The sequence below is a fragment of the Pyxicephalus adspersus genome, chromosome 6, assembly GCF_032062135.1.
Source record: "Pyxicephalus adspersus chromosome 6, UCB_Pads_2.0, whole genome shotgun sequence".
NCBI lineage: Eukaryota > Metazoa > Chordata > Amphibia > Anura > Pyxicephalidae > Pyxicephalus > Pyxicephalus adspersus.
Genome location: NC_092863.1, coordinates 51,817,724 through 51,944,017, shown reverse-complemented (window position 1 = coordinate 51,944,017; position 126,294 = coordinate 51,817,724). Strand labels below are relative to the sequence as shown.

At 37.5% G+C, this 126,294-nt stretch overlaps 1 protein-coding gene across 1 annotated transcript; it reads left to right on the top strand.

Annotated features, from left to right (window-relative positions):
* The first annotated feature begins 10,192 nt into the window (after positions 1-10,192).
* Positions 10,193-74,914, top strand: GLT1D1 (glycosyltransferase 1 domain containing 1). Its single transcript, XM_072415754.1, has 12 exons — positions 10,193-10,457; positions 15,124-15,272; positions 22,563-22,668; positions 26,438-26,489; positions 29,646-29,682; positions 29,997-30,053; positions 39,524-39,619; positions 46,723-46,772; positions 49,898-49,941; positions 51,361-51,481; positions 58,442-58,540; positions 74,502-74,914. The coding sequence occupies exons 1-12, from the start codon at positions 10,390-10,392 to the stop codon at positions 74,652-74,654; spliced, it is 1,032 nt and encodes a 343-aa protein (XP_072271855.1). The 5' UTR covers positions 10,193-10,389; the 3' UTR covers positions 74,655-74,914.
* The last annotated feature ends 51,380 nt before the right edge of the window (positions 74,915-126,294 follow it).

The following is a 126,294-nucleotide window of genomic DNA, read 5'->3' as shown; positions in this document are numbered from 1 at the left end:
AATCAGGCAGAAGAAGGAAGACTTTACTGCGGGGATCCTGTTTTAAGTTGTTGGAGATTTATTGTATAATACATGAACGAGGGAAAGAACAAAAGGAACTTTTTAGGCATATTGTTTAGTCTTGAATTCCATGCGATTCTCGTGTAATATGAAACAACTTTTAAAGTAAAAAAGAGTTTTTCCTAAAAAATCCTTTTTTTGTTCTCTCCCTTATTCATGTATTATTCCTAAATTCTGGGATGTGGCATAGTAACTCTAATATGGGATACTTGGAGTACTGTTATGCATTGGGAGATGTATTGTATTTTATGAATGGAGACATTTTCAGAGTTCAGGCTGACTGAGATTTAATGGTAAAAACACTACAGCCTGGTTTTTTAAAGATCTCTTAGGCTGTAAAATATTGACTATCATAGGAGAATCTGAGTGATCCAGTAAACCTGTAATTGATCTGGTCAAAGATTGAAAACATTTCCCAACTATTAGCACATGATTTGTAGGTATTCCATTCCAAGTTTCCTGAATCGCCCAGGTTCTCCCATAATAGTCTATTTTATCCAGTCTTAAAAGATCTTTATTAAACACCCATTAGGCCTGATTTAATAAAGCTCTCTAAGGCTTAAGAGGATACACTTTCATCAGTGAAGCTGGGTGATACAGCAAACCTGGAATGTATCTGGTCCAGGATTCAAAACATTTGCTAGCAAATTGCAAATGACTTTGAAGAAATCCATTCCAGGATTGCCGGATCACCCAGCTGCACTGATGAAAGTGTATTCGCTCCATCCTTGGAGAGCTTTATTATATCAGGCCCAATGTGTCGGACTTAGCTGCCAATAAGAACCCTTGATTATTGCAACGTCAAGCTCTCCACTCCCTTGTTGACACTTCCAACGTTTTCTTCCTCATCTTTTTCGTGGTTCAAAGTCGTCATCCATCTTTATTGGCCAGGTTTTGATGATGTAAATCCCACTATCCTCACACGGCATGCCAATGGGGCCCTGGTCAAAAAAAAACATGCCACCATTTACATCATACCATTGTACTGACAATAACATACTATTCCTTTTATTTCAGTCAGACTTGTCCCTTTGCAGGTAGCTTGTGAGACTGTGCCATCTTTGGTATTGTTGCAATATGGCGGGTGGGCAGGTGGTCAGCAGTCATGAAGACTGCACTCATAACCACCTTGGTGGTCAGCCCATTTTCTCACATGTCCAAATTATAATATGTAATTAGACAATACTGGCAGCAATATGGCGGGTAGATACCAAGTATACCCTTAGCCACCAGTCTGAGAGTATGCTTCCACACTTGCACAGGAACCCCACCAGGTGCAGTAATAAATTCCCCAAGTAAGATGGTGCTGATATCACCCCTTTGGGTGGGAGTGACTTTGACCTGCCCCATTACCCAACATATATAGGCATTGCTTGGATTTGGCAGTAGGATAAGCATGGAAGGGGATGCAGTACAAGCTAGCTGGTCTACAGGAGACAAAGATATAAACCTGGTTCTGAGAAGGAGACTGGACAGGTCTGGAACATACTGAAAATCCTATTGACATCTGAGAAAATTATATTCTTGTGGAGTCATTGTAATAACAATTTGATACACAATTTCTTTTAACTTACTTTGTAGCATTTTTTTTGATGCAAAAAAGATTACGTATTCCTGGGTACAACTGTAGATTCTGGCTGTAATTGACAGGGGTTGGATCCTACAAGAACAGCACCAGGACCAATCAAAGCCATGGAAACCAAGTTCTGCTTGAAAATGATAAGGATATAAAGAAATGCAGTCCCTACACTGTTTAAAATAGAGGTTGTGAGTGACGTAATTAATATGCAACTGATCTACAAGGGCCAATGATTGTGGTTGCAAGAAGTATTATAAAAAGGGATTTGTTTAACTGGAGGTACAGCCATTTCAACTGCTCAAAAAAAAAAAAAAAAAAATCAAAATCTACAAAATCTTGCAGTTAGTATCAAAGTAGAATGAAACCCTTAGGTCTGATATACTGTATTTTTTTGTATGAGTTTAGTCTGTGAAAAAAAAAGATTTTACCAAGTTTTTCATTAAGCATCTAGTAGCCTAAAGTGACTCCATAATGTCAATAAAAGACCTCCTGGTGGAAAAAAAAATAGTAGTCACTTTGTCACTGTCCATGTTGCCAAATGCTAATCCGCAGAAAAAATCCACTGTAGTCTTGGGAGTGACAATATCCTGTGACACTGCACTTGACTTCCCCTCCATCGACTCCTAGGACACAGTAGAAGTACCAAGTGATCCATGATGAGAAAGCATAATCATTCAAGAGCTGGCCCCGGTCATGCTGATCACAGACAGAAGCCGTAATAGAGTTGTGTTCCCAAATAGCAACCTGTGTCAAGAAAGATGAAGGATACAGACTTACTAATAGCTAGACACCCCCAGCAAGATGTCAAAAATGCAATAGTTTGCTGCTGGTAAATTACACATAAGACATATTGTTGCATATTGTGAGACTAGAAAAGTCTTTTATTAGGGATAGTGTGGCTTTGTCTAAGGATCACAACAGGAGTCCAATACCGCCAATGGAGAATATGCAGCCTCTTTTTGTTATATCTTGTTTGACCAATACTGGTCAAGCTGCAGAAAGTCAGCTAGAACCTGTCTAATGTTTGAGTTGGAGGACATCCATCATCTAGTCCTTTCCATTGGGTTGCAATTGTTTTATTTTACAAGGTAATATCACATTATCGTTATCAAAATATTCTACAGAATTCCACCAGTCCCTCCCATCAGCCAAAATCTGCATTGCACAGAGAACTGGTTATGATGTCACTGGGTCTAATGTAAGTATTTATTAAAAAATTAAAGTTTTTTTTTTATTAGTAGATTTAGTTCATTTGAAGAATACACTTCAACTTATACATCTTATACTTGGTAATCATTTATATTATCATTATTTTTTCATTTTGTCTTTTTCTACTTTTATGGGGATGTGATGGGTTCACTTTTCTATTTAATTATATGTATGTGTTTTTTATTGATGAACTTTTTGAAGGAATAAAATATGTGAGAAAACAGTGATGCTTGTATTTGGTTGTAGCCTTCATACTTCTTGCAGCATAGTTTCCTGGAAATCAGTGACATCAGAGTTCATGTTTCATTTAGAGTAATTGCAGTCATTTCTTTACCTTAAGACCTATACAACCACAAAGACTTACATTGTTGTGAAATTACAAATGCATTTTGCATACAGTGTTTTTGTAATGGAAATGATGGAAAGAGGACATGTAGAAATCATCCCCTGCAAGTGCCAGACATTTAATTCTGCTTAAACAGAAACCTGTTTTGAAATAGCTGAGAAAAAAAGGGAAAATCCATTCCAGGAACAAAGTTGAGTAAAAACTTTTACATCTTGAGATGCCATTATTGTAGATAGAGCAGGCAATTTCCCTTCTGCAATAAACCTTACTTGCCTGATTAGATTTTTTGAATATACTCAATGTCCCTGATCCATCACAGGTGTCACTTTTATTTTGCTTCTCTTCCTGCTTTCTGATTTTTCACCATCTTGATTGACTGGGCCAGGATGAGGGAGTTTAATCAGTTCTGGCAGCCCTGGTGAATGCCAAAATCCCTAGAACACACCAGCAACTTTTAATTAGAAAGGAATCAGGCAGGTGAGTATGTTTTATTGCAGAAAGGATATGCCTGGCCCTTTTTTGGTAATAAAGACCTATCAGATTGCAAAAGTTCAACTTTGATTACATGACTTTGGCATCTTTTAGTACACAGTAGAACCTGATATCTCTCATGAGCTTAGAGTGAATCCATCCAGGCACTATCCTTGCACACATTTATAAGATAAAATAAAGTAACATGTCTAAACTAAACAGGACTGCAGAGTTGGAGGCTATTATTGTGTGCTTGAATCAGGAGTCAGATGATGATGCACAAGGGAGATCGGCATTTTTTTTCAATTAACCCCCCTAGCGTTCTAATTCTGTCATTTTTTGATGCAAAAAGTGATCCTATTTTTTTTGCGTAGAAATTTTTGTTTATATTGTGGGCCTGTAATTCTTAGGATTAACTCCCGGGTATAATTATTATATTTATTTATTATATTAGAATCATAATTTATAAAATAATACATAATTATAAATCATTATTATAAAAAATAATGAAATATTAGCCCAAAACAATGTAATTTATCCAAAAAAAAAAATTTTATCAAAAATTTCCTTCTGAAATTTTCCAAACAAGGGTGCAATATTATTGATTAATAATAATATAAATTATATGCAGATTTTAGAAAAAAAATTTACTTTAATTCAGGAAGTGATTAAAAAGTCATTAAAAGGTCAGGGCTAATAGCGTGCAAAATGTAAATCAGGGCACTGGGCAATGATGCTTGGTGCACTACAATATGTATTTATACTTTTATTATATGTTTTGATGTGTTTTTACTTTAAAAAAAAAATTTAAAAGCAGATTACATAGTAATCTGCTTTTAAATTTCCCGCCCCCAGAATCCATCACTCCACCGCATCATCCGGAAGATGTCACACATCTTGCCGGGTGATGCGGTGGGGATGTCCCCGCCCTACTTCATTCCCCTGCTCGCATCTCCCGAAAGCTGATCTCCGGGTGATGCGAGCAGGAGAGTGAGCAGCGGGGACATCATCCCCTACTCCCGGAGGGTGAGATCAGCCTCCGGGAGTAGGGGATGATGTCCCCGCTGCTCACTCTCCTGCTTGCATCACCCGGAGATCAGCCTCCGGGAGATGCGAGCAGGACAGCAGTAGATTCAGGGGGTGCTGCCAGCGGGAAATCTCCGCTGGCATCACCCTCTGGATTTACTATTGGTGATCGCATCTGCAGTTAGATGCGATGCACCAAGCAGAAATCCTGCATGGTGCATCGCATCTAACTGCAGATGCGTGCATCGGGGTGGTGGGGACCCGGGCGGTATTTAAAAGCAGATTACTCCGTAATCTGCTTTTAAATTTCCCGCCCAGCCACGCTCCCCGACGGAGAAGCGCCCCGCCATCACAGCGGGATCGTGAGATCGCCGCTGGAGCGCGGGGATAAGGTAAGAGGGACCCTCAAAGGTACCCCGAGTGTGACTCTGGATTACCGCTTTTTGCAATTTTTTCCACCCCGAGTCACACTCGGGAATACCGCTAGGGAGGTTAATGAATTGGCTCCTTTAGGGCATGCGCAGGAACAGCAAAGAGCCAGATGTAGGTATCCCGGGAGGCTTTGCACTTCCCACAGCAATGAAGACTGAAAGGGGAGGTGCTGCACCCATATTTGTTTTTTTAAAAAAGGGTGTTGCACTTAAAAAAATAAAAATAAATAAACAACATTTTTACTTTAAATAAAATGGTTGTCTACCCTTTTATGTAAAGTAAAAAAGTTTAGGTCTGCTTTAATGGGAAACTAGAATGTTGTAGTAGGCAGTGATACATAGATCTTTACCTGGGGCATTTAAAAAACAAACACTGTAGCTAGTTCTTTCAGGAATCCACACAAACAAGGTAGGATGGATTCTGAGAGAGGGAGAGTGCAGTTTTGTGATGTAAAAAGCTAAGAAAAAGACAAAAAACCCTAAAAGTTTCTCAAACCTAGTCAGGAGGCTGAACTTTGTGTTGTTCTTCTGGATTGTGCAGGCAATGATCCCCTCTGGGCAAACTCGGGTATAAGTATTTGCTTTTTTTTACTGTTTTGGATCAAATAAAAATGAAATACAAACTGTTGTCCCAGAGTATCTCTGTGCAAAGAGTACATTTGGAACTAACACCTCACATAGGATAAATGTTACTCTGGATGCAGCCATATTTTTCTGCAGTATCCAGGCAAAGAGAAGCATTCAGAGCCTTTATGTCATTACAGTTTTCTGCTCTAGTGACATAGACAGTGAAAGAAGTAAAAAAAAAAATTAATAATAAGACCCAAGTCCAAAAGTCCATTAGTCTGGCAAAACAATGCTAAAAAGGCCGGGTGTACACAGCAGCTTGACCTGAGCTGTAATGGTGTATAACAACCAACAGGTGGAAAAGGCTTAAGGTTGATCTTTATAGCAACATAATTTGGTTGGGCAGCACGGTGGCTCAGTGGTTAGCACTCTGGCCTTTGCAGAACTGGGTCCCAGGTTCAAATCTCTTATCTGCATGGAGTTTGAAGGTTTTTCCTGTGTTTATGTGAGTTTCCTTTGGGTACTCTGGTTTCCTCCCACATTCCAAAAAAAAAAAAACAGGTTAACTGGCTTTCCCCCAAAACTAACCTTAGACTGTGTCAATGATATATGACTATGGTAGGGACATTAGATTGTGAGCCCTATTGAGGGACAGCTAGTAACATCACTATGGACTTTGAAAAGCACTGCATATTATGTCAGTGCTATATAAATACTGTGTAATATTAGCAGACTGAGGTTAACTCCATGAGGGAAGCTTGTACGGACTAATAACCTGCTTACAGCACTATATTTTACCAACAATAAGGACATTTTTCAGTGCTCTTATGGTTGCCTTAAATTTTCACTTTTGTAAAAACTGTCACCATTTTTATCCATAATTATCAGTCATAAAACTAATTATCACAAGGCAAGGACCAGCAGTTGTGGTATTTTCAATAATTCAATATATTGACAGAAGGCTTACATTGGTCATTTTGTATTTAAAGGCTGGTTAAAAGTGACTGAAATGAGGAAAACATTGAATAGTATTTGAGCATGTGAAGTAAAGAGTCTGGCAGGCCCCATGCTGTCTTGGGTGGCAGAGCCAAGGAGAATGTTTCTTTTCATACAATATAATGCAATTTTATAACAGCAGATAATACATCAGACAACACACGTTTTCAAACTAATATTTGTTAAAAAAAAATCACAACAGGATTCAGGTTATCTTCAATAAGCTCTAAACTTTTCATGCTATGCACCACAACTAGATTGGTACGTGGGTATTGTGATGTGCAATTTACAGCAGCATCTTTACGCATCAATTCTAATCACAGCAGAAATAATGACATAAATCATGTGTAAACTAAATGATTTTGACAGTAGAGAGTGTCAGCAGACAATGCTCTCCTTGGTTGGAAACTCCAACTGTGCCCTGGATGCAATATATTGGCAAGCATAAACACAATAATAAAAGAGATTAGACAAGTGATGAAAGCTCAGACAATGAGCAAACCCGGCTTCCTGGTGTCCTGGAAAGGAACAATGTGAGATTCATTCACTGAATAGACTCAATTAACAAAATTACATATAAAGATTCAAAGCATTGTGAAGACTAATTATATTTTAAAATAGCTATTCATACCAAAAACACATGCAGTGTGTATCTAGGGATAACAATATAAATGTATTCACTATTTGTACATTTTACATTATCAGTGAAGTTACCATAACTACAAAAATGGGGAATACTTATTCCATTTATTATCACTACATCAACTTTATTTTAACAATATTTTATTAACTTAATAACAAACATTATTAAATAGTGATCAAAGTAAAAAGATAAAAATGCTGTACAGAAGGGGAAAGGGATTTTCATGCAGCTTCAAGGGCGATAATGAAAATATAGAAATCCTTTAAATAACATGCTTAGAAGATAGTTACAAAGTTCCGCTGAAAAAAGACATAAGTCCGTCAAGCTCAACCACTAGGGAAATAAACATATCCCAGATATAAACCCTCTAGACATAGTTGATACTGAGGAAGGCAAAAAAACCCTGTACAATGTGCTCCAACAGTGGAATTTTTTTTCCTGATTCCATGAGGCAATCTAGTGTTCCCTGGATCAGCAGTCTCTTATGTCAACTCTTAAATACCCGGTTATATTCTGTGCTTCTAGAAACGTATCCCACTTTTTCTATATTATTTGCTGAAACTACTTCCTGAGGGAGCCTATTACACAATTCTACAGACCTTACAGTGAAGAAACCCTTCCTTATCCCGGAGCTTAAACTTCTTTGCCTCAAGACGCAAAAAGTGCCCTCCTGTTCTTTGTAAGGATCTTAAAAGATGCCTTAAGGAATGTGTTTACCAGAATAATACAATTATCACAGGTATTATCAGTGACAGTATACACTGGCCATGGAATTGATATTTTTCTTGTACATTAAGCTTGGCTTATGTACAAACTAAGACCACAGAATAAAATTCCCTGTCATGTGCTCAGGCTATGTTAATATACATTCTCTTCTGAAAATCAGAGACTGACAATATATGAGATTACTGCTTTTCAATGCCAATTGTCAGGGTCCTCACTAGGAGATGGCAGGCTAAAGGGTTTCATTTTTTATCCATGTATGTGGTCACTGAGCAAGCGTTGATATAGAGATCACATGTATGGATAAAAAACCGAAACCCTACAGCATGCCATCTTCTGAGTACAATGTTCATCTGAGGTTCAAATACAAAAATAATGATAATAATATTAATAATATTCCTAATACAATATAATGTAACGAAGAGATCCTGATCATTGTCTTCTCTTGAGTCCACTGAAACAAATGAGAATTTTTGTAAGAAGATAGTGAACAAGGCAAGTATGTTTTATTGCAGAGGGGATATCGCCTGTTCCATTCTGCAGCAAAGATCTAACTGCTGGCGATGTAACATACTCTGGGAATGGGGGGCTTTGATGTCACTGCTTATGCCATCGGTGATTCTTAAGCTGCGTACACACTTCCAATTTTTGTCGTTGGAAAGGATCTTTCACGATCCTTTCCAACGACAAGGGAGTGCACGATGCATGAACGGTGCTGTACATACAGCACCGTTCATGCTCTATGGAGAGGGGAGGGGGAGAGCGACGGAGCGGCACCCTGCTGCGCGCTATCCCCTTCCCTTTCATTACGATCGGCTGGCGTCCATCGTCCGTGGATCCGGCAGGTCGGTCGTCCGGACGATGGACGACACCGACTGTACACGCGGCAGATTTTCGCCCGATGATTGGCCGATGCCGATTATCGGGCGATAAAAATCTGACGTGTGTACGTAGCTTTACTCATAGTTTTCCCTTTCCACCTGCCCTTGAAGAACCGGGCCATTTTGCTTAGTGAACAGGTAATATTTTCCCAGGGTTAAAGATTTTACTAGCATTGCTGTTTGTTCTTTTGTCTCACTTTGCTCTTCCCACCAGATCACCCATTTGAATGTCTTATCATTTCTTTGTTACACTATGTTCAATTTCACCCTCAAACCTTTCTGGAGTTTCTAATTCATGTTTTCTGGGCTGTGGATCTATGAGATCGCATTACCACATTTGGTGGGAATGGCTTTGCATCAAGGTTTTGGACAAGGGTAAATCAAATATCTCTCTTACTTTATCTGGATGCAATACATATTATTTGAAGATTTTGATCCGTGTGGTTACAGCTGTGAAACATAATATGCAAAGGCCTGGTGGTCCGGCAACCCAAGCATTTCACAAGCAAAACTGAAAAGTGCTTGGTACTTTACCAATTAATTCATGGCAGCCCAATGACATGATTCTATATTAGCAGCGTGGTTCTCCTTTTTGTTTGGGCTATGGCCCCATTGGCTCAAGGATGTTGGGTTACCTTCTATCATATATTGCCTGGACACATTTCTGTTAGCCTTCTACCTAAAGTTTCTCATTTTGTGTACATTGTATGTTAATTTTTTTCTGATGTATTGAGTGACTTTTATATATCCCTGATCTTATTCCAGGGGTGACTCCTTTTATATCTGTACAGAATTCTGCTTTGTGTGTAGTTTGTACTCTACTACTTGGGTTAATTTGCTCCTTGTGTAGCTTTTGATGAAATATTTTAAAAAAACAACTGAACTATAGCTGAAGAATCAGCTACACAGAGGCTGAATGTTCACTAACCATGGAAATGTGGCCTAATGGGCTGTGTGCACTGCTGGGATATGTAGTTCTTCTCTTATCTGTCCATACTGAGAGACCCATGGGTCTGTAGGGTTGCTGGATTTTACTTACCATAACTATGTTAGATTACTGAACCTGTTATCCTAATCCAGTCTATCAAACCTTGAGTTTGGTGTGTGTGCTCTCTGCACTTGTTGGTGAGCCAGGCACACCCCATGCCTTGTAAGGAGGAATAATGAAGAGAGCCCATCTTAGTGTGCTGCATGCCATGCACCCCAGCACTACCCAAGCACAGCAACAGCTAGGAACCTTCGCTGTACAGTGCGGTTTCTGGGGGGAACACATTTCAGGCGCGGACCTCCTATGTCTGACAGGAGAGGGGTGTGAGCGGTGTGCAGGTGTCCAGCGTCCTCCCTGCACTCCTCCCTTCTGTAATGTACACATGTCACAGGGCAACAGGACAGACGTGGCACCTTGACAGGAAACAGTGACAGCACGGCGGGGGATTATTTGTGCTGCCCTGACAGCTATGAGAATCCTCTTCCTGGCCTGCATGAGAGCAAACACCGGCAATTCCACCACAGCTCTCCGGATCAAGTAAGACCTGTGTCCGTGTTTACACTGTGCATGTGATCAGTGCCCATGTACCTACCTCATACAGGAGAACACATCAGTGCCCATGTACCCACCCCATACAGAGCATAATATCATTGCCCATGTACCCACCCAATACAGGAGAACATCAGTGCCCATTTACCCACCACATACAGAGCATAGTATCAGTGCCCATGTACCCACCACATACAGAGCATAGTATCAGTGCCCATTGTACCAACCTCATACAGAGCATAGTATCAGTGCCCATGTACCCACCTCATACAGGATAACACATCAGTGTCCATGTACCCACCCTATGCAGAGCATAGTATCAGTGCCCATGTACCCACCTCAGACAGAGCATAGTATCAGTGCCCATGTACCCACCTCATACAGAGCATAGTATCATTGCCCATGTACCCACCCCATACAGAGCATAGTATCAATTCTCATGTACCCGTCCCATTCAGAGGAGCATTAGTGCCCATGTACCCACCCCATACCGGGAAACATCAGTTCCCATATACCCACCCCATACAGGGAAACATCAGTGCCCATGTAACCACCCCATACAGAGCATAATATCATTGCCCATGTACCCACCTCATACAGGATAACACATCAGTGCCCATGTACCCACATAATATCATTGCCCATGTACCCACCTCATACAGGATAACACATCAGTGCCCATGTACCCACCTCATACAGGAGAACACATCAGTGCCCATGTACCCACCCCACACAGAGCATAATATCATTGCCCATGTACCCACCCCATACAGGGGAACATCAGTGACCATGTACCCACCTCATACAGAGCATAGTATCAGTGCCCATGTACCCGCCTCATACAGAGCATAGTATCATTGCCCATGTACCCACCCCATACAGAGCATAGTATCAGTTCCCATGTACCCACCCCATTCAGAGGAGCATCAGTGCCTATGTACCCACCCCATACAGGGAAACATCAGTGCCCATGTACCCACCCCATACAGAGCATAATATCATTGTCCATGTACCCACCCTATACAGGATAACACATCAGTGCCCATGTACCCACCTCATACAGGAGAACACATCAGTGCGCATGTACCCACCCCATACAGATCATAATATCATTGCCCATGTACCCACCCCATACAGGGGAACATCAGTGCCTATGTACCCACCCCATAGAGAACATAATATCATTCCCCATGTACCCACCTCATACAGAGCATAATATCAGTGCCCATGTACTGTACCCTGGTGTCACCCAGCCCCCTCTTGTTAAACAAATGCAGCATCTAAATATTACAAAAAATAAATTTATTATTCATTTTTCTGAATTCAGGTTTCTAAATTATTGGAACTTCTTTGCTTTCTTTTTATATTGTGTGAAAACTGATTTCCTAAAAAACAAGGTTGTTTCACAATAATTCTAACTTTTTCGTTGCTCAGCATTCATGTGTGTACTGTAAATAAATGGTAATAAATGAGACTTGTTGCGGTAGGATTGGACACATTCTTTTTAGCTGTCAACACAGTATTCACACCCAACAAAAGTAATATTTAAAGGTTTAGTTACAAATTTACTGGTAAACTTTAATAGAAATCGCAAACCACAAGCATCAGGTAAACCACAAGAACCCGACTCAGGTCCAAACTTTGATCAGCAGTTTTGGAAATACTCAGACCAGCTTCTCTGGTACCAACAACCATTCTACATTGTGTCACCTAAATCACTTTTCTTCTGATATTCAGCTTGAACTTTATCAGGTCTTTACAGAGTCTACATGCCTAAAGGTTGCTGACCTGATTGGCTGATTAGATATTTGGTTAACAAGAAGTTCAACAGATTCGTATAATTTAAAGGCCGATGAGTGTATATTGGTAAGAACTGAAATGGCCTTGTTTATGCAGGTTTGTCCTCAGAGGGCAAATGGGCTGTAAAATGTCTCCTTGTCATAGTAACAAGTAGTTATCTTTTGTGGTCTTGCTTTGGTTATATAACTCTTATGGTGAGGGTTTCTGCAGTGTTTCTGTGTTTACAAAGTGGAATAGATGAGCTCTGCATATTCTGTAATTTGGGATTTGCAGGTTATTGTGAAAAAAAACAAACAAATGGCTCCAGTAATAAAATGTTCATAGAATCTTTGCTCCCTCACAGAGGAGAGATGCCCAGAAGCTTTAGCCAAAAAAATTCCATTACTACCAGCTAATTCAGCTCTCCTTCATTCACATGTGCTAAGAAGGAACATATGGTCAGGATGAGAGAACTGACTGATTACAAAATCGTATAGTAGTTCTTCATTGTCCACACAGCAGACCGTAGAATGGGAGTAGAACTATAACAGAAAGAGGTCAGGCAAAGGTACAGAAACCAATATGGGCTGGGCATGATTACCAATTCTTTCCCAGATAAGACTATTGCCAAGTTTGTGTCATCTGTGTATGGCATTCTCCACTAAATTCTTTTTTAGAAACTGACTCATCCGGTTTTGTCAGGACCCCTGCAATGCTAATTGATGGAGGTTAGTGGGGAGATAGAAGATTAACACTAAGAAGGGTTGGTTTATAAAAAAGTCCTCAGGGAACAATGCCTCTTGTTGTTCACTTGTTTGGATAGAACAGTGGAAATGTAAGGATCTTTAATCCCTATTGGGGAGATTTCCCCTTATTTTAGTTTAGTTAATCTCTCTAATGGAAAAAAAACACATTTTTAATTCCTCGAGAGAAGGTTTTATTATTGTGGTCCATGGACTCATTCCCTGATGACATCCCCTTTGTGTTTCTTGTAAAAATAAAACAGAGACAGGATAATCTATTTTTTAGTGCTCTAACTCAGCTGTTGCTAACTGGTGGTCCGCGTCTCTGGTCGGTGCGCTCCTAAGCAGGGTCAGGGAGGATGCACCGGCCAGAGCCGCGGACCATGTCCCTCGTGCTGATCGCAGGCTCAGGGAAGTAAGCAGGCTATGTCTCTGGGCACAACCTGCACAACCTTATTGCGGGCTCAGACCTGCGATTGAAGAGTGAACGGGTTCTGGCATCATGACATCACTTTGGGGGAAGATTCTTCCCCTTTGAGTGACACTCCGCTTCCCGCACATGCACGGTCCAGAGCTGGTAAATTTAGTGGTCCTTTGCTTTGACCTCTATATCGCTACAGATTACAGAATTGTTGTAAGAGAGAAAGGAAAGAACCACAGTGTGCTGCACTAAACACAGGCATTGGACACTCCCAGAAATATTGAATGAAGGGTTGGTAGGAGATACCAAACACTAGAGAGCCCTTTAATGCAAGATATAGAGACTAATATGGACTCTGTATGGACCAAAAAGGTTACCATTGTAAATATTATTTTCCTCCCCCCAAACATCTTCATGCTTTCAGGCATTTATTTTTTGCTGCTGATCATTAACAAAGACTAGGCGCTTTGGTGACAATTTGGTTTAATAAAAGGCCTAATTATGATCAACCTAAGATAATTTGATTGTCTTGCACCTATAAAACATCATTTGTTGTAAATGAGGCTTAGAACAGTGAATCAGGTGACTCCAGAGTTTTAATCCTTCTATATACTGCACTACACAATACCAAAAGGTTATTTGTGATAAGTTGTATACAGGTTGTTGTGCATCTAAAGAATAGGTATTGGTTAACAACTCCCTGTAAAGTAATCACATCCAAACATGCACTGGTAAATTACATTTGGGGAATGAAATCTTTAGTTCTATTTTTAATGAATATGTTTTTTTAATGCAGCATTTTACTCATAGAAGCTTGATAAAAGGTAAATTTTGTATTCAAAGCTGCATTGGAAGGTGAACCTAGAAACCTAGTTGTGTATGTTAAAACACAGGTCCTGTAAAATGATATATATTCTATTGTTTGACTTCCATTTGCATAGTTCCTAAACACGGTGGCTCTGAGTTAAACACTCTGGCCTTTGCAGGGCTAGGTCCTAGGTTTGAATCTCAGGCAGCACAATATCTGCATGGAGTTTGCAGGTTCTCCCCGTGTTTGTGTGGGTTTCTCCGGTTACTCTGGTTTCTTCCCACATTCCAAAAACATGCAGTTAGGTTAATTGGCTTCCCATCAAAATTAACCTTAGACTGCATTAATGTTTAATGACTATGGTAGGGACATTAAATTGTGAGCCCCTTTGAGGGACAGCTAATGACATGACTATGGACTTTTTACAGTGCTGCGTAATATGATGGCGCTATATAAATACTGTGTAATAATAATAATGTTCTAATTGTATTAATCATAGCCTCTTTTCCCCCTATTCAAATGATGTACTTTTTCTTGAAGCAGTTCAAATATGTGTGAGCCTTCTTCTATACCTATCATTCTTACTGATGAGGGAAATTGATTTTCTGTATTTTTGCTGCAATCTCTGTGATTTAAAAAATATTAAGATTTTGAGAAAAATTAGATACTTGCTTAATATTTGTGACAACTGGAAAACTACAGTAATATGTGGGATTGTGGGATAAAACATAAAAGCATATGACATCTACTCAAACATGAATATCTGCCTTGAGTGGACTACCCCTATAAAATCACACATAATTAAGGATGATTTATTGTAAATCACATATAATTTAGTGTGTGTAAGGTGGACTGATGAAAGGTTTTCCTGAAACTGATGATATCTCCCTTTTTGTCATTCAGGAGTCATCTCGAAGCTGCGGGGCATGAGTGTGAACTCAGAGATGCTGTTGGTTTCGAGAGCCCATTAGAAGTGGCAAAACTTATTTCTGAGAAGAAGTTTGAAGCTGGCCTGATCATCCATTTGTACAAAGCCGGAAAATTTTTGCTGGGTAATATATTGCAGTTATGTTTACTTAAATAGCCACAAAGTATCAGTTGGTTTCAATATCTTTATGAGTTTAACCAGGAAGCTTCACACTTGAATCTCACACAACCTTTGCAGTATTCTCCCCAGAATTTTTTTTAAGATAGGTGGGAAGAAGCTGTAGGCGGGTGGTGGTCTCTTTATTGTGACCCAACTCTTCAGTAACCACCCAAAAACAGCTGGGTGTCCCTAAAAAGGACTGAGGAGAACCCTGCGTTGTACATACTGTTTGGTAAAAGAAGTCATAAAAAGAAATGTGTTACCATTAATGCTTGGCACCATAATCTTTAGCTATTGTTAGGTTTATTATCTTTAAAGTGAATGAGAATGATTTAAAGTGCACCTGTACTCAGACTACAGGCATGCTCTTAACAAACAGTAAACCAACTTTAAGGTGATTCTGTCACAAAAAAAAGTAACGTAAGCAAATTTTACGTGTGTATAGACCTATACCTCAGGCAGCTTTGCTAGTATGGTCCTTGAATGAATTTTAAATGTCTAACACAGAACTTAGCTGAATAGAAGGTATGAAAAGATGAAAGTCCCAAATCTGTTCCAGGGCTTATACGGCTTCTGTTTTTTTTTCAGTCACTTGGTGGAGTTTACTGGCAAAGCTACAGATCTTTGAGCTCTGAGGAGAAATATAAACTTGGGGCTCTCCTTTAAGCTGCAGCTCTAGACCTCTGCTGTTGGTCTTCTAGCTACAAATTTATGGGTCTCTGTACTAAATTTTGACAACAGTTCTTCACATCAGGACCCCTCCCCTTTACATCTGGAGCATTTTCCTTACATTAGAGTTTCATTTAAAGAATTTCTCCCTTCATAGCTGGACCCCCCCTTCAGCTCGGACTCTTTGATTTATGTCATTAGTACCCACTTTATGCCAGAGACTCCAACTTCACTCATAGTTCCCTATTTACATCAGCACCCTATATTCACATCAGACTCCCCCCTGACATCTGATAGCATGGACCCTCGGCAGCTCACTCAAGAGTTTTTATATCCTTGGCTGCTCACTGTTGTAAATGAAGCTGTCAGAGGAGATCTTCTACTGTCTTCCTTTCCCTAGGTCCGACCGATGGCATCACTATCAGACAATGGTTAGGAGGAGGACCCTGCATTAAGAAGCGCATTCTGCCACCCCTGTTCTTTTGCCACTGGGGGGTTCATTATCCAGTAGCGCACAGTTACTACTGGACACAATTTCTTCCATGAAACAAAAGGTTCTTTGGTTACATTGTTTAGCTCTCTGACTGCAGGACTCTGTTTTCCTCACACAGCTTGCAAGAGCGCCAAGTCTTCTATACCCGGGTTTCCACTTTAGGGCCTCACAACAACATTCTAAGTGAACAACTCCTTCAGAAAAATCTTTTCCCAAAACATCTATTCCAGAGACACTGGAAAACCCACTGATCACAAACTCACCAGTGGAAGGCAAGCTAACAAGGCAGACGGAACACTGTATCACTCACACCAAAAACACTACTGGCTCTTCAGGAACACACCCCTACCCTGTAAAAGAAGACTTTTGTTACTGCTGCTCCACGGCCAAATGTTGCTCTAATTCCTGAGTTATCACCAAAGTCTATAGAAAACATAGGTGGCAAATATTTGCTAGCACCATCTATGTGTTCCATATATTTCTACAGAAGCTGTATGCCTTCTTTCTACTTTTTAATGTATTCTGTATTAGCTCAGGAGTTGGTATTCACTAAAGTCTGTCGGCAAACTGACACTTCGTTGTGTTGAGTGTCGATCTTCGGCATCCCGATTGATCTTCAGTTCTTATTTCTGACCTTTATTTCATTGTTCTCTCTTGTAATGACTATACTAGTAACACTAGTGGCTTTACCTTTGTCTATGTACGTGGTAAATATGCATTCGAATCAAAACTTGCTTGGACTAAGCTAAGTATCAGGGCGAGATGCTATCAGACTTTACAAGAAATCCGTGCTTTCCTTTCCTATGTTACTCTAAAGCCCTTCTCTGCTGCTGCAACACCTGAAAACGCAAGATTCCATTGCCACAAAAGTGAATACTTTCTCAGTGTTGTGCAAGCCTCCTTTACCCACATGACTGCTGAGAAATAGCGGTCACTATCATGTGTTGCTTATTGATTAATCTTCAGAAAATTATCTTACACATTAGTTGTGATAAACTAATTTGTTAATTAATGCCTTTTTTGTGAGACCTGATTGGTTAACATACAACCCAAATAAATCCTTTTTAAATCTGCATTGTACCTCTACAAAACATGGAAAAGTCCAAAGCGTTGTATGGCATTAAGGCATCCAAATGAAGCTTTACATTTATCAAGCATGTACACAACTAAAAAATCTTTTATCTGGTAATTAAAGTAATCTCCTTTTCCAAAATCTGCAGTCTAATCAACACAGAATGATAGACAAGTAAACCGAAAGACAAATTTTGTGAAATATCACCAGCTCCACAAGTCCTTATTTCAATTTGTAACCACTGCCCTATGGTTCTGACGCATACATGGAGAAGTGACGCATAACTGTAATGGAAAGGCCAGAGGTGTCTTTGTTGTCCAATCTGTAACTTCTCAATGGTTTGTGAGAGGGAAGCTGGTGGTTTGCAGTGGGAAAATAAAATAGGGAACCATATATGCAAAACAGGGCAATAGAAATATGTCACATACCAATGGAAAAAGAACAATATACACAAAGGTTTGTATAAGAAACCAAAAACCTTGCAAGTTGGTAAAGGACTTTAAATTTTGCAAATATTGAACAGTGGTAAATTGGGTAAAAAAAACCAAAAATATCAACTTTTATTAAATCCAAGGTAAAAATTAGTATTGTGACATAATAACATCTTTGCAAATGAATTGATAAAAACATTACACAAGCAAATAGTCAGGTAGATTTTAATAAATTATTATCTTGAATTGGTATATGCATATATGAATTTTAAAGTTATATCATCAGTTAAATATGTAGAGTTCCTTATAACAAAACAATACACCTAAATGTGAAACATAAATAAAATAAGGCTCTGAGAACAAACAGCAGTATTGTTTTGTGCGTAAATTTTGCACTGTTTATGTTGAGGGTTGCTTTTTGACAAATCTTTCACTTATCCGGTACCTCTGTGTCTATACTTATCTGTATTTTTAAATATATTTTTAAAAAAATTCCCAAAATATCAATTTATAGGGGAAGCAAAAGATACTGATGTATTTAATTTCTCCACTAAGTAACGCACTACTTGCCACTGCATCGGTTTACTCTACCACAGACCAATTTCAACTGCACCCATGAACTTTGCCACTGACTGTCTGCCATTGTGACCAACTATCACTTTGCCCGGTGCTGTTTTCCACAGACTAGCAATTACTACACCAGCATACTTTACCACAGAGCCTCTGCCATTGGGTCTTTGGTTCTCTGATAGTCGCTGCCATTTCACCAGTAGCTGCTGCTGTACCAGTAAATATCTGCACTGTCTATTGATGCCCCTGTGTCTTCTCTACCAACTGTCCCTGCACCTGTGCATTTTTTGCTTTGACCACCTCTGCACTGGTCCATTTGCTCATGGACTAATCTTGTACCGTACATATCTACACTGACTACCACTGCAGCTGTTGATTTTTCCACTTACCAAAACTGCACCAAATGTATTTCTCTACTTACCAAATCTGCACCTGCTCTTTTTTTTTCAAGTGGCCACCTTTGATTTTCTTCACTGACCACCACTACACCATACATTTCTCTTCTGACAACCACTGCACCATAAATGTCACTTCTTACCACCACTGCACCATAAATTTCACTTCTTACCACCACTGCACCATATATTTCTCTTCTGACCACCACTGCACTCATGTATTTCGCTTCTGACCACCACTGAACCATACATTTCTCTTCTGACCACCACTGCGCTCATGCATTTCGCTTCTGACCACCACTGCACCATACATTTCTCTTCTGACCACCACTGCACCATAAATTTCACTTCTTACCACCACTGCACCATACATTTCTCTTCTGACCACCACTGCACCATACATTTCTCTTCTGACCACCACTGCACCATAAATTTCACTTCTTACCACCACTGCACCATACATTTCTCTTCTGACCACCACTGAACCATACATTTCTCTTCTGACCACCACTGCGCACCATACATTTCTCTTCTGACCACCACTGACCCTGTGCACTTTTTCACTTTTTCTGCTAATTTCCTCACTAACCATTAGTGTGACCATGTAAATCTTTTTTGGCAGATAAAGTAATGGCACAGTTCACAACTGTTTAAACTCCCTGTGTCTTCTATACATTACGTTTTCCAACAAAAAAAAAAAGGAAACTTTTATACCGGCAGATTTTGTTGTTACAAATTCAAAATTTTATGACATTCATTTAAAATGCGTGCTTTTATATCCTTAGAAAGAAAATGTTTTCTCAGCTGCAATTACCAAGTTAAACCTAAATACGCAGGGGCAAAAAAGATAAACACAAAGATCTGAACTACATTTATTCAAATTTTTGTTTGTAAAGGAAAGCCTGCAGCATTAATTATATTATACAATATGCATGGATTGAAATGATTTAATGTAGAAAGCGTAAGGGGCAAGCACAGCTAACCAATGCAAAATGTACTAATGGCATTACAGCTTTTCTAATTGTGATTTACAACCTGCTCTCATGTCTGTAATATTGTTTTGACTTTATATTTACTAAACAGTCTCACTTTATGGTGCTTGGCAGTATAATTTTTATTTCATGTTCTGCATTGATACTCAGATCAACTCTTCTGTTTGCCAACATTTACAGAATCTGCTGCTTAAATATGGAACTTTCTACTCATTAATACTCACCTGTGCAAAAAGTGAATAAAAACTCTGCTCCAAACTGTATCATAAGACCCATTGTTCTACTGCAGAGTGCTGCAAGTTTGCCTTTCACACAGCATAGAAAAGACCAAGCCAAAATGTCAGCAACAACCAGGATGTCAAAGACAACATTGTACCTACAGAGGAAGCCATGTGTCTGCTCTCTTGGTGGATACACAGAGTGGATACGTGTTGAGATGAGAGTTTAAGCTGTCAACCTTTAACTTAAAAGACTACATTTGCATTACAGTAACAATTGCTGTTTATTTACCAACGCAGAAGAAAGTGATATGAATTATCAAAGCTGAGGTTTGATCTGTGTATACTTTTTCCTCCCCTCACTAATATGCCATCCAATGACTGTTTTTGAATTGTTGTCTTCGTTGTCACCTAAAATGCAGCAGAGTTAGCTTTAACTCCATTTTTTTCAATATCCTAATGGTAAAAGCAAGCTTCTCAATAAACAGGTATTTATGTCTTCTGATGTTTGTTTTTGGAAAGGGGAATTTGTTATCGATAGTAGTAGGAAACTGTGCTTGCTTGCAAGTTAAGTTGGTTGTATTTAGAGCAGAGCTCCAGACTAAAATAATAAAATCAATATTAATAGCCAATGAAAAGATGATATGACAAAAAGAAGTTCTACCACAATGTTCATTGTACTTTGATCTAGAAATTTCCCCCGCTTACTTTTTTGTGTATCTAGATGTCTTCAATCTGATGGGCCCAGGTTGTCCTGGAGCTGCTTCAGTCTGCGGACAGAAAGGAAGGAGAAGTAGCACAGTGATGAACTCCATCACTTTTTTCTCAAAATGCTTTTTGTCAAGACATAAACTGATTCCTTAAACTGCCTCTTTTTTTCTCACTCTTCAGCTCTGCTGTATATGCACTCCAAGAAGCTGATAGTAGGTCAAAAAAGGTACCTACACTCAATAGTTTTAAAAAGTACATTTAATGAAGTGTAATGATAACAGCGATATATTGATTACTGTATTTTTATATTTGCATGGAGTCCAACTTTAAAGTGAAGCTAAAAGTTTATTATTGCAGAAAGGGACAGGTAATGTCCCTTCTGCAGTAATGTGTCCTGCCAGCCTTATTGATCCGGGTTTCTGTCAAAAAGCTGACCTTCACATTTGCAGCATCAGCTTTGCCTGCCAAGGAAACCTGGTATTTCTGGCTTCCCGGTACTGGTATGAATGAATGCCTGAGAGCCTTCACAGGAGTTAATTCATTAAGACATGACTAATTAAGATGGCTGAAAATTGCCTGGAAGAGGAAAAAGGGAACAGATAACAGTGCCTGTCGCTGGAACTGGGATGGGTGAGTTGGCTTGGCTTTAATTCTGATTTAAGTACCTACATAGTAATTTGGTAAATGCCTAATGAACAGTATAAATACCTCACTGTATTTGATATCTGCCAGTTCATTGGGGCCATGACACCTTCATGACACGGCATCTCTCTTGTTAGCCAAAATGCTGCAGAATCTTATGATGGAGTGAAACCCCCCGCCTGCAGCAACAGATGTATGCTTTGTTACTGCTACTTGTGGCCCACATGAACTGTCTGTTTTTCTTCACAACTGCCCTCTTTTGAATGTTAATATTGCTTAAAAAATATACTCACTTTACTTGTTTTTTTCTCCCTTTTTTAGCCGTGTGCCCTTTTGTACCCTTGTAAAATTGAAGCACTTATACATTGTAATTCTGTTCCTGCTTCCCATAATGTGTCTTCAAAAAGTGGCTGCTGCACATCTGTGTTGTTCAACACCAAGCACCACATATTTGTGTCCTTAGTGCCCAGGCTGCTAGAGGCCCCAACTGTTTGTACTCACTATACCCCCATTCCCCTATTGAAGAATTTCTATACCACTCTAGATCTATACATAGTGGCAGCAAATGTCACTTTTGGCTCACCTGTGGGCCCATGTGGAAATTCTGACTAGGTGGCAAAAAGGGCCTCATGGTCATTTGATCACTGTTTGAAATTGTTGAATATTCAGGTACATAGAAAGCATTAAGTAAAAAAAGGGGTTACTCACCTCACACAGGATTGTAAAAGTTTGTTGCCTCCCCCTTTAGTAAGTTAGAAAATAGAAAAGATGATTGTGCTCACAGCTTGAGTGAGTCACTTACAAAGTAAGAAGGTTTAGTGACAATAAACAAAATATAACAATTTATTATACAGCAAAGAATAGCTTATAAATACATATGACAACATGCATATAACTGTGTAAGATATTCACATTTTCAGATTAATGGCTGATAATTAGGTGCAAAAATTGCCTAAAGGTCTTGCACAATATTAGAAAAGAAAAAGCAATACACAATAAAATAATAAAGTGTGTTTGCTATACAGTTACCATTACTAAATCAAATGGTTTATTGTCTTAAAGGAAACAGTATTCCTTATGGGGCAGTTTTTGGTGGAACAGACATCAATGAAGATGTGAAAAATGAAGAAAAATCCAGGGTTATGGGAGCTGTGCTTGAAGAAGCCAGGTAATTGAAGTGTTTTTGTATTGTTGAATAAGCCCAATGACTGATCATCGTGTGCATTAGCAAGCAGCACATGACACGCAGACTTTCCTTACACCACGAATAAACATTGATAGATTAATTTCCCATTCAGCCTGAAATGTCAGGTTCACTGCTAGCAGTGACATTGTTCACCTAGACACTTGTATGTCTTACAATCTCGGCTTTTGAGTCCATAGATTTTACTTTTATAAATATTTCATTAAAAGTTTTAAAGCAGGACTCAAGGAAAACTGCATTTGATGTAAGTAGATAGGAACAGTTTTTCTTGCTAAAGGATGTTTATTTCTGTCAGTGCAGTCCTGAGAATTCCCCAGCCATATAAAACAGAAATTAGGCAGTTTAGCAATACAGCTGATGATGTGATTGAACCATGGAAGAGCAGCAGCAGACAGACAGACAAGGTCATCTCCTTGCTCTCTCCTTCTGTAATAATTTAGGACCCTGGTTTGGCTCAAGTACTGTTTCCCTTCCCTATTTCAGAAAGTGCTGTTGATATTACAAGAGGCTGGATCAAGTTAAATAGGATACTTACACTAGGCTGCATTTACAAACAGTAAACTTTTTAAAAATAATCATATGAATAACTTTCAGCTTTTTATCCTATTTATTTGCAACAGATATTGTTACACACCATATATACTCGAATATAAACCATTTCAATTGTAAATCAGGGTACTTTTTACCTGAGATTGCAGCTTTTACTTGAGCATTACATTATATATGTATTGGTATTGTATGTTATTGTTAAAACATTTATTGAAAAGGAAATATGTTATGATGAAAATCACACGAGCCCTGCCTGTATAATTTTTTCCCACTTTTTAACGGTAAAAAATATTTACTTTCCAGTTGGTTATGATGAATCTCTTGCTCCTAAATTATTTTTTGTGCAAAGCTGTTGGCCAGTAGATGGTGCTGTGTTCTAATGTAAAGCGTGTAACAAACTCATTAATAACTGTTGCGGCAGCTCTGATCGGTCAAACTGCTTTAGACAGTTACCAGGACAAGACCTGAGTATAAACCGAGGTTTTTTTTTTTTTTTTTTTTTTTGTAACAGCATTTTGAGGGCCAAAAAAAATCTTTGTTGATACTCAAGTATGCAGGTATGTTTCTGTTTTACCTGAAATATCTGGCCTATGTGATGACTTAAAAAAAAAAAACTTCTTTTTAATTATTTTGAAAACTCGCTTCTCCTCTTCTGCTTTTTGTAATTGCAAAATAATTCAAATACTTCTGCTTTCAGGATGAGTATTTCATTTACAATTGACTGTATACTAAATCATATCTTATAGAGCCCTGACATTTTTATGTTTTGTTCATTTGTCCCTGGAAACCAATAGATGTGCTTTTCAGTTGTGTTTTATTCATTTTGCTAAAGTCCTCCCTGTTCCCATGATTTGATTGGATGGATAAGCAATGTTGGGCTGCTATGCCAAAGTTTTAAATGTGCAGTTTTGAAAAAAAATGTTCTGAATTGACAAGTACTTGTAGAAAGTGCTTTAGGGCAATAAAGAAACAACACAAACCGCCTTGACATGCATTAACTGTGAAAGGTGAAACTGGAAGCCTTGGGCTGATCATATAAAGACAGGATTGGATAAGGAACTGAAAATGATTTCATTCTAGAGGGGACACCCCTTCCTTTTTGTGAGATGACAAAGTAGAGTCCATTTTTTTTTCTTGTTTAGTCATATCTAGAAAACTAATCTTGGTATTGAAATTAGAAGATCAGCATCGCAGCCAGAAAACATGTATTTTATGATCAGAGTCATTTGTCCCAGTGCAATATACCTTTGGCAGATTGAAGATAACCCAGTGGCAGAATCGCCTAAAGAGGAAGAAAAGTTAAATATTAAAAAATTGCGAGGGGTCAGGTTCTTTATTGCAGAAGTGACAGGCAATGTTCTTTCTGCAATAAAATGAACTCACCTGCCCGATCATATAATTTTTTTTTTTTTTTAACTAAACTCATCACTCCTTATTCTTTATCATGTGCTGCCATCCTCACTCAGACCTGTTCCTGGTTTGTGATTGGCCCAGCCGGAATGAGTGAACTCTGCAGATAGCCACAAAAGTTTATTTTTTTCTTGACAGCCAGCTATGTGGGATCATGTTTAGTTTACATTATACAAGGGGGTGCTGAGAAGTTCCTGGCTTTGCCCAGAAAGAAGAGAGCCAGAATTATGAAAAAACACATTTATTCAACATATGTCCCACTGAGACTGCACTTGGTACAGCATAGTTGCAGCTTTTCTAGGCTGTTCACATAAAAGTCCTTTGGTTGGGCTGCAAACCAGCTCTCAGCAGCATCTTTGACGTCAGAAATGTCCTCAAAACGTTGCCCCTTCAGGTGTTTTTTCAAATTTAGGAACAGATAATAGTCCGAAGGGGCCAGGTCAGGTGAGTAGGGGGGGCTGGTGGACCATTTGGAAACCCAGGGTGTTCAATTTGGCAGCCACAATGATGGACGTGTGCGCAGGTACATTCTCCTGCAAAAACGGTCTCTTTCAGTCAACTTTTGTCTTAATTGCCTCCTTCAGCTGGTCCAGAGGCTAGCATGCTAGGGCCCTGAGGTCGGTAGTCTACCATCAGAATACCGTCTTTGTCCCAAAAAACAGACGTCATGACTTTTTTTCTTTTGACTGTTCCTTGGTTTCAGGATCATAGTTGTGGAGCCAGGTTTCATCCTCATTACTAACCTAGCCAAAAAGTCCTGTGCAGCTTCAAAATGAGCCAAAATAGTTTTGGATGCTTCAACTTCACGTCGTAACTCCAACGACGTGAAACTTGCTTGTGCCTCTGCCATCACAGCTTCTCACTAAAAGAAAAAACAGTTTTATGTATACCTAAGACCTGATATTTGCACAGTTACATACTAAGATATTAGGCTGTCATATGCCCCCACACTCATTTTTCTATTTCATCTTTATGAAATAGAAAAACATACAACTTTAGTACAGTAATCTCCCTAGTGCTGCTCCTGATACATATTTAACTTTTACACGTTAGCTAATTGTTTGAGCTTACACACAGGACCTTCTAAAGTGACAGAGTCCAGGCTCAAGAAAAGGGCCAAGGTTCCAAACTTTGCTTGGTACTGGAGAGGGTACCCTGTATGTTACTGGAGGGGTCATTTGTGGGTATCTACTAGAAGTCTGAGATTTAAGCCATCATTTCTCATCTTTTTTTTACCATAGTGGAATATTTGAAAAATCCCTGCTATTATTCATAATATGCCCAGTTTATGGTACTTTAGCATGGTGATCTATAGGGTGAATGCCACTTGCTGGCCATTGAAAAGAATGTTAAACTCAAGCCCTAATTGCTTTTGGAGGAACCATAGACTTCCACAGAACCCTGATTGAGAAACACTGATCTAAGCCCTTTATCTCTAGTCCTTAAGGGCCAAGATCCACCCACATTTTTCATTTTTTTTCCAACAGGAGAGCAGCAAATGAAGTAAGGGATGTGTCAGAAATTCACTGACACGTACCACCACCTATTATGTGGTTATGTGATTTATTCTGAATTCATTGCCTATTTTTTCCCCTCCACAGGTTAGTGTTAGGTACATTAGAGTTTATTGATAAGTTAGTGTGGAATTTGATTAAAGTCTTAACAGTAAAAGTTATTTTCTAAGTTTAGACCATTTACCATGTTAAACGAAGTGACAAAAGTTTTGCTGTATTGTTTATTAATTTTTCTTTTTCTTTTTTTGCTTTCTTCCCAGATTTGCTATTGCATTTACTTACAAGATTAAAGAAATTGCAGAAAAACATTGGGTATGGTATAGTGTGCTTTCTTTACTTTGTGGTAAGATGTAGGCTGCTAAAGAGGACATGTTTGGATCATCAGCTGGTACACTTACCACTTAAGAACAGTTGATGTCTTGTGCATAAATAGACATGCCATTCCTTTGCCTACTGTCCCATCTCTGATGCCATTTAGCCATTTATAATAGCATTTAAAGCAACTGGTCAGAAACAACACAGAATAGCTGAATGTTTTCTAGTGAGATGCAGCTTTCTCCAGCAGTTCAATCCATGTTCAATCCATTCTGAACTTTTCTATGATCAGGTTTTACAGGAACAAGAGTAAATTCCTGGGATTACTGTGATTAACAAAAAACTTCATTACAATCTAATTTACAACTGACTGACAGGTTTTACTACTTCCTTAGACTCATTCCCATTGCAAGTGTATTGTTGCACGTTATACCATAATGCACAGCAACCTTTGTGGCTGTTGATTGCAACGCTGACTCCATTGAATTTACTGAATCACACAAAAACCGTCATTTTTGAGTGCAGCAGTGTGTTTGTCAATGCATACGTGAAAACATCATATATTGCCCTCTTTGGGTGTCTGGCGGCCTTGAATATTACAAACTATGTAAGGTAGAGTCAACAGCACTGCACCACAAAAACCGGGACATTAACCTTAATCTATTAACCTCCTTAGCGGTACATTTCTGTCTGGATTTTTCTTGAAAATTTACAGTATAGTACAGTATAAATTAAGTAGTACGAGTATAATAAAGTTTGAAACACAAAATCATGTAAAAATATGAAATTAAATAAATCTAAAAATATATATATATATATATTTTTTTTCTTTTTTTTTAAAAAAATATATATTATACTTTTACTAATATATACTGTAAAATAAATGTTCATGAAAGACGATGTACTACTTTTACACATATAAATCCAATGTATTGCATTCAGGTCAGTTATTTTGTATTGAATGCAATACAAATGGATATTGAATTTCCAGTCCCACTGGCAACGTACACACGCACTCCCAGGTGACTCTTCGAGTGCAGAAGACGCCGGAGGATCAGGTAAGAGCTGTATTTACTAACCTTCCCAAAACTTTCAGCAACTTTTTTTTACCCCGAGTCACTTGGGGTTACCGCTAGGGAGATTAAAAAAAATCTATTTAAAAATGCATCCACCTGTAGAGCTACATATAAGTATATATATAATTTGTTTTCACAGAGCTTTTACCCAGGATTCACACTTTCTTCCAAGTAAATCCAATTTAAAAAATGTGTAACTCCTGGGTAAAAATTGTATAAAAACATTTTTGAGTTTACTGGCCGTCTTTTCCATTGCCAATATAACTCTCTTGTTAAGACAAATTTCTCATTGAATAATGAATGATTTATGATTTTAGACATGTTCCTTTGTTTGATGTTTAGTATTCATCCTTGTCCTAGTGTTCATTTATAATTTACTATTGGTATCCAATATAATTTTGTAATTTATGCATTTATTGCGTTACCAATTCAGTTCTGGGTAACATTATTTTTTGAAGCCCAACGTTGGATGAATTGTTTTTGTGATTTTAAAAATTGGCTGCCAAACCTGTACACACATGACCAGTGCCACACAACCACAAAGAAGCTGAATGTTCTGTTGTCATGAATTGCAATGTTGTTTTATGCTAGGGGGAACACAAATTACTTGTAGTTTATTAGGTTATTATGAATTTTCCGCTGCATGATTCAATGGTTGGATATAGGACACAAATCTGCAGTTTAATGATTACTTTTATTGTAAGTACAATAATGAATAATAATATCAATTTACTGGATGTAATTACAGAATATAAAGGGGGAAAAGGCAATAACACTTAGCTGCAGTAAAGACTGTGGTGTAAATCTTTTGGCTTTAGGTTTACAAGTGAGACTTCACTACTTTTAAATTATTTGAAAGCTGGCAACATAGCTACAAACAAAATCACTCGTGGTCGAATGTCAGCTTAACTGTTTATCTGAGATCTGTCCACAGGATTATACTCTTACTTTCTGGTTTATAGTAAGAAAACAACTTTTACCTTCTCCAAGGCAGATTTTTTGAGTTTTTCATTTTTAAATGGATGATGGGTTTGCATCAGTAAATAAATTCTTGTCTATTTACTGTACTAGTTTTTTGTATAGAATTGGCCATTATTGGAAATAATACTGTCCTTTTTTTATAAATAATTTATACAATTTAATGTATCAATATTTGCATAAATAAGATCCATCTACTGTAAATAATGCTGTTATCTCCCCCATAATTATTTTAAAGGGCATCGGCTTCAGACACCCTAAGATTATTAGGAATTTATTGTAAAGCGCATTTGCTCTCCTTCTGACCTTTAGTTTACCTGCTTTTTGCGGTACCAAAACTTGTATGAAAATACAAAAGCCTTTTAGGTAAGGCCCCAACATACATTTACTGAATTGAAAAAGGTCCAAGTGTGTTATCCATAATGCCAGGACTGATCGTTTCCTGCATCTTTTGTATTTCAAATATTTTATTGGTTTTTACAACATGTTTGGAAAAAAATGGGGAACTCACATACAAAGAAAAATTTCCAACATTCAAAGATTTGAACATATATGAATTCAAAGATTATACAAATACCAAAATGTAACAGCTGGGAATCTTGAAGAATAAAGTAAACAATAAAATTTCTCTTTTCTTTCATCTCTTAACTTAATACTGGTCAAGAAGACAGCTGTCATTGAAAACAAATGTTGAGAGAAGTGGGAGGTGATGGGCTATGGACATTTTATTCTGAAGTTATATTTGCATGTTGCTATTTATTTTCATTGCCTCTAGTAGATTGTACAACTCCAATAGCCTCTTTATCTAGCATGTAGGTTAAGAGCAGTGACCTTTTTGTTATCCACAAGTCTTTTTTTATGATAGATGTAATGTTTTTCTTTTAAATGAGCATATTTCTAGTCAAATAAAAAAGTGAGCATTTAATGAAAATTTGAAAAAGCTGTCACCATCACATTTATGGTTGCAGGGCTCAGAAACTTCCTTCATGACTTGCCTTCACTGCAGAGCTAGTGGGAGAGTACACTTTCCAATATATGAATTATGTTGTTTTCAATCTGTAATAAAAAGGCTTCTTTCATTTTTGTCATTATTTCGTAGCCACAAGCAATCTATAAAATACACATCCAACCTCAAGGTAAGAATTTCCATTGTTATTAAATGTGACATTGCCTATGTAATGAAGATGAGTATGTTTTACTAGGTTTGGAAATGCAGTAACATTTGTTTTAGAACATTTTGATGCTTTCATTAATGTTATGAGGAGAGGTATTAATAATACACCTTTTAACCTGCCATCTGAGTTGCATTTAAACATGAATAATTGGAAAGGATTAAAAAGGAATTTAAAAACATCTAACTAAAAAAGTTATCTGCATAAGAAGAGGTTGCTGTAATTATAAGGTTTTTCCAATTTAGCTAAAAATTATAATTTTTTTTTTCTATTTTCAGGGATTATGACTATGCCAAATGTATCTTTTAATTATGAAGCCTTTCTTCAAAATGCAGGTAAACAAGAAGTAAGTTTATTATCATAAACCTGTCAACCAGTCAAAGTGATTAAATTAATATGTGTTGTTTGTGGGTGTCCTCCATCACGCCATCATATCTTAGCAGTATCACCTCATTGCAAGGAAAGAACAGATGTAAATGTAATTTGCCCGTTACACTTACCTACCCCAGTTTTTTCTAAAAAAAAAAAAAAAAATATCCTAGAGAACTTTTTTAATAAATTAATTCTTAAATGCTTTTCTGTTTGTAAAATAATTAATACTGCAGAAACTAATGGTCATGTAATGTAACGCACACACTGATGGCATATCTGTATTACATTAGGAGTGAATGCTTCCTCTGAAAATACATTTGTAATATGTACTATGCATTGGTATACATATCACTTCTTTTTAAATTTACAAAGCACTCCCTGTAAATCTCCATTTTCAGCCCAGCTTAGTTTTTCTTGTGCTATGGAGCTGCCACATTTAAATGTCAGTGGATTGGGGAGAACATCCATTCCCTATTATTTTCCTGCTCTGTACTCTAAGAGTACTTATAACATATAGAACCATTTCAAAGTTTCTTCCCTATCTATGGACATCATATATCAAACAGCAAATATTTTCTGTATCTTCCTCTATGGTCTGCTCAATCTGTGCTGTCTTAATGTTTTAGTGATTAACAGCATTTTGTTCTTCAGTTTTCAATTACTCTGCAAAGATAAGTATGAAAGAGTAATCATACACTTGAAATACAATTATATTTTTGTGCTAGCTCTTTATAGTGTATTGGTAATGCTTTTGCATTTAAAATGCTTTGCCAAGTGCCTCGGCTCGCCCAAGCAGTCGGTGCTTACGTTTTGGTGTAGTGACAGTGTGGGTGTAGTAAAGGTCCGAAATTTCTAGATACCCTACTGTTCTAATAGTTGAAAAACATTTTGTCATGCAATAAAAAATATGAAGTTGATTTCTAATTCAATTCAATTCTAATTGAAATTCTGACTTCAGAAAGACTAGAAAGAACTGAACTGCTAACTAACAAGAATGAAGTTGTTTAAGGATGACTGCATACATTTCCCCTTAATCTGTCTTTCTAGCATTCCTGCTGTGTCTAACAAATGAACTGCTGCCACTGAGCAGGTTCATCACATTTTTAAGTACATGTCATTATTCAGTACGTGTGTCCCAGTTTTAAAGAGAGCTGTGCCAGGTTATACCATCCATCATAAATCATAGCACATGACACTATAGATTTATTCTGGGATTATAATAACTGTTCCCTGTGAGAACATGATCACCCCAGGCTGACTTGGTTTTAACCATGTATGTACTGAAGTATATTTGAATAGGTGATCCTAAAATCTGTCTTCAGCTGTAACCACTATTTCTGCTAACACGAGGGGCATGTAATGACCAATATATACGCACACACTTGTCTTTTCTTTGCATTCAGTGCAGTTATTTGCAATTGTTACTGAAGAATTAGCAGCAATAGCGAAACAGTCATTGCCCTAAGTGTCATACCTGGGGTGGTAGACTGGACTGTGTATCAACCATTTAGAGGTACAACTGATTACAACAAAGACTAAATCTCACCTGCTTTACACTTGGTTTAAATACACCAGAGTGACCTTGACCATTCTCAGGCAAGATCCCGCCCCCATTGAGCAGACTGAAAGCACTTGTTGCTGGACATGCCCATGCACCTCCATTACACTCCTAAACTGTATTATTTCTAACTAAATTAATTTGTTATACAAGGAAAACTTTTATTACTCCAACCGTATAATTATTAGCATTCCTTTAATTTATGAGTATTTGAATTCTAGTCAAGGTTATTGAGGGTGTCAGATGCTGATTAGTCTTGAATATTGAAGGATTGGGTTGATGGATATTAAAATACTTCGTGCATACTTGTTTCTTCCTTTACAATTATACAAAATATGATATTCATATAACCTCCCATTACACACAGGGCCAGTAAAAGATAGACCACCGACAGAGAACCTAACCTGTTTTACCCTAATGCAATTTCGCCATATAAAACTGTTATATGCTTTGACCTGATACAGGAGTGAAAACATCTGCCACTTATTAGTAAACAAAAGCAGAAAATTCATTGAAAGTTTTCTGATTCACCTAAGTTTTTTCATGACAGTATGTATTCTTAAGTCTTGCAGAATTTTAGTAAATCAGGCCCATAGGATCAGAGTAATATGTTATGTGGTGCAACACAACCAATTGCATAACTCTAAAATGTAGTAGTGAAATTCACTCTCTTAAGGTATCTTGGTGACTAACATGGCTGAAAATGATGAAAAATTTGTTGTCAGTGAATGAGGCAATACCTTCTAATAAGGAAAATTTTTTCTGTTACAACTGAAAAATGTATTACTCTTATTGCTGTTGTGTTAATAGGGCAGGATGTAAGGGTTACATCCATAAAAACCTACATTGTGTTTACAGCGTTATTGTTAATTCCTCACCTCTTGAATTGTATTTAAATCTACCTAAAGCAAAATTAAAGAAAAAAAAAGTGTGCCGGCAGGTTTTTATATTGCATAGGGGACCTGTCTGTTTCCATGTTTTTTAACCTCACCTCATTGCTGGCGTTTTCACCTAGTCCTCTTCTGGGTTCATGATCTGAGTCCATCTTGTTTGGCCAGGCTGGAATGATGTGGTTTCCATGCATGAGCGTGAGAATTCCGTCTTTCTTGACAGCCACTTATGCCAGGATTGTACACTGAGATCTGTATGTTCTATTTAAAATGTGAATACAACTAGATGTGAAGATTTGCAAATACCGGTAATTTAATCCCTATTTTTAGTTGAAAACAGTACAACAACAACATGTCAAATGTAAGTGTCAGGAATCTGTGGCATGGAACCAGTAGCCGGATCTCACAGCAGGCAGAGAAAGGGACAAGTAATCAATTGCTCTCATCAACAGAGGCAAGTCTGTAGGGCAATCCAGAAAGAGAGAATCAGTGTCAAAGTCCAAGTTGAGATGAATTAAACAGCTACATTTAGAATAGACAGTGCGATCATAGGATGAACTACAATAATCAGGTAAAGAAAACAGGAATCTCCAGGGTTTAAATAGGAATTCAATCATCCAGATTAGTCACATCAGACACCTGAAATCACTAAGCCAAGTATAGGTGAATTATCAAAAGTCTTACTGGCAGCCATGCAAGGTAGCAGTCTAAGACTGAGTTCAAACCCCAGCGCAGTAAGATGTATTTTCTTTTAACTATGCTCATTAGAATTTAATGCTAGCAACATGTAAGAAATTAGGACAAGGAAACGATTGCTATCATGTTGCATTTCAATTTGAAATGTTGTCCTTTTCTTGTCTGATGAAGGATTTGGCTGCTTAACAGTTGAGGGTCTCAATTGTTGTATTTTTGTTGTGCAAAATGTTTTTAATAGCTGAAATGTCTGGACTGCAGGCATAGCAGTTGGCATCTATAACAAGGTGGAAGTGTTTGTTGGACTACAAGTGTTGAAAGGGTTAAAGAACGACACAAAACACTCAGGCAGTGCTTAATTAAAAGTTAGTACTTATCTTTATTTGATGTGTACAATGGTCCAAAACAGCAACAGTTCCACCAGAAAGATCACACGACTCGCTTTACCCGAGGGAGTGCTTAATTCTATATCATCTAACTGGGAAGAGTCAGGCAGGGAGAACCTGGCATTTCTTTAGATGTACCCAGAAAATGTCAGTGTCAGCACTCAATTTTATGATATCTGGAGTTAACAATTATACACCGATCTTAACCAATGAAATCATTACATGAGCATTGCTAGCTTACAAACCTCCTTGTTACATTATAATATGAAAAAAAACTTGCAGTTGTTAGTATGAGAATATATTTTGTAAATTACCAGTTGCTTTCTTTCTCATGACCCATCGGGGCATAACAGCCATAACTTTCTTCTTATCAGGTCAGTCCCACCCTAACCTAGTGTAAAAAGGAGGACACAAGATGTTCACAAGGGTACAGACCAAACAGTTTACACAAATTCACCTGTATATCAACAACACATATTCAATATGCCATGTTTTTGTATTTGACTTGCTAAAAGAATTACCTCTTGCTCTCACTGGTGGCTCTCCAGTGGAATTATCAGTAAGCCTGGCCATTTTCTGCTACAGCGCCCAAACTCCTACTAAAGAGTCATACTTGTATAATACATGCAGAGGCATTTCCTCTATAAAAGATGTTTTGATTGCAGCTTATGTTGCTTCAAAACCTGTATGTATTGTTCAGCATTAATGGTGTCTTCCCAGATGCCCAAGCTATCCATGCCGTTTGCACTGATGCATTCCCATTACATATGCTGGCTTTCAGCTATGTGCTGATAAGGTGGATGGTCCCTTTCCTCTTTAGTCTGAGGGACCCCGCATACATATTTTCAAAACTTTTTTTTTTTTTTTTTTTTTTGCTTCAGCTTATCCTAAATGAGCTCATGCCCAAAGTGGTAATGTTTTTGGATCTAGATAAGGCACAATGTATTCTTTGCATAGCAGATGCAGCAATTCCATCATGTTCACACACAATAGGTTTTGGAAGTGTTCCTAAACCCATTCAGGAATTCCACTGTCATATTGTGCGTGGTTCCTATATCATCTCACCATTTCAATGAGCAGTTTACTCCTCCCTATCTTTAGATTAGAGAGTCTCAGCCTCTCTGGGATACTCCTTTTATTCCCAATATTATTACTGGTGTGGCGCTAGTTAACAACTAGGGAGACCTAAACACTGCTCTTCATGAACATATAATTACCAAGAAATATAAGGTTGTAAAAACACTTTTATCATAGGCTTTTCTAATATTCCTGGAGAGTAAAGTATTGAATTGTACTAGTGAACTAGTTACTCTGTTTTTTCATGGTTATTCTAAGACATTAGTTGGTGGCTGGTCTGGCATCTAAGGTTTGTATGTTAGTTATTGTTACACATTTTAAAGCTAAACTCCAAGCAAGCAGCTAATAAATTTTATACCCCATGTAAAGCTCTTTTTATCTGCCAAGGATTTCCTAATTATTTTATGTCAGTTCTGTGATTCATGAGTCCCTAAATGTCCACACTGCAGTTTACCAAAACATTTAGCCAATAAGACAGAAAAAAACGGTTCAATGGGACCTAGGTGAAAAAAAAATATATTTTCATGAGCATATGTTTTTTTTTCCTTAAAAGGGAGGTTTGCCAACCCTGAAGTAGAGAATATAGCACAGAAACAATCAACAGGCAGGATTTTATGGCAAGAAATTATTTGGTATTAGATACAATTTTTACATAATATAGATCAAACAAATATTCTTATTTTTGGTGGAGGTCTCAGTGGTTTAGCAGTTAACATGAAGAGTTCTCAGATGGCTTTAAAAATATTGTTTTCCTAACTATACTTTAACTTTGATATATGGAAAAAGTATATATGCTTGTCTTTTTTGCCTGTGGCATGTTCGTAGTAACAATTTTGCTAAAAAATACTACTTTTGGGGGCTTTGCAATTAACTTGAAAAGTTGCTCTTCCAGACTTATATTACAGGATTTGTTTTTTTAGCATGTTCTCAGAGGAATCACTGACCTCCCTCTCCCCAGGTGCTTTGGAAACAATGTCATGTTCGGGGGCTTAGATCATTTAAATTGGCGTGTTGGGTTTATAGAATGGTAAAAATGAGTCTTATTTTTGTGGTGAAAACAGGTTTTTAAAATCAATTTTATTAGCAATTGCCCATCCCTATCTGTAAGGTCCTGCTCACACAAGTGTGGTGCCATAATGCCTAATAAAATAAGTGTTTTTAATAGACTGGAATTACTGGGCCAATCATAATACCCTGTAGCTGAAAATACATGCACCAAGAAGATTCACCTGCAGTGTACATATCAATGTCACTTTCATTGCTTTTTAAATATGTCCTTTAGGTTCCTTCAACTAACATCAGCTGAAAACCTAACAATGTGAAAGATAAATGTAAGTCTTTTATTACACTGTAACTGAAGTGTAATAAAACTTGTGGTGTCTGGGGAATCTGAAGGCTTGAAGCAAAGCTGTACTCTGTGAATCAGAGTGTATAGATTAAGGATCTCATAAAGAATAAAACCTCTCTTTCTTTTATCTATAATGGTCTATTTCAGTGTATTTTTCCTCTGGCTTTACTATATTTTTTCTGTATTGTAGCACTCTTGTTATGGCTGCTGTTTTATACCCATCTCTCTTTGCTCTGTTATCAGCTTTGCTGCTCTTTCTCATGCTTTTATTCTTACAGTTAGCCACTCTTCCCCTTATTCTGCTCTTCATCACCTTAGTTGCAGTCTGTCTCTTAGTTCTGCTTTGTTACTGTTGTTTCTTACCAAATTTTTTTACTTTTCAGTTGTTTGAATTTTACTAAAAGCAAAAGTGTACTTGGCTAGCATTTTAATAAATACAGGGATAACCATCAGCCTTGAAAATATAATCTTTTTCTTCCCTGTCATTGAAAACCATCACCTGTGCCTTATACCGTTTTGTTTCTGTATCCTAACTTCAAGAAGCAATAAACAATTTTTGTGCAGCTCTGCACCCCTGAACACAAATCTGCTAAAAACAAGAAACATGTGCCTAGTTTACAGTTACAGTGCAGATTCAGACAAACTGAATGTTAACAAAGTAATGTAAAACTCAGGAGAAGGAAAGATAGAAAACATAGTTTATATTTGCATAGATTTGTAGAATCTGCGTGCAATACAAAAGCCAGAAGGGGCAGATTTAATATTATTATTACACAGTGTTTATATAGCACCAACATTTTAAGCAGTGCTGTACAAAGTTCTAGTCATGTGGGAGGAAACGGGAGTATCTCGATGATAGCCTGCAAAACTCATGCAGATAGTGTCCTGGCCGAGATTCGAACTTGGGACCTAGCACTGCAAAGAGTGCTAACCTCTGAGGCACTGTGCTGCCCATTTTTTAGGAAAATTTATGAAACGATTTGACAAAGTCAGGCTACGTTTTCAGAAACAATCCAGTGACAGATTTATAGACTAGAATGTAAGCTCTTCGGAGCAGGGCCCTCTTCTCCTCCTGTGTCACTGTTTGTATGTGTCTGTCATTTACAACCCCTATTTAATGTACAGCACTGCGTAATATGTTGCCACTATATAAATACTGTTTATTAATAATATCATTATTAATAATATTAAACTATTGTGTCTGTGTTTCAGGGCAGCCAAGTGTCACAGCTTGAAAAGTCCATGGAAAGGTTTATTATTTAATACAGGTTTTTATTATAAACCAGTCTTTCTCAACCTTTTTAACATCTAGGAGTCCTTGAAATAACTTTCAGGTCTCATGGAAACCTCTGCTATAATTACTATATTCACAGAATATAGTACATTAGTGTGGTGGTCAGTTCCTTTTTTAATGGCCATGCATTTTTAAGCTGGCATAGATGTGAGCTTTGACCTTGGAATTTGTACTTCCAAGTGATTTTTGCCAACAGCCATTAAATTTGAATGTCTTTGTTAATAATTAGCGATTGATACCCTTTGATAACAATGGAGTATAGCATGCAGTAGAGATTAAATGCTAATAAAAAAAACACATTTTTATTCCAAATGCACTACAGATTTTTACTACAGTTTCTGCAGTATTGTGTACCTGGTAATAATAATCTTGGATGATCTAGAGTGATTTTTTTTAGCACATTAGCAAACATTGCTCACTTGTGCCCATGCTATGAGTACAGGTAGTCCCCGAGTTAAGGACATCTGACATATGGATGACTCCTAGATACGAATGGGCTTCTCTGCTCGTTGTGTGCAGAATGGAGTCTTGATCGGAGCGGTTCGTATGACTTTCAGAAGTCTTTTGCTAACTGATTGCTGAGACTGATCTGTTCCGCAAACTCTTGTAACTCTTTATTGACCAAGACAAACTCTGCAGTTTTTTCTTTTTGCAAATCAAAGCACAGCTTGCTCCAGAAGTTAATAAATGTTTAGGCTTTATAAAGTTGTTTTTCCCTTTTGTTTCTGATTAACTGGCAGTGAGGATTTTTTTTACAGTAACTGACACCACTCTGCCTAATAATATGTTGGGACAAACATCTGCCCAAATGGCATTTATTAAAATAATTTACCTGTTCCGACTTACATACAAATTCAACTTAAAAATAAACCTATAGTCCCTATCTTGTATGTAACCCGAGGACTACCTGTACAGTTATCCTTTAGACTCTGCAGGCTCCTTCTTGCTAGCAAAAAACTCATATTCTGATCTCTGCCAAATGTTATAAATTAGACCACTCATTTTTTACTCAGACAGCTGACACGTATCCCTTTACAATCCTTTCTAACGGCAAAAGACTGCACAATGAATAAACAAGTGCTGTACATATAGTGCCATTCTGCTGTATGGAGAGGGGAAGGGGTGAAAGACAGAGCATGGAACACCACAGAAGTTGCTGTGCTCTCCCCCTTCACTTACAATACCGTTGTTCGTTGTCTGTGGATCAGCCAGAATGGACAACGAGCGCTGTACACAAATCAGATTCTTGTCTGTTATCAGCCCTGGGGAGATTATCGGACAAGAATCATCTGACCTGTGTACGTAGCCTTATTCATAGCATTACCAGGTGAAAATTGCAAAAAAGTGCTGCAATGAAAAAAAATATGCAGTCACCCCATCCAATGACGGCTAAATTGAAATCAAATGAATTCTCACATTCAAAATGAAAAAAGTTCATTTGCACCCATTGATGAATATTGCTTAGCTGCAAAATGTGTATGTTCGCTACAGCCCTTGGTTATGTAGGAGATGATTTTATATATCTGTATAACTTTTATTTTTTTTTTTAAACTTCATAAAAACTTCATTGATTTTTGTTCTTTGCTGATCTGCTGTACACATGAAAAAATGTTTTTGTTTTATATTCCTTGGACTACATTTTAACTAACGATGCCTATACACATATTGCCATGATCATTACTTAAGCTGGATGAACTGAGGGTTGGAAGATGCTGCTTATGAAAATACAGTGCTGACATTTGAAGGTTCTGGTGGTAATTCTCCTTTCTGTGGGCACTGAACTACAGCAAATCCACCCCCAGTTCTGGGGAAAAGGGTCAGTTACGTTATATATTCTCATAAGGCTGTTTTTCCTAGCCAGCACCAGGGTTGTTGTTGCAGCCAACTTCTTCAAAAGCATAAACACGAACTGTAGGGCTGTCTCCTGAAAAATAAAAAAATCCTAAAAAAATATATTGCTTAGGTAAAGCCCCATTTTGTATTATGTGTTTGGCTTTTGCCATATGTGCAGTGCTATGTTGGACACGATTGCTTTGAACTTTTTGAGCCATCTGAACTCATTGTTTTAATTTGTTCTTCAGCTGCAAGCCAGAACTCATTACAAAAGCTTATTTCCAAAATTGAAATCTGTTTATTCAATTCACTGCTTTGGCTCTAAAATAAATCCCTTTGTATGCTGTATTACAGGAATTCAACAGATATCCGAAAATGTGCATATTTTTCTCTTGATATGCGGCCTTCGAAGAGTTAAAGACCCTCTCTATCTGGTCGATTCTTTTGCAGGTGAGCAGTATTCTGTACACAATACATTTTCAGGACAAATGCCTGCTGAAAGTGAAATGTAATGAATATAATAATAAACCTTATTTAAATTTATAATAAAAAATACATTGATTTCGTTTTTTTTTGTTTTTAGTTTTTGAATTTGTATTTATTGTTAATATAAATTGCACATATATGAAATGCATAACTTCCAATGCACTAATAACCAAACAATGTCATTTCTAGTGCTACAAGGCTTATTGCTAAATCCTATTGTTCAACATTGCTCTAATTTAAGAATACTCACCTGGCACACAAGCTAAAAACATTAGTACTTGTTATGAATGCCTTGTGCTAGTCTCATTATTTAGCCCTCAAACATTTGTCGGCACATATTGCCAGAGACTGTAATTCCCACAGACAAAACTTTGGAAATTAGGAACAGTTGGAGAACAGAGAAGATGTATTCATTTATCATACTAAATGTACAAGTGTCATTCTTTTATGAGATAGTTGAAGTTTACTATCAGTAAAAACTCATCTGCAACAGTTTATTGGCTAAAGAGTTCTTACCTGACCACACGTTACGTTGTGAAAGTGCAATCTGTTCAGCTCCCCGAGAATTGTACAGAGATAATAATGTATGAGAGGTTGATAAAACAGTGACTGATAAGTTGGAGTTTTCCTATTACAAAGACTTTATGTTCAGTTCTCATTTATTTGTTAGCCCTCTTCTCCTATTTTTGTTTTGATATGTAGCTTGCTGTCTTAATTTCTTCTCTTCCTTGTTTCTATCATTTTGTTATTATTATAGTGTGGTTATTTAGTGCTAACATACTGGCAGTGATTTACAAAGTCCGTAGTCTTGTTAATAACTGTCTTTTACAATTCAATGTCTGTATTTTAGTCATAGGCTAATGCCCATAACGTCATTAGCCTCCCCAGCGGTAACCCCGAGTGTGACTCTGGGTAAAAAAAAGATGCTGAAAGCGGCAACCCCGAGTCACACTCGCGGTAGCTAAAACAATGATAAATAGAGCCTTACCTGGTCCACCGGCGTCCTTCTTCGCAATCCTTGTCCTTTTGCATCCTCCAGCCGGTGTCTTCTGCATCTTAGTCAGCGGGTGTTCCCAGTGACGTCGGTGCGTTTGGCCATTGCGTCAGGGTCCCGACGGGAATTTCAAATCTATTTGTATTGCATTCAAAGCAAAATAACTGTATTGAATGCAATATAGTGGATTTATATGTCTAAAAGCAGTATTTTGTCTTTCATGAAAATTTATTTTACAGTATAATATAATAGTATAAGTATAATATATTTTTTATTATATTTAATTTATTATTTTGACATGATTTTGTGTTTCAAACTTTATTAAACTCATACTATTATTTTGTACTGTAAAATAAACTTTCATGAAAAACAATGTACCGCTTTTAGACATATAATTCTGGGCAGAAATGAACCGCCCAGTAAGTTAAAGAACAATTTTTGGAGGGAAGCCAGTTGTTTTTGGGATTTAGAAAGAAACTGGCATGCCAAAAGAAATCAAATATGAAATATTTGAGGAGAGCAAACAACAATAAAAATAAATAAAATAGTGTCCTGCCCGTGAACTGATACCTGGGACCCTAGTACTGCAAGGCAAGAGTGCCAGCCACAGAGTAATTGTACATAAAGACACAACAAGTGACTTTGACCCAAATTCATTCACTTTTAGGCACACCAACCTCAAGGTATTTCTTGTTTTATACATGCTTCTTGTGTCCTCCTTACTTGTAGTATACATTATACTTGTAGATGATGTATTCTTGTGTGCAGTTATATTTCTCTTTCTTTTTTTATCACCACTACAGCCATGTGTTTATGCATGTTATATCCTTGTAAGAATAACTGAAAGTGGGCATATACTGGTCAACTAAGAACATGACCTGGTAAACAATTGATGTCACCCTGATATCCATTGTTTCTCTGGCATAACCACTATGCACCCATTTACCAGCCTGATTGCTGCCCCCTCCATGAGGTGTATGTAAATCAGGAAAAACAGCCAGTGGAAGCACTCACCACTGTTTACAGTAATAGCAGGCAGAACTGTGGTTTTATGTAAACAGTGCTGAGTGCTCCCTTTGATTGCTGGTTGTTAGGGAGCACTCCCTACTGATTTACCGTAGTCTGTCAGAGCCAGGGAGTGGCATGGTGGAGAGACACCTGATCATCAAAGCACATATATATATATATATATATATATATATATATATATATATGTGGAATGTCCTAATTTCTAAAATAATAAAGTTGGATTCAATCAATTCAATTTTTCAATTTTATGGCTACCAATTGTATGGCTACCTTTGCTCAGTTGCTAAAGCTGTTGTCCATGTTGATTTTTTTTGCTTATATCGACATCACTCATTTATCCTAAGCCAAAACTTTGTTTTATGGAATTGCTGTTTATGGTTGATTTAATATTTGTTTTTGGGTTTACTATGTCTACATATTTATATTTCAGTATAAGTTGGGCCCAGCTCCAACCAGGTGAGAGCCGATAAATCGTAAAGATTGGCTGAATTTCTAGCTGCAATTTAAGTGACTTACACCAAACCAAATCATTGTTAGTACTAATCTAATAAAATGACTGTACTACATTGTCAGGAACTAATGATAAAATGGAATCACTGAGATTTGTAAAAAAAAAATAAAAAGATTTTTTTTTTTTTTGCTTGTTTTTAAATTGAACCTTTACAGCGGAGGTTGTCATTTTCTAGGTTTGTTATATTCTGAACATGAACATGTCTGAAGGTCAAAAATTCTGACTTCACTTGCCCCCTATAACTACTAGGTTAGTAAATATTGGTCATGTGGCCATCTACTGCACACAGTTTTTGATAGAAAAAGTATTTCATAGTTTATTTTTAACATTTACAAATATTCAAAGGTAGGATGGTCAGGAAAGTTAGGTTATCATGCCAATGTCTGTAAGGTGAAGCACATGCTATTATGACTCATTGATAATTTGTGTATATTAGGTACAAAACCTTGCTGGGGACATTCTACAAGCCAGACAGTTTTAGACAGGTTGGTGGTTCTCTAGGCAATATACAAGGCCAAGTTTACCAAGGTCTGCAGTGAGTTACAGGAGTTAGGTAATCTTTAGGTAAGAAGGCCTTTGACAACATCTTTAAAGATAATTGGTTGCAGCTTTTGTTTACTTTGATATTTATGTTTTAAGCTCCAGAACTACTATCCTTATGATTCCTTACCTATTTAGTTACTGAATTAAAAGAATACAGTAAGGGGATCTGCAACTCTGGATTTTCTAATTATATTATTAAGCAATAATGACTAACAAGGCTTTAGGATTGGACAATAGATGCATATTCCAGGTAACTTACTTTGACTTAGGGTTAACACTTTGCCTCAAAGACAGAACCTATTTTTTTGCGCATATTTGCTTGGAGGAGCCCAGAGAGAGGATGCTTTGAGCATACATAGGAAACCCCGGCACTGAAGCGGACAGCCTCCATGACATTTTATTCCTTTGGAGATGCATCTGGTTAAACTATACATTTTATTTTGTAATGTGTTTACATAACATAAATAGGCTAGTTGTAATCTGATTCCATGTATACAGACTTCTTTACATAATTATTTTCAATCCAATCAAAAAGTGTTTATGATGATTACTATGGGATTCCAAGCCCGATTTTATTTATTTTTTGTATTTTTGTTTATTTTTTAAATTTTTCTAGTTAGGGTTTCCAATTCTTAACACTAAGCTGATGAAGCTGTGTTTTGGCATCTTATGTGGGAAAGAAATGACATGAGCTAAAGATCTCAGTAAAGTAGCAAAGGATATGTAGTGTTAGTTTTTTGATTTTTGATAATGACTAATGACTAGTAAAGCTAAGATAAAGATGACAACCTTGAAGTCTACCCCTTTAGAAACCTCAAAGGTAATGGCATCTTTTATATTTTAGTACTATGTACATTAGCAATATAAAGTTAGCTTTTAATCCTGTCAAAGTGTTAATAGCACGGCCAAAGCCCGAAAGTGAAAAAAACTGAATTACAGATAATTTTTCTTTTTATACCTAGTGGCAAATAATAAATTTTAATTACAATAAACAAATGAACAATGAAACAACTTTCCGCACTCCCCCCACAGCCCCTCCTGACTCTCTTTTCTGGCTGCCCAGGCTAAAAGAAGTTTGTTCCCCTTATTTACAGGCTGATACAATCCCAAAAACCTTAACTAAAACAAATGAGGTGTGTATAGAGGTAGTTGTATAAATAGTATTGTAAAGATGATAATATTAAACATCATGATTTCAAGGGAGTTGCAGCGTTTTTTAAATAAGTGTTAGAGATTCAGTGACTGATCTTACATTTCTGTAATATTGAATAATAAATCATGTAAGAATCTATGGGTATTCTTACATGAATCTTGGTGTCCTTAGTGTATATCCTCTAGATCTGTGAAGTACTTTAACATTAAACATTTATTTGCCTCATTCAGCAGTTTTTTGTAATACAGACCTATCAGTGGTGCTCTCTCTCATACAAGGTGACTGATCTTGTATCTGCCCCCTCCTGTAGTTTTCTTCAGGAAGCCTGACTCCACAGCCTTACATTTTTATAGACTGTGTGCATTAAATTCAGGGCCAAATTTATACTTCTTAGGCCAGGAACTTGTTTCGCCCCCACCAGCATAAAAGAAACAAAACTAAATCTATCATACATCTGGCCTATCAAATTATGTTACCTACTCACCATTTCTGCAACAAAAAGAAGAAATTACACTAACCATACAATGCAACCTGTCAGTTATAGGGAGACCCTAACCTTTAACCCCTATTAACTCTGCAATGGCTACCTCCAAAAGCATGCTGCCCCTCATTACCATGGCACCCTAGGTCACAGCCTAGGTTGACCTTATGAGAAATCCGGCGCTGATTACATTGATGATTTAACCTCTGGGTCTACAGAGCCATTTTGTGCACACAACATTGATTTATCTCTTTTGTGGATAATTATACCTATATTTAAATTAAATGTGTTTTTTCAACCTAATGTATTTATTTGTAACATCTACAATCCTATTGCATCTGCTGCGTAGTTCATGAAAATACAAGAAAGCTTCCTATGTTGATTTTTGTTATCAGAAAAGCAAAGTTAACATCTGTAAATCTGTAAAATATATAAAAAAACAAAATTCTCACTATCTTAAGTTTTGATTGTATGATAATGTAATTATATCTTTGCATCCGTCGATAAGTAATGAGTTTTCTGTGACTGCTCTTGTGACAAGCTGGTAGATGTCTGTACAGTATGGTGAATTCTAATCATTGAAAGATTTTGACCTTCTTGTTTGCAATTTACAAGAAAGTTATTGACTATTAGCCCATGCTTAGTTACTAATTGCTAACACATAATAGCTTTGAGATGTTGTTTATTGCTGTTCTTTTTATAATTTTATGTGATGGGATATTATCAAATGTAACATGTAATCCATGATTACATTTCTCAATTTCTGTATGAAGTTTTCCTAAAATGCTGTCTCTTCCACCTACATCAAAACATGATAACAGTCATATTTAAAGCTCAACTTGTTGCACTTCTAAAAGTTACAAATTATTGCATCTTTTCATCTATTAATAAACTAGTAAGTGTATTTATTTCAAATTTACCTAGTTTAGGTACCTCAATTTGTCTAAATAGCAGCCTCTTGTAATAATCTATATAGCAGCATTCAGACTGGGAGGGGAAAAGCAACTTTGGGCAACCAATATATTGTGCTGCATGCAAATTAGTAGGGTAGTATTAGTAGGGTTTTGTAACTTTCAGGACAGGATGGATGGAAATACAAATACATTTGGCAGGTTAAATAGAAAACCTTTACCCTATATTTTTGTAAAGAATAAAAAAAATATGGACCCACATAACCTAATATTTTATGGTAACTGATTGTGGCATCTGTCATCTCCAAAGGATCCCATGTAATATAGGTGAATGTAATACCATAACAAAACTGTCAGAGAGCACAAAAAACATGAGTTGTTGGAGTTTAGGGACATGCATCAGGACACAGTCATTCACTGGAAACTAGAAAGGGTCTAGTTTAACAAAGGTCTCTAAAGCTGGAGAGAATACACTTTCATCAGTGAAGCTGGGGAATCCGACAAACCTGGAATGGATCCGGTCCAGGATTGAAAACGTTTGCTAGCAAATGTCTTCTGGGTTTTCTGGATCCCCCAGCTTTACTGATGAAAGTGTATCCTCTCTAGCCTTCGAGAGCTTTTATTAAATCAGGCTAATTGAAGGAGGTTAACAATCTTCACTAATAAATTAGGTGAATATTTACTTTAATTACCAGTCACAAAAACAAACTCCTGCGTTATCCCATTTGCACACGATTGAATATTTAAAGTGTACTTAACTACAAGGTATTAGGTGAATATTTTTAACCACTTTAGTAAATCAAGCTGGTGTGAGACTGCTGGGAATTACAGCACCTTTTCAAATCAGCTCTTCCACATTTGTGATTATAGCCCACTTAAATATATTTAAAATTTTAGGTGGAAGAAAATGAAGTAGGAATGAATAGCACAAAAATGATAAGATAATGTAAAGGAACGAACCAAAACTGTTAGTACTAGAATGCAGTTTGCAATTTTCTTACCTTCACTGGATAAGAAAAATATAGGCTTTTGTCCAAAGGGGTTTGGTGGGCTGCACAATTAAAAGACTTTGATAAACGGTATTCCATTTTAGGAGATATTCATGCAGAAATAGAGAAAATGCCATCAGATTCACAAACTTTTTTCACTGTACATGCTGCTAGTAAGAAATTTTAGCATCCGTTACCTCTGTGTTACAAGAGCATAAAATATTAAAAGCGCATGCTGTACTGGCTGCCCCTAAGCAGCAGTAACATGCTTGGCTGCACAAATATTTGCCTAATCTGAATAACAGTTCTCCTGATGATATTCTGTTGTTAATTAAATTGAAATCATAGCAACTCACTGTAAGCTTTACTAATTCTAGATGCTTCCCTCCATGCACATTATATTAAAATCACATTAAATCATTTAGTACCAATCTAATGCAAATTTTTTTATCCTAGAGTGGCATAAAAGGGAACCAAATGTTCACTTGGCTATTATTGGTCCAGTGGTAAGTAGAGCTTTAGATTTTTTCCATATGATTACTGATCTGGGATTTAAATGCAAATAATATAACTGTGTTGTTTTTACTAGTAATACATTTTTTTTACATGTGTTGATACTGCAGTAAAAAAAAAATTATATATGCAGCCCTTGGTATTTTTTTTTTTTATTTTTTTTTTAAGTATTAGCATGGCTGAAGAACAGACCAGTTCACATACTGTCCATCATCAATATTGTCCTTCTAATATGTAACCTGTAATCTGTAATCAGCATAATAAATTAGACCTATTCAGGTCCTTTGTATGTATGACTTTTGCATGTGGACTGATGATGGAATGCAAAATTAAAAAGGCCCCAAAACACATCATAAAGGCCAATATTTACAGTACATGTATCATGTGGGCAAGCCATCAGTCAATAAGAAACAGATAAGAGTAGTTTAGAAAAGTAATGAAATTGCTGCGGCAGCAAGAAAGGGTTGACTAAAACGCTTGCAGCTCCTCTGGCAAATGTGAATCAAAAAATGTTTAACTAAAGTGGTTCTTTTTGTATTACACATGCCTCAAAGATCTGTTGGTAAGGTTAAGCTCTCAGGCAAAGGGAATAGTGGAAATGGTCCAGTACAATTAGCCATGTAAGCACCTCCTATCTTAAAATCTTTGGCCCAGTCCGGTTAGGTTTTTCTATCAAAAAAAGCTGCCTGTGAAATATATCCATCCAAGGGGTTCGTACAAGTAGGCGTGTGCAATCCTGAGGGGTGTATACAACTGGGGGAGTACAAAGACATCATCAGGAGTACAATTAACGTGTGAATGAAAATGCAAATTTGGGACCCCCATAGCAACTTACATAGCAAGGAGCATTGGGGCTGGGCCCCTAAATTTATACATACCTGTCTCAAAAATTATAACTGTCATATTATGCTACCTTGTCGGCCTCCCATCTTTGAACCCTAATTTTTTCTGGAACAAAGGTGTAGATAACTGAAAATGTAGGTGTAAGTGGGGGATGCAACAGTATGTGAGGGGGAATGTTTTTAACCAAAATAGTTATTCTTGCTGCCTAGGTACTTACGAGAAGTGAGACTTTTCCGAGAAGGGATCCAAACAAACACAAACGCTTTTGTAGGTAGTATTAGGAAAGAATAACTGGTACTTTACTTGCTGTTTTTCTACCTCATTAGGAATATTCCGTTTGTAACATATGTGGTAAAGGAAAGTAAGAGGGCATCTTCCTAACTTTGCCATAAACTGATAGAGGTGCCAATTATATTAAATTATATTTAAGATGGATCTATACTTTGGGTGTTATGCATTCTTATTATATCAGGAAAATAGAGCCAGGAAAAGAGTCTCTTATCAGGTAGTTTGATACATTATGTAAAGCCTAATTTATCAACATTTTGTCATTATAACATATATGATATTCAATTTTCTATGAGCAATTTATTCTGCTCTGCCACACAAAAATTGTGTATGTCAAGTTGAGTGGAAGACAAATATGCATTCAGTACTGACACAACCTTTGATTAGAATATGCTTTCCTGCACAAATAATCATTAAAAGATATGGATTTTGTATGTTAAATATTAAAATATCTCAAAGAAAAACATAGAATCCATTTTTCATCTCATCTATGGGAGTATGGTATGAAATCAATATTATGCTTGTCATTGTAGTGAAATAAAATCTGCTTTAGGATTGTATATTTATATGCAGGTTTTCAGGTACAAGCACGACCAGTATCATGTCAAAGTTATTTACTGATTTAAAAGAATGCTACAACTGCTATAGTTTTACCAAACTATTATATACATGTTGTAAAGAACTCATCATTTAGGTTGAATACTAAAAATTTGGTACCATACCAAGTCTGCTGGGATTTTGTTTTTAGTTTTTTTTCCCCTTACTACCATTTATGAAATGAAGCTTTAATTTTGTTGAGAAAGAAAGCTCTCTCTTCTCCAGGTATGGGATATAAATTGCAAAATTTTTATTAGCTTTGCATTACTTTACCTGGTACAATTTCCACGATTTAGTTAAGTGTATGTAAACCCCCAACTATGAACTTTGTTCCCTGTTGATCTATTTTTGTATGTCTGTTTGATAAGTGCAAACAGAAATCTTGTGAGCGAATACCTTCCTGTGCACATCAATCTAATCTACAATTCATACCATCTGCTACAATGATATTGCAGCCTCTCCCATCTGTGATCCAGAAATAGAGAAGGGCGAGAGATGTTCGCCCACTTCTAGGGTGACAGTTCTGCCTCTCTTTCGATACAGTGCATTGTCATTGTTGCCCTGGAACAGGAAGTGTTACTGGTAGGATCACTAGGGCCAAATATGGCAAAAAAAAAAACTTTAGAATTAATAATAATGATGCCACCACATCTAAGGATTGGTAACCTACAATATCATATTTTTTATATTATAGGGTTTTGATACCTTGTGAAATAAATGGTAGAAGCTTAAGAAACTGATTAGAAAGCTGTGAAATGTATTCAGCATCCTGGAGAGGATACACTTTCATCAGTGAAGCTCCATGATCCAGCAAACTTGGAATGGATCTGGGCCAGGATTCAAAACATTTGCTAAGAAATCCATTCCAGGTTTGCTAGATCAGTGTTTTTCAACCGCTGTTCCGCGGCACACTAGTGTGCCTTGAGAGATCTTCGGGTGTACCGTGGGAAATTATCCAATTTCAGTTAATTGGTCCCAAAATGATTTATTTACTGCAAAAAATTTGTCTTCATTTGTCTATACCAGCGATGTATAGTGATAGGCAGAACCAAAAAAAAACTCTTCCACTAGATGGCAGCAGGTAGCTAATTTACGTGTCTGACTTTTTGGTGGTGTTCCGTGGGATTTTTCTAATTGTAAAATATGTGCCGCGACTAAGAAAGGTTGGGAAACACTGTGCTAGATCACCCAGCTTCACTGATAAAAATGTATCCTCTCCCGCCTTGGAAACCTTTAATAAAGCAGGCCCAGTGTCTCTACAACCTTTAGGTGGAGAAATCTTTAATGCTTCTATAAAGCCTTATTGGGTGGCCAAATAGGTGTTATAATTTATATGTTATATTATGCTTTTATGCCACCATAGTTAGTGTTTCATCTTTAATTTTTGCAGGTTGACCCTTTGTTCACTAATGAGGTCAAAGCCAAACTCAGCAAGTAAGTACACAAAACATTGCCATGCTTTTCATCTTTGACTAATTAGTTATATACAGGCCAAATCTGCTTAGACATTGTATTAATTTTTGTGCATCCATCACAATGTAGTCATACTTGTGCATATATGAACATCAAGTATAAAAAAATGCAGCTTTTTTTTTTTTTTTTATCAAGGAATGGTATACCTGTTCTGTTTTTTTGGTTCATCTACAAAAAATAACAAAGTTTTTAAAAAATAAGAATCCCCTTATATTAGCGTGTTGGTTTTACAAATTAAGCCTATTAGTTGCTCGTAGTATGCAATGTGCCATGCTTGTTGGTGTTCAGTCATTTACAGACGTCGATCATTGTCAGTATTCGTAATCCTCTTTTATATGCTGAGGATTTATTCCATTAGTTATCTAATATAACTTTAAGTTAAAATGTTACCCTGGTGTGGAAGCTTTGGCAAATAATGAATAGCTGTATTTATTTTGGGTTTATTTTATAAAAATAGCAGTGCTTTAAAGTGAATTAAATGTGTTTTATTTACAATGAAGATAAAATGATTTATTTATTAATATTATTATTATTATTATTAATAATAATAATAAACAGGATTTATATAGCGCCAACATATTACGCAGCGCTGTACATTAAATTTAATCATAAATACCTAACAGTATTATAAAACACCGATCACATGCTCATGAAGGAGGTTGGATTGTGAATTTTGATCTTGCAGGCATTGCTAGACCTAATGTATATTCGAGTTACATAATTGTTCTTTAAATATTTCTCTTTAAATACAATTTATATTCATTATGGTCACCTATTATGTAGCATTTTATATATTTTAAGCAAAAAACATGCTACCAAGACTAGATGTTATGCTGCATAAGGTTAGCTTTTATGTATGACATCCTCCTGATGCAAATGTGGTTCTGCAGAACACACAGCAGAGAAAGTTGGCCTGAATGTTTGGACCACAACACATGCAAATGTCCACCACAGTAGAGCTTTCAGAAGCAGATTCACAGGCCATTCCACAGGCCGAACCAGTAGCTTTGTATCACAGAGAAACTGCATACTGTAGACCACCTTTGACATGCAGATGCCACAGCAGCTTTCTGGAGATGATCTTTATGACCATGTTATTATAAATGATGGAATTAATTTTTATAGGGATGTTTCTTTGCTGCCCTGGGATACACTAAAATGTGCTGATTTGAATGAAACCTATGCTGCAGGGGGAATAGATAAAATGGGATCTCAGGACAAGACTGGCCTTCATTGTATATTAAAGATTGTATATATTCTTTTAGGACAATGGATTCCTAAAGCTTCTGCTTGAACTAATTCCGACTGAAAATAAATTTGAAAACGAATGTTTTACAAATGTGAGAATGCTTTAATGGAACTGTATATTTATTCTTTCAGCCTTGAAGGGGTTCATCTTATCAAAGAAATTTCACAAGCAGATATGCAGGCTGTGATAAAGCGAAGTTTTGCATTAGTAAATAGTTCAGTGTCTGAAGGAATGTCCGCAGCAATACTTGAGGTAAGTGCTGTCATATTTTTATGTCCACACAAGAAGTTCATGCAGAAGCCCTTATTAAATCAATATTTCTGAGATGCCATGGAGTGATAAGATTAGTATAAAGTATGTGTTATGTTTTCTTGATAAGTAGTTGCTAACACTGAAGAACTTGCTCTAAGCACTTTAAATTGCTTACCAGTTATGGAATTGTGACATTGTGTCTAGTAAACGTGGGCTTTCCAAAAAATAAAGCCATCATTGCTCAAAATGTTCTGTCAGCTAAAAAAACAGTTTGAAAGTTACATAAAACTAAGTAACATTGAAAAGCAACAAATAATGCAGTTGTAAATGTATTGGCATCATACTCCTATAATATCCTATGCAGCAGCAGATGGGGGACCAGCTCTTGGAGTCAGAAGGGTTCCACATCCGTGCACCTGGTGACAAGAGCGCACACAGTAATAAAAAGATATATCATCATTAATGTGCTACTCTTCTTCCTCAATGCAGTAGGCTGGGGGTGTGTCTGGGTCCAGCTATAGTGCTGGAAGTATCACACCTGGCTATTCAGGCTATTCAGCCTGGCACAAGTGGCTGGATCATAACAATAACTGTAAAGAATTACAAATCTTTTTGCAGTTAAGACAGTAGACATTATCACTTTTTGTGCCACAAAGAATTCACAATGGTTGAGAAAATGGACCATTAACCTGTCTTGCACTGACACATTGCTGCTAGCAGAGCATGCATTTGGTGCTCATTCTGAAAGAAAGAATGCAAATCCATATAAGTAGAATATTAAAAGTGTGCAATATGTTTTAGTAACATAAGCAGTTTATTGATAAGTTTATTTTTACAGAGCTGTAGTGGCACTTTAAATTGCAGATTAAAACCCCTAAAATATAGCTGTCAGTGAAGCAGAACTGCATTGACTGTGTAGTACACTTATGTAGTATCAAATAGATGTGTAATTAAAATGGATAACCCGTTATCTATTGTTCTCCCTAGCAGGCAGCGACTGATAGAAATTGTTCAATATTTTGTGTAAAGCCTGACAGAAAAGGTGTGACACCGCATCAATACATGAACTAAATAGATATCTCACTACTTGTATTGATAATATGTGACATGAATCTTACATGGAGCTCTACAATATGTGCACTGTATAAAAAGTATCTATTATGTAATGATAAAGTAGTATCTGGATGTTTTAGTAGTTCCCTATCTTAATAATAGCAAGCAAAGTCAGTCAGTAGTTGCTAAAGAGAGCAAAACAATTTCTTATATTAACCTTCTGGGCGTTTCACTGATGTCTAGATTTCTGTACCAAAAGCGGTACACTGTTTTTCATGAAATTTTTTTTTTATATTGTGGACCTGTAACTTACAGAAATATGTCCAAACAAGGGTCTAGTAGATATCCTAAATATAATAAAGTTTAAAACACACAATCATGTAAAAAAAAAAAAATTAATAATAAAATAAATAAAAAACACAAAAATTAGCTTAAACAAGAATGCATAAATAAATCAAAAATACTGAAAATGCAATAATTCTTTATACTGTATAGTACTATTTTTTTCTCAAACACTTCCCTAGTGTGGTAAATTTTAAAACGGGGCAGCACAGGGTCCAACGTCACAATCCTATAGACAAAACTACATAAATATATTTTGTATTGGATTGGATACAGGAGTTTGTATTGAATTTCCCACCATTCCCCCCCGTCAACGGGCGCACGCACCACGTCATCTGGAATTGCCGAGGGACGCGTATGTGAACGCAGAGTGTTCTAATTCTCTCTGTATTTCCATGCAAAAAGCATTACATTTTTTTTGCATGGAAATGTATTTTTTCATTGGGGACCTATAATTCTTAGGCATAACTCACTGAAATATGTCCAATATTTAATAAATTTAATAAATTTATTATGCATCGCTCTACATTTAATGGGGATTGTTTTAGAGAAAAGAACTCTGGTGGCATACATTATTCATACTCTACAGGCATATTGTTCATCAAAGTTTGCAAGCAACTCTTTATCTCTCCTATTTTGAGAAATCATGACAACCCCTTGTTTTTCGCTTCTTTTTGTTTATCAGTTGTTCTATTCTCCCTTCAATTGTGTCTGTGCTCCTGCAGGTATAACCGTATAGTACCATGTCATACTGTAAAAGTTTGTTACTCCACTGAATCTTTGTTTAGCTAAAGTCTGTGTGAAATAAACACAATGACAGCAGAAAAGTAATCTTTAGCTAAGACAGGGGATTTCCTAGCCCACAGCACTGCCTCTCATACACTATATCAGCATATTCCTCAACAGATTTCATGCACACCACACATGAAGCTGAAACTAAATGACTTTTGTTGGGTATTCCCACATTCCCCAGGGCTGCTTGGACAAAATTAACTAAATGAAGTTACATAAATCCGGCCTGGCCAATCAAGAATGGCAAAGATCAGAAACCAGGAAAAAATTAAATCACCCGTGCCTATCCCTTCTGCAATAAAGGACCTGCCTGGTTGTAATTCTCTTGTGTTTAGTTCCCCTGCAAAGTTATTGCAAACTTGAATTGGGGCAAAAGGTTTAACCACCACATACCGATACTTCACAGAACAAGGTATAAAAATGTGGAGTTTCTAAAGCACCAGAGATTGTTGATCCAGGGGCTATCTGATTTGGGAAGCAAATTGGACCATTGCACCATGCTATATAAAAATGTTTACCTTACTATGGATCAATTGTGGGTTTAGTTTTCAGTGTATGCACAATATGGCAATGGTCACACTAAACTGCGCACCAGACAGGGACACCCAAGAACAGTCCAACCGTTGTCAAAGCCGACATTTGCTCTGTACTTATATTTAGCAAAGTCAAACGCAGTTTTTAAATGCAGAATGGCCTTGAACAGTCCAAAGAATAAGATATAATATCTGCTCATCCAAGGTACTAACTCAACTTAGGTCAGTACGATCTTAAAAAGGGGCTCTATAATGGGTTCCAAAATACATACACCTACTTTTTGTACCTTTTAGTGTCCTGCCATAGCTCAGCCTTTTCACCCAGCAGTAGGTTCTCACAGCAGAGAGAGAACCCTGTGCATCAGTCAACTCGCATAAGTAAATTACTGCAAACAGCTGAGACTTTACCTGTTCTAGCTGCTTGGATAGGAGGATTTATTCACCCAAAGCTCAACAATTCCAGAGAGCTTATTGAGATCAGCCATTCACATAACATAAGCCATAAACATTGGAGCCCCTCACTCTGTGCATGTATGTGTAGAGCGCACGCCATCCAAAATCCTGCCAGCCTGTGGCCCACAAACTAGAAATTCCCTTTTTTAGCAGTCTTTGTGATTAGATAGGACACTTTCTAAACCTTGATCTTTGAGCAGCTGCAATGTAACAGAGTTATTAGGACAAGCGTGGTATGAAATTCAAAACTTTTTACATTGTTGTAGTATTTGGATTGGAAATTGCCAATACATTTGTACTTATAGTACTCATAGTACCTTTCCAGTTTAAAATAATATGGCTAGGAATGTGTCAACGCCATTGCATTACCCATGCCATTCTTCAAAATCTATAATTTATTGTTTAATGTCTTTAATATTGGCAAAGACACATAGATTTTTTTTTTTACGATTTGTAGCAGTTTTTGTTTGTGTATATGAAAGGATTGGAGGTGTTTTGAATGTGGAACGGTCTGACATTTTTAAGTCAACAGTGTGTTTGGCTTGTACAACATTTAGAAAGTATATAATATGTTTTTACATTGATTCAAGACTTCTCTACAGCCGCCTCAACTTTTTGGAACTCTCTCTGTCTCATCCTATCAAACTCGCTGCACTTGCACATTTAAAAGAGCCCTCAAACTTTTTCAAACTCGCCTGCCTTTCTTTTTTTATAAACCCTCACTACTTACCCACCAGTCCATATCCCCCATATCCTATTGTGTGCTACTTCTCCCTCCTTTTAGATTGTAAGGTCTTTTGGGCAGGGTCTCTCCTCCTCCTGTGTCATTGTTTGTATCTGTCTGTCATTTCCAGCCCCTATTTAATGTACAGCGATGCGAAATGTGTTGGCGCATTAACCTACGTCTGACTGAAATATTATTATTAATTATTATTATTAAACAGGATTTATATAGCGCCAACATATTACGCAGCGCTGTACATTAAATAGGGATTGCAAATGACAGACTAATACAGGAGGAGAGTGGGTGAGGAGGAGTTACCATTGAAAGAAACTTGAAAGGAGCGGTCAGACAGATAGGAAGCAAACCAAGAGAGAGCGGTGTCACTGATACCAATATTGCTCTTTTCTCATGGTTTGTTGCATTTTGATGATTTTCTTTGATTTTCATGGTCTCGGTATACCAGTCCTTTGCTATCTTTGGGCCATTCGGTACTTGTAACTGGCTTCATTACCAGCAATTGGACAATTCCGTTTATTACAATCATTATTGTGAAAACTTTGTTTCATTATTTATTTTGAAAGTTATGTTATATTGACTGTTTCTTTTTTCAATAAAAAAAAAACTTTTTAAAGGTCATAAAATATTAGTTGCCATGGAGACACTTCCAAAATGCAGTAAGGAATCTGTTTTTAGTTCAGTGTTAGAGACTAGGTTATAAGCCCTGCCTACCTGCTGCCAGGTGGAAGAACTCTGGTACCTGGTATGATACCACACAAGACGTTAATACCTTCAGTCTCTTTTAAATGCCAAATGCTTTACATTGATGCTGAAAAATCAATAAATTCAGCAGCTGTCTAAGCCACTAAGTCCAGTCTGTAAAATCCAGCCTGTAAGAGTTCGCCTCTGGTATAATTAGCAGTACGCAAGTTTATGACAGAAGCATCTGCTGATGATTTTAGGAGTCCAGCAGGAAACCTAAATCAGTGTGAAAAGCATCAAATAATTGTACATATCCAAAGGTAAAATGTGACTGGTAATTTAGTAATCTCCAGTCTCAGATATCATCTGTAGAAGGGATTCCAAATATGTGTTAGAAAGCTATTCATTATAAATGAGAAGGTCCTGGACAAATCATTTTCAGAAAAATAGCAGTATGTTTAAAAAGTGAATTAAGCTCAAAATCCTTATAATAATTTCCACACATGTAGATGTATTGTACCAAGCACATTCTATTCCAAATCAAAACATGAAGAATCATTTATCAAATGTGTGTTATTCCTGTACAGAAATTGAAGAAAAGGGAATTATAGGCTGTTCAATATAATAGCATTGTGGAGTTCAATTAATGAGGCAATTCATTCTGTGACAGTGGTGTCAATTACAGAAGGAAAGCAGCAAATGTTGTACATACTGGTTATAGGGAATTCTTTTTTTTTTTTAAACACTGCTATTTTTCTGAACTTTTACATTATAAACATTGGCAGTAGATTTAACCGTGACTGGTTGACATTTCCTTTCCTAAGTTACCTTGTACTATAAACACCTTTCAAAGTTTATTCATCTGCTGCTAATCTTCCCTACCCTGTTTTAGCCACTTCTTTTCAGTAAGATGCGCCTGAACAGTAAGGGCCTAAACAATATATTTTTAACTGTTAACAACACTATCATTCGTCCCTCCCCTCAGGCATGTTGTCTTGACATCACCTTCGACTCTGCCCTCTCCTTTACCCCTCATATTCAGAAAATTTCCAGGTCCTGTCACTTTCACCAGCACAACGTCTCCAAAACCTGCCCCTACCTGTCCCCGGGGACCACCAAACTCCTTGTACAGGCTCTTATCTCTCGTCTAGACTTCTGTAACATCCTCCTCTCTGTTATTCCACTAACCCGACTCTCTCCTCTACAGTCTATTATGAATGCTGCAGCTAGACCCATCCATCCTTCCCACCGCTCCTCTTCTACTGCCTCTCTTTGTAGTTCTCTTCATTGGCTTCCATTTCACCTTAGAATCATATTCAAGCTCCTGTGCTTTGCCATTAAATCTCTACACAGTTCTTGTCCCACTTACCTTTCTGCTCTGATAGAAACATATACCACTAGCCGTTCTCTCCGCTCCTCGAATTACCTACTACTGACTTCCTTACTCATAACCTCATCACACACACGGCTCCAATACTTTTCTAGAGCTCCCCGACTCTCTGGAATAGTCTTCCTTGTTTTATTCGGCATGCAACTCCTTTAAAATAGCACTCAAAACCAATTTTTTTCAAACTTGTCTACCCGTCTTCCTCTGTCTCCTAAAACCTTCACGACTCTCCTCTCTTCTGGGCGGGGTCCTCTCCTCCTCCTGTGTCACTGTCTGTATCTGTCTGTCATCTGCAACCCCTATTTAATGTACAACGCTGGGTAATATATTGGCGCTTTATAAATCCTGTTTATTATTCTTCTTATTATTATTTATAATAATAATAATAAACAAGCATTTTCTTGATTGGTCATTAGGTATACCTTTATTGAAAGTTGCTTGATTTTATTATGATATGCAAATCTGTTTTGCCATAAAGTCTCGTCCCCTGCTTCTTAGCATTTTTTGCAAACTGTACACAGACAGCCATACTTGCACAGGTGACTTTAAAATCCCAGCGTCTTCCATATGCTTAGAGTAGATGCCGGTGCCTAGACAAAGAAACTTCTAACCTCATAAACAGGCCTTACATTGGCCTGTCTAATCAAGATAGCAAACGTTTGCAGAGCAGAAATAAGACTGGAAGGCCACAAAGCTATGACTTGGAGCATGGATATTGTATTGCTGGAGTAGAGTACTTTGCAAGATAAATTGTCCATATTTGCACATTACACAAGAGCTCCTGGTTGCTCCAGAGTTTAGTTTTGCTTACTTTTTATTTGTTATACAAGATTACATACACTTGTAAATTACATGTGCAGATGTTTTTGCTTCCAAAGCTTCAAATAACATACTAAAATCAAAGGAAACAATTCTTTTAACAATGAGTGGATTATAAACCACATATTCTTTTATGGCTTCTTCTTTTTTTTTTCCAGGCTATGGATCTGGAAGTTCCAGTACTGGCAAGGGATATACCAGGCAACAGTGCAATAGTAAAACATGAGGATACGGGTTTACTTTTTTCAACACCCAAGGTAATCAACCATATTTTTCAAATTCTCTCCTTATAAATGGTTGATAATAGTATGTATAATTGATTAGCTATAAGCAGTTACAACTTGTTAACTACATGTTTAAGTAAGACCTGATTACCTAACAACCAGCTAGGAAAGTTTCTTTCATATTTTATTGTTCCTTTTGTGCCAATGTATAAACAGATTGTTAATTGTATTAACTTCTTATCTTCTGGTCCACTGGTCTAACTTAAGGATCACTTACACAGTGTTTTACGGAGCCCATAGTCACGTTACTAACTGTGCCTCGCAGAGGCTCACAATCTTCTATAGTCGTACATCCAATCTACTCACTACCTGCTATAGTAATATGTCATTACCACAGTTAACGGCAAATTTTGGGGGATAATAGAAGCTCTCTCTTTAGGCTACCACAAAGGATTATTACTTATAGTGCATAGTTGTCACAGAACCTAAAAATTAGAGAAAAAAAAGAAAGTTGTCTTAATGGGCCTGATTTATTAAAGCTCTACAATACTGGATAGAATACACTTTAATCAGTGAAGCTGGGTAATCCAAGAAACCTGAAATGGATCTGGTACAGAATTGAAAACATTTGCTAACATGACTTTTATGAAATTAATTTCAGGTTTGCTGGGTCACCCAGCAATTCACTTATGAAAGTGTATCTTCTGCAGCCTTGGATAGCTTTAATAAATCAGTCCCCCTGTGTTTATAGAAATGCAAGCAAGACAGCTTTAGAAGTTAGACTTAGAAGTAAGTCATACAGTATTCTATCAGATATCAGTTTCAGGAAAAGTGGCTTTCGTTTTAGAGCAGTTTGAGGCTCTTTTGACTTTTTTTTATTTGCTTATGGTGTGTTTGTTTGTTCACCTGTTCAGAAGCAGTGGTAAAAGTGGGTGAACATGGTCATTTAATGAGATTTGATATTTTTTTATATGCATCCAGCCAGATAGGCTTACAGGTAGAGGTCAGAAGAAAATAAAAAGAAACAAAAATGTGCACATGTTTTTGGTTAAACACTGGCCAAACATCTAAATACCACTACAGCAGCAGGACACATTAGATAAGAGCACACCACCAGTATCCTGATAGAAAATAATGGAAAAGCAACACACCGAGGAGTCATCACTCTGCCCTTTCAAAACGTTTCTGTTCAGTGGAGCCTGATTGTCTTCGAATATTGACCATCCCTCTGTAAATATTTTTATGGAAACATTTCAAGAGTCTCATAACAAGAGAAATCTGAATATAAAAAATGCATGTAAAGTGCACAAAGCTGCATTATGAGTATCCATGTATGTATGCCTGGAGTAGGCTAAAAAGAGATTTATCTAGGTTAGCATGTTCCATGTTAGTGACTAAAAGTATCATTACTCTGACTGAAAGAATTCCTTACATTTTTCTATATAAAGTAGAACTATGCTAAAAAAACTGATCTGAGCTCCAACCCAGGTGAATATTTGAAACAAAGAGCTGGGCTTCTCTCCACAAAAATTATGTAATCAGTGGGCAGGAGGACGCATTTCAGATGTATTTCCTCCCTACTGATCAGATTTCATTGCCATAACTTTGTAACATTTCACAAGGCAAGAAGCTGCAACTAATCTTTGTCAGGCATACAAACTTAATGATGAACCAGATTTAAACTAGAATTATCGCAATTGTTTTATCCCTGAACCAGCATATGAGGGTTTAAGGTTATACATACCTATATCTTTCTGTTTCTTGCAACAAGAAAAAATACTTTTGATGTACTCTTCAATGTAGGACACTTTAAATTTGTTATGATCAGCTTGTCTGGTGATGGATGATAATTCTGTCATTTTCCACTTTATGAATCAGTAATAGAAACACAGTTTTTTTTAGTATGTTTCATTTCAAAATCAATGGATTTGGGGTGAAAGGTATAATTGTTTTATTATGTAAATGGATTGCCAGCAATGTTTAGCTGCATAGAGCCCCTGACCTCTCTATTTTTATCATCAGCATTAATCTGTTAGGCCAGCCGAGCTGAACTCCAGTTTTTTGGGGCTAAAGCATTTTCCAAAGGACCCATTTTAAATGGTCATGGACATATGCAAATAAAAAACTGAAATCCAGGTTCTGCGTTTTTGAACTGCTTTTGAAGTGCTTTGATTAATGATATTCAACTTTCACATGTTCCATTTGCTTTATTCCACTCATGAACTTTACAACAGAACATTCCCAAGACCTAGAACAAGTCAAATCTGTCACTGGAAATGGTGATTGGGTTGCATCCTCAGACTAAGATATTGCTGTCATGGTGGCTAGACCAACCTTAATTGCCTGTCTGTAGCTCCATAGCCTTTTCCATGTTAGCCAAATCTATTATCTCAAGGACTGATATGAAAGGATTTGATATTCTTGAGGTCAAAGGAACTGCCTGAAAAGCTCAGAGACAGGATTGTTGCAAAGCACAGATCTGGGGAAAGCTGCAAAAAAAAATTAAAAATATTGTGTACTGAAGGTTCCTAAGAGTTAAATGGCCTCTGTAATTCTTATATGGAAGAAATATGGCACAACCAGGACTCTTCCAAGCTGGTTGCCCGATCCTGTGCAGGGATGGGCCTAAGTTCCAAACATAATCGCAGCCTTCCACCGTTCTGGGCTTTATGGCAAAAGTGGATAGAAGCCTCTCCTCATTAAAAAAACACATGAAAGGCCACTTGGAATTTGCAAGAAAGCACCTGAAGGACTCTGTTTGTGAGGAACAAGATTCCCTGGTCTGATAAAACCAGGTTTGAACTGTTTGGCCCCAGTCCTGTACATTATACCTGGAGGAAACCAGGCCCCCCTCTTGACATTACCATCCCAACAATGAAGCATGGTGGTGAAGCATGCTGTGGGGAGTGTATTTCAGCAGTAACAACTGGGAGACTGATCAGGGTTGAGGCAAAGTTAGAGCTATTCTCAATGAAAACCTGTTCCACAGTGCTTAGAACATCGAACTGGGTCGAGTTGTTACCTTTCAACATGACAGGGACCCAAAACACAGTGAAGACAACACAGGAGTGTCTTGGGGACAACTCTGTGAATGTCCTACAGTGGCCCAGCCACAGCCCTGATTTGAACCCTATCAAATTTCTTTGAAGAGACTTAAAAAAAAAATGATTGTTCCCAACAGTCCCATCTAGCCTTACGGAGCTTAAGAGGATTTGCAAAGAAGAATGGCAAAAAAAAACAGCAATCCAGCTGTGCAATACTTGTATCATATCCAAAAGGACTTGGGACAATAACTGCTGCCAAAGGTGTTATGTAAATATGATATCAGTTGTTTTTCTTATTTTTACGTTGTCATTATGGGGAATATAAAAGAGTTGGGAAGACCCTATATACCTATTACACCCTGATTGCTTTTTCATGACACTCAATTGGAAACTTTTTTCTAGGGAGATTTTATGGAAGGAGTTTATAATATAACTCCTATGAACATGCCTGTTTGAAGTGGCTCCTTTATCCTGTAGGTGGCAGTATAACCCTAGGTTGTCAGGATGTCAGGTAATGGACTGTTAAGTGTCTCTTCTATTTTAAACTAAAATGTATTAATACATTTGGAAAAAGTGACTGTTGGTTTATTGGTTTTAACAGTAGCTGTGTATATACTCCACTTTCTTTTATGTAGATTTGCTTTTTTACATGTTTAACTGTGTACCATGCACCCCCCAAGAGAAACCTCATTCCAGTTTATAGGGAACCTTTCATTATACAAATCACCTTCCTAATGTGACAAGCTGCAGTGGAGCATCTAATCAGCATCACTAAGAGTGAGGTGACCAACTCAAAATTAGTTGGCAGCTTATAAGTCATGCAATGGCACCTTTTACCAGGCCCTTAAAAGAAAGTGGAACGTGAATAATTTCTCATTTTTTAGTGTCATAAACACAGTGTACATATGAACATAACAGATGCTACTTTAGGATTATAACAGGTTCTTTCTATTTGACACAATAGCAGTTTTTCTAGGAGTTACATGCTCTAAATGTAAACTCTGTCTAAATTAGGATATTTACATGGAGCAAAGTCTACCTGTTTACTACATTATCACAAATGCTTCCCAACATACTAAACTTTGCATACCATCACCTTTTGAAAATGTGAATTAATACATATGTTGAAACAAGCGATTATAAAATAACCAATAAATGTGTTTCCAAAAGAAAAAAAAAACAGTGCCTAAAGCTTTATTACAAATGGTATCTGTGTCCTCCACTCCAGGGCGCCCATTTCACTCTCCGAGAATTAGATTCTTGTTCTAGATAACTTGTTTTGATGTAATCCAAATAGTTTGTCACACTTTCTGCATAAATTGCATGAAAAATACCAATAACTTGTCATAGCATAAAACTTTTGAACACACCCAATTACAAGGTTCTTAGCACCAGTACTGTCGACTAGACCAGTGTTTCCCAACCTTTCCTAAATCGTGGCATATATTTTACATTAGAAAAATCCCACGGAACACCACTAAACAAAAATGTCACAGATTAATTAGCTACCTGCTGCCATCTAGTGCAAGAGTACTTCTTTGTTCTGCCCATCACTATACATTGCTGGTATAGCCAAATGAAGACAAATTATTTGCAGTAAATAAATAATTTTCACACCAATTAACCAACATTGGATAATTTCTCACGGTATACCTGAAGATCTCTCATGGCACACTAGTGTGCCGCGGCACAGTGGTTGAAAATCACTGGACTAGACCTTGCCTGTTCCCTGTTGAGAGTGGGCGTACCTAGCTCTGTTGAACACATTAGAAGCGCTGGGACTAGCATAATATAAATATTTTAGACATATATGAGTTATTTACACATGTTGTGGACTGTTATGGAAATAAGCATGATCAGTAATAACAAACTTTGTAAGGTAATTAATGAATATATATATATTTATTGTAAGTGGCCTTTTCATTTTCAGAGGTAACCACATCTGCAGTGTGCTAGAATGCATTTTTAGCAAATTGCATTTTGTTTCCTGGATAATACTTTTTAGGGTTGCAAAAATATTCAGAAATGTTTTATGAGTTGTTGCATGTGAAAACTATTACTCTGATACTATAACTGAAGAGAACGCAATGACCCATGACTGAGTTTGTTTCACTCTGTCTGTAGATCTGTTTGCTTAATTTTGATCCTTAAAATTGTCAGTATAAGCTGGTGATTGTGGAAAGTTCAATAACACTTTGCAGCAGGAGGAGAATGGTTCACCTACTCCTGAGAATACCAAAAAAAAAAAAAAAATTTTAATGATTTATTACTTTTGCCAAAAGGAAATGTGAAAATCAAATAAAAATGGTTCTTCAAGGCATGTTCAGGAGGAAAGGTCAAAAAGTTTCCTACATATCTACAGCAATTATGTTTTTGATGAGAACAGAGCTATTGCTGGTAGAGAAATTTTACCTATTAAATACATTCAGTTGTTGACATTGAAAATTGTTGACTATTTTTGTTCATGTAAACATCCACAACCTCATAGAAATATGTTGTTTTCTACATTGTAACAGGAAAATATGTGGAAGGTAAAAATGCTCAGTAGTTTGTCTCTGCAGGGTGCCTGCTCTGCCTTCAATAAAAGATGTGAATTGTCACGTCAGTGGATGTTCTTTGGAGCTGCCAGACTAATCACCTTCTTTCATAAAACTTTATATTCTAAAGCTCTAAATTTTGTTTTTAAAACTATTTACTATTTTTTTTTTTTTGTTTCTGCTCTAAACTACACGGTGCATGTGCGGTGTAGGTTCAAGGTCAGCCAGCAGCAAGTGATAATGTTACTTCTGTGCACGTGCAGGAGTTACATCATCCAATCAGTGAGAAAGATCAAGTTTTGTCTTCTGTAGACTCATGTCCAATCATTCTACTACTCTTTCTGTCAAGTACCTACCCTCCTGGGGGCAACACAGGACAGAACAAATCAAGATAGGGGTTGAATGCTGCCGGATCACAGCTAAAGGAACATGAAGACATGTGATGTCACATGACTAATATGGAATATATTTTTAAAAAAAAGTATAGGAGGGAGGATGGTACGGAAAGGTATAGTTAAGTCCATAAATATTTGCACAGAGACAACTGTTTTCTAATTTTGGTTCTGTACATTACCACAATTTATTTTAAATGAAACAACCCCGAACTGCACACTTTCAGCTTTAATTCAGCAGGTTGAACAAAAAGATTATAATGTGAGGATAAAAATGTGAGGAACTAAAGCCTTTTTAACACAATCACTTCATTTCAGGGGCTCAAAAGTAATTGGACAAATTAAAAAGCTGAAAATAAAATGTTCATTTCTAATACTTAGTTGAAAACCCTTTGCTGGCAATGACAGCCTGTAGTCTTGAACTCATGGACATCACCAGATGCTGGGTTTCCTCCCTTTTAATGCTCTGTAGGCCTTTACTGTAGCGACTTTCAGTTGCTGTTTGTTTGTGGGCCTTTCTGTCCGAAGTTTAGTCTTCAACAAGTGAAATGCATGCTCCATTGGGTTCAGATCAGGTTACTTGGCCATTCAAGAATATTCCCTTTTTTTACTTTCATAAACTCCTGTGTTGCTTTGGCTGTATATTTTGGGTCATTGTCCATCTGTATTATGAAATGCCTCCCAATCAATGTGACTCCATGTAGCTGGATTTGAGCAGACAGTATGTCTCTGAACACCTCAGAATTCATTCAGCTGCTTCTGTCCTGTGTCACATCATAGATAAACACTAGTGTCCCAGTGCCACTGGCAGCCATGCACGCCCAAGCCATCACACTGCCTCCGCCGTGTTTTACAGATGATGTGGGGTATGCTTTGGATCATGAGCTGTTCCACGCCTTCTCCATACTTTTTTCTTGCCATCATTCTGGTAAAGGTTAATCTTGGTTTCATCTGTCCAAAGAATGTTTTTCCAGAACTGTGCTCCCTTTTCTAGATGTTTTTGGGCAAAGTGCAATCTAGCTTTTCTATTCTTGAGGCTTATGAGTGGCTTGCACCTTGCAGATCACCCCCTGTATTTACTTTCATGCAGTCTTCTCTTTATGGTAGACTTGGATATCGATACGTCTACCTCCTGGAGAGTGTTGTTCACTTGGTTGGCTGTTGTGAAGGGGTTTCTCTTCACCATGGAAATGATTCTGTGATCATCCACCACTGTTGTCTTCCGTGAACATCCAGGTCTTTTGGCATTCACCAGTGCTTTGTTTCTTTCTCAGAATGTACCAAACTGTAGATTTTGCCAGTCCTAATATTGTAGCACATTCTCGGATGGGATTTTTTCTGTTTTTGAAGCTTAAGGATGGCTTGTTTCACCTGCATGGAGAGCTCCTTTGACTGCATGTTGTCTGTTCACAGCAAAATCTTCCACATACAAGCAACCCCCCCTCAAATCAACTCCAGGCCATTTATCTGCCAAATTGATAATGACATACTGAAGGAATTGTCCATACCAGCCCATGAAATAGTCTTTGAGTCAATTGTCCAATTACTTTTGAGCCCCTGAAATGAAGTGATTAAGTAAAAAAAAGGCTTTAGTTCCTCACAATTTCATGCAATCTTTTTGTTCAACCCACTGAAATAAAGATGAAAGTCTGCAGTTCAACTGCATCTGAGTTGTTTCACTTAAAATTAACTGGTAATGTACGGAACCAAAACTAGAAAAAAGTTGTCTATGATCAAATATTTGTGGACCCAACTGTGATTGGGCCTTACCTACTGCAGATGATGCAGTGAGTCATGCAGTAAGTAAAATCAGGATCCTTTAGCTGCATATAATTACTAACTCGCAAATAAATGTATTAAAAGTACCTTTTAGCAAGGAGTACCCAACTTTTGTCACATAGGTTAACAAGCTATGTCTAAAGCTTTTGGACTGCCTCATAACTTGAGTAGGGGGAAAAAAACTTACCTGCCTGGTAAATGCACACTGAGCTGCACGTGCTGACATATTGATGTAGCTGGCTGCTCAGTGTATTCCCATGTGTGAATTTGGCCTGGCCAGTAAAGTTTCCTGAAGATTCCAAACCTGGAAGAGAAAATGCTGGCAAAGGAGAGAGATGAGTTTAGTAAATAATACTATACTGCCATAATTTTTGCTGTCTGCTTTCAATTTTGTGAATGTAGGGTTTAGTTTTGCTTTAAACCAAAAAATTAAAAGGCCTTAGGGTCTTCTGCTAAAAGCAGCTATTATTAGCTACTGATAAAAGAGATGGAGCTCTCTGAAAGTGTTGGGAAATTTTAGTAGCTAATAGTTTTCTACTTAGTAGCTAAGTTAGCGTTAAGTTTGTTATTAGCACTGTAAGGTACATTCTCCTATGTTAATGCATAATCTACTTAAATGGTTTTTGGGAGAGTTAAGTTTTAATGTAGTCCAAGCTGGACGAGGTGATCTTTGCAGAATAATTAATGGATTGGAATCCAATTGGAATGTAATATATAATGTGTTGGCCATTGTGGTTCCACATTTTGTTCTATTTAAAATTATTGTGCTACATTTGGTGGATAATGTACAATACCTCTGCTTTCAAAAGCTTTGGACTAGCAATGACCCTCCAAGAATATACTCCTTGCTGTGGTTGTTTAAGCCTGCATATTTCTAGAATGTAAGCACCAAAAGTGCACACAGTTTATGGGAAAATATTTGTATGCACACTAGTTAGAAGAGGAACAATCAACACAGACACTGCCAATTCAATCATGTTATAAAATAAAGTAATTGTATAATATATTGGTATCCTTAATGTAAATAGATTTTGGGTGAATCTTCAAATGTGGGTAATTCTTTGGCATTTTTTGATTTACCCAAACAATCTTGAGGTCATTGTTCATTGCACAGATGGCAAATAGTTTTATCTAGAACATCTGTCTATATTATCTTCCATACTGTCATCTCAATCAACATTACATATACTTCAGTAGCTGCTTGTCATTTCTTTACACAATGATGATTTCCTAATATCTCATCATTTGTCATCACATAAAACAGTCGTCTCCATTTGATTAGCAAAAAACAAACAAACAAAAAAAAAATCTCGGTATGTAGACTATTCGGACAGAATTGTTAGAATAAGTTTACCTCTGTGCAGATAGCAACTATATTTAGATCACTGTATAATATGTGTTATAAACAACCTGTTTTAGGTTTATCGTTGCCCACAGGAACATTATTTTTTAGGTGGGTATTTGTGGGTATTTTCGGCATATATGATAAACATGGAAAACTTTATGCTGATTGATGGGATTTACATGCTTACAATGTTGAGAGTTTTTTGGAACAAGCTGTGCTAACATTGGGATAATGCTGGTTGGTTAACTGACTGGTTTGATTTAGGAGAAAGCAATGCCTGACCAAGTAATCGTGTGAGAAGAGTGGTCAATCACCTGAAAATTCATTGTAGGCTGTCTCAGTATCTTTTCGTTTGTTTTCATATTGGTGTACAACATTCCTACTATATCTCTGTTTTTGAGGGAAAGCATGGGGCCTGTGATGGAGGGAGATCATGGTACTGATTAAACATAAGGTTAGACTTACGTTTGCCCTCCTGTAAGCTAGTCCTCTGTATTGCACTGACATAACTGTGTGTTGCCACACATTGATTGGCTTCTAGTGCTAACCCTTTGTCTTCCAAGTGAGGTTTGTGTAAAGCAGTGAGATTCTTGCATTACTAGCTATTGGAAAGAATGTCATCCTTGCAGATAGCCTAAAAAATAGCAGGATATCCTGCTTCCCTTTAGCCATGTAGCCTGAGAAATACCTTCTCATCATCCCCAGCACATACTCTGAGGCTGTGCACAGCTGATGGGTATCTGAGGAGCAGATTAGTTCCTGGCTTTATAGACTTTCTGCTTACAGTCACCAGTCACCAGTTGCCTGTTGTAGTGTTAGACTGGGCTGATCTGCTGCTGGTGTCTTGATTCCTTGTATTTACTGTTGTTTCTGTCTGTTTCCTGACCCTGCGATTGTATGCTGCCTGGACCGACTTTTGCCTCTAACCACGACTCTTCTCTGTCTACACTCTTGAATACCTTGTTTGGTGGACTGATTTCTGTGTATGACCTCTGGCTTTATTTTCTGGAATCGTCTCTGCTGGATTATTCTGTACTGCATTATTTGTGGGCTGGGGACAACGGAATGCTGGAAGGCACAGTTAGTTTCTGAGTGGGGGCTGCTATATGCGAAGAGTACGGCATTGGATTGGGGAACTGGGGTCTGGTGAGGGCCTTACAGCACTTCACCATTTCAGAATTTTCCAAATATGTTTGATCATAAATAAGGACTAAGATGTTTTGCTTTTAAAACCAATTTTAACAAGCTTAAAATTAACATCCAGCAAAATTTAATTTGTAGTTAGAAAAAGTGTAAAGATAGCGACTCTTTATGGCAGAAAATAAGTCTAGCATGACATAAAACCTTTTATTTCAGTTACTAAAACATATACTTCTAGAAACATCATTGGTAAAAGAGGCCATGGCAATGTTTAACCATGAGTTTTCAAAATACTCTCACTAAAGAGTCCAAAATGTGGGTCAGTACTGTACATATGGTCTCATCTGACGCGTTTTGCCCTAAACGGGCTTCCTCAGGATTGCCGAGACCTTGGTATATTGACCTCACAAGAAAACGTCACAAAAAGGGGGAAATGACTCGATTGGAGATTTTGGATGGCTATCTTAATGATGTAAGAATTGTTAATTAATCCAGTTCTAGTAGATGGAGGTATCTACGATTTAAATATGTACACTGTGGTTTTATTATTTTTATATATCTTCAAACTCAGAAGATATGTGTTGGATCTTGTAAGCAGTGTAAGGAATACTATCAAAAATAGGGAAGGGTATTCCAAAGAAGATCCTTTGGATTAATTGAGATGTGCTTCCGAGTATAAGGAAGAATCATGCTAAGTGTTGTGTGAGGAGGTATGGGGGAAAAAAAGCTGGTGGCAGCTGTCCAAACCAGTAGTTAGATTTTGACAATTTAATATTTTCTGAACATTTGTTTAAAAAGAACTTTGTCCATTTTTTCTCAAATGTTTCCCTTAATTTATGCCACCCTTAATTTATGCCACTAAAAATAGTTTTCTGTATTATAATTTTAGAGGAACATAGGTATTTTATTATTTGTTTTTCTTTACTTTTTAAATATATATATAAAATTCTCTGTTTTACCTGTATTATCTTTATGGGAACCTTTCTCTCTCAAAATATAGCAAACAAAATGTCATCCAACCAAGCACAGGTTATGCACAGGTTTTTTCCAACTTTCCGCAATTTTTATCTGCAATCCCTACCTTCTACTAGTGCTATAAAAACAATGTACTAATAACCCGTATTTGTGATAACTTTTAGGAGCTCATTTGAAATAAAAAAAAAAACACATTGAAGGTAATTTACTAAATAAATTTAGTCTGTTCACAGAATAAACAAATTATCAGTGTACATGGGAACTTTCACTTAGCTAAAAGTGGTCATATTTCACTTTGCAAAAAATACTAGCATGTACAAGACAATGTAAAAAACGATTTGCTTCCAAATGATTAGATAGCTGAAGGCAGCAGATATTTATCTTATTCACTAACCTGAATGAATTTGCTATTGCAAGGTAATAATTCATATTCTAATATAGCCTCATGCATATTTAGAATACCTCCTTGACAAAGAATATGTAATTATCACTGGTTCTAACCACTTGCCGTATCAGCCTGATTTATTTTTATGATCATTCTATGTTCAAACTACACTACAACTATTTGACAACCTGGTCACTTTTGACAAATTCATTCGTTGGGCCAAAAAACCCTCTATCCTTATAAGTCCTGTTCTCTACTAAGGGAGCAGCCATTCTAAGATGGGATAAAGGAAATTCATTATCCTACCTAAATCTCCTAATGAATGCAGACACCGAAGAAAAATATTTATTTGATTTGCAAATTGTTTGCAGTGCTTTCTACCAGGATTGTAATTTTACTGTTGTTAAAAAGAATTTTATACTTACATTTAAGAGAAGATCACTAATAAAGAAAGCTTGTGTTTCTTAAAAATTGTATGTTCTATTTTATGATCTTATGTAAGAACATAATTTGTAGAATGAACAGACCCACAGTGAAAAGTTGTTTTGTTCCATATTTGGAATACAAGGATATAAACACATTGGGCCTGATTTGTTAAAACTCTCCAAGGTCGGAGAAAATACACTTTAATCAGTGAAGATGGGTAATTCAGCAAACCTAGAATGGATTTCTTTAAAGTCATTTGCTATTTGATAGTTTCCATCAATTCTTCAGCATCATATTTGGTTGAGGTTAGAGCAGAGACTTGGTTCCAAAAATGTTGTTTTCCTTTTTTATGTTTAGTTTAGTTATGCGTTTCATGAAACAAATGTGAACAAATTGTTTCCTCTAAAATTAAAAGCTAAGAAGCTCCAAACTGTGATGCTCCCTCCACCATGCCTCAGGACTAGGATAAAGTATTTGTGTTCGTGCACAGTTCTCCTTTCTCTTTGAAACCAAGTGTAACACATTTCTACCAAGTAGTTCAAAGTTGTAAGATTCAACAAAAGTGTCTGAATTTGTTCTTAATGCATCTCACCAAAGGATGTCAAAAAGCCCCTCTACTTTCCTTATTTTATTTTATTTACACTTAGAGCTCCTGTATTTTTCCAGCCAATATATTTTCTTTTGTATGGCGCAGAAAGTTACATTTTTTGTTAGGTTTCTGCTACAGTTTGTGCTTCTGTTACAAGATTTCTGATTTGCAGGACAGGATGTAATAAATATCTCTTTAATAGCGGGAACACAAAACACGGTTTAGTAGAGTTTTGAAAGGATTAGGACTGTTGACAATGTTTGTTTCTGTCTCTGTCTTGAGAAGAAAGGTGTGGGGGCAGAGAATGTGATTCTGTTTTATATCCAAGGTTTTCTCTGTGGTTTGTTTTCCCTTCAGAAACATGACATCTTGTTGATGACACTTTAAACTGAACCCAGCAAGATATTATTGACACAAATTGATGCAGCTCTGAATTCATGAATACGTCTTTAAAAGAATATATAATCAACCCTTTACAGTCTTTTGATAACACAAATAGTGATTGCGAACCGATTGCAAATGTGCAGACAAGCTGACGGGGGGAGAGAACTTAATGATGGTTTGTTCCATCATTGTACTGCTGCTCCTTTACTGCTTAGTCAGCAATGTGGGAGAGTGTGAGATGGCACTACTGTGTATCTATAGTATTTTTGTTTGGATTGAATAGGGGCACCCTAATACCTCAGCATTTTTGTTGATGTTGGGGGGGCATCGTCATAAAAATCTCTATCTATCTATATATATATATATATATATATATATATATATATATATATATATATTTGATTTGTGTATTTAGCTTTACACAAATGCCCTTTGCTTGATGATTAGGCCATGCTTTTTCTTTTTCTTTGTCAGGATCACTGACATCTTCACCTGGTAGTTTTCCTGGTTCAGGGTCTTACGCCATTTTGATGCTCCGGCCAGGCCAGAGTGATGTGACTCCCATGCATGCCATGCATTGTACATTTAAGAGAAGATTGCCAACAGACTATTAGGTTTGTTTATTGCAAAAGAGACCTATAATGTCTGTTCTGCAAAAAAGAGCCTGTTACTGTACCTATACAAATACATTTAATGTTTTTTTTTTTTTTTTTGTAAATACGCAACTTAATTAAGAAACAAGGACATCTGTATTTACTAAAAGAAAATGAAGACCAAGACAGTAATAATAACATGACAAAGGGTTCTAATCCATCCCAATTTTACTGGTAAAATTTTTTTATTGAACTCTTGTGTTCTGTTCTCACTGTAAAGGTTTTACTATAACACACCTTCCTGATGGGAATAATTCTAAGCAGAAATCTGACAAATGTCCTAATTTTTCCCTATTTTTTCTGGATTTGCAAATCCAAACTACATTTTATTTCCATTGTTCATGTAGAATAAGCTCTTAACATAAAGGAAAACAAAGAAAATGTTATCCTTTGGTATTTGTTACTTTGCATTTTATATAGCCATATTAGGGCAAGGTAAGCTTTTTTATATCGTCTTATATCGTCGTGACAAAAAAACTTCCCACATTATTTGTGGCTTTTATGCAGTAATCTATTGAGGACAAATTGCTTTATTTTTATTTCCTTTTGTGAGTTAGCTTTTAGCTGAGAAATGTGTAATAGGGGCAATCAGGATGGTGTTATAATATCCCTTCCAACATTTTACACACTGTCAGACCTCTCAATTTTGATTCTGAAGCAGATGCTGGTTACGAAATGAATGTTACTAATAAATTAATGAAAGAGGTGGCCAAATTGATTAAATACACATTCATATTGTACTAAAGAACACAGTGGACCCTATTTATTAAAGCTCTGCAAGGCTGGAGAAGATACACTTTCATCAGTGAGTCAGCAAACCTGTAATGAATCTGGTCCAGGATTGAAAATATTTGCTAACAAATAGCAATTGACTTTTAAGAAATCTATTCCAGGTTTGCCAGATCACCCAGGTAGGTTCACTAAAGAAAGTGTATCCTTTCCAGGTTTGGAGAGCTTTAATAAATTAGGCCCAATGTATTTTGAATGTATGCCTTAATATATTCCAAGGTCAGTTCTGTATTTCTGCTTTATGTTTCATTTTGAGCAAAAAGAATTATTGGCTTTGCATTTGAAAAGGGAAAAAATAAAATGTACACATCCATGATACACATGAAGTATAAACATGAACTGAAAATGTATTGCCCTCAAAATGCTATTAGAAAAAGAATATCGGTTTTTACTTCAGTTAAACCATTAACTCGCTTTGTGTCCCCATGTGAAGTGTGCACCACAGATCTGTGCCTTCATCTGTGTCACCCACTTTTCACTCTTCTGTAGCCAGCAGCACCAGCTCTGCCCGGTAATCTTATGACTCCTTGAGAGCTGTCCCTTCACCCTGGAGGATTTTAAAATTTGGCAGATATTCTCTGTCTGCTGGCAGAAGTGTGAACACCACTTGAGCTGCCTCTGCTCCAGGACTCCCTCTAGTGGTGGGTTCCTTTTACCTGCTGGTCACATGACCCCCCCTATAAGGAATTGATTGGCAACAGGATGTTCATCCAAGCTTTATTTCCTGTTTCCTGTTTGCATCTGCTGGTATTGACCCTTTGGTATACCAGCCCCTGCTCAGTCTAACTACTCTTCTGCTGCCTGCCCTGACTTTGGCTTGTCTGACTACGCTTTTGCATTTTGCTCTAGTACCACATTCTGGCAGTTAGCAGTTACTAGCCCCTTCATGTACAGGGCCGCAACCTGGAGACAGCCTCCTAAAGTCCAATACTCCTTGTGGGGTGCGCTGGCTGTTGCCCTCTTGTCATCAGAGATATAGGTTAGGGCACAGAGCCATCTATTGAATGTCAAAAATAATGCACAAAAGATAATTTAGGAGCAAGTGACTTATCATAAGCAACTCAAAAGTACAAAATACTTTAACCTTTAAGAAAAGAGGACATTTTGCAGAATACACCCATGCAATTGTAGTTATAAGTAAATATTTAAATGACTGCCACCCCAGAGATCTATTGATTCACAATGATATTTTACTGTATTCTATTTCTTTGATCTCAAAGTTGGCAGTGGCCGCCACATTTCATGATCTAGGTTTATACACTAGTCGAAGCAGGGTACCTGTAGTCTCAAGTAAATAAGGCACCTAGTTTATATTTGGATTGGTTTTTATTAGAGTATTTACAGTAGTCCAGAAAATAGAAATCCTCAAAAATTCATCTGCATCTGTACTCCTCACTTTTGGTTGACCTTAGTAATGTAGCAAATGTCATATCAAGATTGGTCATCACTTATGAAGAACATAATTCCTCCTTAGAGATTATGTGAATGATTAATTCTTTCAGTTTTTTTTTTTTTTTTTTTTACTGATCCTATGTGTTTTTTTTTTTGTTTTTTAGGAATTTGTCCAGCTGTCCATAAGACTGATGAGGGAATCGGATCTGAAAAGGAAAATTATAAAAAATGCCAAACAATATATCTACACTAATCATTCTTGGGAACTTGAAAGAGAGACATATCAAAATCTTGTTCAAAAACTAAATGGAATATGATATAAAAAAAAGATTGGCGACAAAATTGGTCCCAAAATTATTTATTTATTTTTATAATTATCTGGGGAAGTTAAAGGGAATTTTATAATGTTTTTATTTCACTGACGAGGCACTACTTCAAAAATGAACTCAATGTGCTCTCTCTTAACAGTGCATTTTTGTGTGTATTTCTTTTTCTTATACTCTATTTTGAATTGTATTTGTTTCTAATGTTCAATTAGTTTCACTATCAGATATTAAAGTCATTTTTTTTATTGTAACTGACATTGTAAAGTCATTCTGTTGATGATATTTGGGGACCAGGGTATACTGGGGAAGGTTTTACTCCTTACATGTGTTTGGCAAGACAGGACTGCCTCCACTGATATATACATTTATCATAAGAAGTGGTTTGAGGAACTCAAACATATTGATCACAAGGAACACCTTTTAGCGTTGGACCAGAACACTTTCAATAAATAACCGGCTATGGGGGCAGGACTGTTTATCAATAGAAAAACATTCTTCCCTGAATCAAGTAATGCATACTGATTTTCTGTATTGTGTTTGTAGCTGAATGAAGGGACCACCATGACAACATCTTTTTTTTTTTTCTTGTTATTATAACATTCCCCATCTCCCCCACCACCACCACTTTTTTGTTTTTTTGTCATTAATTGTTTTTTTTTACTCTCCTTTAATTTTCCTTATAATTGAGTGGGGCTTTCAACTCTGTTTATTTGTACCTTTGCCTTTCTCCCTCTTGTTTAAATTCCTGTTTTGTCTTTCTTTTGCTAGACAAATTGTGTAAACTTTCCTTTTTTCCAACTGGGTGCTTAACCGTATAATAATTGCCCCACATTGTGGTGGATAGAATCATGTTCGACCTAGTGTCATAATCATACATTTTTTATCTGTTTTTTATTACATCAATATACTATGTTGAACTCTGTATTTGTGCTGACCGGTTTAGGCCGTGTGTTCATATATTGTATTGTATATTGTGTAAAAACTTTATTTGAGCCTCTTTTATTTCATTTTTGTAAAGATACAAACATTTTTACAAACAACAAGGTTGGAAATTGACACAAACTTATACAATATAATAAAATTACAATGTAACAATTCAACAGGGAACAATGAGATAACAAAAGGAAACATAGACAACACCAGAATCCCAAAGTACGAAGTATCATCTGTGCTCAGGCCTTATGGTAGACTCGAGACTAGGCAAGGCCATAGGGGTTTGGGAAGGTAAGGGTGAGGCCGTGACATTGAAACGCACAGGTGGGTGATTTGAAAGTATCCTAAAGGTGTATACGATGATGTTATTTGGAAGGTTTGAATCATTTTCTGTTTTTTAGGAGTGGGAAGAGTGTCTATATAGGATTTCCCATTGTGCAGAGAATAGGACACAACTTACTAGATGACAAACGTATTGCGCCTAATGGTATGCCAGAAGTATTTAAATTTTGAACAGAGGGAATGGAAGAGGTCCACCTCTTGGGCACCTCACAAGCATTGGGAGGAGGCAGTGAGTGAGTCCCATTAGCAAAGCCAGAAATGGGCTGAAATGTAAGTATAATGATATATTGTTATCACTATTTCCCTATATGTAGCAATCAAGATGGTCATCCATGCTTTGGAGAAGTCTAAAAGGATATCAGTCCACATGTTTTTGGGGCCCGAATGTCTCTCTGCTTGGTCCAGAGGGAGCTGGGTCTATAATAAATCACAGAAGTCACCTTTTTAGATGGATTGGGATTCCAGAATAATTGGTCCAAAGAATTAGACCAATTCTCTTCAGAAAGATTCTGAAGTATTCTAGAGACAGGACCTCATTTGTAGATAAATAAAAAGTACCTATTTTATAGGAGGGTACTGATGTGTTACTCCTTCAAAATAGAGAGATGCACTGAGGTTAGGATTTATCAAAGATCAGTTAAAGCTCTGAAGGTGGGCTAGGAGTCCAAAGATGCATGTCTCACTGGTCTCACATCATTTCCTTAAAATTATAAAAAGAGGAGGAGTGGCTATTCAGATTATGTAAGGTTAGAGTTCTATGCCACATTTGCCAACTGGATAATACAACTGGATTGTAAAAACTTTATTAAACAGATTTTAATACTACACAGTCATATTTAGACATACTGCTGAATTGTATTAACAATACAATAGAGGTAAGATTAGTGTTGATGTTCGAATTCGGGTTGTCCCTATATTCGACCCGAATATGGCTGTTCGAATTCGGGTAGACCCGACCCGAATTTTGCTGCATTCGACAGCAAAAATTCAGGAGGAAAAAAAAAAAATTTTTTTTTTTTCCTAAATTTTTTTTTGTATGTGTTTTTTATTTTAAACTTGTTCTTTTTTATTTTTTACAGGTTATCTGACAATGACATTATGAATCATAATGTCATTGTGGGATTCCTGGACCGTGGGAACTTTACCTGGGAGTCTCCTTATTAAAGGGGGCTTCCAGATTCCAAAGTCCTGCTAAAAATGTTTATAAAAGCCCCCATTGTTTTCAATGGAAGCTTTCATAAAAGCTTAAAAACGCTTGAAAAAGCCTCCATTGAGTTCAATGGAAGCGTTTTCCTGCGTTTATCCAGCGGTTTAATTTTTTAAATGTTGCAAGCAACGTTTAAGATAACGCTCAAAAACGCGCCTGGAGGAAACGTCCTGGTGTAGATTAGCCCATGGGAATGCAGTCCGTGTAGACTAAAGCTGCATACACAGGTCCAATAATTATCATTAGAAACGACCGGTGAACGACCGATTGGCCAAAAAAAAGTGACCAAGGACGCCGACGAACGAGGATTGTCGCTGGAAATGAACGACTGCCACGGTTGATCTGATTGGCCGACGATCTTTCACTATCTATCGCGTGTACAGTATCGTGACGTTCAGTGATTGGTGGATTATATATGAACAATCATATTGTTACAGCATGTACAGAATTGTGCACAATATGATTGTTCAAGTATAATCGTGCATAATCGTTGATCGGTCACAATCGTTCATTTTCTAACAATAATTATTGGAAGTGTGTATCTAGCTTTAGCCTAAAATAGATTTGACAGGTGCTCTTTAATCTTCATGTGAAGCACAGGGGTATGTAATAGTGGTATGTAACTTTTTATATTGTATCTTTTTATGTATCCTTTTACAATTTATCTTTTTACAATGTATCTTTTTATGTATCTTTTTACATCTGTTTGGAGGCTGTAGAAGCTCTACACAGTGCTGAAACAAATTTTTCTCCCATTGACTTTAATGGTGTTCGAATTCGATGTTCGACCACCTGAATTTTTTTGCTATATTCGAGCAAATAGCTGCCAAATCGAATAGTGAGCTATTCGACCAACACTAGGTAAGACTACAAATATGGAGTAGCTTTCATTGACTGAGCAGAGGAAATTCCAGTTTAGAGGATGTTTTTTTGCCTGCTTTGCATTGCATTTCCTTAAATGCAGCACATAATATTGAAGAACTTTTGCAGACAAAGGCACCCCCACTTCTTGGTAAAAATGGAAATAGTCCAGTGGATTGGTCTGACTATACCAATGATACTAATGGGTCAAGACCTTTTCTACTTTTTTGTATATTTTTATAATTGCCTGTGACAAATTATGACAATATAAGTTTACTTTGCCAAAAAAACTTGCATAGTTAGAAAATGCAGCGCTTAACTAAGTGCTCAAACATAAACCCTTAGTAAGTCACTAGATTGGCTTCAGCATGATTGTAGTAATGTAGCTTGTTGGAAGCACCCATTATCCATGTATAAAGGAAACATTTCATGAGAAAAATAGAACTTCAAAAAAGTTGCTTGAATTTTTTTGGAACCTTATCCCTACATAACCTGCACATCCAGTGATGAGTTCAGTCTGATAAAAATCAATGGTCTTTTTTTTTCTTTTGCTACATGTCACATGAAATATTTGAAGAATAATGATGTTTTTCAGCACTTTGAAAGTAACATTAAATTCCCAAACAACAACAAGGAGAGTAGCTTCTAGGTTGTTCCCCTGCAATTAAATATCATATTATTATGTACTATTGTAAAAACTAAACTATTACATTGTTTTTTCTAGTTTACCTTTCATATTCTCAGCACTTTAAAAAAATCAACAACAAACTGGAACTCACATCACAAACACTGTGAAAAGCAGATTTTATTTTGCAAAGAAACCATTTTTTTTCTATAGTTGGTATTTAATTTAAGATGTTCTTACTATTTTTGTGCAAAATATGAGATTATAGCAGTTGGTGAAAGTTCCATTTTATGTGTATCTAAATTTGAATTGTATTTAAATTGAAGTGGCTAAAGATTGTGTAAATGGATTGCAAAGTTAAATGTGTTTGATTAAAATGTTTTGAAACTATATAGAAATGTATGGAAGCCGAAAGTCATAGCAGCCAGTCATCTTGTGTCTGCATTGCACCACACAGAAATCTGATTTATTATAAAGAGCCCAGTCAAGGCTCTATATACATATTTTTCTATTTACATTACATTCTATGGCATTATGTTCAGTTCATTTGTGCACCTTTAGGGTACTCCTGGGCACACAGAAAACTGCTTCTCTGTGCCTGGAAACAGCGCTTTACTTTTTGGCATTTAGTAAACCTTTTATTATCTTCTGTTGAAATGTTACATTGTAATTGTATTATATTCAGGGGTGTAGTCGTAAAAAAAGAAGAGGGGTCACTGTACCCGCCCCATTATACCCCTGCCTATGTGTTACTCAAAGGCGAAGAAACTTCCCCCAGAGTGATGTCATGATGCCAGAACCGGCCCACTCTCCCAGGTCTGAGCCTGCAATGGGAGAGTGGGCGGGTTGTGTTCAGAGAGACAACCCGCCCACTGCCCTGAGCCTGCAATTCCATACGGGAGACATGGCCCGCTGCTCAGGCTGGTGCGCCTCCACCAGTGGCATCCTTCTGACCCTGTGGGGGGTGGACTGGCCAGAGCCGCGGACCACCAAAGAAATCTTTGAAAAATAAGAGTGGGCACGCGTGCCCATTCCTGAAAAAAGTGAGGGCATGGTGCCCACCCCACTACACCCCTGATTATTTTGTACCTTAAGTCTGTGTCAATTTTCAACCCTGTTGTTTGTAATAATGTTTTTCTTTTCTTAGGGGGCAATGCGGGCATCTGCCTTTTTTTTTGGGGGGGGGGGGGCAGCACACACTGTTCTTTTTATGTACACTGGTAAAAATGTGTTGTGGTGCCATGCTAAAATAATGACTCCATGCTGTGTTTTTTGTGTTATTGTGCACTGCCGAAATGTGTGATTTTCACTGATTCACATATAGCAGCACACACATTTCAATGCAGAGCTAATCCCCAAGAGAGGATTCATTCATCCATTTGTTTGGAGACAGAGTAGGAAAGGATTTCACTCCCTTTCTCATGAATTTGTAACTTTGCAAGCCTGCTTTAATACATTTTTTACAAGTCACAACATAAAACAAAATAGTTAAAATCTACACTTTTTATCATTAAAAAAGTCCTTATGTAGCAGTCATTGACTGTTCATAGGCCCAAAAGAAGAATCTTGAGTGTAAATGAGATCAATGCATCGCCAGGCAGAATAATGAGATCTCTTCACTTAACATGTTCTGAATATAAAGAAAAAATATCTTATGCCAGGACTGCTTTATCTCCCAGAGCTTTTATCAGGTTTTTAATATTTGCTTTAAGATTGCATTTATATTCTATCATACCTTTTATATTTTTTGACATTTAGCATGTAAAGAGAAAATTACCACATTAGTTATATATATGTTATGTTTGATGCACAGATTCCAAATATGGTATTGGTTTTGCTAGATTGGTTCTAGTTTTTGAAATAATGACCTCAATAATAACCTCATAGTAAACCAATGAAACATGACAATTAAGCAAAATTAAACTAGATATGCCTATGTACAGTTAGGTTCATAAATATTTGGACAGAGAACTTTTTTCTAATTTTGGTTCTGTACATTAACACAATTTTTTTAAATGAAACAACTCAGATGGAGTTGAACTGCAGACTTTCAGCTTTAATTCAGTGGGTTGAATAAAAGGATTGCATAAAAATGTGAGGAACTAAAGCTTTTTTTTTAACACAATCATTTCATTTCAGGGGCTCAAAAGTATTTGGACAAATTAAAAAGCTGAAAATAAAACGTTCATTTCTAATACTTGGTTGAAAACTCTTTGCTGGCAATGACAGCCTGTAGACTTGAACCCATGGACATCACCAGATGTTGGGTTTCCTCCTTTTTAATGCTCTGCCAGGCCTTTACTGCAGCGACTTTCAGTTGCTGTTTGTTTGTGGGCCTTTCTGTCCGAAGTTTAGTCTTCAACAAGTGAAATGCATGCTCAATTGGGTTCATCAACTCCAGGCCTTTTATCTGCTTAATTGATAATGACATAACAAAGGAATTGCCCACACCAGCCCATGAAATAGCCTTTGAGTGAATTGTCCAATTACTTTTGAGCCCCTGAAATGAAGTGATTGTGATAAAAAAAGGCTTTAGTTCCTCACATTTTTATGCAATATTTTTGTTCAACCCACTTAATTAAAGCTGAAAGTCTGCAGTTCAACTGCATCTGAGTTGTTTCATTTAAAATTAATTATGGTAATGTACAGAACCAAAATTAGAAAAAAGTTGTCTCTGTCCAAATCTTTGTTGACCTAACTGTATATTATAAGTCTTTTTTTCAACGTGACTTACTATTTAACTACACTATGTAAACATACAGGAAAAAGCAAAAAAAAAAGCCTTTGTGTATTGTTTAAGCATTTAGATATTGTTTAGGCCACTCAATAAAATCTATTTTGAATAAAAAGAACAAGAGGACAAATAGGTATAAAAATCCTTAAAAATTGAATTGCTGCAAGTAATCAGTTGATCTTTGTATAAGTCATCACCCCCTAATCTCGTGAAGAAGCTAGGAGTAAAACATGTCAAGAGATAGACTACAGAAATTGGATTATACTTATAACTGAATGGTATACATTGTAATGTGAGGGCACTACAAGCTTAATCTACTTTCAGTCAGTTTGTCAAAGTTGGTGCCCCTCTCTACTATTTATTGGGCGGAGGGACATTTAGTCTTTGTAAAGTTTTTTTTTTATCTATTTGTCTTAGTAATAGTTGTTTTTATGAATAATATTTTTCTTGAATAGCTTAAACAATACCTATAAAGTCCCATATTGCTTTTTTTCTGTATTTTGTTAATACAACCAAAATACTATAATAATTGGTACTTAGCTATTAGTTTGTATTACCGTCTTACCAAACTGACCTGATTGTATGCTTCCTTGCTTCTTTTAAAGCAGACCTAAACTAAAATTTTTACCTTACATAAAAATGAAGACAACCCTTTTATATCAGGTAAAGAATGCCTTCTTTTTTAAGGATTGGGTTTTAAATCTCTATTTTTTAAAAGTAAAGCTCCTTTTGTTTTTGTTACTGCAGGGCCATGTCAGGATGAAGGAGGATACTGGCATGACATGAGACCCGATCCAGAAAATCCCTGGAGGGATCGACAGATTTTTTGAAAGTAAAGGTGAGTTTTCTTTTCCCCAATTTACTTCCGCTTTAATATAGTGCTACTGCACCTTTACGTATCCAAATTTTCAAGTTTATGAAATGTGACACAATATTTTTTTAATGTTGAACTTATATAAACTGTTTTACTGTCAACTGTAATTGTGTTGAGTATGTTTCAGGAAGCACTTTGATACACTATAGCAAAGCCACTGACCTCTTTTGTCTATACTGCAGTCAAACAATACACCTTGGTTCTTAACCTGTCCCAAGCATTTGATTGAAAGATGAAGCTCACTGATTAACTTCATTTATATGCTTGTTCAAATCATAAAGTATAGAGTGCTGAGTGCTCTCTTTTCCTCTCTCAGTTCTGCTTTGTATAGTTAAGATGAGATTGATTATCCACTGTATCAGGACCAGATTTCTCACTAGCCTATCTAGGTCATGGCTTAGGATGCCATAGCCACAAGGAGGTGCCATTGCACCTGTCAAAATAACATGTTCTATTAACCCAAGCACAGCACACCATAGCATCTCATGTCGGAATCAGTGCCCAGACTGCAGTTAGCAGATGGGCCACTAGGTGTCACCAGAGCACACGGCAGGGTGCAGTCAGTAGCCCAAGTGGCTTCCTCAGAGTGTGCATGTGTTGCATGTATAATACCGCAAGTAAACGAAGCCTGTTCCCCATGCTGCATTGTGGTTATCTCCTATGTATTCGCTTGCTCAATTATTTGGGCGTATTCAGTAAAGGTATTGTTTAATTTAAGTGTTTCTGAATATTTTCATATGGAACAGATCCCATGATGCATGCGTCAGTGTCGAAGGCTATTATTGGCCAAGCAAGAGAAAAAATCAGAAACCCACCCCTGACTGTAATGTATTAAAGTCCAATGTAAAAAAGGGATTATATTAATTTTTATTAACTGGATTAATCTACCTGGAATTCAGTTTTTAGGAATAGATAACTACAATTCAGAAGATTTGTAAACCATATGTTGCTTCTATATTTTGTATTAAACAATTTTTATCATTTTAAACAATCTTTTCATCAGATTCTCTATGGCTACCAGTAAAAATGTTCTTGTCATTCTTTGACATTTTCTATTTAAATGCTTTGTCTTCAGAAACAATTTTGTTTTTTAGTCATTAAATGATATACTTTAGGCCAGCAAATCGCAGTAAAAGACAATTACCTCTGCAGGTGATGGGTTGTTTCAGGTTTTTTAAGAATTATTTTTACCGCTATCTGATTTTGCAAGCTTATGAAACTTGAGATGATAAAATAAATTAGTCTTAAAGAAAGCTGGTGTTTACAATTCACAAGAAAGCTTTTGATCATCCTTTCAATTACATTTGATATGATTCTACAAAAAATTCAGAAATGGTATGATTATGTCTTTAATAAAACACACATTGGAATTCATCTGTCAGCATGACTACAATATTAGCTTACTGTGTTGGCCTATAGCCAACAGTAAACATCTTCTCCTAAAAGTATGCACTGCATGGTAACTGGCCTCACTTAACACCTACATGTTGGTCTGCTTTACAAATAAGATAGTGGTTCTGTTCATGGTCCATTCATTCAGAATAAACCAAACATACCAAGCAAGAAACCAAATAAGAGGACAAGAAAAGCAGCAAGGTCCATACATACAGAATAAGAACAGATACTGAGAATTATACCCAGGTACTGTGCAGAGTCCATACATACAGAATAAGAACAGATACTGAGAATTATATCCATCATACAAAAGAGAAGAAGTACTATGCAGAGTCCATACATACCGGTACATAATAAAAACAGATACTGAGAATTACACCCACTACACAGGAAGTGCTAATGTGTAGGTCAACATTCATAAAAAATAACAACTAATACTGTAAATTGTAGGCCAGATCACATCACAGGAGGCAAAAGCTGAAGAAGAGCAACCCATCAAAATGTTTACATAAAATTATTAAATAATTTGATAAATTTGTAGATTATTTAAATATGTTTCTCTACAAATATTATATGAAGTCTGACTTTTGTATTTGGCACTTTAGTGATACCTAAAAGCGATTACCAGTAAGTAAAAAATCTAATTACACTTAGTGGACATTGAAGTCATATGGTGATCTAAAAAAGCTAGCACGTGGATTATTCAGTCACACGCCTGATATGTATATGGTCATACTCCTTCTGACTATTGTATGCGAAATGCATTAGTGCACACAATACTCTGTGTTGTACCATGTTACCAATTATTAAAAGCAGGGAGTATGAAGTAGATGTCATTGTTTTTATCTTATGAAATTCATTCATTTGTTTATTTATATATTTATAGCTAATAAAGAAAAGCAAAAAAGAAATTTTTTTTAATTTTTTTTCCCCTAAACATTTTAAATAGGCAAGTTGTTTAGTAAAATAAATTTACCTGTTCTCAATTTCTTCTCACTCCTCGGTCAACATCTTCATCTTCACACAGTTTTTGTCCAGGTTCGGGAGCCATCTTGATTAGACAGTGTAGAATGACAAGACAAAACGGCTTTACATAAAAAAAAAACGTAAAGCCCAACTCAGCACGGAAATAGATATTCAGTCAGAATAACTATTATTGTAATAGCAACCTGTTACATTTATATTCATAGATTATTTCTACTTTTATATTATGGCAGTTGTGTGTCCAAATATGACATCTTAGTCCAATAGGCACCAGAGTTTGGCTATCCTGCCCAATGCACTCTTTAAGCCACCGGGCTGATCCAACACACTTATGCTTGTAACAAGTATACCCATTTCTTATCTAGACAAAAAAAAATGAGTAGACAAGTTTGAAAAAAATGGGTTTGTAGTGCTCTTTTAAATGAGCAGAAAGTAGGAGCAAGCCGAATAGGACGAGGAAGACCATTCCAGAGAGTTGGAGCAGCTTTAGAGAAGTCTTGTATCTGTGTGTGTGATGAGGTTATGAGTGAGGAAGTCATTAGTAGGTCATCGGAGGAGCTGAGAGACTGGCTGGGGGAGTATTTTTTTTACCAGCTCAGAAAGGTACGTGGGACAAGAACTGTGGAGGGATTTGAAGGCATGGCACAGGTGCTTGAGTTTGATTCTAAGGTGAAGTTGAAGCCAATGAAGAGAACTGCAAAGAGATTCAGCAAAAGAGGAACAGTGGGAAGGATGGATGAGTCTGGCTGCAGCATTCATAATAGATTGTAGAGGAGAGAGTCGGGTTAGTGGAACACCAGAGAGGAGGAGGTTACAGTAGTCCAGACTTCTGTTTTATCCAGGTTGAGTTTCAGGAATCGGTCAGACATCCATGATGAGATGGCTGACAGGCAGCATGAGACCTTATCCAGGAGTGAAGGAGACAGGTCAGGGGTGGACAGATAGATTTGAATGTCATCAGCAAACAGATGGTACTGTAAGCCAAAGGAGGATATGAGACTACCAAGAGAGGTGTACAGAGAAAACCTGTCCAAGGACTGACCCTTGAGGAACACCAACAGGGAGGTGAGTGGGTGAGGAGGAGTTACCATTGAAAGAAACTTGAAAGTAGCCGTCAGACTGGTAGGAAGCAAACCAAGAGAGAGCAGTGTCACTGATACCAATGGAGCGCATGGTTTGTATTAGAAGGGGGTGATCAACAGTGTCAAAAGCAGAGGAAAGATCAAAGAGAATGAGGAGGGAAAAGTTGCCTTGAGCTCTGATGAGGTCATTGGCCACTTTAGTAAGGATTGTTTCGGTGGAATGGGCACCTCGAAAACCAGACTGCTCAGGTAATCGGTAAGTCTTTTGTAGACAAGAGGTTGAATAGTTTGGTTAGGGCGGGGGCCAGGGTGGAGGAATGAGCATGGCGTGGATCAGAGGGAACTATACCCTTAAGTAAATACAACTTGGTGTTGCTACCTTGTGACTGTGTAAGATAATATAGTACTTATTTTGCAACTTTTCTCTTATGCATTCTATGGTAATGGAATACCTAACTAATACCTCTGCTCCTAATGTTTGTGAAAAACTTTATTTCCTCTGTTAGTGCATTTGCTATCAAAAAGTTGATCAAGTATTCACTGAAATTGCAAAAAAACAAAAAAGTATGAAAAAACATACTAAACACAGGCACACACATGAATGTAAAACCTTTCATTGTAATTGTAAAACAAAAAGCTACAATTACAATGCTACAATGAGACTTTAAGATTACTAACTACTTTGCTGGTGTGAAATCAAGTCGTAATGCAGAGGACTGTAGGAACCTAGCTGTAAAGTTTTCTAATTTCTACAATTCAAAGCCTTAGATATTTCCTGGTGCCAACTAAGGGTGGAAGTGTGCGGAAAAAGAAAAGACCACACACCAATAACATCTGGTTGACCAGTTGGCAGGTATAGTGATTGCTATACCTTCTTTGTGTATGTAACTATTTTCTGTGTGCTTAGAAAATGTAAAATAATGTGATGAACACCTAAACCACAATAGGTAAATGTGTATAACTGGGACTTGGAATAAAGAATGTTGCAAATCTCATGTTAGTTTCCAATAGGTTGCTCAGCAATACTGTTTGGAGGCAGCAAGCATGTGTCTAATGTCCTGAGTGTCTCTGTGCAAAGAATACTGCAATATTTACAATTTTCTGGAAAACATCAGTTTTCAGGCTATCAGGCTATGTTCAGATTTTTGCAGGGAACACACATTTTCTTACAGTTCCCGACAGCTGCTTGAATTACTGTGTTGGTTCTTAAAGAGCCAGTGTTTGAACATCTTAGTAACATAAATGGCTCACTGATGTCCCAATTAATTTTCTGTGGACAGCAGAGGATAAGACATTACACGAGGAAGCAGAAGGTGTGAAAAGTTGGTAACTGCACTGCAAACTTACCGCCAGTGAGAACATAGCGGTAGTGTCTTAAAAGTAAAAATGTTGCCAATGGGCAGGTCCCATACAGTTCACATACTGACCATTGTGTGTAAAGATCCTTTTCTGTGATCATGTTCCTGTGTTTACTTATAGAAGGATGTAAACTTTAAAAGTTTAAAAAGTTTCTCCAACAGGTTCACATAAAATTTTCCTGTTGTCAGTCATTTTAAGCAATGGAAAACCTTATGTATGATGTAATATTAAACAATTTGAATATGAGTGCTGTTTTCAAATGATAATTGCAGAGTCCCCTCTATTTTGTGTGTGTGTACCTGATCAGTTAATATTTTCATGACTATATTTTGTCTTTAGTTTTTGCATGTTGTCAATCTAGAAACTGTTTTTTTTTATTTTATTTTTTTTTCATGCCATGCAGTAGAAATCCTACCAAAATCTTTTTTTCAAAGCCATCTAGCCAGAGTGTGCATTTTTTGGACATTTTAGGAAAAAAAGATCCAAAAGACTCAACCAGGGTTCTTCCAAAGGATACTAGGGGTTCTTTGAGAAATAAGCAATTTATGTCCCCCAGGTCAATTATCACTGATACCATTGATCTTTTTGGGTATCTGTAAAGTAGACATTCTTTCCATTCCCATGATTCACTCGATGACAGCAAACAAGTTTTTAAAATATTACTTTTATTTTTTTTAAACTATAGATTTCTTCAAGTATGTGCATTATATTTGTCTACTGATATACCATTTTCATATTCCTTTTACCCAGGGCATGCCATTGTTCTGTATCTGTAACTGTTTATTTACTGAACTCCCTCATCATGTTTCCGCTTTTCACTGTCCATTAAAGTTTCATTCAATTCCATTTAGATTAAAGAGGTTCATAAAGCATCATTTCTACCATAGAGGCTGAATGGCCTGTTTTGGTATGCAGAATTTAGGAAATTCAAGATAGTCAATGTGAGTGGTAAAAAAAAAATTTGTTTGAATCACGTCAAAAAGGACCAAAATCTTTGAGGACTGTTTCTAGCACCTTGTTTAATCTATGTCATAAACAATTATGGCAATTCTGAAAGATAAATGGGTTCATCCTGGTATTAACAAAGGAATACCTAATAACAGGGTCAGTGTGTATCAATTGTGTATGAATTGTATGGAAGCGCTGGTACTTTCAGCAGACTGATTTTACTACTGCAGTCCCAAAGCTAATCAAGAAATTTTCCTGGGGTTACCACACCCACTTTCTCACAACCCTGGTGATATGTGAAATTGAAAAGACTAATTTCCTTAAATATAGTAAAAAAAAAATTAAAAAGCCATTCCATTTAGGTAAAAGAGGTTTTTAAACCACCATGTCTACCATACAGGCTGAATAGCTTGTTTTGGTATGCAGAATTTAGGAAATTCAAGATAGTCAATGTGAGTGGTGAAGAACAGAAGAAAAAAACACTAGCAACTGAGCAGCTAAAGGAAATACTGAATATTGTTGCTTGTTCTCTTCCACAGATTTCCTTTTCCTATTGATAGGATCACTTCTTAATAGTGATTGAGATACAAATGTCAGCATGGTATCACAGAGGTTAGCACTCTGGCCTTTGCAGCGCTGGATCCCACGTTCAAATCTTGGTCAGGACTCTGTCTGCATGGAGTTTGCAGGTTCTCCCTGTGTTTGTGTGGGTTTCCCCTGTGTACTCCTGGGTTTCCCCTGGTTTCCTCCCACATTCCAAAAAACATGCGCTTAGGTTAATTGGCTTCCCCCCAAAATTTACCTTAGACTGTATTAATGACATATGACTATGGCACAGCTAGTGAAATAACTATGGACTTTGTAAATGCGTAATATGTTGGCGCTATATTATTACTGTGTAATTATAATAAAATGTCTGTGTTAGTGTGTGCCTCATAAGCACAAATGATTTTTGAGTCATGTGCCTTACTGCTGTCCAATCTTCTTGTATTCAATCATTTGGTAATGTGTATGTAACAATAGGAATGTATACAAGCCAAGGGTCCCTTTTTGCCAATCCTATCTACAAGGCCCAAAAAGTAGTAATTAGGAGTACAAAGATAAATCAGGTTTTAAAGCGAAGCAGCTTTATGATATATAATGCTGACCAACAGGTTGTGCTGCCTTTTTGTGGATAACAGCAATAAATATCCCTGGAGTAGCTATAAACTGACAACTCTGCTACTTCAATTCTTCTTTCATAGCCATGGTTGCTTGTTGTTTATCAGCATGAATTGGTCAGTGTGACAGTGTGACATAGAAAAGGAAGGGTCAGAAATGAAATACTCGTTTCTCTTCTTTTTAAAAGGGCAAGATAGCAAAAGTGGATTTTGAAGCTTCGAGTATGCCATGTTGTCATAAACCCACACCAAATCTGCTATATTTTGATATTGATTTAAAGCAAATTGTTTGTTCTTTTGAGAGGGACATGCAGAAATCAGTCACAATTTATTATACCAATTTGAGGTAGGAGATAAGTCTATGGTGAGACTTCTTACCAACACTGACCAATGTCCTTGATTGCTCTAAAAAATCAATTTCAAATCCCTTGCAATGTCACTTTAGGCTTCTTAGTACCTAATACACAACATTTAAATGCCACAGCCTACCTTAGTATAGTTGGTGATCATGTGATCATTAGGAGCCACCTATGATTGCTACTTCAGCAGGATACCATGCCATGTGACAAAGCTTTAATTGTCCCAAACTGGTTTCTTGAACGTGTCACTGAGTTCACTTTACTCAGATGTCCTCCACAGTCACCAGATTTCGCTCCAATGGTGTACCTTAGGGATGTGGTTAAAAAGGGTTTACAACTTTGTGAAATTCAAGATAGTCAATGTGATTGGTGGAAAAAAAGTGGTACGAATCATGTCAACAAGGACCAAAATCCTTGGGGAATATTTCTAGCACCTTGTTTATTCTATGCCATTAACAATTATGGCAATTCTGAAGGATAGATGGGTTCACTCTGGTATACCTAATAACGGGGTCAGTAAGTGTATAAATTGTCTAGAAGCTCCAGTACTTTCAGCAGACTGATTTTACTACCACAGTCCCAAAGCTAATCAGGAATTGTTTTGGAGAATTAACACAGCCATTTTCTCACAACACTGGAGATATGTGAATTTGAAAAGACTAATTTCTCTAAATAATGTAAAAAAACAAAATTTTAACAAATTTAGGTGGGTAAACAAAAAAATTGCAATGGGATTCAAATGGCTTCTAAAGGTTACAAAAATGTCTTTAAACTATCTTTGACCCATCTTTGCCAAACAACAGCTTCTTATCAACCTATTTTTTTTTTTATATTTTTGTTAATATTTTGGGAAAAAAAACAGCAAACAAGGCTATAGTACACAAATAGTGATTAAATATACAAGAAATATACACTCAATTAAATAAACTGAAGTGCCCCGACATTACACGTTCTTAAGAAATAAAAAGACTTGAAATGTTTAAGTAATTTCACCAAAGCAGTTTAATGAGTGAAATTGAGAATTCCCGCCACCCACAACTAGCAAAATCAAATACAACTAAATCACCAGGCTCATTCCTACACAACACTGATTATTCCCTGTTGGGCAACTTATCTTTTAACGTGCAGAGTACTTATATTGGTTTTAGTCTTTAAAATGTCCCTTGACAGGTTTTAAAAATAATATGAAATAGACAATGCTAACCATAAGAAGGCATTATTATTGAAATAGGAGATGTAAGTTAGAAATATGCAATTCCTATAGTTGCTGATAATAGGTTTTGTGTGTTTTTTTTATCTTATAGGCTTACTACCTATTGGCTCCTCATCACCCTTTAAACTCTTATTGTTCATAGCCTTTTGTTAGTACAAATCTTGCAGTAGCCCATGCAATTCTGTTCTCCAATCTCTAGTCTTGATAGATGGGATTTATATTAAATTCAACACATAATATGCTTGAACTGTTAAGACCATGTAACCCTCTGCTAGTATCTGAATAATGATGTCAGGCTACAATCTTTCAGCTGGCAGGATATTCTCAAGCTTCAGTATCTAAAGTAGACATATTCGATTTTCCTGGCAAGGGACCGGTCATCAGCAGACATGCTATTTATTCTTTTTTTTTTTTTAAAAAAAAGCTTGAGTGATTGCTTTCTGAAAAAAAATTTTTTGAACAGAAAAAGTCACCACAACTTTTTATTGCAAGTGCTTTTTAATGCACTTGTTTGTTTAGTATTCTTTCAGAGAATTGCATATTATATAAAGTTACGTAAAATATATCTATTTAGAATTCTGTCAACAAATGAAGAAAATGTCATTGCATAAAAAAAGGAAAAAACATGGTCATTCACATTACACAATACATAAACCAAAAAATCCAAACAGTAAATGGCATTATAATATGCTTTGGGAATTTTGAGATTTGATGAATGAAGATTCATTTTACTTACATTAAAGGTAGTCCCCGGTTTAAATACGTTCCCTGGTTACATACGAGATGGGGACTGTAGGTTTGTTCTTAGGTTGAAAATCTATGCAAGTCGGAACAGGTACATTTTTTTAATGCAATTAGGACAGATGTTTGTCTTAACACATTATTAGGCAGCGTGGTGTCAGTTACTGTATAAAATCCTCACAGTAAGTTAATCACAAACAAAGCAAAAAAAAAACTTTATGGAGCCTAGACATTTATTAACTTCTGGAGCAAGCTGTGCTTTGATATGCAAAAAGAAACAACTGCACAGTTTGTCTTGGTCATAAAAGAGTTACAAGAGCTTGCAGAAAAGGAAAAGGCATGCACAAATGTGTATGAGTTCTCTGAGATACCACCAGCTAAGATGCGTTAATACACAATACTAATTACCTCCAGTCTTTTCTGCCTCCTCTACCTCTATTTGTCGTTGAAAAACGAAAAATGCCGATCTCACTGCCCATGCGGTACAAATACTGAGGCATACGCCACCCCATCTTGCACCTGTGTAGTGTGAGATCGGGTGACGTAGGCAGAAGAAGGAAAAAGACTAACGCCTAGCGCTTCCTCCCCAATGGGAAGAAGTGAGAAACCAGAATGATGCAGGATCATATGGAAGACAGCTTCATGGGGATCGATTGATCTGTGCAAGTAAAGGTAAGTGTAATTTTTTTTATTTTTAGATTAGTTTTGCTTTATTCATAGAGTATTCGAAACTGTAGTATTCATATTATCTTTGTAGTGTATATGCAGAAAGATAAGGAAAACTATTGGTTTAAATTTCCCCTACCCTTTAGGAAACTTTTGCAAAAAGTAGGGAACTTATGGGTAGGGGAAAATTAGGTGGATGTTTCCTAAGAGCATAATGAGTTATAGAGCTTCTTTCATTGTGTCACAAAACTGCCCCTCATTTGCCTTCCTAATGTGAGAGGTAAGGTTGCTACACAGTTTTATACCATGAATTGCACTTTTCAACTGATGTTCTAATCCATAATATGGGAAGAACCACTCAACTAAGTAGAGAGACATAACAGTCCATCATTACTTTAGGACGTGAAGCTTAGTCAACCTGGAGTGCTGTGTCAGATGACCTGGTCCCCACAACAATCCAACCTAAACCCAACTAAGATAGTTTGTGACAGGTTGGAGTGCAGAGTGAAAAAAAGGTAGTAACAGCATTTCTAGGAAAAGCTTCAAAACTACTGGAAAACTATTCTATGTGACTACGTCATGAAGCTAATTAGGAGGGTGGGTCTGATTTATTAAAGCTCTCCAAAGCTGGATAGGATACACTTTCATCAGTGAAGCTGGGTGATCCAGCAAACCTGGAATGGAGATGGTCCAGGATTGAAAACACAGCAAATGAGTGTATCCTCTCTAGCCTTGAAGAGTTTAATAAATCAGACCCAATGCCAGAATTTGCAAGTTTTTTTCAAAGCTTAAAGGTGTCTACTTTGAGGAATCTAAAGTATAAAAACATATTCTGCTTTATTTAACATTTTTTTATTTAAAACTAAGCCCATATGTGTTCCTTTATAGTTTGGATGTCTCAATATTAACCTACAATGTAGAAAATAAAGGAAAAACATTGGATAATATGTGTGTTCAAACTTTTAACTGGTACTGTAGATGTTGTCAGATCAATGTTTTCCAATAAATTAAATGTGCCAGGGTAATATGATGGGATATCTATTTGGTACTGTAAAGGACCTTGAGAGATATGGATGGCTCATATGATGTGTTAATGTTAGAGCAGATAGAAATTCTATGTGAATTATTTGCCAACATATGTAGTAAATGTCATTTTACAAGCTTAAGGCTGGCTTCACACCTATGCATTATGGTAAGGCGTGAAACACTTGTGCATTCTAGTGCATTCATTATTTAGAGCCCCAACTCAAAGTAAAGCAGCTCAAAATATAACCATGTCCCAGAGCACCATGACATACATGCAATGGATTGCAATGCATTGTATTGAAAAAATGATTTTTACTATCCATTGCAGTTCATTAGTAGTCCATTTAAAAAGAAAGAGATGGATAACAATAATAATATTAAGAATAGTGATAATACATATATATGTTATTATGTATATGTATATCAGTCATTTCTGATTCACTTCTTTATCATTTATAGTAAATATTTAAAAGTTTTTTCAAGGATTCCCCCTTGTTAAAAATGTTGAGAAACACTGATTTAAAGTGGATATAACCTTATTTACAATCCGATAGCCCTTTTAGTTATAAATAATTACAGAAATCTGATTATTAAAAATGCTTGTTTTTTCTTTTTTTATCTAATCCTAATCTATAAACTTTACAGTTTCTACTAGGTTTTGATCGAAGGGATGGAATAAAGCCGAGGAGAATCAGCTTGCAGAGCCTTACTGCTATGAATGAGGTCCAAGCAAGGATCACTGAATATTTCCTTTTTTTTGCTAAGTTTTTCCATAAAACAAACAGCATACACAAAAAGAGAGTTCACACAGAGTTGCTCTTTATGTGTAAGTTATAATGTCAACAGTGCCACCAAAAGGCTTTGAGAGGGATTGCTATACATACCAATACTAAAATACCTAACATACATACATGCAAACTGCAGAGTACCCCAAGTAGGTGCATTTACCTTTAAAACATAGTTGAAATATTCTAACAGAATTCTATTTGCACAATAAAACAGCACCTACCTTATATATAATAAAGGATTTTCAAATCTTATTATAATGTCCTTACCACAGTTATACATATTAAATGTGCTGGAGACAATTTATGCAAAAACCACCATGTTCAACAAGCTAATATTGGACGGAGTGATGAGCCCTGGAGGAAATCATTACAAGCTACATAGAAATGATACAAGAACTACAGAGATTGCTAACCATTATAACTTTGTAAGCTACACATGAATTCCAAGAAGTGATGTTAATAATTAACAGTTTAATTAAATGATAGCTGTTTAGCTCCAAGTTTCTCAAATATTGACTCCCTGCTGCCACCATTAAAAATAGAAATGGAGAAAAACCTACTGATCTATTCTATTAAGAAATACGAATGTTTAGAGGTGGTAGGAAATCCATTGACCACTGAATGGTCATCCTTTCCAAAATAGTATGAACATTACATAAATATATCCAGGCATTGGGATGATAAGGCTCATACATACTCACTGGGCTTCTCTTTATGGCAAACAAACTGTACTGATGAGCTGAAAACATTCCAACCTGGTCAGTTGACAGCCTGTGGAAAAAATATTAGGTCAGGACATACCACATGCCAAACTTCTTATTTGTTAAAGTAGATGAATCAGGCAACTTGGGGTGTAGGGGCATGGTAAAATATGTCTGAAGGCAACATACTTGATTGCATTGGCAATAGCAAAACCCCTGTTAGCTTTTCTTTTTCTGTTTTCTTTTTTTAAGCAGTTTTCTCTACTGTAGACTCAGCAGGGACAAAGTAAATGTCTCCAAAGTGAGAGAAATTCCATCTTGGACAGATGTAATCATAACAATCGTCCCCATAGTGGAGGTTCTCTCACTTTTATCCCTAACCAAAATAAAGAAAAAAAAACTTAAACCAGTGAGTCCTTTTTACAAATCACTGAATCATTTAAACCACTGAAACCTATTTACAAGGGTTTCCAGGGGAAGTCTTATATAGCAATATTGCCATAATGTTCTCCCTGGCTGTCTAATAGAAATTGACTTTCAGCTTTTGCATTCATTAGTCTGGCTACACTTCTTAGAAAATTAGAGGTGCCATATTCTGTCCTTGTACTTTCCCATTATCTGTTAGCAAATACAGGAAAATTGTGGAAAACATTTACCAGCTGGCACCTGACAGCTGGTTATGTGTATTTTTTTACATGTGCTACTTTTTTAAAACGGTTATGTTTTGATCTCTTACAGCACATTAAACAGCTGATGGCTAAACTTAAGCCTAATGGCATGTAATATTACTGACTTACATGCACTAAAATGTTTCAGGGTATTAATCATGTGACAACTGTCACTGCTTACAGTCCTTGTCACAGATGAAGGAAGCAGTTAAGAGGCAGGTTACTAATGAGTGAAATGTAGTGCTCACAAATGACTTTGAACACAAACCAAGAAAAATTGCTTTGTATGGATAGGCACACTTCGGGCAGTATGCCAGTATTTTTGTGCTAATTGCTTACTGAATCAGTTTATTAAAATTGGTAATACAATGCATTTAAGGTTAGATATAACATCAAGTGAGCCCAAGGTTTTCTGTTTTTTCAGGATGTTATGATTTAAAGTGACGCTTTTATTTAACTGAAATAAATAAATCTAGAGATGTTTACACTTGTAGCAACCTAATTGCTCTTTGCACATCTGGACAAAACTTTGGTATTCCCCCAATTTTTCCCCAAATCGCACCTTCCACACATTCCTTTTGGCCATTGAGACCGCCCATCATAGAGACTGGCACATGGAAAAGTGGGAAGTAGACAAGCATAGAAGGGTTACCAAACCACCAGCCAGACACTCGTTTAGAGTTAAATAAAAGAAAAATGCTACTTATTATGCCAAAAAAATAACCAACACAAAATTTCTACGTGTTTTTTTTAAACAATATTTTGGTCACTATTGGGCAACCCTTGGTCAAGACTTTTGACAATACCCCACTTTATGGCTAAGCATCATCTCACTTCTCGGATCAGCCTTTCTCTAGGCCCCACTTATGGCCATATGCCACAATCTTAAAGGCACTCTCTGCCACATTTATCCAAGTTCCTCCTGAATCCACAATCCTGGGGTCTAACTCATCACAGTTCAGAACTCATTATGTGGCACAACCCACCAACTACTGGGTATTTCTAGTGTTCATTGTATGACACCTGTTTTAATACTAAAAATCTGGCATGGATATTGAGGAAGGAATTGGAAGGCCCACCCTTCTCTAGACTGCACAAACAATTATCGTTCCTTCTGCATTTCCTCTAAAAGCAGCTCATATCTAGACTAGAACCCTGAATACCAGGGTAGAATCCTGTATACCAAAAAATATGTTAAATGAAAAATGCATGCGTTACATATGTTAACTGTCCATGCTACTACAAATTGAATTGAATATTGCATTAGAAAAAGTTTTGCAAGCAAAGCTAAGAATCCACTTATAGGACCCCAGACATTACCAAATAACAGTCACCCAGTAATAATGTTGGTCTGATTCACTAAGCTGCAAAAGCATTTAAAACACCTTGCTAAATGTGAACTCTTTAGCCTATAAACAGCTCACTTCAGGGAAATTAGTAAACAAAATCTGTGCCAAACCTAGTTATTTCCCAATCAAATAAGCAAGGCTGTTAAAGACACCTCTGACGATCTTCTGACACTCGTGTGTCACTTCTCTAAGAATATGTCAGCAGCCAGGGGGAGTAGTATTAGATGGGAGTTGTGCCATCTTCACAAGGTTGTAGATTCCTTTACAACTGGTGTAACATCATACAAACTAAATTATGGGCTTTATCCAGGAAAGTACTATTTGGGGAAATTGTTTCCTAACAATGCAGTATAGATGTTTATTAAACCTAAAAAAAAACGTAACACCTCAGTTTCTGATAACGACACAACTATTTATTTTAAAGTTACTGGAAGGAACCTAACCCTACTTAACTGTTGATTTGGCACAGCTACCGTAATAGTCCTGCCTTTATCTCAGAATCTATTTTAAACTGTTGAAAACTATGGCACCATCTATTTTCCTTTATAAATTGGTAACAACATACGCACAGATTACATTTCAAACTCTGCTGAAAGTAATCCCTTGCCTTTAAGTGAGCTCAAGTCTCCTGTGCAATAATACCATTCTGTAGAGTTGTGATGGTTTTAAACTTTCCTAAACTGTACAATAATTTGTGATTCTGTTTTCTAGTTGTGGTGCCCTAAACCAGCCCTGCTGCAGAAGGATGTAGCCCAAACAGCCTAATAATCATGCTGGCCTTTGAGTACACATCAAATTTATGGCCACTGCAATATTTTAGCAGAGGCACTTTTTGAAGGAGGAATGGTCTGCAAAGCAATTAGAATGAAAAAGAGCTTCGGCTCCCTTTGGCCCAGCAAGACTTTAATCTGTCAACTTCCCAAATTTATACCGCTGCAGAAGGCTGTGTACAGGTCTGGGACAGACACTTTCTGCTTCCATTTTCCTAAACTATTTGTAAGCAATTTGTGCTAATCCAAGGCTACAAATGTCTTTACGCAGTGAAATGCTGTCACCGGCTTAAAAGAGCCCCACAAAACAAATTGCAATGTTTATCAGACTCGTTCAGCTGCATTTCCAAACAAATGGCAGCATGAGATTTGCTAAATGAAAGAAACGACATCAGATTGTTTTTTTCTAAAATGTGTTTCAAGACTTTGCTATAAGTTGGATTTTATTTGCGCACAGGATTTGATCTGTTTCCCCTGAGTTAACTATACTGAGCTTTCTAAACAATGCAATGATTTTAGGAGGTGTTATTAGTGGAAAGCTGAAATCCTGGATCCAGGCCAGCATCAGCTAACGATGACCTCTGTGATTGAGGTCATAATCATGGCCCGGTATTAATTAATGGTAAAGCAAAAACACAAGCTGGAGAGAAAATGAAATGCAAATACAATAGTCTGTTGAGTAAAAGATGCACAAGCTGTATCTGTCTGCATATGTGCCAGGCTGAAATGCTGTACAAAGTAACATATCGAAGGGATTCTTCTATTGCTGGTCAAAAACACAAGGATGACCTAGTTTTATTTTTTTATAGATACATTCTAGGGATCTAGGAGAAAAACTCTTTGTATATGTAATGGCAATATATATAATCCTGGCAGCAGTGTATTACTAGTCTTCCAAATGCAAGAGATATACAGCCATACACGGAATCCTTTTAACTCAGGCAAGACAAATGAATGCCAAGTGATTATAATCCTGATCCTGCCATGTAACTTGTGCTGTTGGCAGTTTGCAGGATTCCATTTATTAAATGGTGCTGAAACAAAGCTTATAAAAAAGCAGGTTCTGAACACATCCCACTGAGGGAAGTTGGACTGCTCAAAATAATGTGCCAAGAGCTGAGTGCTCACCAGAGACACCAAAATAAAGCCCAATCTGGCTACAGAGGATATTAAACTCAAACTAAAGGTAAATTTAGTGGACTTGATTTACTCACTGTAGCTCATAGGAATTCACCACGGATATCTGGATGCAAACATTTGACATTGTAACCGATTTGTACCTGAATATTTGGTCAAAGCCTGGAGTCGCCCTATAAATATATAAATTTACCCTATAAACTGTAACTAAATTACATAAACTTAAGCTGAGCTCCCTGTTCTTACTTCCTACACTTACTAACCTAAATGTTTTAGGTGAGTATGAAACACCCATGTGATGAGCTTCAAAGGACCGTATATCAACAAACAATAGTATTTTTTTTAAATTAAATATTTCTTATTCATTTTTTAATTGCATCAGTTCTACTAATTTCCTACAGTTTTTTGCAGCCTCTTTTATTGAACATGCATACATGCTACCGATTGCTGCCTGGTATTTCTCAGTGTAATCACAGTGGATCATAGTTGTTTAGTGTGGGATCAGCAACCACAAGTAATCCCCATCAGATGATCGGTGACAGAGGGACAGAGCAGGAGTGGATTAAGGATAAGGATCCTAAGGACCTTTTTGGCAGGATTACCAAATATCATCTTACTATGAGTTAAAGATTAAAAAATAAACTTTTAAAAAGAAATTATGATAACATAAATTACAGTTCAATTACATATTTTAAATATTATTTTCTAAGTAAATGCCTCCGGTGCCAATAAATATTTATTACAAAAGGAGAGCATAAAAAACTAGTTGAAAATGTCTTTGTTAGATAGCAGTACACTCATCAACCAACTAAAATATTGCATTTTATCTTATTCTACTTATGTTTCCTTATTGCCATGAATTATATTTAATGTAATTTTAATAATTTATCATCATTCTAAGAAACTGGGTAATTGGTTTGCTAATACCCTAAAAACATTTTGGTGGCCAGTTAGCTAAAAATATTCTAGACATTAAATATGGAACACTGAAAAATTGTCACTGTTTTGCCCTCTATCACCCCGGCAGATATATAACTGCTAATTCACTGAGTAGAGTTCTAGACACCTCCTTCTATTGCACAGTAACATGAATAAATTTATGTAAAAAATATTATATTCTCATATTTTTTATATATATTAAAATTTTGCTGCATTTAACCATTTCTGGGCAGCATGGTGGCTCAGTGGTTAGCGCTGTGGCCTTGGCAGCACTGGATCCCAAATATTTTAAAATGGCAACCAAATCCTGCAAGACATGGAAGAAAACCACAAACTACTATTCAAATGCATAGAAAATAGCCAAAATTGCTAAGCCAATGATCAGCTCCAGGTGGATCAAAGAAGTTATAAATATTGAAAAAAAGACGTGCTGAGGAGGTTAGAGTTTCCTAAAGAACACATTGACTGGCATAAAAGGATTGAAGCAACATTTTGAGGACTGATGAAAGCAAGATTATTTTTTTTGGGTCTAGGAGCCGCAGACAGTCAGATGACTCCCAAACACTGAATTCAAGCCACAGTACAGTTTAAAAACTGTGAAGTATGGTATGGGGATGTTTCTCATACTATGGTGTTGGGCCTATTTATCTCATACCAGGTATCATGAACATTTGAATACATGAAAATACTTGAAGAGGTCATATTTACTTATACTGAAGAGAAAATTACCTGAATTGGGTGTTTCAACAAAACAAAGACCCAAAACACACCAGTAAATGAGCAACGTCCTGGTGCCATACCAACAAGATTGACTTTATGGAGTGGCCAGCCCAATCCCCAGACCAGATCAAATAGAAAACGTGTGGGGGTGATATCAAAGTCAATGCAGAATTGTGGAATGTAGTCCAATCATCGTGGGCAGAATTACCGGTTCACAGGTGCCAAAAGTCAACTTCATGCAACACAGATATGCAGAAGTTCTCAAAAAAGTGACAAGTTTTACAGTTGCAGAAACAGCTAAATATTAGTTCAGTGATTCAAAGGAATACAAACTCTTAAAACATTTTCAGTTTATATAGCTTTGAACAGCCTAATAGTTTCTTGTATTTACTTTTTGTAAAGAAACAGCAAAAATTTGATAAACTATTCTTCATGTTTTGGTTTGGAATAGAGGGTGCAGTGTTCCCAATGCATTTGCGCATGTGGAAATAAAAGCTATTATAAGGATTTCAAGCTTTCTTCTCTTTTTCAAACACACTGCTATTGTTCTGAACACAACTGTAATAAAGGTCTCCAAGACTAGAGAAGATAGACTTTTATGGGAGACCTTGAGAGATCCAGGAAAACTGGAAATCTAAAAACTTTAGGTTAATAAGCTTTGTAGACTGACGGGTGTGTTAAAGCCTTCATGACATTTTTACGGGAAGGTTTAACGTATACTAGTGGTTGTTAAAGATGGAAAAGACAGGTTTCCTGTTACTAGATCTAATGTTTTAATTAAGGAAAGTGCCACAGTAGTCCACAGTTCCGTTTCAACATTTGCTTACTTTATTGATTTTTGAATATTAGGTGTATGAATTAGTGATTACCTCTGCTTTTTGGGCAGTGATAAATTTAGAGGTTTTACAACTAGATATAGTTACGATTAAAACATTTAAAAACTGTTAAAAATAGCAGTACTACTATACTATGTATAAACAGTGCAGTTTATACTCCAAGTTATTTTGCTGTGAATAGAGCCAGGTGCCAAGATTATACACTGTCAGAGACCTCCCAATGCTGAGGAAGTTGACTGTAAACCTGGAGGTAACAGCGAAGGAGATAAGGATGGGAGTGTAGTTAAAGCAGTGATAGACAGCTAAGATTGGAATTGCACACCTTTATTGTTAGTGCATCATAATGCACCAAAGCAGACTGTACTTTAGCTTTGAAGAATAGAAAAAAATAATTTATCATTCATCCCCCCAAAAGTTAGTCTTTAGTCATCCCTATTGGTGGTGGCAGAAGCTGCTTCAATAATACCAAGTGTAAAAAGACAGAGAGTCTAAATACCTCAAGTCTGATACTCCTAGTTTTCTGCAAAACTGGTAACCCCTGTGCCATTCACAAAGCTGCAAAATCTTCACTCTGCTATGCTTTGTGGATGGCACAATAAATGGATTGTCAGCAACTATACCAAAAGCTATACCAAAGCATTGCGGTGCTGGAAGTGAGATTCCTGCTGTACAAGCAGGTCCCAGCAGATAGTTCCATAGTGTAATAAGAATTTTAAAAATGTGTTACTGTGAGAAATGAGGATTAAAACAAAACATAAAAATTCTGTGCCTAGAGTACGGTAGGTATGAAATCTATTTTTTTAATTGTTTGAAGGTTTGCCCATACTGTGCCAAAATTAAAAAAAAAAATGCAATGCAATCCCACCCAGTTCAGTGAGTCTTAAAATCAACATGTGTATCAGAGGCAAGCTCAAAGGCACAAATGGTGTTGAGTATAGCTGCTCGAATTCAAACCAAGATAACACAGCTCATATTCATAGAAGCTGACTTTATCTACCCCAGGCAGGCTCTCTGTCTGAGAAATGAAAGAGTAGAGTGAAATATATAATAAAGTGGCTCTAAATACATCAAAATACATGATATGAATAATGAAAACTCTGATTTCAGGAGCCTGATTGAACAATAAACATATTGCATTTACCTATGTTGGAAGAACACATTTTTGATTAGACTGTTTTGTTGGAAAAATGTAAATTCATGTTAAATTATTGAAACACATAAAAACAGACTGTAATACATCCAGCATAAAAATGCATAATATTGTGATATTTGGCCACTTCCTTGAACATGCTTTGATATGCTAAGGAAAACTAATTCTGTTTGAATAGGAAGGGTATAAACATAGCACAGTATAGTACAGGATCATGTACTATAGTCTTAAAGGTATGAAAAGCTGAAACTTTGGAAGGTAGATCAATAGTTTGCTCTGCTCCTGCACAGACACACATTATTGACAAGTTTCCATCAAAAAGAGTTGACTTAGACACATTGAAGTTCTTTTTTTAGTAGCATCAGCTATATTCCTAATCACTGGGCTTAGAAGGTAAATAAGGTGAAGTTATCCTAGCTTTAAATGTCCAATAACACCTGTAATGCACCTATGCACACCCACCCCCTGCCCCCTTACACTTGCCCACTGCTGTGTCCATGCACTTTACTTCTGGCCACCACTACACCCAATACTTCTTGCTGTGTAAGTTTTAGTAGTTCTGACTTCACATTCTACATATTTTCCACATAAGCAGCTTATAGAGAAATACAATAATTAGGCTGTTAGTATTAACTTCCCCATGCTCATTGTGCTACTGGATCATTTCCTAGAATTTACCACATATATACACTGAAAAGTGATGTGTAGTCTGGTTCAATATATCAGAATATCTTAAGCTATTTGTAATTTTGGATAAAGTAGGAAATGGTTAAAACTCCTTTTATGTGTTTTTGCAATCCATGTCCCTTTAAAGAAATTTCCCCCTAACACCCTGTCCTCTAAAGGAGTAAAAGAAAATGTATCTAAAGTGAGGTGAGTCCACTTGGACCCTGTTCCCTCTATCTCTAGTGTGGTGAAGACAACTTTGAAAAGTCTCTCACGTTTTGCATCTCAGTAACAGTGGTCATTAGGAAAAACAGAAAGAGTTAATGTCCCTAGCATGAAAACAAAGAGGAAACAATTGCCTTTTGTAGACCTAATATAATTAGGCACTAACAGCTAAATGAATTCAGAATATCAGGCTACTTTAATGGTGCCATGTAAAAAAAAGTGTTAAAAAAATTGTATGGTTATAAAAGTCAACTCAAATAACAGAACCAATTTAATGTACTTTTTATCTGCTGAAGAACTGGTGTGCCCTTACATAACTCACATATAAATATGAAAATATACAATAAATTGAAGTTACTACCTCGGCAATCAAATTGGCCAAGTCTTTATGTGGACGAAGGCTTTCTTATTAACTTGTCTCCAACAAATTTTGTCATGTGGGACTGATGCTTTGATGTGCTACATCAAAGTGTCATGGATGAAATCTATCTTGCTGCCAATTTGCTAGTAACCCAGTAAAATCAATAGAATTATATCACCCAGTCATCACCAGAAATTCATTTTTGCGGTTGACGTGTTAAGCACCTTAAATCCTCCTCTAAAGCAATAGCAGGGGTTTTTATGCAAGCCTGCCTTAAATGTCATTCTTAGCAGGTCCTTTTAATTCACATACAACTTTCTGTCCTTAAAACCAAGCACGGATAGTATAAAAATAGGATTAACATTGCAGTGTACAGCTAAGAGACCCTCTGAAGACATATGAAATGTAACATTTACATTGAAATGTGTCATGTTTATCTGCTCATTTCTAGGTATTTGAACATAATAATAACATATTTTATAAAAAGAAGACACCATACTGGTTTGGAAAATTTCCATAAATTTAGCAGTAGGAATCAAAATACAATTTGCACTTAAATGAACTTGTTTAAATAACATTTGCTTGAACTGTAACATGCTACAATTCAGTTTAGCATGCCTTTCTTTTGGAGCAACAATCCTTTATTAGCGGCCTAAGTCCCCTGGTCCTTCCTTCATCATAAATGCTCCTTTTGCTTTTTTTGCAAAGACCTCTATAAGTAAATGTACTATTTAAACTTTTTTTTTTGTTTTACAACTTTTCAAATTCTATCATTATTTTACCTGTAAAGGAGAAGTAACACTGGAGTTAATTAAAAAACCTAAACAGTTTTAGTTTAAGGGGGGGGAACCCTCCCTTTTTTCCTTTTTGCTGCAGCAATAAAGACAGAATGGCCAGAAGCCTCCTGGGATGCATGAAGGAGGCTTCTGGCTGCTCTTTCTGCGCATCCACGATCTCAAGGATGCACAGAAGGAGCTTTTTCTCCAATGTGGAAAAATGCCGATCTCACTGCGCAGGCACTCTTTTTTTTCTCCATCTACTGCAGGCAATGTCATTCGATCTTGCACCTGTGCAGTGCGAGATCGGGTGATATAGTCAGAAAGTGGAACAAGGGGAAATAGGTTGGCTATGCCCAATGCTTCCTCCACAGGGACCAAGGAGGATTCCAGGAAGACGCAGGACCCGATCCAGGAAAACTCCAGAGGGATCAACGGATCCGCAAAAGTAGATGATGCGCAAGGTGATTTTTTTCTGCATCTATTTCTGCTTTAACATTGGGAAGAATGGTACAGTTTCTACCCTACCAATATCATAAATTTTATCTTTGACTGTATCATCTTCGATACTGTCCACTACCCTAGAAGGAGCATCTCCCTTTACTGCCATCCTAGCCATGTCAGGTGTAAGCAAAGTTTTAATATGACCTTGCAGGAGCAAATTTTTCTTATATAGCATTAAAGCAGAACTAATTCTAGGGAAAACCCATCTGTCCCTGTTCCATCTTGATTGCCTGAGCAGGGATGAGGTTACTACCATGCAGTCATGTGGAAGTTCATTCAGTCCCAGCAACCCAAGGTGCACTTTTACTGGGTTTAGATTAATTCAAAGGCTCAGATTTATTCTCCTTTTTCCCATGAAGTGGTTATCATATTTTGACAGTTATAGGAAACAAACTACAGCATTATCAGGGGTACTTACAGTCAACAATAATATACCTTTTGTTTTAATTTTTTTTGTTTGTGATGACAGGCCTCCTGAAACAAAAACCCAAGTGCACAGAAATAGGTGAATGTGAAAAAACATACACAAAATAAATGCTCTAGGTAGCTTTACATATTCCTCAAAGAAGAAAAGCCTTACGTCCCTGATCACCTGGGCCTTAATGCTTCAGACAGCGGACTAGGTGTACTTGTCCCGTCCACCCGTAATTGAGCAGATCCTTTTCCTTTCGTAATAAGTTGAGAGCTCCACTGAAGGAAGACTCCCACTAGAGCCACTGATAATAAGATCAAGAAGCTCCTCACATTCATCAGAGCATTAACATTGCCCATTTAGTACTGACCCGCAGACCAGACTTGGTGCTGAATGCAACAAAAAGTGAAACATACACAGAAATTCAACCCGGGGTGACCAAGCCTTTTGTGATTTTCTGTTGCCCCAGGTCACCACCCCCAGGAAAAATCACCATAATTTCAGCCCTGCCAGTTCTCCTACCCTACCTCATTCAGCTCTCCCCTTCTGGAGGAGTCGAGCCTGCGTCTGGCCCCTTACAGAGCAATCCGTCTGGTCCTTCATCCTATCACGTGATACTAATCCATCACCATTACCCGTTGGGGAATGGAAGTGTGGATGCCAAACCTGAACACTGATAAAGAATAGATACTACACTTGATCTTAGCCAAAAGTCTGAGAAGCAGTAAGATAACAATAAGATATGCCAGCCATGATTTTTGCCTCTTTCTTCTTCCATCTTGGAGTGCTGTGCTATTCCTGGCCATGATTTTTTTATAATTTCTCTCACTTGTTTTTTAAAGCATGTTCAGCATATGGCGAGGCCATACAGTGTGAAATATATGGGCTGGTAGAAGGATGGTATTTTAGGTGGCTGCCTATAACCAGGGTAGGGAATTATTAAAATAATACCTTTTCTTTCAGAGAGAATACGTTTCCGCATTTTAAAATGACTGTTTTATTTTTGTTTGACTTATATAAAATAAAATGTATACACAAAAAATTAAAACTGGGTTTGAGAAAACTCGGCAGCAACTGAGAGGAAACCCTTGTAACTGTGCTTCATTAAATTTTTGTTCAGCCTGATAAACATGATAGGAGGTTGAGTCAATCATTCACTCATTCAGCTGTGTGTGATTTATCCAGCTGTATAAACAGGCTTTTTTCATCAAAGCAGTTAAGGTAAGCTTGTTAAAAGTGAAAAAGGACAGTCAAATGATCCACCTTTTTGCTTTAAATAGTTAATAAAATACAATATTTCATATTTATGTTAATACATTTGTATCTGTCATTATTGAGCCCCTAAGACAATAAAGAGTAAAAAATGCACATAATCAGTTTACATTCCCTTTAAACAATATAAATGAAATGCTGCTCTTTAAATGTGCAAAAAAGAAAAAGTCTTTCAAGCAAGTCATGCTTATTACTGTTCTTTTTAAACTTTTCCAATTTCCCATCACAGGACTGGCTATATTGCTTAAACTCACCCACAAGATTTGCCGGCAATTACATTAAAACATAAATCTATTTCGGTGCCTGACCCGCAGTCTCTTTATTGTCAGGGAGGTCAACAGAACAATCCAATGCAACAATGGATACAGGAAGATAGGAGAAAAATCACTGACCTTCAGAGTTTGACCAACTAAACCGAGAGAATGCCAAAAACTTAGAGGGGAACTATTGATTTCTGCTGTCTATATGAATGATGACAGAAAGTTGTAAGCGTTTATTAATGGCTGGCAGGCAGACAGCGATTTGTATTTTTGGCATGAAAAGAGCTAAACGAGGACTATTGCAGACTTTTATTTCATGAAATCCATAGGACTTTTTAGGTTTTAAAATAAACATGTGAACTTATCACGGGTTGCCAATGCTTGAATGCAGTTTTTTTGGGCAGGTTAATATATGTATGTAATGCAGCCCACATAATAAATATTTGACAACCTTGTGGTTTTATTTATGTGGTTTATGATAAATAGATTTTTAACCAGAAACTTTGGTTGCTTGTGTAACACAGTGAAGCTGTATTTATGAATATTCCTGGACTGTGGTGATTTAATACAGGTTGGAATGAAAGCACTGGGACTGAACCAAATCATTTACTGCGCTACTGCTTTGGATAATACATTCAAACAGGTTCAAAATTATTTCAAAAATACCAAATAAACATTTTGTTACCATCTTATAACACAGCTCAGGGAATTTTTGCCAAATTATAATATTATTAGCAACTTTCCCAGCCTTCTTTTCTGTCCTTAAGATTTGGTTTAGTCACCTCAGTGGACAGAACTTTCCTGAGGTATTTTCATGAGGTGTCTCTCTTACAAATTTTCCCCACACAAATTTCAGTTTTATCATCTAAATACATTGTTTTTTCGCAGTTATATCTTCTATAACTTATATTGTAGTGACTACAAGTGTTTATAGCAGTTTTCAGAGTCTAAAATACATGTGAAAATAAAAAGAAAACTTTATATTAAATAAAGGCTGAGCGGCATTTATAGACTGGCATTGTAATCTCTGATCTGTTCATGTATATTTTTTCTTATTATTATATTCTCATATTACTTACTAATAGGTTCTAGAGTATTCTGTATTACACTGTATATTCTGGGCATTGCAGATAGGGATATATTATAATTATTGCCTGCTAACTATTATAAGTGGGCTGTGGACCTGGAAGTGTACAGGCAGTGTATCCCCCTCTTGTCATACAGGTATGTTTCATTCATGTTTATGTACTTTTTGTGTTATGTAAAAATCTTTTAGTACATTGAATAGTTTTCTGAGGTGGACTGTGGACCTAAAAGTGTACTGGTGGTGGCAGGGTGTCTGCTTGTTTTCTTACAAGGCCCCAACCAAGTGCACTGCACCTCATAAAACCCAAAGTGATTCTGCCTAATGCCTTCAAGTCCCCCTATGTGTGACTATGTTCCCTTATCCGATGACTGGATGGCTGTGTGAAGATGCATATGATTCTAGTCAGAGGCTAAGAAGTTGGGCTTACATGTGCTTACCTTAATGATCTAACTACAATCTGGTATTTTTAAAAGTGCTATGGCTCTTGTTATGAAAGTGAGTGGACTATTCCTCCAAAATTCTTGCATGGCCATGCTCAATGCTTTGTTATGTAAAAAAAGCCATGCTCAAAGAAATAAAAATATTGCATGCTGCTCCAAGGTAAAAGCCACGTAAGTCTCCGCCATCTTATTGTGCCATGTATTGTTATTCTGTCACTCAAGCAACTATCTTTGTGTTTCTAAAATGAAGAGGACTCATATTTATGTATGCTTAGGGAAATACATTACCAAAGTGTTAACTTTTTGTTAAATTTTGATATAGGTACACCAAGTGTGCCTACTTGTTGATTGGAGGTCAAATGTTTAAATCCTAACTCATTTAGAGTGGTATGAATACTTTGTGTATGTTAATAACAATATCATGATCAAGGTTATGGAGTTTATTAAGTGCAGCACAATATTCAGAGAGGGTTGGTATGGTCTATATACAGTTATGAAAAAGAAATACACCCTCTTTCAATTTTAAGGTATTGCATGGACATAAAATCATCTGATCAACACATGACATATTACAGGGTGCCATCATTTATTTAACAAAGACTAAGTCAAATTGTGTGTGAAAAATTAGGTACACCCTTACCACTTCTATTGTAATTAGGAGGGTAAGTAGCCCCGAGGCTGTTTTATTCAAATGTACTTGATTAATCAATTATCAGCAAGTGTGACCAGCTATATCAATACAGGAGTTTTGGAAGTTTGCTGGTTTGGAGCATGCAGGTGTGTGTTAACCTAATAACAATTAGGGAAGACATTAGCAATGATCTTAGAGAAGCAATTGATTCCTATTAATGTAGGAAGGGTTATAAGGCCATTTCTAAACAATTCCATTATTAAAAAGTCCATTATTGTGCAGTGAGAAAGATAATTCACATGACATTCACAAGACATTCCAACAAAATCACCCCAAGGCCAGACCTGGCAATGCCCGGAGAAATTACAAAAGAAAAAACAATACCTACATTTCAAATTTATCAGACCTCAGTTTGTATGGCAAATCTTTAAGTTCAGGGCAGTATAATTGGGAAAAGATCTAGTATTGTTTTGTTCAGCGAGGTTGTCAGGAAAAAGCCTCTTCTCTATAAAACGAACATGGCAGCATAGCTTAGATTTGCTAAGTTGCACCTGAACAAACCACAAGACTTTTTGTCCTATGGACAGACAGGACAAAAGAAGAGAGGCCTGGCCATCATGCACAGAGCCAATCTTTGTAAAATTCAAACACAGCATATCAGCACAAACACCACAACAATATAAACTGTTAAGCACAGTGGCAGAGGGGTTATGATATGGGCTTGTTTTGCAGCCACAGGATCTAAGCACCTTGCAGTCATTTAGTGAATATTGCATCCCTCTCTGTACAAAAGTATTCTAGAGTCAAATGCAAGGTCATCTGTGTGGCAGCTAAAACTTAACGGAAGGTCAGTCATGTAAAAGGACAATAAAGCCAAGCACACCAGTAAATCTTAAACAGAATGGCTGAAAAAGAGAGTAAACAAGGTGTTGCTTTGCAACAGTTAAGCCTCAACCTGATCGAAATGCTGTGATGGGTCCCTAAGAGAGCCATGTATAAAGCAATGCCCACTAATCCCAATGTACTGAAACATTGTGGTAAATAAGAGTGAGCAAAAATTCCTCCATAGATATGTGAGAGACTGATAAAATCATAAAGTATATAGTAAACAATGAATACAGCAGAGTGGTATGAAGTATACAATGTACATCACAGTATACAGAACAAAGCACCATGGAGTAATATACAATGCAGTGTAAACAGTTATAGCTGTAACACATTGTCTACTCAAAAGCTACGTACACACATCCAATGCACAGTGCCCGTCGTCCATTGTCCGTCCTGGCAGATCCATGGACAATGGAGGACGAACGGTTGTAATGGAAGTGAAGGGGGACAGTGAAGGGTGCTGCTCTCCTCCTCCCCTCTCCATAGAGCAGAATGGTGCTGTATGTACAGCACTCGTTCATGCATCGTGCAGTCCTTAGTCGCTGTAAAAGGATTGTGAAAGATCCTTTCCAATGACAATTATTGCACGTGTGAACCCAGCTAAAGTGTGGGTACTGGCCCTTTTACCAAGCTTTTACCTGTACATGTCCACTGGGCGTAAATTCTAGGGTTTCCCTTCCTAAGGGGCTCACAGAGGTTACACCTGATGAGCCAGAGGTAGCCAGGCATATGATCTGCAGCCAGGTGAGTGACCCCTTACTGCCAGTGGCAGTTTGTGCCTTGTTTGCCTGTTGTCCCTAGGTCTTTCATCTCTCCAGTTGCTCACCCTTGCTTCCAAGGCTAGTCTGAAAGACTCCTTTGAAGTGACTCCATTCTTATATTCTTTTTTCCATTACTGACGTTGTCAACTTCCATTTTTACCACCCTATACATAACAATACATTCAGTCCTGCGTACAGAGTGGAGTATTATGAACTATACATTCCAAAGCATAGTATACAGAGTGAGGAGGTATGAAATGTTTATTTCACAGAGCTTAGTAGTATGGTGTATATAATTTACTGTAGAGCCTAACAAGTGTTATAATACCAGTTTATGTTACTGTACTGGACTAACCGTACAAAATGATTAAGTACAGAGTTTATATTGTCCTAAATAAATTAGGAACTTTAAAATCCCATCAGCAGTCCAAGCAAGAATAATCTGAGCAAAGTACATGAAGTAAAATGTATATTGTTTAAAAAAAATGTCTTTTAAATGGCTTTAAAATTGGTCATACTTGAACATAATAGCAGTCACTACTCCAAGCATCTGACACAATCACAATAAGAATGACTTTCAGCCCTGTTCATAATGGTAATAAATTAAAGTGGCTAGTGCTGTGTACATAATGCCACTTTGACCACAGTCCAATAGAGGAGGCATTGCCAAGGTGTTTTTATATATGTCCATGATGATAGAAATCGTTTCAATGTGTTATTGTTTCTAAAAGCATTAACTGTAAGCACATACTAAATGTTTGCTGTGTCAAACCTTTTAATAATATGGCTTGTTATATTCCTAATAAAGCCTGCATTTTCCTGTTTATCATGCACAAATAGGGAATGCATCATGTATGTGTATGGAAAAAAGATATTTATTGTGAGGGCCAGAGGCAACTCCATAAACAAAATGTTCAGTCTCCTGGCTAGCACAAACAAAAGTTTTCTCTTTGCAGCATGAGATATACTGATCCACAGCCAGTTTACCCAGCAACTAACCAACTTACATAAGGCCGCCTTTAGGTCTTGGAAAGCTCTTTCTGTCTCCTGGGTCCAAGTAATTGGCCCTGCTTTTTGTCCTTTTGTGAGATCCGTCAGTGGGGCTGCTAAGGCTGCAAAGTTATGAACAAACTTGTGGTAATAACTCACAATACCATAAAAAGGTTTGACCTACTTTTTGTTCCTGTGATGGGGCCACTCCTGAACAGCCTCCACTTTTGACAGTTGAAGCTTGACAAGCCCTCCCCAATGACATACCCTAGGTAGTGGGCTTCCTCTAGCCCCATAGCTTAGTGGTCCCCAACCTTTTGGAGCTCAAGGACCACTAAATGCACAGACTTTGGACTGCACATGCATGGGAAAATGCATGGAGAAACTTCCTCTCAGTGACGTTATGATGCCAGAACCCACCCACTCTACTACCGCCCAGAGCCTGCGATGCGTACAAGAGACATGGTCCGCAGCTCTGGCCTGTGCGCTCCCCCAAGGTCTCTTGACCTTGCTAGGGGGTGCACTGGCCAGAACTGCGACCCACCTATCAGATGGCAGTGGCCCAATAGTGGGCCATGAACTGGGGGTTGGGGACCCCTGGTAAAGCACACTTTTTTGGGTTGGCCATTAGAGCAGCTTTCCAGATCTAATCAAGGACCACCTACACTTGGAGCAGATGACGTTCCCTGTCTGAACTAAAAATGACCACATCATCGAAGTGGGCCAAAACATACTTTTGATGTTGTCCTAGCCGTGGGCATAGGATGTGCATCAAATTTGGAGACTTAATTTCCTGAAATCATTGCAAAAGGGCATACTCCCATCTGGCTTTGGGACAAGAACAACTCACTGTTGGACTCAATTACGTCCAATTTCAACATTCTCTTATTTTCCTCAGAGACTGCCTGACGTTAAGCCACAGGGATCAGGTTTAATGTAAACTTTACCCCAGGCTTAGTCACAATGTGACCTTTTATAGTATTTGCAAGACGAGGCAAGTCTGAGAATATTTGTGTGTTTCGAATCAGAAACTCCTTTACTTCCTGTTTCTGACTTTTAGAAAGAGTCTCAGGGGCTTTCACTTCTGTCACTTCTGAGGTCTATATCACTGCAACTGTGGGGTGGGCAGAGAAAGCCTCTCAATCTTTCCATGGCTTAATCAGGTTTATGTGATAGATCTGCTTTTTTTACAGTTGGTACCTTATAGTTGTCTTCCCCTACTCGTTTTATAGATTCCCTGCCATTGGGCCAGAAACTTACTTTCCACAGTGGGGACCAACACTCACTAGTCATCAGTCATCAGGTTGAAAACTCCAGCTTCCTGGGCCTGGAGCAGATGTTCTCACACTAGGGGAATGACCGTGACTATGCGGTCTTGCATGCAGTAAAATGCTCTACTACACTCCTATTTGGGGTAAAAAAAAAAAATATATATATATATATATATATATATATATATATATATATATATTCTTTAAAAAAATCTGATGTCATTTAAGGTATCCAATCATTTAAAGCAGAATTTTTACTCACCTTTCCTTGTTCTCTTACAGGGTGCCACCATCCATCTTGATGGGTCGATCCAAGATGATGTAACTCCTGCAAAGGCAGGTAGGAATGCTTATTGCAGAAGGGACATTGCCTGTCCCTTTCTGCAATAATGCCACGAACATGTTCTGACTTTGTTTGGTCTCAATCCAGCACCAACATTTTTAGATCTCTATCCTTATCTGAGTTCTCTAGTGGCTTCCTGTGTGAATGTGGATTTGTAAAGTTACATAAGGTTGAGCTGGACCTAATTATCCCCCCTAGCCGTAATCCCGAGTGTGACTCGAGGTGGCTTTTACATGCAAAAAGCGGTAACCCCGAGTCACACTCGGGGTAACTGTATAAGCCCCCCTTACCTTTGCGCTCAAGCGGCGATCTTATGGTCCCGCTGTGATGCCGGGGCGCCTGTCTATTGGGGGGTGTGGCCGGGCGGAAAATTTAAAAGCAGATTACCAAGTAATCTGCTTTTAAATACCACCGGGTCCCGGCCACGCCGCTGCTCGCATCTGCAGTGAGATGCGAAGTACAATGCAGAACTTCTGCATCTGCAGGAATTCTGGGGGTGATGCCAGCTGCCAGAAGTCCTGCATTGTGCTTTGCATCTCCCTGGAGATGCAGAGCAGCAGCAGCAGCAGCGTCGGGGTGAGGCGGGCGGAACATCCCCACTCGCATCACCCGGGAGGATGTGACATCTTCCGGGTGATACGAGTGGCGATGTATTTCCTGGGTTTGGGCGTGCGGGAAATTTAAAAGCAGATTACAATGTAATCTGCTTTTAAATGGTTTTTACAGTAAAAAAAACACTATACAAAATGAAATAAAAATAAAAGTACATTTTTAATTTGATATTTTATTAAAGATTACATTGTTGTCTAATATTTCAATATTTTTTAAAACTATTATTTATAATTATGTATTATATTATAATTTATACCCTGGAGTTAATCCTAAGAATTACAGGTCCACAATATAATCAAAAATTTGCAAAAAAATTGGGATCACTTTTTGCATCAAAAAACTGACAGAATTCGAATGCTAGGGGGGTTAATATTACAAAAGTTGAATTATTGGCTTGTATTATGTCACGGGTATAATTTGTCACAATTTATGTAAATATTTATGGGTTAAATTTGAAGTGTACAAAGAAAAATAACACAAAGACTTGCAAGTAACATTAAAGAGTATAATATTTTATGATACATAGACAGATGGATGTAACAATGCAATATAAAAATAATTAGAAATAATAAAAGATTCTTAGCTCTGAAAGTAAGTTGCAAACGCCAAGGAGTCCATTCCAATTTAATGGCTTGGCAGATGATCGCAAACACGTTGCATACAGCAAGTTGTGGTCCAGATTAGGGGTGGATCTGTGTTGTAAATTCCACAAGGAATAAGACAATGGCCAGTGGTTGACCTCCAATGATTATCCCTAACCAGCATGTTATCTTATATAGATGCAAGTTAATAGATGAGTTGCATTCTTCTAGGATGACCTCATGAAAGGTTTATGTATGTTAGAATAACATATATGAAATTTAGTAAAGCATTATTGTTGGTGAGACATTGTTAATATTATTACTAATAAATAATACTGTACCCAATGGCTTAGTAATAGCTCATCTGAAGAACTGTCCTCTATATATTAAGATGGGATACTGTTTGCTGAATGCAAAACTAGACAGGAGGGAGTGATTTTTATTAACCTTTACTTGACCTAATATGACTAAAGCAGACGTCCCCAACCTTTTCGGACCTATGAACCACTAAACTTACAGGCTCTGGCCAGCCCATGCACAGGGAGAAGAAACTTCCCCATAGTGATGTCATGATGCCAGAACCCACCCACTCTCCCATTGCAGGTCTGATAAGTCCAGAGTCCACCCAGCGGGGTCCTTCTCCACTGGGGGCTGCACCGGCCAGAGCCGTGGACCACCAAAAGTTTTTCCATCAGTTTTCGGATCACCAGTTGGTGACCGCTAGACTAAAGCATACACTTTCACTTAAACTTTGAAAATCTTTGAGAGATTTGTAGTGAACCCTGAGTAAAATTGTTGGTTTGTGGCAGTGTAGGGTCTTTAACACCAAATAAAAGCCCCAGGTCAGCCATCCTGCCTTCTTCACGTTAACATTATTAACATGTATGGGTAAATCCAACAAAACAGGCATCACACTATGGTATGTCATTCTGTAAATTTACTCATATTAGTTACAGTAAAGCCCTTGGCTATAACGTAAAACGTATAATGTAAAACTAGAAAATGTATTAATAAAATGGATGTTTTAAACATTTCATTGTCTTTATGAAAAACTTTTGTAAAGGCCAACAAGCCCTAGTCATGAATATAGAAAAACTCAGATTAACATTACAGATGTAGTTAGGCAAGGTTGTATACTCTCATTATACTTGTTTAATCTGTGTGCTGAACAAAAAGTTTAAAATGCTAAACTTCCAAGTAGCACCTCAAAAGCTTTTTGGAAAAATTATAGGAATGTCCATAACAGCAGAAGAAACTGCTAAACATCTAAATTCAAACTTGCCTGTACCAAAATACTAGACAATTTCTGTCTCTTGGATTAGTTAAGTATCCAAGTGACTGAATGCAGTTTTTTCTTTGCTGTTTTATGAATACTGCCTGATGTTTTCTTTTTTAGTACCTTTTTACAATTTCTGGCTTATGTTGTAATGGCATGTACCCTCGCTCCTACCTGGCCCACATATCACTGGAAAAGTGTGTCTATGTACTTTACTGCATATTACTGCATTTTTTGCTGCATATAACCAAAGGCAATGTTAGGTTCACCAATGTCAGTGCAAATTTAAAAGTGCTAACAAACTGCTGTGGGACAGATTGCTTATTATACGCAGGTGTCCCACTCAAGCAAACTGGCCTGATCCATCCAACATTGAGTGGTTCTCTGATCCCTAATAAAAAGTTAATTTGAAAAGTATTGACATAATAATATCTTGCTTCACAATACTCTGGAGATGTTCCTTAACTGTTCTTGCAAGCGCAATTCAATATAGATAACTTATAATGGCAGCAGAGAATGGTGGGTGAGATGACAATGTGTTCTGGTCTCATTTAAGTATCTATGACATTTCATAAATTCTTAGAGGAAAGTTTCAAAGTCTCAGTTTTTCTGTAACAATGGAAGGATCAGCATTCTTCACTGTCATGTATGCTAATTACTTGGTCTGGACATTTATCATCGTCGCCACACTGAACAGTATTGTCACTTCTTATTCCCCTTAATATGGCTTTTCTTCTTTGGCAGCAAATAGCTGTGTAAATCATCCTGCTGGAATCCTGTTAATTCAGAATACAGTTAACAGTGATTAGCAGTTATGGCAATTTATTATTTAATTCATTGAGAGGATTGGCTTTAAAAGAGGATTTATGTATGTTTACATGAGTGGATACATTTTGCAGTTCATACTGGAAGAATGAACCACAGAAAGATCAATAATGACACAGACGTATTTCCCAATATGCTTCCAGATTAGACCTCTTAGACACAGATGTTATAGCTTTAAATTATTGTACTTCACAGCAATCTACCATGGGTGCAGCTGATACAAGCAGAGTCAGTTCCAAGGAAGTCAGACAATGTTAAGTTGCACTGCATTTTCATAGTTAGCTCAATGTCAAATTGTCACTACTGGCAACTGTAGAGTTTTGTATCCACTTATGATGATTGCTTTGTTAAGCGGCACTGTAAGACCCTGGCACCAATATACCAGGACATATGCATTAAACACAGTGTCCCAGACATTTTTAAAAATTTATTTTCTATCCTATTTTTCAATCCAGTTATAAAACCCATGTGATATTGTGTGGTGAATTTACTAAAGTGAAGACTGTTCATTTAGAATAGTTATTTTTAGTAATAAAGTGATGATGTGTTCAGTCTAAATACCCAAGAAAGTGACCTTATATAAACTTGATGCGCCATCCCTTTGCAGTGTGTTGACTATTCTTCCATCTGGGGTCAAGTAGGGATGAGTGAGTGAGATTTGTAAGTTCGTTCTCGTGGCGAATCGGGCCTTTCTCGCTTACTGAACATTAAAGCGAGAACGGCCTTGTGATTCGCCATGAGGTCGTGTTCTCGCCAAACAAACAAGATAAAATGCAGGGGGCAGGAACAGGAACTATTTCCGGCAGAAATGGTGGGGCTGGGAGTGAATCATTTGCTCCCAGGATGCACAGCAGCCCAATCAGGGGAGATCTGAGCACAGGCATATATACAGGGAATAGGGGAAATAGGGGGGAAAAAATCCAGATATTTCATTCTGATACTACTTGCTATCTATCAAAAAAGCCAGAAAAATGTCTGTATTACTCTCAAAAAAAATACAGACATTTCATTCTGTTACTACTTGCTATCTATCAAAAAGGGCAGAAAAATTTCTGTATTACTCTCAAAAAAATACAGATATTTCATTGTTTGATACCTCTTGCTATTTACCAAAGAAGACCGTTTGGTACAGGTACATTTTTGCTCAAATAAGTAAAAGATAAGCCGTAGATGCAGAGGAAGGCGTGGCGTTGAGCGACCTGCAGCATCTGACAGAGGGCATACTCCCTGGGAGTCTGCCACTGTGGGACAGCAGCAGCAGCAAACTGTTGGAGGCAGCAGCACAAGTTGTCAAACAGGTCTGAGATGTGTGCGGAGCACCAGTACGCTGGTGGATGTATTGGTAGGGCAGAATACAATCATACAGCCACGTCATATGAAGAGTATTGTGGACTGGGTCTCAGGGGCCTCAAGTGCAGCAGGCTCTTCTATTGGAGCAGCAGCAACCTGCACAGCCATGACAGGAACAAAGGCAGGAGTTAGAGTGGCTAATGTGCCTGTACCTCCCGATGACTCTCCCTTGTTGTTTGACGAACAGCCTGAGGATCTGTCAGGGTGAAGGGTCCTCCATCAGTGGCTGCATTTGCAGAGGTTGGCTTGGATGAAAATGAGGATGATGATGACCGTGATGTCACCTGGGAACTACCGGTGCGTGTAAGGGCTAGCAGCATTTCTGAAACAGACGTAGAGGAAAGGCAGCTGTAACAGACTGGGGATGGAAGGTGCCGCAAATCTGCCTCATGTGAGTCCCAAAGAACACACAGACAAGTGGGCAGGGATCAAACTAGTCACAACAAGAGGCAGAAATGCTCAAATCAACTTAAAAGTCCAGGCTCCCGCCTGCAGGCTTTATTCTCACAGCCATTTAACAAAAACAACAAACAAACAAAGCCCAGCTGGGCAACTAGCTACCTCACTTTAGGTATGCTATCCCTTTGTCCAACTTGTAAGCCACAGTGGTACACAGTCCATGCAAATGTGATAAACAGAATCAACTCACAGTTCATTTTTGACTGCTCACATCTCCAGTCTGGATCCCTAGGCTGTTTACTCTCCACTCAGCTTCTTGCTGATGACTTTCCTCAGCCTCTTGCTGATCACATCTTCCCCACTTGCACCTGAGTACAAGTGCAAATATTCCCACATTAGGCTTCCCCCCCCCCCCCCTCATTTCCCTTGCCTGGCTCCAGGGCCCTAAAAAACCTGATTTGTTCCTAAAACCCATAAACTATTAAAATTCTCTTTTCCCTGGAGCCATTTTACCACTTTCCCTGACATTTTAGGGACACTCTGTCATTATTACCCTCCCCCCTCTGTTCAACATACACATTTTTTTCCACACAATCAACCCAGGATAGGGCGTCTGCATTCCCCTGCATTTTCTTGCTCTATCCTTTCTGTAGGCTGCCATTGAAGACCTATCTGTAATTTTTTTCTAGGCCTACAAACAAACAAACACACAAAACAATTTCTTTTTTTAGAGACCCTGTGCTCTGGACCAAGTTGTCTATGGTATCTTTACTACTTGGTTGAACATTCCTGCATGGACTGCACTTTCTGCTTTCGTCCAGGTTTCCCCCTTTGCACTTTTAAGCTCTGCATTTTTGCCTTGAAGAGTTTTCTCTAGCTGTACAATCTCTTCTGCCCTCTGCTGATGTTCTTGCTCTAGTTCCATGATAAGTTTCTCCGCATCCGCCTCCTGTTGTTTATCAAGGTCATCTAGTGTTCCCTCCACTTCCTCTTCCAACAGGTACCTCCCTTTCATCATTTCTTCTTGTAAATTCTGCAATTCCTGACACAGGGAACGGGAAGTCAAGCTCTGCTCATTAATCTGAGATGCTGCAATTTCCAGTTTACACTCATATTACTGTTCTTTGCTAGTTAGTTCCAGTCTGAGGTCCTGTATTTGCTCATGGGAATTTGATAGATAATTCATCAGGTATTTATTTTCTCCTTAGGGTTCCTCAACTAGAACTTGGGTTTGGTTTAATTCCTCTGCCAAATTTTAATTTTGAGTGGCCACCTCTTTATGATTTTCCTCAAGACGAGAGTTCTTTTCTTTCAGGAATTTAAAAGCTGCTTTTGATGTAGCTAAACTTTTCTGCAGTGTTTCAATTTGTTCTTGAAACCTGGCTTGAATATGGATGATCCCCTTGTCTTTTGCATCCAGTTTATTTTTTCCCTTTAGAATTCTTTATCTTTTTCCGGTTTCTGTCTCAGGTTTGGCGTAGATCCATGCAAAGCATATTTGTGCAGCTGCACAGGAGATGTTGGTTCCTCTCACTCAGTGTCTGCTTGACCTTCACCATTAGAACCTTTTGCTTTTTCTCTGAACCTTTGAGATTTCTCAAACAACATGGGTCCCTTGAGACCATCAGCCATCTTTACATCATATGATCCTGGAGCAGGAGCACAATCAACATTCTTATTGAACCTTTTGATAGGCGCCTTCGGGAAGGACATGGTTGCTGTTGCCGTAATCTTCAATCCACCCTGTGTAAACCGAACATGACAAATGTAGCATTCGAACAGCTTCTCCCCAGAATGAGTTCTTATGTGCCTCTGCATGTGACGATCAAGATTTGAGCGTCTGGGACAAGTATGGCTGCACAGCTTACATAGGAAAGTTTTCTTTACACATTTCCCTTTATTTTTGGTTGGATTTGGAGACTTCAGGTTTCCCATCCCTCTTTCAGCCTTCACTTCCACAATAATTTTCTCAGCAGCACCATCTTCTAATTGAGAGCTGTTGTCATTGATTATAACTTCTTCAGGTCTCTGAAAGACTTTGCTAGGTGGAGCCACAAGTTCTATAGCTGCAGCAACATTTAACCCAAAGTCTTCATTTTCGCCAAAGTCACAAACTGCGGTAGCCTCTACATTTCCTATGTAGGGGACAGTTTCAGCCTCTTCCCCTTCACTACTGTCACCAACAGCTACAGGCTCCCCACTGGCCACATAAGTGATGGCCTTAACCGTTTCACATTCAATGTCCCCAATAGCTACGGCCCCTACACATGTGAGGGGTAGCCTTAGCCTCTTCACATTCATCCATAGTTGGAGCCTCTACAGTCTTAACTCTTCATATTCACCAATGTCTCCAATAGCTACAGCTTCTACACTTTCAACGTAGGTGATGGCCTCAACCACATTCTCTTTTGTCCCTTCACTCTCTTCATCTTCAGACTCAACTGAAACAGGATCCCATCCATTAGCTTGGACTTCAGTAAGCGGAAACTTTTCCCCAGTCCACACAGGATCACATTCATCGGCCTGCACCTCAGTCAGCTCTGAATCATCTTCCACAATAATACTTTCAGCAGTCTGAACTTCACATGAAACAGGGACACTTTTTTCAGCCTGCCCCTCTTCACCAGATTCCACTGTAGATGGGACATCAACTTTAGATTCCTCTGCCACAAGAGAAACCGAAGTAGATACAAAAGTAATTTCTTCTACTACTTCTGTCCCACCACTGTCTAAAGTTACATCAACCACTTTGACCTCAGCAGAATTTTGTAAATCTTCACCTGATTTATCAAAAGCTGCATCTGAAACAAGACTCGCAATTTTCTCTTCAGCTGCTATGGAGGAACATTTTGTCTTTTGATCATTAACAGTATTTGTTTGCTCCAGGGTAGGCCCACAAAATGTTTCCTCCCTATTCTGTGCTGCCAGTTGCTGCACCACCTCAGTCAGCATTTTTCGATTCTCCGCTGGCATTCATGTCATCCACTTCATGATGCAAACAAGCCATATCGTCTACCTTCCTAACGCTTCCGGCACCACAGACCACAGCAACAGTGCTGGCACACAAAATATCTTGATTTGGCCCTTCTATGTTTAATCAAAAATTTCATATATTTGCATTACACACTTCAGGGTGGCCGTCCACGCTCAATCTCAGGGCCCACCGCCTCCTCCTGCTGCTGTTGCCACCTGCCCAGTGCTCCATTCACAAAAATTGTATTACACACTTCTGGGTGTCATTGACAATGCACTACACCCAGCTCTAGATGCCAGTTACCAATATGGTCCATGCTCTGTCTCAGGGCCCACCGCCTCCTCCTCCTGCTGTTGCTGCTGCCGCCTGTCCAGTACTCCTTTCACAAAAAGTGTATTACACACTTCTGGGTGTCATTGATGATGCACTACACCCAGCTCTAGATATCAGTTACCAATGCAGTCCACGCTCTGTCTCAGGGCCCACCGCATCCTCCTCCTCCTGCTGCTGCTGCCGCCTGTCAGTACTCCATTCACAAAATTGTATTACATACTTCTAGGTAGCATTGACGATGCACCACACCCAGCTCGAGATGCCGGTTAACAATGCGGTCCCCAATCCATCTCAGGGCCCACTGCCTCCTCCTCCTGCTGTTGCTGCTGCCACCTGTCAGTACTCTATTCACTAAAATTGTACACTTCTGGGAGCCATTGATGATGTGCTACACACAGCTCTCCATGACTCTTACCGGTCTCCCTGGGCGATAGCTGACCAGAGGCCACACATTGCTATTGCTTTTGCTGACCCACGCTCCGTCTCTAGTCCTCCATACTTTTGCCTAATGTCACTGCACTACTTGTCCACAACTTTATGGGTGTCATTCTTAACACATTTCATCCAGGTCATGATGCCAGCTAGCAATTAATATTAATAAAAAGGATTTATATAGCGTAAACACATTATGCAGCTATATACATTAAAAAGGGGTCCGTACCTTAACAAGCAACACGTTGTCCTGCTGTTTTGATGGCAGGGACTGTTGCTACTGGGTTGAGTTCACCCTTTCTCAATGTCCTAATGTTTATGCTGCCTTCTGGACGCTGTCAATCACGCAAAAATCCTATTTGCCTGCTGTCACTTTGCCTGCCATTTTCTGGAAAACCACAGGGTCTTTTTGAACTTTTGTATTTTTTCCTTGTTGCCACTGTTCTTCTACACTTACCTAGCAAATTTGGTGGTTCTAACATGTATAGGGCTTTGCTAATAATGTTTAAATTCAGCCCCTTGACTTTAATGAAATTTGCAAAACCAATATGCCGAAATTTCGCGAACCCACCAGAAGTTCAAGGAAATTTTCATGAGACCGTCAGATGCCTTCTTGGTCATCCCTAATGTCAAGGTGTATTTTAAATTTATTGGCCACTTTATTAGGTACACCTTGCTAGTACTGGGTTGGACATCCTTTTGTCTTCAGAACTGCTGTCATTTTTCATTGCATAGATTTAACAAGGTCCTGGAAATGTTCCTCAGGTAATTTGTTCAGCATCACGCAGTTGCTGCAGATTTGTCGGCTGCATATTCATATTGTAAATCTCAAAGGTGCTTTGGAATTAGATCTGGAAACTTCGGAGGCCATTAGATTACAGTGAATTGATTGTTATGATTGAATGAGCTTTGTGAAATGGCACATTATTCTGCTGGAAGTAGCGATTAGAAGATCGAAACACTGCGATCATTAAGGAATGGTCATAGTCAGGAACAATACTAAGGTAGGCTGTGGCATTTAAACCTTGCTCAGTTTGTACAAAGAGACCCAGAGTATGTCAAGAAAAGTACCCCCAAAACAATACACCACTATCAGCCTGAACCCATGATACAAGGCAGGATAAATCCATGCTTTCATGTAGTTCATGGCAAATTCTGACGCTACCATCCAAATGTAGCAGTAGAAATCGAGTTTTGTGTTTTTTCCAATTTAGGTGAGCCTGTGTGAATTGTTCCAGGAGCCTGTTGTTTATTTTCATGTAATGTGTTGTGCAATCAGAGATGTGTTGTAAACCTTTGTTGTAACAAGTTGTTATCGAAGTTATTGCTGGCTTTTTATCAACTTGGACATTTATTAGTCTGGTCATTCTTGTCTGATCTTAACAACAACAAGGGATTTTCACCCAGTGAACTGCTACTATACACATATTTTTCATTTCTTGGAACATTTTCTGTAAACTCTAAAAATATTTGTATACAAAAATCCTAGCAAATTAGCAGTTTCTGAGACACTCAGACCAGCCCACTTGGTACCAACAACCATGCCACATTCAAAGCCCCTTATTTCCTATTCTGTTGCTCACCTGGAACTTCAGCAGGTCGTCTTAACAATATATACATCTAAATCTAAATGCACTGGGTTGCTGCCATGTATTTTTCTGATTAGATATTTGCATTAGGAATCATTTGAACAGGTGTACCTAAAAAAAAGTGACTGCTGAGTGTATATATGTATATATTTTCCCTGCACAGACTTCAAAGAAAAAACTAAACTGGATATAAACTTGTGCTTAAATATATTTGCAAAACATAAAATTGATATCCAGCAGTCAACAGTTTGCAGATGCATTTATTATGTATCTCATAGATGAACATGTTTTAGCAGCTTGTTGCTGTGGGCATTTTCTAGTGGATATCATTGGAGATACAGCTGCACATGCATTTTTTGTGAGATAATGTGAGGTGCTAGGTTTACAAATTGTTGTGGATAGAATTACCCATCAGCAAATTGGTGAGAATAGTAAAAAAAGAATTCTGTTGACTAGTTATTTTGCTAAATACCTACCAAAAATGGTTCAAGGAAGGAGAAATGGTAAACTATTGATGGTTGTGGATATCGGTACTTAAAGTTCACTGTAGGGTGTGTGTTGGGAAGAGGGGGTCTTTCTGGTCTGATTCCACCACCGCGTTTATGTAGCACAAATACAGACAATGAGAGAAAGGTGTCAAATGCATCATAGATTGCTGCATACAGGGCTGTGAAGTGCTCATGCAGAACCTTTCCCACTGTTGTATTTGCCTTCAACAGGGATGTGATCATCAGAACTGGTCTGTAGAGAAATGGAAGGTAACTGATAAATTCAATAATTTTCCTGTGGGTGGCAGGCTGGTGGAGCCAGTGGCAAATGCTACAAGAACCCGTTTGAAGTTTTTGTGAAGTCTATGACTTCATGGGTCAGAGCTATTTTGGTGGTACAGTAGGTGCCTAAAAATATTTGGAGGTTTTATTGTTTGTGGCTGATAAGTGTATGTGTATATTTTTACATTTGAACCTGCTAACATTTTCAAGAATGAGATTCAATGTCACGCTGTGGTATTTAGTATAATAATTATTTGCATGTAAAAGTAAGGCCTAGGTATGGGAGTACAACAAAGAAATTAAAGAGAATACAGCTCTATAGATAGACCTGGAAGGAAGCGAGGGAAGGAGCGTACATGAAAGGCCTGCATGACTGGGGGGACAGGGTGGTAGGTAGGGGGAGGTGAGGGTGGGGTTAAAGTTTTAAAGGGTTCAGGAGGGCAGGGGGTGGTCATTTAATTTTGGAAGTTGGAGGGGAAAAAGTTGTGCACTCAGGGATGTAGTGTGATCCTTTTTGGGTCTTATCTGATGGAAGACGTGGAGTATCTTCTGGCTGGAAGAGGTGCAGCAGTCCCAGCTGCATGGAACATTCTGGCCCAAACATCCTGCTACCTGTAGGTATGGAGGCAAGGTAGGCTAATGCCTGGGACTGCAGGCCAGGCAGGACGAAGTGGCAGCTTAGAGGTCTGGCAGGGACCTGTGGAGGGTGGCAGGGGCTGCTGTGATCTGGTGCTCCCCAGCCTTTAAGGCCCAGGTCGAGCTTGAGGCGGTACTGGCTGAAGACCGGTCGGGGAGAATTGTCGGAGATGGAGGAAGAGGAGGTACCACTTTGCAGACACTGGTGGGAGATGCCGCTCAGGGGGGGGATTTATGTTTGTTTTGAGGGACCACTAGGGCCTTACTTGCACATAGAAGTGAGGGAGCAGGTCTGGCATGGTGAGTTTCGGCACAAATGTCATGGGTGCAGCGGAGCCCATGGACCTTGTTTCTGACATGGTAAGAGATGCAGGGGTGACTTACCTGGAAAAAGGGAGGACACCAGTAATGGTCGAAAGGATGTGCCACTTCCTATGTAGATCTCCATATCGAGACACTGCAAAGCTTTTGGAGGAGGTGTTCACTGTGAGGTTTCAAAATTCCTTGCAAGTTGGAGGAGCCTTCACTGACGCCAAACAATTTGAAGCCGAAGGAGGGTTAGCCAGCAGCTGTGATATCAGCCTAGTTGGGCAAAGAGGTGGAATCGGGTCACATTGGTGGTCCATTCCTGGAATCATGGGTGGCAGGGTTGGTGATCCCCCCATCGGGCTTAGTACCTAAAAAAGAGCTAAATAAGTTTTGGCTAAATTACCATCTTTCCTACCGGTGGGGGATTAGTTAATGCAACTATTGACTCAAACTTGTGTTCTGTGTCTTACACATTATTTGATTGCACAGTACGGGATGGGGAACTGCTAGCGAAGGCAGACATAGATTCAGTGTTCTGGTTGCTGCCGGTTCACCCAGAAAGCCAACAGTTCTTTGGATGTCGGTGGCAGGGGGCTTATTACATGGATCGCTACTTGCCCATGGGTTGTTCCTTTTCCTGCGCATTGTTTGAGAAGTTCAGATTATTCCTGGAGTGGGTGGTGCATCAATTATTATTTATTTGGATGATTTCATGTGCATTGGGCCGCCCACATATGGCATTTGCCGGGTTCTTCTGGCTATGTTTCAGTTTGTGGCTGAACACTTATTATGGCAGTGGACAAAACGTAAGTTAGTGTTCTTAGAGATTGATATTGATACAATGGCCATGAAGTGTCGGCTGCCCAAAATAAAGGTGCAGACATTAAAGGTGGAGATGGGGAGGGCTTGTGAGAGGAGGAAGGAGCAGTTGTGGGAGTTACAGTCCCTTTTAGTTAAGTTGAACTTTGAGTACCGCATCATGCTGATCGCATGAGTGAGAAGGAGTTTTCATCTCATTAGTTCCAGATTAGGGCGGCTACAGAGGCCAAAACGCATGGGCTGGGGAAGAATGTTATCAATCGCATTGGCAG

What these genes read in the sequence shown, in the direction of transcription:
- GLT1D1 (XM_072415754.1), top strand. Translation starts at nt 10,390, where the DNA reads ATGAGAATCCTCTTCCTGGCCTGCATGAGAGCAAACACCGGCAATTCC. An exon ending in TGGCTATTATTGGTCCAGTG is followed by an intron (nt 46,773 to 49,897) that starts GTAAGTAGAGCT and finishes TAATTTTTGCAG; the next exon opens with GTTGACCCTTTGTTCACTAA. An exon ending in TGTCCGCAGCAATACTTGAG is followed by an intron (nt 51,482 to 58,441) that starts GTAAGTGCTGTC and finishes TTTTTTTTCCAG; the next exon opens with GCTATGGATCTGGAAGTTCC.